At 41.6% G+C, this 106,343-nt stretch overlaps 1 protein-coding gene and 1 pseudogene across 5 annotated transcripts; one reads left to right on the forward strand and one right to left on the reverse strand.

Moving 5' to 3' along the window:
- The first annotated feature begins 2,230 nt into the window (after positions 1 to 2,230).
- On the forward strand, positions 2,231 to 67,561 carry CENPI (centromere protein I). 5 transcript variants are annotated; one of them, XM_066250063.1, is made up of 22 exons: positions 2,231 to 2,337; positions 2,516 to 2,634; positions 9,038 to 9,279; positions 11,179 to 11,316; positions 13,157 to 13,275; positions 13,559 to 13,666; positions 31,917 to 31,965; positions 32,233 to 32,279; positions 37,977 to 38,066; positions 38,403 to 38,531; positions 38,766 to 38,933; positions 39,081 to 39,201; positions 40,679 to 40,770; positions 43,184 to 43,301; positions 43,389 to 43,453; positions 51,077 to 51,171; positions 55,918 to 56,053; positions 57,685 to 57,809; positions 58,772 to 58,820; positions 58,947 to 59,165; positions 65,747 to 65,788; positions 66,656 to 67,561. In XM_066250063.1, exons 3-22 carry the CDS (start codon positions 9,051 to 9,053, stop codon positions 66,755 to 66,757), a joined length of 2,241 nt encoding a protein of 746 aa, XP_066106160.1. In that variant the 5' UTR covers positions 2,231 to 2,337; positions 2,516 to 2,634; positions 9,038 to 9,050; the 3' UTR covers positions 66,758 to 67,561. The 5 variants fall into 5 exon arrangements, with proteins under 5 accessions (XP_066106160.1, XP_066106164.1, XP_066106165.1 ...); XM_066250064.1 differs by having other exon boundaries at positions 2,237 to 2,337; positions 2,519 to 2,634; XM_066250065.1 differs by having other exon boundaries at positions 2,274 to 2,337; positions 2,553 to 2,634.
- Positions 67,562 to 102,577: 35,016 nt separating this feature from the next.
- Positions 102,578 to 102,684, reverse strand: LOC136317903 (U2 spliceosomal RNA; annotated as a pseudogene).
- Positions 102,685 to 106,343: the final 3,659 nt, after the last annotated feature.

The following is a 106,343-nucleotide window of genomic DNA, read 5'->3' on the forward strand; positions in this document are numbered from 1 at the left end:
TCAAATTGAGTTTAATCAAAATTAGGAATATATGCAGTCAATAGATAATCTAATTCTTTAAATGATGAATTTGTTAGTTTCACCTTGTCTTTGTCCAAACCCAACCTACTAAGTCTTTACTCACAGTTTGAAATGGAAGCAGTAACCTTGTTTTTATTTTTTTCTTAAGCCAAAAGTTGCCTCACTTCCACTACTCTCAGTGCTAAGCAGGATTTGGGCAGTTTATCCACTGTTGTGGTTGAGAGAACAGGGATTAGTCCTGATAAAAGTCTGTGAATCTCAAACTGTTTTCTTAAATCACCTGAAATATGACTGAAGAGCTGTACCCAGTGTTTCCTTGCCAAATAGATTCACTGCTCCTAATGAATCTTCACTGAACTTTGCTGGGGTAAGCAGAGATCTAAGTTACCTGCAAAGTTGTCTCCTCTACATTTACCATTCAGGTGGGTGGAGTTTAACTGAGGGAAGGACATTTGACAAGGGTTAGTTGGATCCGGCAGTATGAAAATTTTGCTTTCCTCATTATACACTGATGTTTCTCCTGTTAGGTGTGCTTTGATGGTTTTAATACTATTGTGACAGGGGTGGGGAAATGGGTGGGGAAATGGGTGGGGTCGTTGTGTGTGTGTGTGGAGTAAAACTATTGTATTTCTTCAATGTCATTGTTCTTGTTAAATGATACCTCTCTTGTCTTTTTTCTCTCATTCTTTCAAAATAAAAATTTTCAAAATTTGGAGGGAACTGTTGGGACAAATAATGAAAATCTGGAAAGCATATCAAGAGATTTATGTTGTGTTGTGTTTTATTTTGGTGTGGATGAGGTAGGAGAAGAAATAGAAGGGGGAGTATAATAACTTAATATACTAATGAGGTTTCCAACCTTCCAATCTCATTTAAGTTACTCCACACCTCTGTGATGTCAGCACATAAAATATTGAAAGCTATAGAATTAGGATCTCAATGCAATTTCCAGGTTTGGGGAATTCTGCTTCATTAGGTGATGCTCAGGAAAGTTAGAAGAATGATTTCAGAGAAAACTGCAGGTACATTAAATAAGGGTGAACCAGTGTCTCTCACTATATGTTCCCACAAAGTGGCACAAGGTCCAGTGTCACAGTCGTGTCACATTAGGCAAGTTATTTCACCACTCAACGCTCCAGTTTCATTATCTACAAAAAAGGGGTGGGGACTGAAGGCTTTAAATCCCTTCCAATTTACAACTGAGTCTATAAAATGATCAAAAGTATAAATGACTCGAGAAATAGTTTTCGTAGAAAAGGAAGAGCAGCTATCATGAAAATATTGAACACTCAATTGTCATACATGATTAAATAAGACTTCATAAAAGTGCTCTCAAAAACCATACAAATATGAAATGTGGTAAGTAGTCATTTCTGCTGTAGTCTCCCAAATACATCAACTTAATCTTTGATTCTTCATCTCTCCCTAAGACAGCAAAGTTTCCTCCTACAGTTTTGCCTACGGTTTATAGGTATGTTTTGGATTCAAAAAAATCAGTGAGAGCTGGCAAATTTATATCTTTTCTCTATGATTCCTACTCTAGTAAGAGATTAAACTAGGGACTAAGCTCGGGTCTCACACTAAGCCCTTATTGCTGTTTTAGCTAATTTCTTTAAGGTGCCTCACTCCTCAAAGTTAGGAAGGTTTGTGTGTGGACTGGCTAGTTATGAGCAAGGCGCCACATCAGGCTCGGGACACGTTTTTAGCAACTCCTGGAAGGCACGGGCGTACGCATTCTCGGTAAAAGGAGGGTGGATCCTACCTTTCAGCCCCTCCGACCTGTGGGGAAAGTGACAGACGGCGTTAGAGGTCAAAGACCCTTTTACCCGTCTCTTGCCCAGCCTAGGAAAGGCCGTCTTTACTGCGAAGTTTGCAGTTTCATTTTTTCCTACCAAGTCCCGACATTGGGGGGAGGGGGCCTATCTGGGAAAAACTATCACAATAATTAATCTGGTAAATTCAAGAATCCAGACAATGGTTACTCTGTTTCACACAAACTGACAAAAGCGAACAGTAGGGCTGCGGGAACGCCAGCCAATCAACCGGCTCCTCCCCCAACGGCCCACTCAGCGTCCGTCCGAGGCCCCCGCGGGCGGGGCACGCGACAACACGGAATTGGGTGTGCGTCAGCGCCGGCGCGCGCGCCGCCTCGCGCCGTTGAGAGAAACCCAACCAATCAGACTTCAGCAGAGCGCCCCGCCCTGCCAGGCCGCCTCTGCGTCTCAGCCGAGGAGCATGCGCAGGGAGGGGCCCGCGGATTTGAATCGTGGAGGGGATGTTTAGCCTCCCCGACTGCGCGGCAGAGGAGTTTGTTAGGTAAGGTGCTTTTAATAGCTGCGCAAAAGGGGGGCTTGGAGAGCGAAGGGGATCTCCTTGACTTCTGAGCAGGATTGTCCTGCACGGTGTGGCTGGGGTCGGGTTTTACCCCTGTCCAGGAAGAGGGGTGGGCGGAGAGTGTTTGAAAACTCTTGACTGGTCAACCGGGTGCGGTCAGAAGCTGCTGGCCTGCCCGTTCTTTGTTGGGAACCTAGGACACAGCTCGGAACCTGGGACCTCCCGCTGGCGTAGACACGCATGCTGCGCACCTGCTCTGGCCTCTTCTGTTCTAGAGAGGTAGGACTGGGTGTTATTCTGATCATTCCCTTCGTTTCTGTAATTTGATGTCAAAACTTTTAAAGTCTTCTGGATTCCTCTCTTTTCTTTTCCCTACATCCAGTATTTTATCCTGGCCTTGCCCATACAACCTCCAAAATATATCGTAAATACAATCATTTTCGACATCTTCCAGCACTGTACTTTAGGCCTAATTCAGACTGCGGTTACAGTTCTGCACTTCTGCAAGACTCTCTTTAATGGACGTTTCCACTCCTTCATCCCTAACATTTTGTTAACATTGTAGCTGAAATGGTTTTAAAACATAGATCAGACAGTATCATTCCCCTCTGTAACACTACTCCCTTCACCTGAAGTTGCCGTGGTACTCACAATAAACCCCTTACTCTGATCTACAAGTCCCAATATGGTATTCCCTGGCTGCCTTTCTGACTTCATCTCCCACTACTCTCTGCCTCTACCGTGTCACTCACTACCTCTCCTACTCCTCCACTGCTGTTGCTTCTGTTTTTCTAACACATAGAGAGCTCTTGCTTTAAGGTCTTAGCAAGTAGTACTCTTCACTTTCTATGACATAAATACTTTTTCAGAACATCTTCACATAGCTGCTTCTTTCTTGGCATGCCAATATCAGTTTAAAGTCCATCAGGGAGGCTTTCTCTGACCACTTATTCCAAAGTAGCTTCTCACCTCTGCCCCATTTCTTTCACATCACTGTGTGTTATATTCATTGTTAACTATATACTTTATGTATTGACCCTCATATTCCTCCCCACTCCCCTAAGTTGCATGAAAGCAGAGCTCTTGACTATTTTATTATCTTATCCCTGGTAACTAGAACTGTGCTTGGTATATAGATGATGTTCACTAATTGTTTATTGGGTAAGTGAATAAATTAATGGGGAATTTTTCTGTTCTGAGAATCCTTTGTTTGCCCACCAATTTGGCTTTTGAACTATGCAGTTTTTTAAAATTAATTTTAATGCGGTGGCATTGATAAATCAGTGTACATATGTTCAGATAAAACATCTCCAGATTATTTTGACATTTGATTATGTTGCATACCCCTCACTCAAATTGTCTTCCGTCACCTTCTATCTGGTTTTCTTTGTGCCCCTCCCCTCCCGCCACACCCTCTCTCTCCTTCCTAGCCGCCCCCCCTTACCATCACACTCTTGTCCATGTCTCTGAGTCTCATTTTTATGTCCCATCTATGTATAGATTCATATAGTTCTTAGTGTTTTCTGATTTACTTATTTCACTCCATATAATGTTATCAAGGTCCATCCATATTATTGTAAATGATCCAATGTCATCATTTCTTATGGCTGAGTAGTATTCCATAGTATATATGTACCAAAGCTTTTTAACACTTAGGCTGTTTCCAGATCTTCGCTATTGTGAACAATGCTGTCATAAACATGGGGGTGCATTTCTCCTTTTGGAACAGTTCTATGGTGTTCTTAGGGTATATTCCTAAAAGTGGGATAGCTGGGTCAAAAGGAAGTTCAATATTTAATTTCTTGAGGAATCTCCATACTGTTTTCCACAGAGGCTGCACCAGTCTGCATTCTCACCAGCAGTGCAGGAGGGTTCCCTTTTCTCCACATCCTCCCCAGCACTTATTCTGTGTTGTTTTGTTGATGAGCACCATTCTGACCACTGTGAGGTGATATCTCATTGTGGTTTTAATTTGCATTTCTCTAATGATTAGAGATGTTGAGCATTTTTTCAAATGCCTATTGGCCATCTGTATGTCCGCTTTGGAGAAGTGTCTATTTATTTCTTTTTCCCATTTTTTGATTGGATTGTTTGTCTTCCTGGTGTTGAGATTTACAAGTTCTTTATAAATTTTGGTTATTAACCCCTTATTAGACGTATTGTCAAATATGTTCTCCCATTGTGTAGTTTGTCTTTTTATACTGTTCTTATTGTCTTTAGCTGTGCAAAAGCTTTTTAGTTTGATATAGTCCCATTTGTTTATCCTGTCTTTTATTTCACTTGCCTGTGGAGATAAATCAGCAAATACATTGCTGCGAGAGATGTCGGAGAGCTTACCGCCTATGTTTTCTTCTAAAATGTTTATGATTTCACGGCTTACATTTAAGTCTTTTGTCGATTTTGAGTTTATTTTTGTGAATGGTGTAAGTTGGTGGTCTAGTTTCATTTTTTTGCAGGTAGCTGTCCAATTTTTCCAACACCATTTATTAAAAAGGCTGTCTTTACTCCTTTGTCAAATATCAGTTGTCCATATAGCTGTGGGTTTATTTCTGAGTTCTCTGTTCTGTTCCATTGATCCATGTACATATTATTTGTAATCCACTTTAGGATTTGAGCTACTTTGAAGTCTTGATTTGTTTGTTTTCTTAACAGGTGTTAGTCTTGTTTACTGATCTCAGCAGGGGGCTTATTTGAAACTGTATCCAGGAATGCTGGTGGGTGTAACCTGAGACTCTGAAGGCCTCATATGCCAGTTACTCTCTCTGGGGGCGGGGTGTTTTCTCAGCTTCAGAAGGGGGAGGTTTATCTCAGATCTCCATGGAGACCTGAGTTACTGCCACTCCTCCCCACTTCTTGTTTTCAGCTGTATCTTGTTGCACTGATTGGAGCTGGAGAGATGTCTGGAGATCTGTGACTTGGAAGCACTTTAGTCTTTTGTTTGTGGAAGGATCAGCCCCTCTTCCAGCTATGGCTGCCTCCAGCACTGAATGAGTCAGCTTCTCAGGTCATCCCCTGCATTTCTCTGCCCCTCACCGTCTGTCTCCCCTTTCTTTTTGGAAGACAACCCTCCCTTTCAACACACCTCGTTCCCTGGTCACCAGGCAAGTGGCTGTGAGCAGTATTTACTGCTCTTTTCCTTGGAGTGAGAACCCTTCTGGGCTCTCAACCTCACCCCCCTCTGTTCCTGTAAGCAGGGGAGATTCAGGCGCTCCCTACCAGGTTTGTTGTGGCTTCTTCTTTGCTCCTTGGTTTTTGAGAGCTGTTCTTGTAGTCCAGAGTTGGTTTTTCAGGCCAATTGTTCATAAATTAATTTGTAATCCATTGAATTATGCAGTTTTAACTTAGCATTGGCAAAGTAGGGAACATAAAAGGTGAAAAGTAAAATCAAGGCCAAGTGGAGAAAAAAAGTAAGATTGAGTTCATGAGATAGCTTAGATTTGGACTTGCTCATGTGATATATAGCCTTTTAAGAGAACTGGATATGTTGCCTGTACTCTTTCTGTTTTTCTTGTTTGTTTGTTTTGTTGTGTTTTCCTGCAGGAAGGTCAGTTTAGCTGGTGAATGTTACCTTGAAGAGTTGTTTCTCTATTCCTATTTAGGTCAAGGACTTTCTGAGAAAGCTTACCTATAGGTTTTGTTGCCCAGATTTTTGTCAGGTTTTTTATTGTGTACTTGTTGTACGTTAGGTACTGTGTACTAAATTTTGGGGAAACAGGTAGATATGGTCCCTGTCTTTGTGGAGTGAAAGGGACAGTTTTGAATTATTGTAGAATACTATGAAAAACTTTATGCCACTAAATTCAACAACCTAGAAGAAATGGATAAATTCCTAGAACAATACAACCTTCCTAGACTGAGTCAAGAAGAAGCAGAAAGCCTAAACAGACCTATCAGTAGAGAAGAAATAGAAAAAACCATTAAAAACCTCCCCAAAAATAAAAGTCCAGGCCCTGACGGCTATACCAGCGAATTTTATCAAACATTCAAAGAAGACTTGGTTCCTATTCTACTCAAAGTCTTCCAAAAAATTGAAGAAGAAGCAATACTTCCAAACACATTTTATGAGGCCAACATAACCCTCATACCAAAACCAGGCAAGGATGGCACAAAAAAAGAAAACTACAGACCAATATCTCTAATGAATACAGATGCTAAAATACTAAACAAAATACTAGCAAATCGAATACAACAACATATTAAAAAAATAATACATCATGATCAAGTGGGATTCATCCCAGAATCTCAAGGATGGTTCAACATACGTAAAACGGTTAATGTAATACACCATATCAACAAAACAAAGAACAAAAACCACATGATCTTATCAATAGACGCAGAAAAGGCTTTCGATAAAATACAACACAATTTTATGTTTAAGACTCTCAACAAAATGGGTATAGAAGGAAAATATCTCAACATGATAAAGGCCATATATGATAAACCATCAGCTAACATCATATTAAATGGCACTAAACTGAAGGCTTTCCCCCTTAAATCAGGAACAAGACAGGGTTGTCCACTCTCTCCACTCTTATTTAATGTGGTACTAGAGGTTCTAGCCAGAGCAATCAGACAAGACAAAGAAATAAAAGGCATCCATATCGGAAAAGAAGAAGTAAAGGTATCACTTTTTGCAGATGATATGATCCTATACATCGAAAACCCCAAAGAATCCACAAAAAGACTACTAGAAACAATAAGCCAATACAGTAAGGTCGCAGGATACAAAATTAACATACAGAAGTCAATAGCCTTTCTATATGCCAACAATGAAACAACTGAGAAGGAACTCAAAAGAATAATCCCCTTCACGATTGCAACAAAAAAAATAAAATACTTAGGAATAAACATAACAAAGAATGTAAAGGACTTATATAATGAAAACTATAAACCATTGTTAAGGGAAATCGAAAAAGATATAATGAGATGGAAGAATATACCTTGTTCTTGGCTAGGAAGAATAAATATAATCAAGATGGCTATATTACCCAAAGCAATATACAAATTTAATGCAATTCCCATCAAAATTCCAATGACATTTTTTAAAGAAATAGAGCAAAAAATCATCAGATTTATATGGAACTATAAAAAACCCCGAATAGCCAAAGCAATCCTAAAGAAAAAGAATGAAGCTGGGGGCATAACAATACCTGACTTCAAACTCTATTATAGGGCCACGACAATCAAAACAGCATGGTATTGGCAGAAAAATAGACACTCAGACCAATGGAACAGAATAGAAAGTCCAGAAATAAAACCACATATATATAGTCAAATAATTTTTGATAAAGGGGCCAACAACACACAATGGAGAAAAGAAAGCCTCTTCAATAAATGGTGCTGGGAAAACTGGAAAGCCACATGCAAAAGAATGAAACTGGACTACAGTCTCTCCCCCTGTACAAAAATTAACTCAAAATGGATCAAAGATCTAAACATAAGACCTGAAACAATTAAGTACATAGAAGAAGACATAGGTACTCAACTCATGGACCTGGGTTTTAAAGAGCATTTTATGAATCTGACTCCAATGGCAAGAGAAGTGAAGGCAAAAATTAATGAATGGGACTACATCAGACTAAGAAGTTTTTGCTCAGCAAGGGAAACTGATAACAAAATAAACAGAAAGCCAACTAAATGGGAAATGATATTTTCAAACAACAGCTCAGATAAGGGCCTAATATCCAAAATATACAAAGAACTCATAAAACTCAACAACAAACAAACAAACAATCCAATAAAAAAATGGGAAGAGGATATGAATAGACACTTCTCCCAGGAAGAAATACAAATGGCCAACAGATATATGAAAAGATGCTCATCTTCTTTAGCTATTAGAGAAATGCAAATCAAAACGGCAATGAGATACCACCTCACACCTGTTCGATTAGCTGTTATTAGCAAGTCAGGTAATAGCAAATGTTGGAGAGGCTGTGGAGAAAAAGGAACCCTCATACACTGTTGGTGGGAATGTAAAGTAGTACAACCATTATGGAAGAAAGTATGGTGGTTCCTCAAAAAACTGAAAATAGAACTACCTTATGACCCAGCAATCCCTCTACTGGGTATATATCCCCAAAACTCAGAAACATTGATACGTAAAGACACATGCAGCCCCATGTTTATTGCAGCATTGTTCACAGTGGCCAGGACATGGAAACAACCAAAAAGCCCATCAATAGATGACTGGATAAAGAAGATGTGGCACATATACACTATGGAATACTACTCAGCCATAAGAAATGATGACATCGGAACATTTACAGCAAAATGGTGGGATCTTGATAACATGATACGAAGCGAAATAAGTAAATCAGAAAAAAACAGGAACTGTATTATTCCATACGTAGGTGGGACATAATAGTGAAACTAAGAGACATTGATAAGAGTGTGGTGGTTACGGGGGGGAGGGGGGAATGGGAGAGGGATAGGGGGTGGGAGGGGCACAAAGAAAACAAGATAGAAGGTGACAGAGGACAATCTGACTTTGGGTGGTGGGTATGCAACATAATTGAACGACAAGATAACCTGGACTTGTTATCTTTGAATATATGTATACTGATTTATTGATGTCACCCCATTAAAAAAATAAAATTATAAAAAAAAAAAAAAAAAAAAAAAAAAAAAAAAAAGAAAGGGACAGTTTCGTTGATTAATGGTAACAACACTTGTTTCTGTATAGAACATGTGTAGTAATGTCAACTCCAAAGAGAGTTAAGGACTCTCAGACACCAAGGAGAAGCATACAACATAGTACTGGTTATCAGACTGATCTTTTGGACTGGAAACAGAAAGAGGCTTTAAGCACCTCAAAGAACATCTCAAAACATGGACAGAACAATCCAGTGGAAAATTGTGACCATGCCGACGTGGAAAAGCAAGCGGAAGATGCTCTACAGGAGGCAGTGAGATACTTTGAGAAAGGTAAGACGAGTACTTTTACCTACGCAAGTCCTATTTTTATCAAATATTCTAGACTCTTTTGTTAAGGAATCTTAAAGGGTAACATTTTTGCTCAGACATGCTTTTGTCTGTTTAATAGACATTTACTGAGCACTTAGTACATATCAGTATGCTAGGTGCTAGGTATATAATAGCAAAGCAGGTTCCTAGCAGAGCAGTTTCAGAACTGCTGCACATTGAAATTACATGAGAATTTTTTTTTTAAGAGAGGGGTTAACAGACAGGAACAGACTAGATAGGAAGGGAGAGAAATGAGAAGCATCACCTCATAGTTGTGGTTCCTTAGTTGTTCATTGATTGCTTTCTCATATGTGCCTTGACTAGGGGGCTCCAGCTGAGCCAGTGACCCCATGCTCAAGCCAGGCGATCTTAGAGCTCAAGCCAGTGACCATGGGGTCATGTCTATGATCCCATGCTCAAGCCAGCGACGTTGTGCTCAAGTCAGATGAGCCACACTTAAACCTTGGGGTTTCGAACCTGGGTCTTCAGTGTCTCAGACTGACACTTTATCTACTGCACCCTGCACCAGTGCCTGGTCAGGTTACCTGAAAAATCTTTAAAATACACTGATACCAGGCATCCACTCTTACACAATCTGACTTTATTGGTATGGGATGTAACCTGGGCATTTGGAATTTTTTAAAGCTCCTGAGGTTATTTCAAAGGATTGAAATAATTTATTGCTGCGGACCAGTGCAGCTCGTAATTCTGGCTCTTGAGGGAGAACGGTGGGGAACTAAGAAAACAGACTCATTAAGGCAAAAGGATGGGATCGAGAGGACTCTTCAATGCTGATGGCAATATCCGAGTGCCCCATAACCCCAGTTTGCTATATTATATAGCCATATACAAATCAGGGAAGTCCTTGATACAAAGTTACACATCTGAGGCTAAAACAGGAACTCTTCAAGGCATAAACAGGAATCCACCTACCATGCATAAGTGAGAGCAACCAACATCTGAACAAACAGAGTGAGAGGAAGGACATATAAATTGCTTCCAGCAACTTAAGGAAGCAAGTAAAGTGGGTGCAAATACTCAGCATCATAACCAATATGGAGGTGGAGGGGGGAGAACTTAGCCTTTTGCTAAGCCTCGAATCTACAAAGGCTTTTTGCCACTTGCAGTCTACAATAGCTTATAGTCTAAATTCAGTGCTTTAGTTAGTTTTAAAGCAGCGATGCCAAAGCATGATTCAGTATTCCTCACTGAAGGTGCCATTGCTGTTAAATATTCCAGAGGCTTGAGGGCTTTCAGGGCTTTCAGGAAGACATTTTATATATAACACTATTCATTTTGCAGGGGTCCCCAAACTTTTTACACAGGGGGCCAATTCACTGTCCCTCAGACCGTTGGAGGGCCACCACATACAGTGCTCCTCTCACTGACCACCAATGAAAGAGGTGCCCCTTCTGGAAGTGCGGCGGGGCCGGATAAATGGCCTCAGGGGGCTGCATGTGGCCCGTGGGCCGTAGTTTGGGGACGCCTGATTTAAAGCATGGTCCCCAACCCCCGAGCCACGGACCAGTACTGGTCTATAGAGAAAGAATAAATAACTTACATTATTTCCGTTTTATTTATATTTAAGTCTGAATGATGTTTTATTTTTTAAAAATGACCAGATTCCCTCTGTTACATCTGTCTAAGACTCACTCTTGACTCTTGTCTCGGTCACGTGATACATTTATCCATCCCACCCTAAAGGCCGGTCCCGTGAAAATATTTTCTGACATTAAACTGGTCCATGGCCCAAAAAAGGTTCGGGACCACTGCTTTAAAGTATCCAGAGTTGTAATTGTTGAGGTTAGAGATGGTAAGAATCTTAAAGGTCTCACTATTTAATATGGTTCCTTTTTCCAGGTCCCCTTAAAACTTCACGGAGTAAAGATGAAAACATGGAAAAACACTTAAAAATTGTGGAAAATGCGGCTTGGAAATATGGATTAAATCCGGAAGAACTTGACATTCTATTAAATGTGGTAGTCAGTGGCAAATATGGTATGTTGACAGGATATACCAGTCACAAATTTGTTATTAGATTGTTCGTTGGAATCGGTTGTCGTTCTTTTTTACTATTGTCTTCATAAAACCGAAGTGGGACTTTCTCACATTTGGACTATTTTATGAGCCAAAAGTTTCTGTGTGTGCACATGCTGAAAATTGCTAGTTATCACATATTTTTACAAGTAAAATGCATAGACGCTTGTCACCAAATACATGGGAACCATTTTTAGTATTTCTCTTAAGAAGCATAGATATAATTTAAATAACGTCGCTGGAAGGCACCTTAAGAGATCACTTGGTCTACTTCATTGCCTTTAGGTTCATTTATGATGTGGTCTACATTCTCCTGTGTGCCCCAACCAGGAATCAAACCTGGGACATCCACACGCTAGGCCGACACTCTACTACTGAGCCAACCGGCCAGGGCTGGTAGCTATGTTAATTAGCCTGATGGGAGTAGTTATTTCACTATGTATCACGTCATACATCTTAAATATATATAATTTTCATTTAAAAAATAGAGGTCTTCACCCTCAGTGGGAAAAAAGACCTGTGTAAGATGTTTCTGAGACTACCACATGCAGGCGAAATTAAGAACAGCATTATCTCAGTGAATGGATGTGATCACCATGTTAAAATGCATATGAAACAGTGTTTAAATATGCGTAAGATGTTTCTAAGAGTGCTACTTGTTATCATAGTGAATGGAGGTGATTGCCACACTTTAAGGCATATAAAACAGTGGTTAAAGACACATGTATCCAAGACGTTCTTGACAGTTAAACTTGCATGAGAAGTTGAGAATAGTGTTTCCCAGTGAATGGTTGTTATCACCACACTAGAATGCAAATAAAAATAATGTTTAAATATAAAAAAGAAATTAATGAGATACCTATTTAATTCTTGAAGCCTTAAGAAGCAGAAGCTGATACAGGGTATACACAAAACTATTTGCAACATTGCTTCTTTTCCCAAACGGAAGGATAAAATGGAAGCCAGGGAGTGTGATGGAAAAATTGGACTGGTATAGAATATTACTTCCCTCTAATTCCAAGGATAGTTCTTGCATTCTGCTGCCCTCTCCACTTTTTTGGGGGGGAAGGGGGAGAATACAAATATATTTATTTATTTTTAAGTATTGCAGCCCGTGTAAGATGACTGTCAGTAGCTTTAAAATATATCAGGATCTATTGTGCCATTAAAAAATAGTACCAAAAGACTAATCCTTGAAATGTTCCTGTAAAAACTTCTTTGAGGTGTAATTCACATTTCATAAAATTTATATTTTTGAAGTGTCCAATTCAGGTTTTAAAAATTATTTATTGGTTGATTTTAAAGAGGAAGTGGGGGGTAGAGAGAAAGACACACACAGAAGCATTGATCTGTTCCTGGATGTGCCCTGACTGGGGATCAAACCCACAACCTGGCATATTCGGATGATGCTCTAACCAACTGAGCTATCCAGCCAGGGTGAGGTTTCTTACTGTTTTCATTTGTTTGTTTGTTTGTTTTTAACATTCACAATTGTGCACCCATCACCACTCTCTATTTCCCAAACATATCAATACCTCAAGAAACCCTGAACACATCCTCCCTCTTTAAATAGAAGTATTAGAGCCAAAGAATTTGCTTTATAGTTTATATCAGAAATTAAAGGTCCATTTTTTGTTTTGAACTGTGTTTTGTCATGATGATAAGAGATGTCAGCTCTTGCTCATTTTTTCTTGCCTTTGGTATAAAGTGAGATTTTTTTTAAGGACCAAGAGGGAATCATAGGTAGGAAGCAATCAAGATACTAAAATGCAGTTTAATTCAGAGCTTGTCTGCTTTCCAGGGAGCCTGGTAAACTCTCGGTTGTGGAGATGCATGATTCCGGCAACTCTGATATCCGAAGATTCTGTGGTTAAGGCGGTCTCCTGGCTGTGTGTGGGCAAGTGTTGTGGTAGCACCAAGGTAATCTTTTCAAGCATTTTGATGATAACTCCTTCAGAACCACTTAAGGGCTGTCCTGGAAGAGCCACTTACAGAGTAATGGCATTGGCCTTTTGTGCAAAGCCTTTTGATTGGGAACAAAAGAGCTTGATGCGAGACCTCTGTTCAAACAAATTTTTTACCGAGAGGTAAAATCTATTATCTTGCTTTGCGCTAGAAGCTTCTGAAACAGCCCTGAGGGGGGAATTAGGTTCTTCTGTACCAGTTCTATTTCTCTAAAGATAAGCATTTTGTCTCTCAATAGGTTCTTTTTTATCGTTGGCTGGTTGCAGTGTTTGACTTCATTGATCACAAGGAGAAAATTAACTTGCTCTATGGCTTCTTCTTTGCTTCATTGCAAGATGATGCACTGGTGAGTAAAAATTAAACGGCATCGTTCAGACTGTACGTGCTTATATGTTGTTGCAACACGTGTGCTCCAAAGCTCCACACAGTGTGCTTTTTCTTCTTTGAAAAGATGTCCAGTGGTAGAGCGTCGGCCTGGCGTGCGGAAGTCCCAGGTTCAATTCCCGGCCAGGGCACACAGGAGAGGCGCCCATCTGCTTCTCCACCCCTCCCCCTCTCCTTCCTCTCTGTCTCTCTCTTCCCCTCCCGCAGCTGAGGCTCCATTGGAGCAAAAGATGGCCCGGGCGCTGGGGATGGCTCCGTGGCCTCTGCCCCAGGCGCTAGAGTGGCTCTGGTCGCGACAGAGTGCCGCCCTAGAGGGGCAGAGCATCGCCCCCTGGTGGGCGTGCCTGGTGGATCCTGGTCGGGCGCATGTGGGAGTCTGTCTGACTGCCTCCCCGTTTCCAGCTTCAGAAAAATACAAAAAAAAGAAAAGAAAAAGTGTCAAACATAGAAAAGTATGAAAAATAACATTACATCTTTCCATCTTTCTCAGATTAACAAATACAATTTTTTTTTACCGTATTTGCTTTATATCTTTCAAAGAAATCAAATGTTAAATATAGAATGAACTCCACATTGGAGTCTCTTTGCTGATTGAGAGCAGTGGTTGCTATCTTTCGCCTTTAAGCCACTTTCACAAGGCTTTTGCATCACTAATTCTATATTTTCTTGATTAACACTGCAAAATCTTCATCAGAATTAATGAGGAGAGGATTGCTTTTCATGAGATGGCAGTAGACTGATTTTTATTTTTTTATTTTTTTTACAGGGACAGGGAGAGTCAGAGAGGGATAGACAGGCAGGAACAGAGAGAGATGAGAAGCATCAATCATCAGTTTTTCGTTGCGACACCTTAGTTGTTCAGTGATTGCTTTCTCATATGTGCCTTGACCGCAGGCCTTCAGCAGACCCAGTAACCCCTTGCTCGAGCCAGCGACCTTGGGTCCAAGCCGGTGAGCTTTTTGCTCAAGTCAGATCAGCCCGTGCTGAAGCTGGCGACCTCGGGGTCTTGAACCTGGGTCCTTCCGCATCCCAGTCTGACTCTCTATCCACTGTGCCACCGCCTGGTCAGGCTAGACTGATTTTGATTAAATAGCATAATTAGGCCCTGGCTGGTTAGCTCAGTGGTAGAGTGTCGGCCCGGCGTGTGGAAGTCCCGGGTTTGATTCCTGGTCAGGGCACACAGGAGAAGTGCCCATCTGCTTCTCCACCCCTCCCCTTCTTGCTTCTCTCTTTCTCTATCTCTATGTCTTGTCTCTCTGTCTCTCCCTTCCTGTCCTGCTGCCATGGCTTGGTTGGAGCGAGTTGGCCCTGAGCACTGAGGATGGCTCCATGGCCTCTGCCTTGGGCGCTAAAAAAGTTCTCAGTTGCTGAGCAATGAGAGACACCCCAGATGGGCAGAGCGTCACCCCCTAGTGGGCTTGCTGGGTGAATCCCGGTTGGGGTGCATGTGGGAGTCTGTCTCTGTCTCCCATCCTCTCACTGAATAAAAAAAAAATAGCATAATTGCTCCCATTGAAAACATTAATAACTGAGAAAATCTGCTGTCCACCTGAAAGACTTTCAAAGACTGTCTTTGCAGACCATGTGAACCATTCATCTAACCCAGTGGTAGTCAACCTGGTTCCTACCGCCCACTAGTGGGCGTTCCAGCTTTCATGGTGGGCAGTAGTGGAGCAACCAAAGTATAAATAAAAAGATAGATTTAACTATAGTAAGTTGTTTTATAAAGATTTATTCTGCTAAACTTAGCGAAAATCCGACATAAAATACTTGGTAAGTAATTATTATTATATGCTTTAACTTACTGTAACTCTGCTTTACAAATTTTATAAAGTAAATTTACTTCCCTACTTTATAAATCACCATTACTGTGGAACCGGTGGGTGGTTAGAAAATTTTACTACTAACAAAGATACAAAAGTGGGCGGTAGGTATAAAAAGGTTGAGTACCCCTGTTCTAACCAAATTCCTCTTGCCATTTGGGAAGGGGACATTACACCTCCATTTATTGATCTCAATTTTAAAAATCGACATTTCCACTGTGTCAGTTGCATTGTACTAGGCAATATAGAAGAGTCCATGTTTAGCAGCGGGTTTCTGTATTCCAGGGATGTGTAATCCAGTTGGAGAGTTAAGAAGAGCACATAAAGTTAACTAACCCAAGAGTTAAAATATCAAAGACAATATATGATAGTGTGAGGATAATAATTGCTGTATTGTATCCTGGAATGCAAAGTAAACTAAATCAGTGATTAGAAGAAGCATTATAAAGTGTGTGGGTATTGAGCGAGGCCTTGAAAATTGAATGGAATTTGAGATTTGATAAAAGGGAATGATGTTTGATATGACAGGAATAGTTCAAGCATAGTTGTGAGATGTGTAAGTTGTGTTTCAGGAGACCCTAAGTAGACTGATGTACAGTTGTCAGGTGGTGTGAGTGGTAAGGCTTGAAAAGTTGGGTGAGGAGAGATTGTAGAGATCTTAGAATGTGATGCTAAGGAGTTTAACTTTATCTTCTATCCAGTGTGGAAATCATTGAAAAAGTCTAGGCAGAACATGTTGAAAGGAACATTGTAAGAAGCCGTATTTAGTTGTGTTAAGCAATATGAATTAGGAGGGAGGCTAGAGTCAAGGAAACTAGTTAGCATACTAATACGATAATCCAGGTCTAACATGGTGAAGTCCAAGACTATGGTTTGTGGACCCCTTAAGGCTCTCCGAGACCCTTTCTGGAGGTCTGAGAGGTCAAAATTATTTTCAAAGCAATATCAAGATGTTATTTGCTATTTTCACTGTTTACATTTACACTGATGGTGATAAAGCAATGGTAGATGCGACTGGTGCCTTAGCACAACTCAGGAGAGTGGAGCCAAGCTGTACCAGTGTTCATTGTATTCTTCACTGCACTAAAAACCAAAAATGCTAGTTTCACTTAAGGGTGTCTCAGATAGAGCAGTAAGAATTAATTCATTAATTTTATTAAATTTTGACCTTTGAGAAGTCTTTAATATTCAGTATGATGAAAGAGAAGTAAAAATAAATCTCTTCTGCAGTAGGTATTCTGAGGAAAAAGCACTTGCATGATTCAGTTGCGTGCTAAACTATCTGCCCTTTTTTTTTCTTTTTTTCATAAAATGCCATTTTAAATTGAAAGAATGACTGACATGAACTGTGGTTATTCAGACTTGGGTATTTGGCAGAGGTAAGCCTGTCATTTCAAAGAAACCCAGTGATAATATTTGTTGCCAATGATATATTTGAGCTTTCAAGTAAAAGTTACAAAGTTCTCGAAAGTTTGTATCTGTCATTGTAAACTTGACAACTTCCTGGTACTTAAAGACTTCTCTGATGAGATTGGTAGTAGCACTATTAATGAATGTAATTTTTAAATATTGTGTAATGAAATATGTCAATATTTGGAACTCAGTGATCCAGTATTTTCCAGATATTATAAAAATCAAGCATGGGTAAAAGATTCATTTAAAATGCAAGGTATAGCAATGAATTTTAATGGAACAGAGTAAAAGAGTGTTCATTGATAAGGTTTCCAATTGCCCATTGCAGTTAACCCTTAAGGAACTACTACTTAATTGAGTTTCAGTGTAGCACCATGGACTAATATCCACAATTTTCTGAAAGAGCAATTAAAATATTTCTTTTTTTACTACCCCATTATCTGTAAGGCTAGATTTCCTTCATGTACTTCAATCAGAACAACAACACGTTTTGTTTTTTTATTTTAGTAATTTTTTTTATTTTTCAGTTGTAATTGACATACACTATTATATTAGTTTAAGGTGTACACATACCCCAGTGATTAGACATTATAAAACTTACCAAGTGCTCACCATAATAAATCCAGTACCCATCCGACACCATACATAATTACAGTATTGTTGCTTATATTCCCTATGCTGTACTTTACGTCCCTGTGACTATTCTGTAACTGCCAGTTTGTACTTCTTACTCCCTTCACCGTTTTTAGCCATTCTCCCCCCCCCTCCAATCTGGCCATCATCAGAAATAAAACATTCTTAACATGTTTAGAATAAGCCGAGAATCCAACTGTATTCTATTAAGTCAGAAACATTAAATCTTTTTGTAGAAATGTAAAACTATGCCATTCTAGTCAATTTTTTGTTTGGGAAATATAGTTATTTTTTGTAAAATACGTCATTTATGTTAGCATGTATTGGGTTCATAATTTTTTTAATGAAATAATAAACATTTTAAAATTTCTAATATGATGAATATCAGTAGATATGATTGATGTATGTAAATGAAATCTCCTTGGGGTATTCTCTAATTTTTAGGATGTAAAAATGAGACCAAAAATTTTGAGACTCACTGTCCTAGGCTGAGGTGGTAGAGAATGAAAACTTAAAAGGACAAATTTTAGGGGAGATTGTAAAGAAAGAATTGATGTGAGCTGGTACTTCGGTAAGATTAAGAGAAAGGTCAGGAAATCTGAGTTTGTAAGTAAGCATGACTCAGAATGATGGTAGCTTTGACAGTGAAAGGAAATTTGTGAGTAGGAGGTAGTTTGGAAGGAATATATTTGAATTAGATATACAAAGTTTGAGGTTGTAAGGCATCCTGTAGAAATTCACTCTGAACATTTATTAACTACATACAGTGCCAGGTATTGAACTAGTATTAGGAATACAAATATGAATAAGACATAACAGTTAATTTAAGTGAGGATTATACACTAGGCACACGATGCTTTATTTTTTTTATAAATAAATTTTTAATAATGTTAATGTGGTGACATCAATAAATCAGGGTACATATGTTCAAAGAAAACATATCTAGGTTATCTTGTCATTCAATTATGTTGCATACCCATCACCCAAAGTCAGATTGTCCTCCATCACCTTCTCTCTACTTTTCTTTGTGACCCTCCCCCTCCCCCTTCCCCTCTCCCTCCTTCCTACCCCCCTCCCCTGGTAACCACCACACTCTTGTCCATGTCCCTTAGTCTCGTTTTTATGTCCCACCTATGTATGGAATCATGTAGCTCTTGGTTTTTTCTGATTTACTTATTTCACTCCGTATAATGTTATCAAGATCCCACCATTTTGTTGTAAATGATACGATGTCATCATTTCTTATGGCCAAGTAGTATTCCATAGTGTATATGTGCCACATCTTTATCCAGTCATCTATTGAAGGGCTTTTTGGTTGTTTCCATGTCTTGGCCACTGTGAACAATGCTGCAATGAACATGGAGCTACATGTGTCTTTACGTATCAATGTTTCTGAGTTTTTGGGGTATATACCCAGTAGAGGGATTGCTGGATCATAAGGTAGTTCTATTTTCAGTTTTTTGAGGAACCACCATACTTTCTTCCATAATGGTTGTACTACTTTACATTCCCACCAACAGTGAATGAGGGTTCCTTTTTCTCCACAGCCTCTCCAACATTTGCTATTATTACCTGTCTTGTTGATAATAGCTAATCTAACAGGTGTGAGGTGGTATCTCATTGTAGTTTTGATTTGCATTTCTCTAATAACTAGTGAAGATGAGCATCTTTTCATATATCTGTTGGCCATTTGTATTTCTTCCTGGGAGAAGTGTCTGTTCATGTCCTCTTCCCATTTTTTATTGGATTTTCTGTTTGTTTGTTTTTGAGTTTTATGACTTCCTCGTATATTTTGGATATTAGGCCCTTATCTGAGCTGTTGTTTGAAAATATCATTTCCCATTTATTTTATTTTTACTTTTATTTTTTGTATTTTTCTGAAGCTGGAAATGGAAAGAGACAGTCAGACAGACTCCCGCATGCACCCGACCGGGATCCACCTGGCACGCCCACCAGGGGGCAATGCTCTGCCCCTCCAGGGCGTCGCTATGTAGTGACCAGAGCCACTCTAGCGCCTGAGGCAGAGGCCACAGAGCCATCCCCAGCGCCTGGGCCATCTTTGCTCCAATGGAGCCTTGGCTGCAGGAGGGGAAGAGAGAGACAGAGAGGAAGGAGAGGGGGAGGGTTGGAGAAGCAGAGAGGAGAGGGAGAGACAGAGAGAGAGAAGAGAGAGAGAGAGAGAGAGAGAGAGAAGGGGGGAGGAGCTGGAAGCATCAACTCCCATATGTGCCTTGACCAGGCAAGCCCAGGTTTTCGAACCGGCGACATCAGCATTTCCAGGTTGACGATTTATCCACTGTGCCATTGAATTTGTTTTTATCCTTGTTTCTTAGATGTGTTTCTTGTAGGCAGCATACAGTTGGATTTTCTTTTTTAATCCATTCTGCTACTCTGTGTCTTTTTATTGGTGAGTTTAATCCATTTACATTTAGTGTAATTATTGACACTTGTGGGTTCCCTATTGCCATTTTATAAATTGCTTTCTGTTTTGTATCTTGTTTGATTCTTCTCTTTTGTTTTTCTATCATTTGCTTTTGTTCCTTTGTATTTCATACTTCTTTCCTCTGTTGCCACCTTTTTAAGTCATGTGCTTTTGTGATGGTTTTTTCAATGGTGGTTACCATTAAGTAATGAAAAGGGTACCTACCATATTCATTGTAGTACCCTATCTTATGATTGTTTCTGCACTCCATTGTCCTTTGCTACTGTTAATCTCTGTCCTGTCCCCCCCTCTTTTTTTGTTTTTGTTGTAACAGTTTAAATTTGATTTTATTGTGTTCTTGGTGGAGCTTTTACTTGTGGTTTTGTTTTGTTTTGGTCTTTGTATCTGGTTGGAAAACCCCCTTTAGTGTTTCCCGGAGTGGGGGTTTTCTGATGATAAATTCCCTCATCTTTTCTGTATTTGTGAATTTTTTATTTCTCCTTCATATTTGAAGGATAGCTTTGATGGGTATAGTATTCTTGGCTGAAAGTTGCTCTCTTTCAGAACTGTAAATATTGTGGTCCACTCTCTTCTAGCTTGTAGAGTTTGTGCTGAGAAATCTGATGATAATCTAATAGGCCTTCCTTTATATGCTGTATTCTTTTTTTCCCTGGCTGCCTTGAGAATTTTTTCCTTGTCATTGGTTTGTGCCAATTTCATTATGATGTGCCTTTGGGTTTGTTGGGGTTAAGAAAACTCGGAGTTCTGTTTGCTTCTTGAATTTGAGGCTTTAGTTCTTTCCACAGGCTTGGGAAGTTCTCATCTATTATTTGTTTGAATATATTCTCCATTCCGTTTTTCCTCTCTTCCTCTGATATTCCTATTATTCTTATGTTATTCTTTTTGATGGAGTCAGACAATTCCTATAGTCTTTCTCATTTTTTTAAATTTTTGAGTCTCTCTCTTCTTCTCTCTGTTGTTCCTGAGGTTGCTTATCTTCTATGTCACTAATTCTACCTTCTATCTGGCCTGTTCTGTTAGCTAAGCTTGTTATCTCATTTTTCAGTTCATGAGTTGAGGTTTTCATCTCTGTTTGATTTGTTTTTATAGTTTTAATTTCCTTGGTAATATATTCTTTGTGTTCATTGAGTTTTTTTCTGAGCTCCCTAAATTGCCTTTCTGTGTTTTCTTGTATATCTATGAGTATTTTTAGGATTTCTATTTTAAGTTCTCTGTCATTTAGCTCCAAGGTTTCCAATATATTAATTTTTTTCTCCATAGATTTTTCCACATTTATCTGTGTTACTTCTCTATCTTTGGTATCCATGATATTCGATTTCATTTTTCTTTCTTTATTTCCTTTTTCTTATTAGCATCTGAGGGTGGTCTTGTTGATAGCACTAATGAGAATTAAAAAAAAAGAAAAAGTAAAAAAAAATGGAAAAAAATTTGGAAAAAAAATATTAATAAAAAAACAATAATAATAATTTATTATTCCACCCTTTTTTTTCTTCTCTTCCCCTCCTCTACCCACCCTTCTTTTTAGGAAAATACTGTGATGAACTGTGAATTATATTATGCTAAATGGAACAAAAACTGCCTATAACGAAGGGCCTGAGTTGGGGGGAAGTGTTCAAGGGGCAAAAAAGGAGGTAGGGACCCACAAAATGAATAAACTTTGGGTCAAGTATAAAATGATTTGCTTTTAAGTGATGGTCGACTAAGATATAATGAGAGGGATAAGGGGGAAACAGGAAAAAAAGAAAAAAATTACTATATTAAGTGGAGCAAAAACTAAATGAAATGGAGAGCCTGGGTTGGGAGGAATGCTAATGCGTTAAAAAGTGAAGTAGAAAGCACCCAAAATGCCACACAAAAAAACCCTTGAGTCCCAGATAAAATAATGTGTTCGTGATTGAGAATTGAATGAGAGGAAAAGTAAAAGGAGAAAAGAAGAAACTGATAGGGAGAAAAAAGAGAAAGGGCAAAAGGAAAAGAAGAAAAAAGAAAAAAAAACAGAGTTAAGGGTTTTGGAATGTAACCTTCATGGACAATAAGGAAGAAGAAAAGAAAGAAAACGGGAAATGTAACACTTATGGGTAGTGTAGTTCAAGAAGAGGAAAGAATAAGACAGGCAGAGAATAAAAGGACCAAGGTAGAGGAAAAATAAATAATAATAATAATAATAATAATAATAATAATAAATGTCAGACGATTAAAGAAACAAAAAAAAAATAGTGGAAGAAGTTATAAAGTCTGGATTTTTCTTGATTTTTGAGAGGTTAACTTCTTCCTTTTTCTTTCTTCTCCCTCTTCCTGGTCGGTGACTCTGTACCCCAGGTTCTACCCCTGTGGCACGCTTAGGTAGAGATTTGCTGTTGATGAGACTCTATAGCAATGTCATATATTAGGCTTTAGTCTCATTGGTAGTCAAGGCTTGTTAGCGTTTGCAGGCTCCAACAATGAGAGGGTCCATTTTCCTGGAGTCTCTCTCCTAGTCTCTCCTTCCTAATTAGCAGCCTGATGATCCAGCTATGAGGCTGCCACTGCCGCTGCCTCTGCCTGGGGAGTAAGAGGCTCAAAGAGCTGGAAAATCCCCCCTCTATCCCCACTCAGCACAGGGATCTGGGTAAGGCTCTGGCAGTCAGAGCCACCAGCGTAATCAGGTAGAGTGGAAGCCAGTTGCTCTCAAGGTGACTTTCTATGAGCCTCCAGGCCTGTTCAGCATGCCTAGCACTCTGTGGGACTACTCTCCCCAGGCTTTTTGCACTTTGTAACCTGTTTTGGCTGGGAAGAAGATGCCCTAGTAGCTGCCTGCAGTACAGGAGGTCTTAACATCTGCCAAATCCCTCTTTTTAGCATGTATCCCTGATTATGAAAGCTCTGCCAGTCAGAAGTTGCCCCCACCCCTTTAGCAAGAGGCACTAAAAAATATCACGCCTCTTGTCTTAGATCGCTGAACCGAGAGAGATTTTGTCAGAGCCGCGTAGGTCATTTGGGAGGTGAGCAGACTGTGGGTTAAGCTAATTTCAGTGATTGGATCCACGGATCTGCTCCAGGAAGGACTGCAAGCTGCTCGTGCGCCCCTCCCCTGATGCTTGATTGTTAGCTTGAATGGCTGGGTGAGACACCTTGCCCGCCCAGAGAAGCTCGGTCGTTGGAAGTTCGCTTTGGCGCACTCCCTGCGCGCCGCTGTTAGCTCGCGTGGGCTGATTTGCCACAGGCAAACTCTTTCCTCAGCTTGAACAAATGTCTGTACCACAGCCTAGCCTCCTCCACACCCTTAGCCCCCCGACTCTCAGTTCCAACTGAAAGCAGCCTTTGCTCAGGTTAGTGAGGAAGGCGGAGTGTTCCTTTCTCCCATCTTAATTCCTTCAGGGTTGATTATATATTTAGTCAATTTTTTGCTCGATCATACCTTTGTTTTTAGTACGTGGGACTCCCAGACGCTCCAAGGATAGATTTTTCTGTCTCTGGTTGATGAACTTGTTGAAATTTTGGGGAGATTTGTCGGTCGCACTCCTCACGGTGCCATTTCTCTGACGTCACTCTCGGTGCTTTCTATCCACAGTATTTCATTAACTCTAAGGTAACATCAATTGTAGGATGCATCATTTTATGAGCCAATATGAAGGAATGCTACCTTTGAAACTGTCACATGACATCATTTATAGAGTTAGTCCTATTTTAAGAGATGTTAAAATGTGAAAATTTTTTCTTATCCTGAGTGCGAAACTTATTTTTATGCTATGTCAATATTGAAAAACAATTTTCTTGAGCACCACCTATTTTCTGTACTTGCCCTGTTCGATATGGTAGCCACTAATGTCCTATGACTAGTGAGCACTGGAAATGTGGCTAGGCCAAACTTTAATGTGCTGTAAGTGTGAAATGCACACCACTTTTTTTTTTTTTTTCATTTTAGAGGAAAGGAATCTGAAGCACTGAGAAGTCAATTACCCAGGGTCACATGACTAGAGCTACAATTTATGGGAAAATTATGTCATTCTCATTTTAGAGTTGGGACAACTGAGACATGGAAAAGTTAAGTAGTGCCTGACCAGGTGGTGGCGCAGTGAATAGAGTGTCAGACTGGGGTACAAAGTACCCAGGTTCAAAACTGCAAGGTAGCCAGCTTGAGTGTGGGCTCATTCAGCTTGAGCATAGGGTCCCCAGCTTGAGTGTGGGATCATATACATGCTCTTCGGTCAAGGCACATATGAGAAAGCAATTAGTGAACAAGTAAGATGCTGCAACGAAGAATTGATGCTTCTCATCTCTCTCCCTTCCTGTCTGTCTGTCCCTATCTGTCCCTCTCTCTTTGTCAATAAAAAAAAAAAGAAAAGTTAAGTACTATAGCTTTCCTAAGGTTAGCCACCTAGGAAGAGGCTGAGTCTTGAAGATGTTTAAGTGTAGTGGGGAAAAGATAGGTATAGTGCCATCAATTCTGTGATCTTATCCATAAAGTTCTACGGGGTGTAGAGGAGAGGTACACAAATGAGTTTAAAGATCAGGGTTAGAGTTACAAAGATTTGTTTTCAACAGGAAGATAGATACGTCCTCTGACAGTAAGCAGAAAGAATGGGTGTTGGTACTGATAAATTTGTCGGTTAATAAGTGACACAATTGAGGGCATTCCTGACTAGTGGTCTTGGTGATTTTTCAATGTTTCAGTCAAGTAGGAGGCAAGGTCTTCTGTTGATAGTGAGGAGGGGGAAATAGAATATCATGTTTGAGGAGAGAGTGTAAATATTGAAATAGCTCCTGATGGAAGTGGGAATAGTAGTTAGAGATGCAGAAGTTTTGAATATCTGGGATAGGTTAGAGAGCACAAATTCATGATATTACTAATATTCAGGGGTAGATAATTTCTCCATGGTCATAAAGGGAGGCAAGGAGAGTGAGCTGATGGACCAGGGTGTCTAGAGACAAAGGGGGTGAAGAAGGTGAAGATGGAAGATGGCAGATACGGAGCACTCACAGCTATGGTTCAGGATACCTAAGTGACAGCCAAGACGTGTATTGGGATTAAAAACTGGAATGATAGGAAGTTGTAGCATTGGAATTGATTTCAGATTGGAATGATTCGCTGTGCTGACCAGATTCAGAGTGACCTTGGTCAAGGTGTTGAAGGCAACTGAGGGAATGAGGATTATTTGGATTGAAATTTTCTGTATCCTTATGGGTTTGTTGTTCCTGTTGTCACTGCCTATTGATCAATTACTGAATGATGTTATGTTGAAAATTTCCAGCTATGAATACAAAATTATCAGGTTTCCCTTAAAGTTTTGCTGATTTTTCCTTATATAGATTTTGAGTCTATTATTAAGTGTATGCACAATTACAGTTTTTATATCGTCCTGTTGAATTAAATCTTTTGTCATGGAGTAACCCTTTGTTGTTAAAATGATTTTTGTTTTAGTCTATTTTGTTTGATAATGACATTGCTACTCTGGATGTACTTTGGCTAGTAGTCGCCTGGTGTATTTCTATTTTGGGATTAAAAAAATATTGTATCCACTGCATCACTGACCAGGGCTTAGATGCCTCTTTAAAATAGTATATAGCCTGACCAGGCGGTGGCGCAGTGCATAGAGTGTTGGACTGGGATGCCGAGGACCCAGGTTTGAGACCCCGAGGTTGCCAGTTTGAGTGCGAGCTCATCTGGTTTGAGCAAAAGCTCACCAGCTTGGACCCAAGGTCACTGGCTCAAGCAAGGGGTCACTCGGTTTGCTGTAGCCCCACAGTCAAGGCACATATGAGAAATCAATCAATGAACAACTAAGGTGTCGCAACAAAAAACTGATGATTGATGCTTCTCATCTCTCTCCATTCCTGTCTGTCCCTATCTATCGCTCTCTCTGACTCTCTCTCTGTCTCTGTAAAAAAAATAAATAAATAAAAATAAAAAATAAATAAAATAGTATATAGCCTGATCAGGCGGTGGCACAGTGGATAGAGCATTGGACTGGGATGTGGAGGACCCAGGTTCGAGACCCCAAGGTTGCCAGTTTGAGCACGGACTCATCTGGTTTGAGCAAAAGCTCACCAGCTTGGATCCAAGGTCGCTGGCTCGAGCAAGGGTTAACTCAATCTGCTGAAGGCCCACGGTCAAGGCACATATGAGAAAGCAATCAATGAACAACTAAGGTGTCGCAACAAAAAACTGATGATTGATGCTTCTCATCTCTCTCCGTTCCTGTCTGTCTTGTCTGTCCCTATCTATCCCTCTCTCTGACTCTCTCTCTGTCCCTGTAAAAAAAAAAAAAGTATATAACTAGCTTTTATTTTTAAATCTTGTTTGATGATATTTTGCTTTTACCTGGAGAATTAGTTTATTTACCCTTGTAGTAGTTATTGATGTAATAGAGATAAGTTCATATATCTTATGTTGCACTTTCAAAATGGTCTGATTATTTCCCTCTGTCTCTCTGATTTTGGATTGATTGTGGTTTTCCTCCTATTCTTGTTTGGATGTTAACGTGTGTGTTCTTTATAGGTACATATGTGTTATTGTATTTGTATACAGCTCACAAAAATGAGGGGATATTTCAAAATGAATATGAAGTGATAAAATATCCCCTCATTTTTGTGAGCAGTGTATTTTAACATACATGTATAATGTAAAATATATGTCTCAATCTTTTTACAGGTTTTTTTGTTTTGGAAATGTATTTCATAAAATGTGTCAGCATTTAATGGGTTTATTATTTTTTAATGAATTAAATATTTCAGATTTATCTCAGTTTTAATTTTTAATGTTTTTTCTTAGAGACTAAAAGGTAAGCATTATCTTTACCTTCATCTTGATAAGGACCTTAGGATTTTGATCATACCCCTTGTATTATGTTAATTGACTGATTTTAGTTCTAGATTGTTCTTGCCATCCTCCTTCATGTGAACATAAAGTAGACATTATTCTTATCTTCATAGTTGATGTTTGTTACATTTATCAGTATCTTTGTAGTCTCAGACCTTCAACCTGGATCATTTTCCTTTTTTTTTTTTTTTTTTTTTTACGAGAGAGAGAGAGAGAGAGAGAGAGAGAGAGGAGGAGGAGGAGGACAGGTGGGGACAGACAGGAAGGGAGAGAGATGAGAAGCATACATCAGTTCTTCCTTGCGGCACCTTAGTTTTTCACTGATTGGGTTCTCATATGTGCCTTGACTCTCAGGGATGGGAGGCAGGGGGTGGGCTCCAGTGTAACCAGTGACCTTGAGCTTCAAGCCAGCAACCTTTGGGCTCAAGCCAGCGACCATGGGGTCATGTCTATGACCCCATGCTCAAGCTGGGGACCTTGGGTTTCAAACCTGGGTCCTCTGTGTCCCAGTCTGATGGTCTATCCACTGTGCCAGCGGCTGGTCAAACCATTTTCCTTTTTCTAAAAAGTATATTCTTTCGAATATGCTTTCAGTGAGAATCTTTTGATTCTAAACTTCCTGTCTTAGTCTGAAAATGTCTTTATTATGTGTTTGTTCTTGAAAATTGGTTTTGCTGTGTGTAGAATTCAAGGGTGACAGTTACATTCTCTTAGAACATTGACAATATTATTCCGTGAATTCTTTACTGTTGTCGTTAAATGAGTCTGATTGTTATCTGTTGTTCCTTTTTTTCCCTCTGGATACTTTTTTAAAAGAAGCTTTATTGAGGTATGATTCCCATACAATAAATCTATTCTCCTAATACAATTCACTGCTTTTTAGTAGGTTCACAGATACCTGCAATAATAACTTTTAGAACATTTTCATCGCCTCAAAAGCCCATACCCTTTAGCTATCCCCCCATCTTCCCATTCAGTCATGCCTAAGCAACTCCTAGTCTTTTTTGTTTGTTTTTAGAGATTTAGCTATTCCGAAAATTTAATACAAAAGGAATCATATAATACATCATCTTTTATGACTAACTTCTTTTACTTAACATGTTTTTTCAAGGTTTTACATGTTGTTGCATGTATCAGCACTTCATTTTTTAATTTTTAACTATTTTAAAATTATTGAGTTGATTGGGCTGACATTTTTAATAAAATTAAATAGGTTTCAGGTGTACAATTGTATTGTGTGTTCACCACCCCAAATCTAGTTTCCTTTAATCACCATTCACCCCCCCCTTTGCCCTCTTCTACCTCCCCCACCCCTTTCCCTCTTTCTTCCCCTTACCATTGTCTGTGTCTATGAGTTTTTTTGTTTGTTTTTTAGTGGGAGAGACAGAGAGAGGGACAGACAGGAAGGGAGAGAGATGAGAAGCATCAATGCGTAGTTGTGTCACTTTAGTTGTTCATTGATCACTTCTCATACGTGCCTTGACTGGGGGGCTTCAGCTGAGCTAGAGACCCATTGCTCAAGCCAGGGACCATGGGGTCATGTCTATGATCCCGTGCTCAAGCTGGTGAGCCCGCACTCAAGCTGGCGACCTTGGGCTTTCAAACTTTGGTTCTCAGCGTCCAAGGTCAATGCTCTATCCATTGTGTCAGCACTTGTCAGGGCTTTGCCCATTTTAAAATTGGGTTACTTGTCTGGTCTATGGTGGTGTAGTGGATGAGGCATTGACCTGGAATGCTGAAGTCGCTGGTTCAAAACCCTGGGCTTGCCTGGTCAAGGGACATATGGGAGTTGATGCTTTCTGTTTCTTCCCCCTTCTCTCTCTCTCTAAAAAAAAAAATGAATAAAAAATGTTTTTAAAAATTTGGGTTACTTGATTTTATATTGTTGGGTCATAAGTATTCTTTCTAATTTTAGATAGAAATCCCTTATTATGTATATGATTTTTCTGGGAGGTACAAGTAAAGCTGAAACCACTTTAAATTCTTCACTTGAGGTTTTCTTGGTCATATCACTAGTCTAAATTCAAACTGCTGAATTGTTGAGGGTCCAGCTGGTGGTTATAAATTGTTGGGAAAGGCTTGACCTGTAGTACGCAAGAGTGAATGGATAATGATTAGTATGTGTTTGACTCTCCCTTACTTTTTTTTTTTTTTTTTTTTTGTATTTTTCTGAAGCTGGAAACGGGGAAAGACAGTCAGACAGACTCCCGCATGTGCCCGACCGGGATCCACCCAGCATGCCCACCAGGGGCGAGGCTCTGCCCACCAGGGGGTGATGCTCTGCCCCTCCGGGGCGTCGCTCTGCCGCTACCAGAGCCACTCTAGTGCCTGGGGCAGAGGCCAAGGAGCCATCCCCAGCGCCCGGGCCATCTTTGCTTCAATGGAGCCTTGGCTGCGGGAGGGGAAGAAAGAGACAGAGAGGAAGGAGGGGGCGGGAGTGGAGAAGCAAATGGGCGCCTCTCCTATGTGCCCTGGCCGGGAATCGAACCCGGGTCCCCCGCACGCCAGGCTGACGCTCTACCACTGAGCCAACCAGCCAGGGCCACTCTCCCTTACTTTTGACATCTTTCTTTTTTTTTTTTTTTTTAGTTTTTTTTAAAATTAAATTTAATGCAGTGACATTGATAAATCAGGATACATATGTTGAGAGAAAATATCTCTAGATTATTTTGACATTTGATTGTGCTGTATACCCCTCCCGCAAAGTTAAATTGTCTTCTGTCACCTTCTATCTGGTTTTCTTTGTGCCCCTCCCCTCCCCTAACCCCTCTCTCCTTCTTCACCCCACCCCCCCTCCCCCAACCCCCCCGCCCCTGTTGCCATCACATTCTTGTTCATGTCTCTGATTGACATCTTTCTTAACTCCATACTGGTTTTGTTCATAAACTGAAAAAATTGCAATATAAATGAATTCTGTGTTTACACATACTTTGTAAAGAATGGGAAATAATAAAGCATACTTTTCCCTTTCTTATAAAACTCAGTAGATTGAGTTCTTCCAGGTAGGAACTTCACCTTTTATAACCCAAGTATTTGGTAACACAGTTCATGGCACACAGAATGTAAACTTCATAAGAGTAGATCTTTTTGTCTGTTTTATTCACTGCTCAATAAATAGTTGTTTCATGAGTGAATGAATGAATAGGAACTACTCATAAATGTTTGTCATAACAATCGCAATATACTTGGGTCATTTTTATGATGCTGACTAGAGAGTTTCTTGCTCAACTCGGAGGGAGGGAAGGGGGCCTACTTTTTCTCTTTATTTATTTTCTATATTAGAAATATTTATTGGAGTATAATATATGTACAGAAAATTGCCTGTGTCATAAGTGTTCACTTCAATTAATTTTTATAAACCGAACACATTTGTGCAAATACTACCCATATCAAGAAACAGGGAGCCTAACTTTTAAAAAGCATTACTTCAGAAAAGTCATTTTTATATAGTAATTTGGTGGGAGCCTGACCCTGGAGTGACTCAGATATGGTGGTTAGCTATTTGCAAAAAAGGCAATTGTAAAGTGTTAGATACATATAATGTTTTCTGTCTAGATGTAATTAAAGGAGAATGTCAGATTTCCTATGCTGTTGGTGCCTAGGGCAAGTGATTGTGTGACAGTTATTTCATACCCAACATGATAGTGTTACTAACAGTTCATATTTTAGGGATGTGAGGTCATAGTTGTTGTTTTGTTTTTTTTACTGAAAGTTATATTTGTGTCTAATATGGCATATGTGGTCATAATATGTATTTTCCCCTTAAAAACAGGATTCCTTATCTAAATTCATTCTTCTAACAAGTATGTCCAGAATCTGAATCCAGAACCTGAATCCATTGCTAAGTAGAAGAGATGCAATATGGAACACAGTACTTTACTTTAGACTTTAAACTTCAGTGTTGTGAATACCTAAATACAAGTTGTTGTTTTTTTAAAGTTCTGCTTTTGTTACCTTCTCTAGTTCCATTAAACAATTTATTTTTTCAATCTCTTAACATTTAGAACAGGTGTTGGCAAAGGGCTGAGTAGTAAACATTTAGGCTTGTGGGCCATACTGTCTGTTACAATTATAATACATAAAGGAATGACTGGCCCTGGCCAGTTGGCTCAGTGTTAGAGTGTTGGACTGGCTTGTGGAAGTCCGGTGTTTGATTCCCAGTCAGGGCACACAGAAGAAGTGACCATCTGCTTCAGGGCACATAGGAAAAGTAACCATCTGCTTCTCCACCCCTCCTTCTCTCTCTCTCCCCCTCCTGCAGCCATGGCTCAAGTGTTTCAAGCGATTTTGTCCTGAGCACTAAGGATGGCTCTGTGACCTCACCTCAGGCACTAGAATAGTATGGTTGCTGAACAACAGAGCAGCAGCCCCAGATGGGCAGAGCAGCGCCCCCTGGTGGGCTTGCCCGGTGGATCTCTGTCAGGGTATATGCAGGAGTCTGTCTCTCTGCCTCCCCGACTCACCCTCACTAATTTAAAAAAAAAAGGAATGAGTGTGATTGTGCTCCAATAAAATTGATTTACAAAAACAGATGGGCCAAAATTTTCCAACATCTGATCTAGGACACTCAAATGAAATTGTATAGAGGAACCAATCATTCAGTAATTTAAGTAACAAATTTATTGAGTGTGTGCTATTTGCCAAACCCAGGGCTAAATGGTAAATTAAATTATGGTATTATATCCACTCGCTGGAATATTAAGATAATTGAAAATGATCATTTTGAAGACCAAACAACGTGGGGAAATGCTTCTAAGTGGGAATTCAGGATAAAAGTTTTAAGTTTGTCTATTAATAAATATGGACTTTTAGAAGAAATACATGAATTTTTGTTGGAATTTTTCTATTTTTCAAACTGCAGTGTTTTTATATTCTAAAAATAATTTTAAAAATGGCATTGTGGGATACCAATTAAAACTGCTGTTTTTAATCACTACTCTGTAATATGAAAAAGAAGCTTTATAAAACTATTGTCCAGTGATGTCCTGGAGCTTTTTTATTTGATCCGTATAAGATTGACATTCCAGGAGAATGTATTGCTGTTCTATTCAAGATATTTGTCATTTCCTCTTTTTAAAAGTTTTTTTTTCTTTTTTAACAGTGCCCTTATGTCTGCCATTTCTTATATTTACTTACCAAAAAAGAGAATGGTGAGTATTTTTATTCCAGGTACATTACATTCACTGGGTGGAATTAGCATTGTATTAGCCTTTATAAAGTTAACTATTAGCATTAGTTCTAGGACAGGATTTTGAGGGAATTACTTTGTAGTACTTTTATCTGAGAGCATGTGCTTAATGGCCTAATTGAACAGGGTGTTTATGTTCTTGATGTGTTGTAAGAAGAGGCTCTATGAGCCACATGGTTTCTTTTTATTCTGAACCACATGCATAGTACTTTTTTTTTCCCTTTACTAGTCAAACCATTTCGTGTGAGAAAACTGCTTGATCTTCAGGCAAAAATGGTGAGTACCAAAACGACCCCAAACTCACCAGTGTAGTGTGTGATGGCTATTGGGCTAGGCTTTGAGGATATAAAATGGAATGAGTCGTTACCTTCAAGGAACTTATTGTAGGCAACTCAGCCAACAAAATCAAACAGAGTCAAAGAGGAGTGGTGATGCTTGAGAGAAAGAAGTATTTAAGGGTTGAATAGGATTCAACTAGGGAGGGCAAGAAGGAAAAGAGCAGGGCACTCCTCACAAAAAGAACAGCATGAGCAAAGTTGTGTAGATGTGAAATAGCGGAAACTGTTAGGGAACTGGACTGGCATGGCTGAAAAACAAGTGTCAGGGTGTAGTCAGAAACAACGACTTTGAAGTGACCAGGTTTTTTTCTTTTGTTTGTTTATTTTCATTTCTTTTTTGGATATAATCTAGAAAACATTCTTTCCTGGATATTTAAACATCTGTATATTCCCTGACCATTATCTCTTGTCCTTACAAAGCTCTCTTGCATTGTTATTTCCACTATACCTGCCAGGTAACAGAAGTTGAAGCTTTGGGTATAAAACAATAGGAAGTTGTAGAGCTTCTGCCTAACTGCTGAAATCTGCTTGACCTCCTCTAGGCATTCGAATTTAATGAAAAACAGAAACGCCAACACCTTTGCGTTTCTCCAGTGTGAAGTTTCCTGTTAGAACAGTTCGGTGATTATTTTTTTATGCTTCCTGCTTGGGTTCTGTGGTTACAATATCTTCTTTTAGCTCTGTGAGGATATTAATGATAATGTTTTTGTCCAAATTGAATTTTACTTCATATTAGGAGAAATTGTGAAAAAGATGTACTTTTTTTTCCCCGTGTAATAGCAAAACATTTCAACAGACTAAGAAAATTCGTACTGTAAATCAGATCTTGCTGATTTATATGAACTGAAACAGTATAGGTTCAAATGTATGATTTAATACTCATAGTATAAAATTTTTTAAAGCCAAACAGTAATTGTATGCCTTTATTGTTGACATTCAATATAGTACATTACTAAATTATTCCATTATCAATGTCCATTATAAAGATGCTTTCATAAAATTGTTTTGATGCACTGGATGTTGGTGAATTTGTTCAAGTCCAATGATACAAAGGCCAAGCAGACATAGCCATGTTCCCATGTAACCAAACATATAGAATGGCAACAGCCCTAATCAGCACATGTAAACAAATATATTGGCTATGTGGATTTCTGGTACCTGTAAAGGCGTGTGTTCCTTCTGTACCCATCCATGCTCCATAACTCCTGACCCACACAGGGAATGAAACACAGACATTGTCTTTGTGGTGGCAAGCATGAGTGGCAGGAAGCAGAGCAGACATGTTATTTTACAAACACCAGGACCTGTTCAGAGCAATTTTTGGAACAGGACGTGAGAGTTAGGTCTCATCTTACAGCTTGGTAAAGATGGTTCTGGGATTCTCCCTCAACTAGACAAAGCCTCTGTCACTCAGTCTGTTTTATTTATTTTTGATTTGTCTCTTTCTTCTAAGTTCCTTTCTTTAGTTAAGTTCCCCTCATGGTACAGGCTTTTCTCTGAGCCAAGTAAACTTACCATCCATATTTAATAGTAAAGCACTAAAATGTTGATTGGAAACTTGTGCACATGAGCAGGACTTGTTCATTGTAGGATCTTGATGTTCCTTTCACTGGGGAGCCCCCCACCCCTGCAGGTGACTGTGTCATTTTTCCCAGAGAGGAATTCTGTCTCCTGCCTAGGAATTATATTAGTCACGCATGTCCAGGGAAACAGAGCTAATAATAATGTGTGTGTGTGTGTGTGTGTGTGTGTGTGTGTGTGTGTGTATAGAGAGAGAGAGAGAGAGAAATTTGTTATAAGGACTTGGCTCCTGTGATTATGGAGAGCAGCAAGTCCAGATCTGTGTGTAGGCCAGCAGGTTAGAGACCCGGGGAGCTGATGTTCTAGTTTGAGTCCAGTGGCCGTCTGCTGTAGAACCAGGCAGAGCTAGTGTTGTAGATGAACTCCGAAGGCATTCTGCTGGAGAATTCTCTCCTGTTGCCGGGAGGCTGGTCTTTTTGTTCTATATAGGCCTTCAGCTGATTGAATGAGGCCCATCTTTACATTATGGAGGGAAATCTGCTTTACTCAAAGGCCATTGATTTAGAAGTAGATAATCTAAAATACCTTCATAGAAACACCCAGAATAGTATATGACCAAATACCTGAACACTGCATGGCCCAGCCAAGTTGATACATAAAATCAGCCATCACAGTAATAGGAACCCTGGCTGCTAGGAATCTGAGACATGAGCAGTGGAAAGAGGTCCCGTACAACCTCGCTCAGTTGTGCTTGTCTGAGTACACCTTCATCTTCAGAGAGTAAGACCTTGATGTTTGCCTACAAGTATAGTGAAGGAATTTGGGTTTCTAACTTTTTTTTATGTGTGTGGGTTTTTTTTTTTAATTGTTTTTTTTTAGGTGAGTGGATGGGAGGTAGTGAGGCAGACTCCCACATGTATCCCGACCGGGATCTACCTGGCAACCCCCTTCTGGGGCCAATGCTCGAGTACTGAGCTGTTTTTAGCATCTGAGGCTGGCATGCTTGGACCAGCTGAGCTATCCTCAGTGCCCCAGGCCATGCTTGAACCAATTGAACCACTGCCTATGGGAGAGGAAGAGAAAGAGAAGAGAGAGAGGGAGGGGGAGAGAAGTGGACTATAGCCTATCCTGCATGTCCTGACCAGGGGTTGAACCTGGGACGTCCATAAGCTGGGTCGACGCTCTTATCTACTGAGCCACCAGCCAGGACTTTTTTACAGCTTTTTATATAGGCTTTCAACCAGTCCTGTTTTTTCACCTCTTGTATCTCCTCTTTTCAGAGGTATCTGGTTCCACCAATTCCTGAGCCATTCTGGGAGTTCTCAAGCATGAATCTACTGCTTTCGAAGCTTTTTTCTGTTTCTGCCTTAGACTTCATTTTCTCTCTTCTGACAAGTTGGTTACTATTTGTTTATCTTCAATTCTAGTTTCTAAAATCTCATTAAAAATGGGTTGATATCTCTCATTTGCTGTTGTCCCCTCTTTGTTCTCTTTCAACTTGTGCTTTATACCTTTTCCATTCCTTTACTTTTTAGTGGGGCTTTGGAAGGACTCAGTTAAATGCATATGTTCAGTATGCCATGTTTAACCTAAAGTTTTTTTTAAGTGAGTGTTAACTTTTGAACAACAAAGATAGGTTTAGTCAAGTAGAAAATAAATTCTAAAGTTCTCTCCACTACTACACATTTGCTCTATATCAAAAAGCATTTTTTTGAAAGAATCAAAAAGCATTTAAACTGAAAGCAAACATGCTGATAGGTACTTTGGCATAGATAAACTGGGCCATTTTGGTTTTGTTAAAATAAATTTAATTTCACAAATCTATTACAAAATAAAGATAGTGCATTTCTAAGTCTCATTTTCTGCCTTCCTTATTTTGTACAGTATTTGGTTTTTGTTTTGTTTTGTTTTTTTTCCTTTTTTTTTTGTATTTTTCTGAAGTTGGAAACCGGGAGGCAGTCAGACAGACTCCCGCATGCGCCTGACCGGGATCCACCCGGCATGCCCACCAGGGGGCGATGCTCTGTCCATCTGGGGCATTGCTCTGTTGCAACCAGAGCCATTCTAGCGCCTGAGGCAGAGGCCATGGAGCCATCCTCAGCGCCCGGGCCAACTTTGCTCCAGTGGAGCCTTGGCTGCGGGAGGGGAAGAGAGAGACAGAGAGGAAGGAGAGGGGGAAGGGTGGAGAAGCAGATGAGCACTTCTCCTGTTCTCCTGTATGCCCTGGCTGGGAATTGAACCTGGGACTCCTGCATGCCAGGCCGACGCTCTACCACTGAGCCAACCAGCCAGGGCCTTGTTTTTTGTTTTTTTTTTAAATGATTATTTCTTATTTTACTTCAGGAAACTTTTTTTTTTAACTTTTATTTATTAATCATTTTTTTTATAGGGACGGAGAGATAGAGTCAGATAGAGGGATAGATAGGGACAGACAGACAGGAACGGAGAGAGATGAGAAGCATCAATCATCAGTTTTTCGTTGCGACACCTTAGTTCAGTGATTGCTTTCTCATATGTGCCATGACCGCGGGCCTTCAGCAGACCGAGTAACCCCTTGCTCAAGCCAGCGACCTTGGGTCCAAGCTGGTGAGCTTTTTGCTCAAGCCAGGTGAGACTGTGCTCAAGCTGGCAACCTCAGGGTCTCGAACCTGGGTCCTTCCGCATCCCAGTCTGACACTCTATCCACTGTGCCACCGCCTGGTCAGGCTGTACAGTATTTGATTCAACAAAATTATAATATACTAAAATAATCTATTTACTTTGGAATTCATTGTAGTGGTATGCTGTCTCTGGATAGCCAAATGTATCAAACACAAGTATCCAGCTGTCATGACCTCTGTCATTGTAAAATTAATGTTTTTGTTAAGACTTGTTTCAGTTATAGGAAACAGCTTGGCTACTGCATACCTTTTATTATATTTCTTAGTCAATTTTTCAGGAATTTTGATAATGATGGATTAATATTTCCTTTGCTCTATTTTTTAACTTTTGTTTTGTGTGTGTGTGTGTGAGAGAGAGAGAGAGCAAGAGAGAGACAGAAAAACAGACAGGAAGGGAGAGAGATGAGAAGCATCAACTAGTAGTTGCAGCACCTTAGTTCATTGATTTCTTCTCATTCGTGCCTTGACCAGAGGTCCAGCTGAGCCTGTGACCCCTTGCTCAAGCCAGCGACCTTGGACTTCAAGCCAGCGACCATGGGATCATGTTGATGATCCCACGCTCAAGCCCGCGACTCTGCTCCAGCTAGTGAGCCTGGACTCCAGCCAGATGAGCCTGTGCTCAAACAGCAACCTTAGGGTTTCTAACCTGTGACCTCGGCATCCCAGGTCCATACTCTGTCCACTGTGTCACTACCAGTCAGGCTTGCCTTCCATTTTTGTCTTCCTGCCTTCCTGTTCAGATCAAGAAAGAGTAAACTTTGAGTCTTGAACTTGCTACACTGAGAGTAGATTTTGCTAGCAGGTGTAACTGGTAAGCTTAGTCATGGGCAGAGAAGAGAGAACATATCTATTTATTTATTTTATTTTTTATTTTTTTTTATTTTATAGGGACAGAGAAAGAGAGAGAGGGACAGATAGGGACAGACAGACAGGAACTGAGAGAGAAATGAGAAGCATCAATCATCAGTTTTTTGTTGTGACATTTTAGTTGTTCATCGATTGCTTTCTCATATGTGCCTTGATCGTGGGCCTTCAGCAGACTGAGTAATCCCCTGCTGGAGCCAGCGACCTTGGGTCCAAGCTGGTGAGCGTTTTGCTCAAGCCAGATGAGCCTGTGCTCAAGCTGGCAACCTTGGGGTCTCGAACCTGGGTCCTCCGCATCCCAGTCCGACGCTCTATCCACTGCACCACCGCCTGGTCAGGCAGATGAGAGAAAATGTAAGGAAGAAGTAAAATAAGGGGTAAAGTCATAAAAGAGAAGACAACAAATTGTTTATGATAGTTGATTTAAATGCCTGGTTATTCATTCCTTGATTTTCTATAGCGTCTTCCTATAGCGATATTGCATAGGAAAATTAGGGTTTGAATATATGTTTCAACTGTTTATTTTATTGTTACTCTTTTTTCTTATTGACCACGGAATTGAAAATTGGAAACTTTTTATTTTGTTTCAGGGAAAGCAGCCTTATCTCCATGCTTTGTTGTTGCTGTATAAATTCTTTGTTCCCTCTTTGATTTCTGTATCTTTGCCAGTAAAGAAGAAGGTAAGGGATTAAGGAGTGATCAGTCATATTGAGATTGAAATATGTTACTTTTGATTAAATTACCGCTTTGGGCTGAAATGTTTACAGCATACTGTATTAAGATCTAGTATTGTGGTACTGTTTCTGGAAAGTTTTTTTTTAGGGTTTGGCACTTCATTTTGATTTCAGATGTATTTAATAGATCTTGACAAGAAAAAAATATCTTTAAATGGATTTGCATGGATGCAAAATATTTTAGAAGCAATATACTTTTGATTAATGAAGAGTTTTAGACTTTTTGTTGTTTCAGTTTCTGGGCACCTCCTCTCATATACTTTATTACATCTAAATTTTTAGGCCTATTTTAAGAATTCAGAGAACCTGTGGAAAAACGCTCTGGTTGCTGTGAGGCAGAGGAATCAGGGACCTTCCCCAGAGCCTCTACGGCTGATGCTAAATCCAGTTAGTATTCATTCCAGAAAAAGAGTAAGTATCTAAGACCTCAGATGACTTTGTGAGGCCATCTTCTATTAAATCCAAAGAATAGCCATTTAGATGTTGGAAAAGATTAGATATTTAAAGACATTTTCATTACCCAGGATTCTATGCAAACCACATTCAGGCTTCATTCATTGAACCACCTTTTAACAACTTTTTACATTTATAGTTTGTTGTCTGTTTAGCCCATTGATAGATTATTTTATTGTCTTTCTTCTTTAGAAATGGAATGCTCACTCAGGTTTCCCAGTGCTCAATTCCAGTAGCCACACTAAAGAATCTGAAAGAAAAGAGATCAGTCTTTCTGCTTATCTCAATAGCAATAAATCACTTCCTGTAGAGCAGCTACAAAGCTTCCCTCAACTTTTACAGAACATTCATTGCTTAAAGGTATGTGACTGGACCTTGTGCTGACTTGCATTTTCCATTTGCTCTTCATGGCCTTTCTTTTGGTTATACATTTCCTATCTGACGACTTCCTTGTTGCTTTGACCTTTTTTTCCGTACTTAGGTTGACCGATTGTTTTGTCTTTGCAGCTGCCTTCTCAGATGGGCGCAGTGCTGAACAACTCTCTGCTGCTTCACTATGTGAACTGTGTCAGAGATGAATCCGTCCTACTGAGGCTCTACCATTGGCTGAGTCAAACATTACAAGAAGGTAAAAATTGATCCTTAAAGTTGGATGATTAAGGAAGGGATAAGATAGTTTGCAAATGGGTTTCTTTTATAAGGGTGCCAAATGTAGATGGGAGGAGCCTTCATATGCTGGAATTATTTCTTGGGTAATAATCGTATTCACAGCCTGACTGCTTCCATTGTTGTAATTCTAAGGCCAGTAGGAAAGGAGGTATATTGTTAAGGAAATACTGTCTCACGGCCAACAAAGCCCACTGGATGACTCCACTTTGATGACTGTCACAGTCCAGACCCTGTTCTTCTTTGTCCAGAAACTTGTCATTAAGAGCCCAGACTCTACAAATCAATGTTCACCAAACTCAGAAAAGAAGACTGTTACATAAGCCGGAGATCACCTTATTCTTTCTTACTAGAAGTGATTCTGGTGACCAAAATGTTCATGTCTTGCCAACTCTTCTCTGCTATGAATGTATACGGGAGCCAAAATAGCCATTAGAAGATTTCTTAATTAGAGAACTGAAGGAAAGGGCAGTAAGGGAGTTTTTCATCCAGGTCATGGTAAATCCTGATCATTTTATTCATGCAAGGAGGTCTGTTTCTCTAGCGATAGTATTTTGTTCACCAGATTGTTTCTTTCCTGAATAAGCAACGCCTAACTCTTCAGGCGTTTAAGTCCGTTTTAGTTGGTTCCAGGTTAACTTTCCTTTTTCTGTGTGGAGTCTATATTTAGGCAGGATATGACAGAGTTTATTGGATTTCCACTTTAACTAAAGTCCTACCACTTTATTTTTATTTTATTTTTTTTACAGAGAGAGAGAGTGAGTCAGAGAGAGGGATAGACAGGGACAGACAGACAGGAACGGAGAGAGATGAGAAGCATCAATTATTAGTTTTTCATTGCGACACCTTAGTTGTTCATTGATTGCTTTCTCATATGTGCCTTGACCGGGGGCCTTCAGCAGACCAAGTAACCCCTTGCTGGAGCCAGCGACCTTGGGTTCAAGCTGGTGGGCTTTTTGCTCAAACCAGATGAGCCCGCACTCAAGCTGGTGACCTCAGGGTCCCGAACCCGGGTCCTCTGCATCCCAGTCCGACGCTCTATCCACTGTGCCACCACCTGGTCAGGCAAGTCCTACCACTTTAGATCACCCCCAGCTCACCCTAATTGAAGTTTAGAGTGTTATGAAGTTTAAATCCGTACATTTATAGTCTCTTGGGCCACTATGTGACATAAATCTAATCATATTTATTATGTGAATTTTAGCAGTTTATTTTTTTATTATAATATTTCCCTCTGTATTATGAAGTTCTTAAGGAACATCTCCCTATCACTTCCACATACCTTTTGCAATTTACAGTGTGAATTGGCTAGGGTGTATGAGACCAATAGCTTGTTTATGTTTGCCATTTATGTTTTACTTGATGGTTATGTTGATCATGTTTTATGTAGTTTTTATTGCTGTGTGGTGAGGTGCTTATGTTTAATATTTCTGTTTCAGAATGTATTTGGTACAAGGTGAATAATTATGAATGTGAGAAAGAATTTACAAACTTGCTGGATACGGTCTTCAAGGCAGAGTGCTTCTTACAAGTAAGAGTCCACTTGTACACACTCCACCGCTTCTTACTAAAAGGTCTTTAGAGACCTATTATGAACCTTTCCTTGAGTGCTTAACATCTTTTGTAAACAATACTTGCTTAATTCAAAACTCATAAAAAGAGCCACATTGAATTAATATTTGTCTTTATACTGTCAGATTTGAAGAAAATTATATGTTAAGTTACATAAATAAGAGAGAATGGCCTAGCCTGACCCGTGGTGGCACAGTGGATAGAGCGTTGACGTAGAATGCTGAGGTCACAGATTCAAAACCCCAAGGTCACTGGCTTGAGCGAGGGCTCATCAGCTTGAGCACAGGCTCAGTGATCCCATAGGTCACACTGGCTTGAGCCCAGAGGTCACTGTCTTGAAAGCCCAAGGTCTCTGGCTTGAGCAGTGGGTCGCTGGCTTGGCTTGAGCCCAAGGTTCAATCCCCAGTCAAGGCACAGATGCGAAACAATCAATGCACAACTAAAGTGAAGCAATTACGAGTTGATGCTTCTCATCTCTCTCCCCTTCTCTCTCTCTCTCAAAAAAAGAAATAAAAATAAATTTAAATATAATGTTATTTTAAAAAGAGAGATGGAATGGCTTATAATTTAAGAGAATAAACTTAAATGTAATAAGATGTTTATTTAATTGTATTAGCCAGTAAGATAAATCTCATAGGGTCACTACTGTGTTCTTATAATCAAAAGACAAATTTTAATTTAAAATATGTTCTAGCCGATAAACTGTTTGGCCTGGGTAACCCTGAGTTGTACTTTAAGCAGCAACTCAGTTACCAGCACCACCAGCAAGCCTTGACCTCGTACCCCATGTGGGTTAGATGCTTGTTCTCGGGGCTCCCTCAGCTGTCTTGTGTTTACCTGGATCACGACCCTTCCAGCATCTATTTTTCTACTCATTTTGAGCTCCCACTGGGCTGGAACCATGTCTAAATTCTCTGGTGCCTGGTACAAAACAGGTGCTCAAATGTTTGTGGAATAAATCTGAAGGATTTGGTGTGAACCCATTGGATTGGAAATTGGCTGTGGAGGACACTGGTGAGAATAAAGGGATAAATTTAGATTGACCTTTTACGGTTCCTGCCTGGGAGGATTGATGATGACATTCAGTGAGAAAAAGAGTATAGGAGGAGCAGACTTGGAAAGAAAAAGATAAATTTGATTTAAAAGATGCCTGTGGGACAACATCTTAGAGGCCATAAATACAGGGCGGGGCAAGCATACTCTTGCCCCAACCTGTAGTAGGCAGTTAAATAAGGATTCTAAGGTGCAAGATTGAGAATTGGGCTGGAAATACAGATTAGGACTCTTCATGGTACAGGTGGTGGTTTTCGTTATGTTATGGATGAGACTGTCCTGAGAATTCATGTTATCAAAAGAGGGTCTAGAATAGTTCTGGTGCACACTACTGGTTATGGCTCAGAACGACAGAGGAAGAAAGGAAAGCCTGCGTCCTCACTTTGGTGGAAATGTAGACGGCCTAGACACGCAGGCCTTTCCGGATGGAACTGCCTAGAGTTTGCATTTGGTCAGTGGCCTCTCATGAAATCCCAGCCTTACTATATAGCACTGTATACATTTTGTTGACTGTTGAAGTGACTGCTTGTACTCCAAAATAATACAATTTTATTTATCTTTAAAAATATTTTGTAACTTTTTACAGTTGATGAAATGTATGGTATTTGAAAACTGTTGACAAAGATAGTAATATGTCTAAGTATTAATCATCTGATCCTTTCTATGGGAAAGGCTGGCACCTAACCCAAGGCTTTTTAAAAAATATATTTATTGATTTTACAGAGAGAGAGAGATCTTGATTCATTTTTCCATGTATTTATGCACTTATTGGTTGTTTCTTATATGACCCCTGACCCCGGGGATCAAACCCACAACTGGGACGACGCTCGAACCAACTGAGCTACTCGGCCAGGGCCTAACCCCAAGGCTTTTAATTATATTGATGACTGAATTAGTCTAAGAGTGAAACAACTGTATCACAGCTTAAACTGGTTGTTTGGAAGGCAGTTAAGACTGTACAGTTCCAGCCTGACCAGGCAGTGGCGCAGTGGATAGAGCATTGGACTGGGACATAGAGGACACAGGTTCAAAACCCCTAGGTCACCGGCTTGAGCCTGGGCTCATCAGTTTGAGCATAGGGTCGCTGGCTTGAGCAAGGGGTCACTTGGTTTGCTGTATCTCCCCCCCCCTCCGTCAAGGCACATATGAGAAAGCAATCAGTGAACAACTAAGGTGCCGCAATGAGGAATTGATGCTTCTCATTTCTCTCCCTGTCTGTCTGTCCCTCTCTGTCTCTCTCTCTCTCTCTCTCACACACACACACACAGACACACAGACTAGCGTTCCATAAAAGGTTTTACTGCCGACTTGTGTTCCAGGAGGGGTTTGCTTCCTGCGAAGCGTTCCTGTATAAGAGCCTTCCTCTCTGGGACGGCTTCTGCTGCCGGTCACAGTTCCTTCAGCTCGTGAGCTGGATTCCTTTTAGCAGCTTCTCTGGTATGTATCATGCAGATATGCAGTAATGTGTAAATCAGTGTAATATTAATTGAAACCATCTGAATAATCTTTTTTTTTAACTCCTAGAGGTGAAACCATTTATTTTTGATGGCTTGGCACAGCTTTTCTTTACATCAACCATTTATTTCAAGGTAAGGAAAAAAAGCATCTTTTTTTTTTTTCCCAGGTGATTTTGAGAGTGAATGTATTAAAGCTGGGGACAGTGAAACAAAAGAAGGGCTTAGGCTAGAAGTGACAGGAGGGGGCCTAGCGGCTCTGCTTTGGCCTCTAGAGACGTTATAGGAAAAGTGAGCCAAGGTGGGGCTGCTGTCACTCACTGGGAAGTCAGAAGGGGGCCCTGGGGGCCCATGAGGGGGTTAGCCCAGGACAGGCTGCCGCTGCCCACTGCTCCCCTGGTTGCAAGTCCGGTGGGGAACCTCAGAGTTTAGGAGAGAAAAGGAAAGATGCCTGCCTGAGAGGGAGGAAAGGCGTGGGTGTACGTCCAGAGAGAGCCTGCCTCAAGGTAAAAACGTATCTTGCTTAGCCCTGGCTGGTTCACTCAGTGGTAGAGTGTCGGCCAATATGTGGAAGTCCCGGGTTCGATTCCTGGCTAGGGCACACAGGAGAAGCTCCCATCTGCTTCTCCACTCCCTCCCCCTCTCCTTTCTCTCTGTCTCTCTCTTCCCCTCTCGCACCAGGGCTCCATTGGAGCAAAGTTGATCCGGGCACTGAGGATGGCTCCATGGACTCTGCCTCAGGTGTTAGAATGGGTCTGGCTGCAGCAGAGCAATGCCCCAGAGGGGCTGAGCATCGCACCCTGGTGGGCATGCTGGGTGGGTCCTGGTCAGGCACATATGGGAGTCTGTCTCTCTGCCTCCCAACTTCTCACATCAGAAAAAACCCCCACTTATCTTGCTTAGATTCAGTGGGGAATATTATCCTATGGCCGGTGGTACAGGATTCCAAACCCACATCACGGCAGTGGTTTACTAGCAGGATTATGTTGGGCTTGGACTTGAGGTGCTGCATCACTGAAATCAAAGTTAATGTTAATGCAGTTTTCTATTTTTAAGGTTTTTGTTGCATACAGTTTTCTTGAACTGTTTTCTCTTACAGAAGATGACAAGTGGATGAACAGGTTGCAAATATATATTAATAGGACAAACTGGGAAATACTTAACATATTTGGTTGGATCGTTGTGGTTGATCTTTCTGTATGTACACTTATTCACTTCACAATTATTTATTGTGCATCCAGTATGTGCTGGTGCTCTGTTTTTTGTTTTGTTTTGTTTTGTTTTTGGACACAGAGAAAGACAGAGAGAGGGACAGACAGGAAGGGAGATGAGAAGCATCACTTGTTGCAGCACCTTAGTTGTTCACTGATTGCTTTCTCATATGTGCCTTGACTGGGGGGCTATACCAGAGCCAGTGACCCTTTGCTCAAGCCGGTGACTCCACGCTCAAGCAGGAAGAGCCCACGCTTAAGCCGCCTCGTCAGGGTTTCGAACCTGAGTCCTCCGTGTCCCAGTCCAACTCTATCCATTGTTTCACCGCCTGGTCAGGCTAGGTGCTTTTTTTGACACTGGAAATACAGTAATGAGCAAAGCAAACAGAACTCCCTGTGACCTCATACTGCATATTTATAATATAGTCTTTTCCTGCTAAGAAAATTATTCCGACCTTGTATAGTAAATTGTGTTACTATTTTGAGGCATTCTGTGAGAAGACCACTGTGGCTTCCAATAGTTCTACCTGAGTTTGAGAGCCATTTTCTTAGACAATGGTTATTCCTATTCCAAAAGAGTGACAACAGAATGTTTCTTTTATAATTTTTCTTCATCTTAATTCACCTACTTTTGGCCATATTTGCAGGAAAAATAATGTGTCCTGGAGTTTGTCATAATCAAATGGCATTTTATTAATTATCACATTAACTTGCATTTTAAGTTTATTTCTATTATTTGTAATCTATTACCAGACTAATATCATTCATATGACACTATACACCACTTCTCTTAGCTAATATATTTTCAGGAATTTTATTTTACAGCTTTTTGTGTTTATCTCCTGACGTCCTAATTTTGTCATTCTTTAATTCTTCTTTTTATTCCACCAGTCTAAAGAGCTGCATATGTATATATATTAGGTTGAACCATATGAAATTGCCGTTTTTGTTGATCAGTGATGTTTGACAGTTGGCAATTTCATATGGGTCAGCTTAATCAGTAAATATACCTTTAAACGCACACACCCGCCCATGCGTATTTGGGAGTGGGAGGTGGGGCGGGAGGGGGGAACGGAGAAAGGGAAGTAGACAGTGGGCCAAGGACGGAGCTTGGGAACACTCGTTATTTTATTCTCAGCTGAAAAGAAGAGTCTAGAAAGGAACCTTTTCAAGAAGTATTAAAGTGTCATGTTATTAACCAATTTTATGCAAAGAAATTTAATTTTGAAAAGAACCAGAAGAACAGTAGTGCCAAGTAAATGGAGACTATAGGCTATCAAAGAGTAAAATAATAATACTGTCTGTCATATATCCCAGGAAGATCCAGGATGGTAAGGACCAAAAAAAAAAAAAAATTGGGGGAATTGATTATACAGAGGTTTAGCTACCTTTGTGAACAGTTTCAGTGGAGTGTGGTAGAAGGCAGATTGTGGAAGTTGAGGAGTCAAGTGAGAAGAGAAGAGAAGGCAGTGAGTGTAGACTGTGTTTCAAAAAATCTGGCTAAAAGGAAGTAGAGAAATCGCCATAGTGGGCCTTCGAATGAAGGGAAGATTGTGGGTTGTTTTGTTGTTTGAGAGAAACCTGAGCATGTTTGTAGATAGACTAGAAGGAGCCAGTTGAGAGGAGGGAGAGGGCTTGCAGATGGATAATGGTTGGGGCATAATTGATGGTACAGGGTCTCAGAGGGAGCAAGAAGGTTCTGGTTTAAGACTAGATAGAGGGAGCCTGACCAGGCAGTGGCACAGTGGATACAGCGTCGGACTGGGATGCGGAGGACCCAGGTTCGAAACTCCGAGGTCGCCAGCTTGAGCGTGGGCTCATGTGGCTTGAGCAAGTCTTACCAGCTTGAGCCCAAGGTCACTGGCTTGAGCAAGGGGTCACTGGCTCTGCTGTAGCCCCCCAGTCAAGGCACATATGAGAAAGCAATCAATGAACAACTAAGGTGCCACAATGAAGAATTGATGCTTCTCATTTCTCTCCCTTCCTGTTTGTCTGTCCCTATCTATCCCTCTCTCTGTCTCTCTCTCTGTCATACACACACAAAAAAGACTAGATAGAGGAATTTTCTTGAATGGATGTTGAGGGGTTGGCAGGTACCACTTACTCTAAAACTGGGGACAAGGGCATATAGATAGGTGGAGATCTAGCGTATTTTTCACTCCATAAGACACACCTGAACATAAGACACACCTAGGGTTTTAAGGAGCAAAATAAGAAAAAAAATATTTGCCTGACCTGTGGTAGAGCAGTGGATCAAGCTTCAATCTGGAACGCTGAGTTCGCAGTTCAAAACCCTGGGCTTGCCCGGTCAAGGCACATATGGGAGTTGAGCTTCCTGCTCCTCCCCCCCTTCTCTCTCTCTCTCTCTCTCTCTTTCTCTTTCTCTCCCCCCTCTAAAATGAATAAATAAATAAAAATTAAAAATAAAAGGTTTAAAAAATATTCTGAACCAAATGATGTGTTAAAATATTTAATAAAATACCATATTTTTTACTCCATAAGACACACGGACATTTTCCCCTCCACTTTTTTGGGGGGGGATTGCCTCTTATGGAGCAAAAAATATGGTGTGTATGTGTGTGTGTGTGTGTGTGTATGTCTATATTAGACATACACACACACACACACATACACACACATTTGGAAGATAGGGCAAGAGATTGAAATACTTTGTGACTAAAAGTGTTATCTAAGAGTAAGAAGTGCATTATAGAGGGTAGAAATAAATAGGGCGGTTCAGCCAGGGTATTATGTGCCTAGAACAGCCACTGAGACAAATAGGGGATGGAGCTGATTAAAGTAAAGTAAAGTAAAAGGATTATTGAGTTTTGTTTAGGGCCCTGGTGAAGGTGGAGACCATAAATTTGGAGTGGTGCCCATCTGTATAGTTAGTTGTGTTTCTCTTCAGGTCAGATGTAGGAGCACAGTGAGGTTAAATCAGTTGGGGTTTTGCTGGTGGAATGGAGTGCAGGGGAGTTGAGAATGACTGACAGGGAAAAGTGACATTAAAGTGAAGAATCAAGGGACTGAATGTCTCTGAAGCTACAGTGCAAGAATAACTAGTTGAAGTTGCGGCTGTGAGAAAGCTGGGAGAAGAGGCGATCATAATGAAGAAAGGGTAAGAGTAGACTTCGGTGGTGGCTCAGTTCAGGTTATGGTAAAATTCAGTGTGTGGCTGTGAGTCACTAAGGTAGAATGGAGGTGAAATTTATTCAGTTCGAGGTGAGGGAACTGAAGCTGAAGTATTGGGCTAGTCGTGTTCATGAACGCTGATATACTGCGCTGTGGGTGGCAGGACTTGAGGCAGAGTGCTAAGGCTCTCTGAATGAGATGAATTTCCAGGAGGGAGACAGCGCAGATGTGGAAGGATAAAAGGAAAAGGTGACGTCGTTGGATAGTGTCAACATCAAGGGAGAAATATATATATATATATGGAGAGAAGTAATCATTTGGAAATATTGTCGAAGATGGATAGCATTTGTGACGTGTTCAGAAAAGCAAAGGGTGATCAGATTCATGACAAAAACTGACTAGCAAAGTGCAATCTGAAATGGGGTCTTTGCTCTTAGCCTTACAAATTCAGCTAATGCTCCTGCTAATTAGGTTCTCTAGTTCACAAAATATTTGTAAATATTCTAAAACAAGGCAGTTTTTTTTCCTGTGGCACCTGATTAAATAGAAGATCCATTTGATTCCTCTATATCTTTTTAAAGTTGACTCTTTTTAAAAATTTTTTAAATTCATTTTAGAGTGCAGAGGGGGAGAGAGAAGGGGGAGGGAGGGAGGGAGAGAGAAAGAGAAAGAGAAAGGAGGAGGAGCAGAAAGCATCAACTCCCATATATGCCTTGACCCAGCAAGCCAGGTTGTTTTGAACCAGCGACCTCAGCGTTCCAGGTTGACACTTTATTCACTGCGCTGACACTATTCTTAAAGGGAGATTAATTTCTGATTTTATATTTACCTTCTAAAAGAAGGGACTAACACTTTGTGCTCATATTAGCAGTGAGGAGCTGGGGCAGTGCTCACCTCCAAGTGTTGAAGTGTAATATGGGAATGTATTCAGAGGAAGCAGGGCCCTGGCTGGGTGGAGGAGGAGAGCCAGGATATGGTGAGCATAAGGAGACGTGAAAGTGGCCCGACCTGTGGTGGATAAAGTGGATCAAGTGTTGACCTGGAACGCTGAAGTCGTCGGTTCAAAACCCTGGGCTTGCCTGGTCAAGGCACATATGGGAGTTGATGCTTCCTGCTCCTCCCCCCTTCTCTCTCTCTGTCTCTTCTCTCTCTCTCTAAAATGAATAAATAAATTTAAAACAAGAAGACAGAGAACACGTACTTTGAAGAACACAAAGCTGTAGGTTTAGATGACCCTTGAAAGGAGGTTCTGAAACTGCACGTGGAAGATTTGGGGAGGATGGGGTCAGTGAAGGAGAAGAAGCACAGAGAAATGCCGAGTATAAGAAAGGCTAGGTGGCCGAAGGAGCTTTCGTTCACAGCTGAAAGTGAGGTGTCAGTTTCTTCCTGAAAGGTCCAGTCCTGTAGGGAATGTTTATAAGAGTTTATTTGAGCCAAACTGATGACATGCTGGGAAGTAAGATCTCAAGTGCCCCAGAGAGGGACAGTTCTGCAATTTCTTTTATATATTTGGAATTAAGGAGAGAATTGAAGGAAGATTCCATGAAGGTGGGATAAAGCAAGGCTGGGATTGGATCACAGGATCATTAACAAGATTATGAGCTCCCTTGGGGGTAGTCTGGCAAAGAGGGTTACTTCTGGGATTTCAAAGGTGTGTTAACCTAGATCCACAAGAATAATGAACAGTACTTGCTTGAAAACCTTTTACTGAAGGAGTTGTAGGCCTGCTGTAACTCCCCATCATGACCTGCTCAACTAGGAATTTATGATGAGATCACCCTGTGAGGTTACTTTCAGTCACTGAACTGATTCATACCCCTTTTTTCATTTCCATTCTAAAATAAGGTGACCGACTTTTTTACAATGAAAAGGACAAAAATAAATTGAAGAAAACAATATCGTAAATAAAAAACATTTTATTCATTGAAACAATAATACACTATAATATGATAAATGCATAATAAAAACATTTATAATATATTGTAATTATGCTTACATGCCTGTTAATTTTTAATAATTGTAAGAAAAAAGTATTCATTTAGATACAAATATGTCATATCGCACGCAATGGATCGATGCTGCATGGATTGAATACAGACATTTACAGGTTAGTCTTCCAATATCAAAAAGGAGGACATGTAGGAGGACACTTTTCGAGGGAGGACGGAACTTACAAAAGAAGGACTGTCCTCCCTAAAGGAGGGCGATTGGTCGCCTTACTAAAAGATATTCATTGAACTGCCTCTATGAAGTAGCAGTGAACACCCGGTCACTGGAGATGCGCTAGGCCATTGTTTATTGAGGATGTTTAAGAAAGGTTTCCTGTACTAGGTTTTGGTATGGATTGCTTTCTAATTGATAGATATGATGATTTATCCTTATAAACGCCCTGACCACACTTCTGTCAGAACTATTTTTATATGTCAGCGAGGCACTGGAAAATCAAGGCAAGGCCTGAGAAAAGAAAAAACTAGAATTGTTTGTTTTCCAAAGTCCCAGCAGACAAGATCAATTTTATCACCAACAGGTAGTCAATTGTAGATATAGACCAGGGCCCCCCAATCTATGGCCCATGGGCTGCATGCGACCCACTGAGGCCATTTATCCGGCCCCCGCCACACTTCCAGAAGGGGCACCTCTTTCATTGCATCCTGTGCTCCTGGAGTACTGTATGTGGCGGCGCTGCCACATACACTACTACTTCCAGTGATGCGGGATGCACGTGTCATGGCTCCGGAAGCACGTCATATCACTTGCTACGGCTAGCAGTGACAAATATGGAACCAGACATTGACCATCTCATTAGCCAAAAGCAGGCCCATAGTTCCCATTGAAATACTGGTCAGTTTGTTGATTTAAATTTACTTGTTCCTTATTTTAAATATTGTATTTGTTCCCGTTTTGTTTTTTACTTTAAACTAAGATATGTGCAGTGTGCATAGGGATTTGTTCATTGTTTTTTTTATAGTCCGGCCCTCCAACGGTCTGAGGGACAGTGAACTGGCCCCCTGTGTAAAAAGTTTGGGGACCCCTTGTAATAGACACGGGGTGAAAAGGGTGGGGAATGCTTATCTGTAGCAACTTCAAGGGATCTCTGATGTGAGAGAATGAGGGATGGGTGGGGATCTATTTGATGATACGATATGTGTTATAAATCAGTGGAATTTAGAGAAATAAGAGTCCGTTCCTGGGCTGAGAAGCTGGGGCCAGTCCAGTAGAGAAAATGGCAAAATACACTTGTGCTGACATTTGTCTTGTCTCCTGGAGACTGACCAGGTTGGAGTGGGGTTCTGAATTGGGCGCAGCCACTTCTGTGGTCCCTTCCACTTCTACGTCTCTGGTTTAGATTGTTAGTTCTCAATGCTATGGTATGTCTGAATGATTTTACAAATGATTTTTTGTTTTGTCCCCTCAGTGTAGTGTTCTTGAGACCCTGAAAGAGCTTCTGCAGAATTGGCTGTTGTGGCTATCTATGGACATCTACCAGAAAACTGTGACGGACAGTTCCCTGTGAGTTGTCTTACAGCGCTCCACAAGAGATGGGGCTGTCGGAAAACGTTTGCATGTGGAGTTCTGTAGTGTGGCGTGAGACCTAACTGTTATGTGCAAACAGTCATAACTTTTTGGAAATGTTTTTCTTTTTGTTATTTTTCACTCTTCTTCCCCACAATCCTGTGAGGAAGGTTAACTTTTCCAGTTTTAATATAAAAACCAGAAAGCAAACCCTAAGCACCTTAGAGACTTGCAGCAGTTAATATACAAAACATTGGAGAGCTGGCATTAGAACTTCCAACTTTGTCTTCCATTCAGTTTAGCTCATTTCATAAACCATGTTCGTATGTATGTAAAGTCAATTTTGATGCTAGCCAACAAAATCTGTAATTTTGCTGTACAGTTTTGGTTTTATGTTTCTATGATGTATTTTGATTATATACATTAATTTGTTTTCACTGTGGAATACAAAAAGCACTGAGGACCCTGGCCAGTTGGCTCAGTGGTAGAGCATCGGCATGGTGTGTAGATGTCCTGGGTTCAATTCCAGGTCAAGACACATAGGAGAAGTGCCCATCTGCTTCTCCGCCCTTCCCCCTCTCCTTCCTCTCTATCTCTCTCTTCCCCTCCCGCAGCCAAGGCTCCATCGGAGCAAAGTTGGCCTGGGCGCTGAGGATGGCTCCATGGCCTCTACCTCAGGCGCTAGAGTGGCTCTGGTTGCTGCAGAGCAAGCCCCGGATGGGCGGAGCATCGCCTCCTGGTGGGCATGCGGGAGTCTCTCTCTGCCTCCCTGCTTCTCACTTAAGAAAAATACAAAAGAGAAAGCACTGAATTTCCATTATGTTGGTTATCGTTAATGAGGCATGCTTTATCCTCAAAGTGAAAGTAAAAGACCGAATTTCACAGGATTGCCTAATTAGGTTGTTTTGACTGTACCTAAAACCTTTGGCTTCTCCTGTATTCTGTTATCTGCCAACTAATTTTTTACATTGTTTTAAAAACTTTGTATTAAATAAAATTACAAACATAATGAAAAGTTGAGAAACTAGCACAGTGTTGCCCCTACATGCAAATCAGATTTTTTAAAAGCAAAACCAGACATCATTTCAGCTGTTAAAAAGTGATACCAATGTAACACCAAGGAAATGAGTAGTTATTTATATCTTCAAATATCACTGTTCAAATTCCATATATTATCAGTTCCATTCTTTATCAAATGAGGGTCTTTTAGCTTCACTTGCAAATAGCTGGTGGTTTGCTTGGTTTAAAGATTAGCTCAGACCTATTTTTCTATATGCTCTTATCCCTAGAGTGATCTCCCATTTTGATAGGAGAATGGAGAATAGCAACTTCTCGGAAGTAGCTTGAGAAATTTTTAGTTCTTCATATTCATGACTGCGGTGCTCCCTGTATCGTGTCTCACTTTTAGAAGGAAATGGAGCATTTGTGGGGAGTGAAAACGTCTTGTAAAGCTGTGCTTCTCTCAAAGTGTGGTCCCCTGGACCAGCACCATCAGCGTCACTTGGGGATCTCCTTTTTTTTCTTTTCAAAGATTTTATTTCTTCATTTTAGAGGGTGGGGGGAGAGAAAGAGAGAGAGAAGGTGGGAGGAGCAGGAAGCACCAACTCCCACATGTGCCTTGACCAAGCAAGACCAGGGTTTTGAACCAGCGACCTTAGTGTTTCAGGCCAACACTTTATCACTGTGCCAGCACAGGTCAGGCCTCTTGGGAACTTCTTAGTGGTTCAAATTCTCAGAGCCTACCCTAGACCTACCGAAATAAACTCTGGAGGTAGGGCCCAGTAATCTCTGTTAAATGCTTTTGTAATCTTGGTGCAAGCTCAAGTTTGTGAACCAGTATCAAAGAAATTTCATCTAAATGCTTAATTTTTTTGAACACCTCAATTCTATTAAGAATAATACATTTACATCTGTAATCTCAAGCCATCTTACAAGGGATGTCTTAGCCATTCTGAGGTAGGTGCTTACAGTTTCTATATTTTCTTTCCAAAAAGCCTAGGATCCCTTTTTTTTTAATTTTTTTTTTCTTTTACAGAGACAGAGAGAGGGATAGACAGGGACAGACAGACAGGAACAGAGAGATGAGAAGCATCAATCATTTGTTTTTCCTTGTGCTTTGCAACACCGTAGTTGTTCACTGATTGCTTTCTCATACGTGCCTTGACCGCGGGGCTTCAGCAGACTGAGTAACCCCTTGTTTGAACCAGCAACCTTGGCTCCAAGCTGGTGAGCTTTTGCTCAAACCAGATGAGCCCGCGCTCAAGCTGGCAACCTCGGGGTCTCGAACCTGGGTCTTCTGCATCCTAGTCCGACGCTTTATCCACTGTGCCACTGCTTGGTCAGGCCTAGGATCCCTTTTTAATTAGTGTCATGCATTTTTGTAGGGCATTTAAAAAGGAGCTCTGCTTTCTAAAATTCTTAAATAAGTTGACAAATATAAATAACTTTGCATATTACAATACTACTTGTCATTATGTAATAGAGCACTTAAAAGTTCTCGGTAATTCCTTCTATTTGGGGGATCTGAGTATAATGCCATGTTCCTTCATATGGTCATATTACTGTCATAGAGGGGTAAATTGTAGTTGTAAACCACAAGGAAAAAAAAGTTAGGAAACCATTCTAGCAGTGGTTCTCCAGGGGGGCATTTTGGTTGACATAATGACTGGGAAGAGGGTGTTCCCATCATTATCAGGCAGGAGCCATGCTGCAGTGGGCAGGGAGTAGGAGCAGTTCTGAACATCAAATTGTTTCATCCGAAATGCCAGCAATATCCTATGGAGACACACCTCAAAGGACCCTTTTCTAAACAATCTCTATTGTTCAAATTTTGTCAGCCACATTTACCGAGTGCTGCCAAAAATCAGTTAAAATATATTTTTGGAAGCTCTGGCTGGTTGGCTTAGTGGTAGAGGTCACCCGGTATGTGGATGTTCTGGGTTTGATTCCTGATCAGGGCACACAGGAGAAAGGGCCATCTTCTTCCCCCTCTCCCTCTCCTCCTCTCTCTCCCCTTCTTTGTACTCTGTATCTTCCCCTCCCATAGCCATGGCTCAGTTGGTTTGAGCAAGTTGACCCCAGATGCTGAGAATAGCTCACTGGAGCCTCCATTTCAGGCACTAAAAATAGCTCCATTGCTGAGCAACAGCTCAAGATGTGCAGAGCATCTCAGCCATGTAGGAGTATTGCCAGGTGGATCCCAGTTAGGGGACATGTGGGAGACTATCTCCCCTCTTCTCACTTAAAATACACACACACACACACGCTTTTATAAATGACTGTGTGGATGCCTGCCTAGTTGGATGATCTCCTAATCTTCCCCTGCTCTCTCTGGCACTGAACTATTATGGTGGTAGGAAATGGTAGAGTTATCATTTCTCAAGCGCTAAGACTGTATACTATTCCTTTTTCCATATGTGTAGCCATTCTTGGCTACCTAGATCAAGAGGTAGAGCTATGAAATCACATTTCTAGTTTTCTTCCTAGTCCAATCAACAGTAGATTGAAGGACAGGGGTGAGTAGATGGACAGATTGAGCCAGTTATACCCATGGTTTAAAGAGACACAGTTCAGTGATTTGGGAAGAATATAAAATATTCAAAAATGGTGTTTCCTTAAATAATGAAAAAATGCTAAAAAATTTTACTAATTCAGTTTTAGGAATGAATTAGATTCCAGTTAAAGTGAAAAATTTTTTTTTTTTTTGTATTTTTCTGAAGCTGGAAATGGGGAGAGACAGTCAGACAGACTCCCGCATGCACCTGACCGGGATCCACCCGGCACGCCCACTAGGGGCGATGCTCTGCCCACCAGGGGGCGATGCTCTGCCCCTCCGGGGCGTTGCTCTGCAGCGACCAGAGCCACTCTAGCGCCTGGGGCAGAGGCCAAGGAGCCATCCCCAGTGCCTGGGCCATCCCCGCTCCAATGGAGCCCCGGCTGCGGGAGGGGAGGAGAGAGACAGGGAGGAAGGAGGGGGTGGGGGTGGGGTGGAGAAGCAAATGGGCGCTTCTCCTATGTGCCCTGGTCGGGAATCGAACCCGGGTCCCCCCGCACGCCAGGCCGACGCTCTACCGCTGAGCCAACCGGCCAGGGCCAAAGTGAAAATATTTTAAACAGCATTTTAGCTCAGGAATTCAGACAAAACTAGGGTTTTTTTTTTGTATACTTTGAAACTAATTTGCTGACTGCCACAGTCCCTGGACAATAGATATTAACTACTTTGTATATTATCTAATATTATCTAAAGTCTTTATGAAGCTCAATCTTTAGTTCTCTGGCATTTACTATTAGAATGATTCCTGAGGATGTTCTCTGAATTTTTTTAAAAAATATTTCCATTGATTTGAGAGAAAGAGCTGAGAGGGCAGGGGGAGGAAGGGAGAGACAGAGAAGCATCAACTCGTTCCACTTAGTTGTTCCATTTAGCTGTGTGCTCATTGACTGCTTCTAGCACGTGCCCCTGCCCAGGGGTTGAACCTGTGACTGTTGGCATGTCAGATTGATGCTGTATCTACTGGGCCACCTGGCCAGCGCTCTATGAAACGATCTTAATGGCTTCCTAGAGGGCTGTGTAGTTTTATGATTAATCACTGTGGCTTAAAAAAGTGAACTATACATTAGAACACTGGTTATTTTCTGAAATACCTAAAAACAAACTTTTTGCTATATATTATTCAGCTTTAGCTTAGAAATTGTGAGGAATTTTGCTAATATGGATACGATTGTCATGGTTTCTTATTACAGAGACACAACTTTCAGTGGATCCATAAAGTCTGTGTTTGAACTAATTCACTATGTCGGCTGGCTGTCCACGAACGGCATGCGCTTGGAAAATGATAGTACTTTCTTGCTGCACTTTGTTTTGGATTTCTACGAGAAGGTAGTACACATCCCAGTTATCCTACGCATTTTGATTTTTGTGATGGCTTTCTGCTTTACTCATGTCTGTTATTTCAGTTTTATTTACATTCATTAAGTTGGGTCATGGCCATATTACCATAGTTGAAATAAGCCACATTATTTTTTTTTTCTTTTCATTTTTCTGAAGCTGGAAACAGGGAGAGACAGTCAGACAGACTCCCGCATGCGCCCGACCGGGATCCACCCGGCACGCCCACCATGGGGTGACGCTCTGCCCACCAGGGGGCGATGCTCTGCCCATCCTGGGCGTCGCCATGTTGCGACCAGAGCCACTCTAGTGCCTGAGGCAGAGGCCACAGAGCCATCCCCAGCGCCCGGGCCATCTTTGCTCCAGTGGAGCCTTGGCTGCGGGAGGGGAAGAGAGAGACAGAGAGGAAAGCGCGGCGGAGGGGTGGAGAAGCAAATGGGCGCTTCTCCTGTGTGCCCTGGCCGGGAATCGAACCCGGGTCCTTCGCACGCTAGGCCGACGCTCTACCGCTGAGCCAACCTGCCAGGGCTAAGCCACATTATTTTGAAGATAATGATTGTATTCTCACCTGAATAACTTTCATAAAACAAAGTGGAAAAGCAAATGCTTATTTTGAAAACTCCAGGAGCCACTTTAACAGACTTTCTCCTAAGTAGTGCTGGCCTTAGAAATCTGTCCCTGGCATAATTTTTTTTTTTTTTTTTGGTATTTTTCTGAAGTGAGAAGCAGGGAGACAGAGAGACAGACTCCACATGCACCTGACCGTGATCCACTCGGCACACCCACCAAGGGGTTATGCTCTGCCTATCTGGCGTGTTGCTCCACTGCAACTGGAGCCATTCTAGTGCCTGAGGTGGAGGCCATGGAGCCATCCTCAGCACCTGGGCCAACTTTGCTCTGATGGAGCCTTGGCTGCGGGAAGGGAAGAGAGAGACAGACAGAAAGAAGAGCAGGAAGGGTGGAGAAGCAGATGGGTGCTTCTCCGGTGTGCCCTGGCCAGGAATTGAACCCAGGACATCTACACACCAGGTTGATGCTTTATCGCTGAGCTAGCAGGCCAGGGCTCCTTGCATCATTTTTTGCTTATTCTTTCTAAGTCCACAACCCCTGGCAAAAATCGAAAAGTACTTTCTTGTTTCTTCAGCTTTCTGCTCCCACCTTACAACTGCATTATTTCTCCCATACCTATGATTCTGGTTCTTCTCTACCATTTTATATACTAATATTTGTCCCAGACAGAACAACTCTCCTGCAAGTAGCCGTTAGTCTGTTCTCCTGGCTTCCTCCTTTCCCCAACACGTAGGTATCTTGTATTCAATTTGCCTACAAGCGTTGCTTCTTTGTTTTCTACATTGACAGAATGCTCCCTTTCTCCCCAACTCAAAGACTCTCCCCAGAAAATGAGAGTTCAGTGATCTAAAAATAATCTCCTGTGATAAGGTCAATGTTTGGAGAGGTACGTTTTTAAGCAGGCTTGTGGCTCTCTGTTCTATTGATGAATTGGGCATGACCCAACTTGATGTTCATATTACTGCTTATTCTCTACTGTTGATTCATTGGGTGAACTTGGCTAAGGTTTCTGGGGAATAATACAAATATTGATGTTGTATTCTCTCCAAAAGGTGTGTGACATATACCTAAATTATAACCTCCCGTTAGTGGTGTTGCTTCCTCTTGGGGTCTTCTACCGTGCGCTCCTCAGTCTGGACCCCAGTATCCTGAACCAGCTCTGTTACATTATGCACAGGTACAAAGCCTTTTTACCGTCTTAGGAATTAGTACATTGCCATTTTACCTTCATTTTTCAACTGTACAACAAATTATAATTTATAAAGACACTGCAATAAATATATATGATGCAATAAAATATTAAACAATAAAATTATTATCCATTTTCGGCCAGGGCCTATGAAACAGGAAACATGGATTTCTTTTGGGAATGACCTTCCAGTATGAGGCTATTTTAACTGGGTGGGTTTTTTTTGAATGTCACTGTGGGGCATATGGATTAAAAAAAATTACAGTTAAGGATTTTTTGTGTAGCGGTGCTGCTGCATTCAGCATGGTAGGTTCTCATTGCCGTGGCTTAAAAGAAAAATTACAGTCATTTGCTGACCACTGGTTTAGGTCTGTGTAGCTTTTCTGGTGAAAAGAACAGTTTCTGGGTGATTAGGGGATCTGTTGCCATTTATATGAAACTGTGGTATTATTTCTGATCCCCTTTGATTTTCTTTCACTTACGGACTGAAATTACTCTTTTGTCCTTAAGCATAGACTCTTGGCATTACTTGAGTGTTTAAAACCAATTAGATAATAGTTCTCAGGCACAAAATAAAGATTACATTTTTAAATTTCCCATTTATCCTTCACCTTTTTTCCACACTAATAAAATGTTTTGTATTAGTGACTGACTTCTTTGAATCTGTATTAATTTTTAGTAGTAGAACATTAAAAGCTTGTCCTTTATTTTTTTTTACTGAAGTATAATTTACATGTAGTCAAGTGTACACCTTAAATGTAAAACTCAACACTTCAGCCTCTAAAGTTTTTATTCCTTGAGGAGAATGCACCACAAAAGTTTTAAAACCTTTTAAAACCTAGACAGCTGGATAGTTGCATCTGCATATTTAAAATGTATACTTTTGTTTATGCTTGCATGTCAGAGGCATTTACTGTTAAATATTTCATGCTATTTGTTCACCCTTTTAGATACCGTAATAATTTGACAGCTGCAAAGAAAAATGAATTGGTATTAAAGGTATGGATGATAAAACTGTTAAGACATGATTGTTTGAAAATTGAGTATAGATATATTTGATCTGTTGGGAGTAAGAAGAGAAGGGACAGTAGGTAGTGACAGCATTTTTTTCTTCTTTCTCAACAGACAAAATCAGAGTTCATATTCAGCAACAAGACCTATCAAGAATATAATAATTATTTGACAACCATGGTTGGTTGCCTATGGACATCCAAACCCTTCCAGAAAGGATCATATTTTGACCCCGAAGTCTTTAAAAAAGTTGGAGTAGCTAAGTATAAAACCAGTCTAAATTTAGTCCACCATCCTGCTCTATTGAGTTATGCTATTTCCTTTTCGCTAAAGGTAAGGATAAGCTAAAAGGTTTTAAGATTTTATGTAGGTATACTGTGATGGTAGAAATCGAAAATGCCATAAATGTAGTGTGTCTCTGAATTGCCAAACATGATTAGTCATTCCATTTTGAATACCAGCTAAATTATGGGCATGGTGGTAAGCTGTGGGGATTCTAAGTTAATTAACTCTCTACCCTCTAAGAGCTTGGACTTGTGACAAACTTGCAAATGTTACTACATTGCAGTGTGGCAAGTGAGAAAAGGTACAGTTGTGAGCAAGGTGGGGGCGTGATTATTAGCTCAGTTCTGCTTGGGTAGAGGCGGTGCCAGGTAGAAAAGGCTGCGGAGAAGTGGTTGTCCATTTTTTTATTCATCATATTTGCTTTTGTTGCTGTTGAGTTGTAGGAGTTCCTTGTGTATTCTGGGTATTAGCCCTTTATCAGATACACGGCTTGCAAATGCTTTCTCCCATTCAGTATGGCTGCCTCTTTACTAGTTGATTTTGTTCCTTTGCTATGCAGAAGCTTTTTACTTTGATGGTAGCTCACTTTTCAATTTTTGCTTTTGTTGTCTGTGCTTTTGGAGTCCTAAGAAATAATTGCCAACCAGAAGCCTTTATGGTTCCTTCTAGAAGTTCTACAGTTGTAAGTCTTACATTTAAGTCTTTAATCCTTTTGAATTCCATTTTTGGGAGTGGTATAAGGTAGGGATTCAACGTCATTCTTTTGCATGTGGGTACCCAGTTTTCCCAGCCCCCTTTATTAAAGAGACTATACTTTTGTAACTGTTCTTGGCACCCTTGTCAAAATCAGTTGACCATCTATGAAGGGGTATATTTCCATGCTTTCTGTTCTGTTCCATGGGTTTATGTATTTGTCTTTATAACAGTACCATACTCTTTCGATTACTGTGGCTTTGTTACCTATTTTCTTTCTTTCTTTCCTTCTTTCTTTCTTTCTTTGAGAGGCGGAGAGGCAGAGGAGCAGACTCCTGCATGCGACCCAACTGGGATCCACCCAGCAAACCCCCTACAGGATGATGCTCTGCCAATTTGGGGCCTCTGCTCTGTTGCTCAGCAACCAAGCTATTTCAGTGCCTGAGGCAAGGCCATGGAGCCATCCTCAGCGCCTGAGGCCAAATTTCTTGAACCATTCCAGCTGGGGCTGCGAGAAGGGCAGGAGGAGAAGTGGAGAAGCAGATGGTCACTTCTCCTGTGTACCCCGTCTGGGAATCAAACCTGAGTCTTTCACATGCCAGGCTGACGCTCTACCATTGAGAGCCAACTGGCCAGGGCCTGTTACCTATTTTCATATCAGGAACTATGATGCCTTTCAGTTTTGTCCTTGCTCACAGTTGCTTTGACTATTTGGGGTATTTTATGGTTACATCTGCCTTATGATTTGTTTTCTATTTCTATAAAGAATGCCGTTGGGATTTTGATGGACCTTGCATTGAATCTGTGCATTGCTTTGGCTAGTGTGATCATTTTAACAATGCTGTTTTTCTAATCTATGAACATGAGATGTCATTCCATTTGTTTGTATACATTAATTTCTTTTGTCAGTATTTTATAGTTTTCAGTGTACAAGTCTTTCACCTTCTTAAGTTTGTTCCTAAATATTTCATTCTTTTAAAAGCTCTTGTAAATACCGTTTTCTTAATTTTCTTTTTGAATAATCGGTTGTTAGTGTATCACTTCTGCTTTTTGATGTTACAGCTAAGAATTCATTGCCTAACCAAGATCATGAAGACTTCTGTGTTTTATGTGAGAATTTTATAGTTTTAGCTTCTATATTTAGGGTTTTTTTATTCATTTCAAATTCATATTTGTATAGGATGTGATATAGGTAAATTTTATTTTTTCATGTGGCTGTTCTGTTGTCCCAACATCATTTGTCAACACAGTTGCATCCAATTCTTATTTGGAAAAACATGCAATGAATCATAGAGTAGAATTTATTTTCATAAATCAATTCTTTTTTTCTCCTTGTCTGTGTCTGTGCCTATGCCTGTGCTTGTGTGTGTGTGTGTGTGTGTATTAGTTACAAGACCCAGTCTCTAAAGTAGTAAATATTGCCTGACCAGGCAGTGGTGCATGGATAGAGCAATGGCCTGGGACACTGAGAACCCAGGTTTGAAACCCCAAAGTCTCCAGCTTGAGCATGGGTTCATCCAGCTTGAGCGTGGGATCATAGATAAGACCCTATGGTCACTAGCTTGAGCCCAAGGGTTGATGGCTTAAGCAAGGGGTCACTGGCTCAGCTGGAGACCCCTCTCCCCAATCAAGGCACATATGAGAAAGCAATCAATGAACAACTAAAGTGCCACAACTATGAGTTGATGCTTCTCATCTCTCTCCCTTCCTGTCTGTCCCTGTCGGTCCCTCTCTCTCTTTCTCTTTCTCTCAAAAAATAAAGTAGTAAATACTATTAACTTGAACATGGGTAAGTAAACTTGTTTTGAGTGATCAGAAATATATACATTCTTTAAAAGAAAATTTTAAAACATGTTTAGGGAAGATTGGTTATAGAAGGGTGAATTCTAGTAGCACAGAACACTTTTGGAAGACACTGAAACTGCCATTTTTATAATTGATGACGTTTCTGTGTGGTTCTGAAAATATTAGGCTTTAATGCCAATCTTTCTCTTAAAAGGGTACCTTTTGAGCCCTGGTTATCCAACTAATGGCTTACTACCTAAGTATCTTACTTTTGAGGTGGTCAAAAAGTAATTTCTCATACATGTTGGTATCATTTAATTCTGACAGTTTTACTGGATTATCACATTGTAAATATTTCAGATTAGCCAGATTTTGAGAAACACTTCAGTAAAATTAATTTGACCAATCAGTTCTCAGTATCAATTAACTTAGTTTATTTTATCGAGTTGAAATATTTTAAATATTTGTAGCACCTACATTTTAGGTAATCCTGAAGCTCTAAATTTTCTTATCAGAAATTACCTTTGAATTGATAGCTAGTTGTTTCTTTGTATATTTATTCATTCAACAAATATTCCTAGTGCTTCTAGCACTAGGAATACAGTGTTTAAGAAGTTCTCTGGGCCCTGGCTGGTTGTCTCAGCGGTAGAGCGTTGGCCTGGCGTGCGGGGGACCCGGGTTCAATTCCCGGCCAGGGTACATAGGAGAAACGCCCATTTGCTTCTCCACCCCCCCCTCCTTCCTCTCTTTCTCTCTCTTCCCCTCCCACAGCCAAGGCTCCATTGGAGCAAAGATGGCCCGGGCGCTGGGGATGGCTCCTTGGCCTCTGCCCCAGGCGCTAGAGTGGCTCTGGTCTCGGCAGAGCGACGCCCTGGAGGGGCAGAGCATCGCCCCCTGGTGGGCAGAGCGTCACCCCTGGTGGGCGTGCCGGGTGGATCCCGGTCGGGCGCATGCGGGAGTCTGTCTGACTGTCTCTCCCCGTTTACAGCTTCAGAAAAATACAAAAAAAAAAAAAGTTCTCTGCCCAAATGGAGTTTATATGGTAATGAGCACAAACAATAAGCAAGTAATGAAATAAGTAGACATAATTATTTTTATAAGTGCAAATAGAGGGGACAGAGAGAAAGACTCCTGCATGCACCCCTACCAGGATCTACCCAGCAAGCCCCCTACCCAGGCAGTGATGCTCTGCCCCTCTGGGGCTGTTGCTTGGCATTCGAGCTATTTTTAGCACCTTAGGCAGAGGCTTCATGGAGCCATCCTCAGTGCCGGGGCCTACTAGCTCGAACCACTTGAGCCATAGCTGTGGGATGAGAGGAGAGAGAGAGAAAAAAAAAAGGGGGGAGGGATGGAAAAGTAGTCACTTCTCCTGGGTGCCCTGACTAGGAATCGAACTTGGGACATCCACATGCCAGACTGACACTCTACTACTGAGCCACTGAGCCGGGGCAATGTAATTATTTTAAATTTTGAGAAAGGCTATGAAGGACATAAACAGGGTGGAGTGAGAGAGTCTCTTAAGGATGTCAGGGATGGGTGTTTAGGAAGGCATTTTTGAGGAGGTGACATTTGATCTGAGATTTCTAAAAGATGAGAATAAGCTAGCCTAGGAATAGCTGGAAGAAGGGTGTTCTGGGCAGTGGGAACAGTAAAATGGCTCAAGGGGTTCAAGGTAAAAAGGAAGGCCTGTTTGTCTTAGAGTGTAGGAAACAAGGGGAAGTGGAATGAAATAAGCTTGGAAAGACCCAAGGGCCACCTATCTTACAGGTCTGTTAGGAATGCCGAGGAAAACAATTGCAAGATTTTTAAACTGGGTTGTAATGTGGTGTGAGGTGATATGTAATAGAGATCATTTTTACTTTTTTATGGAGGATGGAGTTATAAAAGGAGCCAGAGTGGTAGCAGAGTCACCAACGAGGAGGCTATTGGTGGAGTGTAGGCAAGAGATACTAATAGTGATTTTCATTGGTGGCAGTGGAAATAGAAGTGCACTGATTTGAGATGTATTGCAGAGGTAGAACAGATAGCATTCGATAGCTTGGTTAGAAGTGGGAATAAGAAAAAGAAAAGGTGGGGGAGGAGAGAGAGGAAAGGGTGGGGGGAGGGGAGGGGCACAAAGAAAACCAGATAGAAGGTGATAGAAGACAATTTGACTTTGGGTGATGGGTATGCAACATAATCAAATGTCAAAATAACCTGGAGATGTTTTCTCTGAACATATGTACCCTGATTTATCAATGTCACCCCATTAAAATTAATTTAAATAAAAAGAGAAAAAGGAAAGGGCCTGACCAGGCGGTGGTGCAGTAGATAGAACATCGGCCTGGGATGCTGAAGACCTAGGTTTGAAACCCTGAGGTCTCTGGCTTGAGCGTGAGACCATAGACATGACCACATGGTCTTTGTCTTGAGCCCAAAGGTCGCTGGGTTGAGCCCAGAGGTCTCTGGCTTGAACCCAAAGGTTGCTGGCTTGAAACCCAAGGTTGCTGGCTTGAGCCCAAGGTCGCTGGCTTGAGCAAGGGGTCATTGGCTCAGCTGGAGCCCATCAGTCAAGGCACATATGAGAAAGCAATCGATGAACAACTAAGGTGCCGCAAGGAAGAATTGATGCTCTCATCTCTCCCTTCCTGTTTTTCTGTCCCTGCTATCTCTCTCTCCCCCCCTCCTAAAAAAAAGAAAAGAAAAGGATTTGTGAGATTTTTGAATTGAGCCTCCAGGCTGATGGCGGTTTCATTTGTTGAGGAGTGGAATACTAACGAAAGTGGACAAGGTCATTGGTTTGGGGGAAGGCATGCTGAGAATCAGGTTCTGTTTTGACCTACTTAAGTTGGAGAGGCCTCTGAGACATCCAAGAAGAAGTGTAAGGAGGCTGTCTGAAATAGGGGCTTGGCGCTCAGGAGCGAGGGTGGAACTAGAGGAGTAAATATGGAATTCATCAGCATCGGCTGTATGTCATCAGTTCCAAAAACACACTGTTTTCATTTTTTTAGCCTCTCAGAGATCAGGATGCTGCTTCTGTTTGATGTCAGCCAGGCAACAGTCTTGACGCAGTTGTCATTTGCCATGTTGGAGAGTGTACAGGCAGATTGCCAAAATCAGACCTTGCGGAATGGATGTCAACAGCCTGGGTGGGGGGATGGGGGACCACTGGAGTTTTAAATCTCAAAAACTAAATGACTTGGAGGAGGAGGGGAGGGAAATGGTGGAACATGTTATGGACTTTTCTTGAAACAGGAGCTTTGTGTAACTGGGACCCTGGCACCAGTAGTTTTAGTTCTTTTAAGAAATGTAGCCTCAGCACTCCAGCACAGAGGGTGCTATTGTATGAACAAAAATAGTTATCCACAGCTCTTGCATATAAAAGTGATTCAGAAGAGTTGGATTCCGAATGTGAAGATTTAGAAATACCTTCACCACTTAATTTTGTATATGTTTACCATTTCGTGTTTATAAAAATGATATATGACTAAAATCTGCCTATAGCTGTAACTCTTGATCATTATAAAATAAATTCTAAGTGTTGGAAGGCATTGTTATATATAGCTTATTGCTTCCCATTTTTGTTTGGCTTTGTTTGGTTGGTATGTTATATATAGTTTAATGGGCAGAGGTTCTTTTCTTAGTCGTGTATGAAATACATTGTTTGTTACAATTGATGGCTTTTCAGTAGAATACAATAGTTGGTAGTTTAAGGCCAGAGAATAAGTGAGATCACTGAGCTCTGAGTTCTCATAAAGAAAATCACAGAGTTCTGTAGAATCTACTGTGTGCACAGACTGCCTCGCCATACTTCCTCTCATTCTTCAAGATTAATTCGGGAATCATAGTACTCAGAAAAAGCCATCTCTGTGATACTTTCCATTTCCACTCCCGTGACTGAACACAGAGTTTTAAAAAAATGAGGCCATAGATTAGCAAAATGGCGCTTACTTTATTTTCCTTCTGTTTGTGCTTCTAAGAAGAAATATAGAAGGTTATATAGTGGGTTTTTATTCAAAAGGAATCCAAGAGTGATGGTGGGAATAGAATGTAGCAAATGAATCACTGAAGAGCCATCTTAATTCTTTGGTAATTTTTGTGAACTATGTATTTCCATGCCTACATATGGCCCCTCTTTATTTTGTTTTTTTTTGTTTTTTTTTTCTTTAAAGGAATGGCCAAAAGAAAGGACAGTAAACATGAACTACATTCAGGTAAATACATTTTTTTTCTCATGTTCGAGGATTTCAGACAGCTTCACTTCATCTAAAGAATTTCTGCCTTGTCTTTTTCCTGGATTAAGTGTGCTGCCTTTACACAAAGTGAAGTGTTGGCCATCTGAATTCATTGCCGTGACTTTCACCTGAATTGATTGCACATATCCTCTATGGTCTTTCAAAATAGAACTGTTCGGAACTTGACTCCTGCTGCTGTGACCCCGTGTTTCGTTTTAGAGTGCAGTTGCATGGATTCAAAGTGTGATTATAATAAGATAATAAGGCTGATTTAACAAACCTAAATGCAGTTGTCTTACTATTATAGAAACTCTGCTGTGTACCATATTTTTCGCTCCATTAGACGCACTTTCTTTACCCCAAAAGTGGAAGAGAAAATATCCATGCGTCTTATGGAGCGAAAAGTACTGTATTTTATTAAATATTTTAATACACCATTTGGTTCAGAATTTTTTTTTCTTATTTTCCTCCTTAAAACGCTAGGTGTGTCTTATGGTCAGGTGCATCTTATGGAGCAAAAAATACGGTAGATATTTAATATAAGCAGTAATATAATGTCTGCTCCTGTGTTAGCTATTTCAGATGCTAAATTTCTAGAGGATGGGAGTGATGACTGATTTCCGTTTCATAGTACTTAGCTGAACAGCTAAATATTTGCCAATATAATAAAAGGAATGTTTAGCCCCTACACTTCGGGCACTTTTCTGGTCTGTTACTCAGTGACTAAGTTCCGGCTATGAACCGGTCTCTCCTCTGAGCTGACTCCTGGTATGTGCGCAGGACGCTAGGTAGAGAATAAGCACAGTAAATACGCAATAAGTAATCTCCCCCTCTTTGTGCCTACAGGGAAAGAAATGGAATGGGTATTTGGACTATTTATTTTCAGAGGGCTTACAAGGCTTGAAACTTTTCACACAAAGTAGTATTCATCATTCTTCTGTCCCCTGATCAGACAGCCTAAGCCACATGACCAACATGAAACGAATGCTGGCAGAAACAAACCAACATACCTGGACTAAATTCCTTCTTTGTCACCAGAGAAGCCAAGTGGCTCACCTTAAGTTCCCATATTTTCTTCACCAGCAGACTGCCGTCCCCAAGGAGTGCTTGTAGCACCAGTATTTGATCATGGTCAGAGAGCTTCGATGTGACTTTGAGTTTTCAGGATCAGACTCTTTAATGCACTGAAGAAAATGATTTAATTAGGCTGTGCCTTTCACCAAACTATGTATATAAAGAGATATATCCATTATGTGGTGGGATTTTTCATATTCTTATGGAGTATAAGCTGTCTTGATGGGAGGCAGCCAGTGATGTACAGTGGTAGTTAAGCCACAGACATACTTATACAAAATACTCTGCTGTGTCTCTGAAACTTCTAACGGATATGGCCATTTTTCTGACTGAACAATAGTACTGATGCCGAATTAACAAGTAGTTGGTTGATTTATTGGCCTTCACTGACAGCAATTTGATGAGAGACGGAAAAAGAATGAATTATGGTATAATCAAGATATTCCTATTTATTACTGTTTTAATTTCATGGAAGTGCTCTATTTTGTGTGTATGTATGTATGTACCCTATTTTTAAGTATTTAGGCTCTAACTGCAACTTTATTTTCAGGGATAATTCTGAAGCTTTTTAAGAATTTTATAATCACTAGAATATCTTGCTGGAAACTTACTGTAAAATTTTGCTTTAGTACTAAACAACTCTCCCTCTTTTAATAAAATTCTACCATTTGAAAGAAATCAAGCTGAATTTTTTATCTTAGGGCACATTTTTATAGGGTTTTTTCTTCTTTTAAAAGCAAAATAAAACCCAAACTATATTACTGGATCATGTTCAGAATAGAATCCCATTTATTCATTAATTTCTGCATTCAATACATGTTTATTGAGCTTACTATGGGCCAAGTAGTTTTCTGTATGCTGCTTCTACAGTTGTGACCAGTACAGATTACTGGCTTTTGTGGATTTAATATATCCCATTGGAGAAGAAAGACAATAAACATATAAATAAATATGCAAAATCAGGTGCTATAAAGCAGTGGTCCCCAACCTTTTTTGGGCCACGGACCGGTTTAATGTCAGAAAATATTTTCACAGACTGGCCTTTAGGATGGGACGGATAAATGTATCACGTGACTGAGACAAGCATCAAGAGTTGGTCTTAGACGGATGTAACAGAGGGAATCTGGTCATTTTTAAAAAATAAAACATCATTCAGACTTAAATATAAATAAAACGGAAATAATGTAAGTTATTTATTCTTTCTCTGCGGACTGGTACTGGTCCGCGGCCCGGGGGTTGGAGACCACTGCTATAAGGAAAAAAGGAAGGAATAGAGACAGATGTGGAGGAGTGTGGAATCGGGAGTTCTGCTGGCTATGTTAGGTGGAGATGCTGTTTTAGATAAGGTGGTTAGAGAAGGCCTGTTTGAGGAAGTGACACATGCAGAGTCCAGAATGAAATAAGGGTGTATGGCCTGACCAGACGGTGGCACAGTGGATAGAGTGTCGGACTGGGACGCAGAGGACCCAGGTTCAAAAGCCTGAGCTCACCTGCTTGAGACCGGGCTCACAAGGTTGAGCCCAAAGTCGCTGGCTTGAGCAAGGAGTCACTGTCTGCTGGAGCCCCTGGTCAAGGCACATATGAGAAAGCAATCCGTGAACAATTAAGGTACCACAACAAAGAATTGATATTTCTCATCTCTGTGTGTCTAGCTGTCAGTCCCTATCTTTTCCTTTCTGTCTCTGTCACACACACAAAAAAGTAAGTGTGTGCGGCACATGAGTGTTTGGGGAAAGGGCATTCCGGGCAGAGGGAAAGGAAAGTGGAAAGGCTTAAAAATATTAACTCACTTGGCCTGTTTAAAGAATAGCAGAGAGGCCAGTAAGATTAAAACAAAGTGAGTAAGGGGTAAAAATGATAGGAAGTGAAACGAGAAAGACAGAAAGTAGTGCACAAAGGTCCTTATAACCTGGAGTCGATATGTAATGGGAAGTCATTGGAAGGACTGAGAGCAGAGGAGTGATGTAGTTTGACTTAGCTCTGTGGAGCTGCAGTGTGAGGGTTAGACTGAAGAGGATTTAGGCTGAAAGCAGAGAGACCAGTTGGGTCATTTCAGTGTTCCAGATAAGAGTCTTCAATTATGTGGTTGAGGAGGAGGAAGAGGAGGTGGTTAGGTATTAGATTCAGGCTCTACTTTAAAGGTAGAGAAGGTAGGATCTGCTGGTCAGTTGTGTGTAAGGAGAGGGAAAGAGATGGGTAAAGGATGCCTCCTAGGTGTTTGAGCAACTGGGTGAATTCTGGGATACACAGAGGAGGCGTACTAGAAGAAGCAGATGTGGAGGAGTGTGGAATCGGGAGTTCTGCTGGCTATGTTAGGTTGGAGATGCTGAGTAGTCAGTTGAATATCTAAGTCAAGATTTCAAGGTGTGCCTGACCAGGCAGTGGCGCAGTGGACAGAGCGTCGGACTGGGACACAAGGACCCAGGTTCGAGACCCCTAGTTCGCCGGCTTGAGCGCAGGCTCATCTGGTTTGAACTAGTCTCACCAGCTTGAGCCCAAGGTCACTGGCTTGAGCAAGGGGTCACTTGGTATGCTGTAGCCCCCCGGTCAAGGCACATATGAAAAAGCAATCAATGAGCAACTAAGGTGCTGCAATGAGAAATTGATGCTTCTCATCTCTCTCCCTGCCTGCCTGTCTGTCCTTCTCTGACTCTCTGTCTCTGTCCCCCCCCCCCCCCAAAAAAAAAAAACTTTCAAGGTGCTAGTTTGGAATGGCAGAATTCACTTCGGAGTTATTAGTGAATAGCCATTCTTAGTACAGCTGGGAACGAGAAGGTGATAAAGGCCTGAGCCCTGGGGTGTGCCAATGTTAAAAAGCAGAGAAGGGGAAGAACTGGCAAAAGACTGAGGAAGACCCTCCGGTGAGCTGGAAGATGAGTCAGGGATTGATGTGCTGGAAAACAAGTGAAGAAAATGTTGCCCGTATACTGGGATGGGGTGGGGGGAGTAGCTTTAGCTGCTTTGAAGTAAATGATTGGCTTCTCCAACGGATAACTACATATAGAGAGTTCTCTTTTGTTTCTAAGTTTGTATTCAAAATAACTTTCCATATTGTTTTTCAGAACATGATACGTATTTGATTCTTTAAGATCATGTAGAACTTGAAATTATGAGAAGGGATTTGATTATTTAACCTCTAACAATGTTCAGATTATTGAAGAAACTTTTCTAAACTTGTTTATATTCCAGAAGAAAAAAAAATTCCTTTAGGTTTGTCATTTTTTTGTTCAATATTTATTCCCTGGTACCTATATGTCCTAATTTTTTCTTCTTGATAAATGTTTTTAGTTCAATTAAGATTAGATATATGGCTATACAAATAAACCAAATTTAGTTATTTGAAAACTCTATTTTGAAGAATCTTCATGGCAAAGTAAAACAAGAATTATATAATAGCTGTTTTGCTTTGATGGAAAAGATGTCTAAAAAAATAGAAAATTTTGTGTATTATCCCACTTATACAAATGAATACTTTCTTTACCTAGTGTTTGTGTAAAATTCTTGATGTTGTAAATATTGACTTAATGTTCAATGCTAAACTTGTTATTAGATTTCTAACTTTTTTTTTTTAATTTTTCTGAAGTAAGAAGCAAGGAGGCAGAGGGACAGACTCCCACATGTGCCCAACTGGGATCCACCCAGCATGCCCACTAGGGGGCGATGCTCTGCCCATCTGGGGTGTTGCTCCATTGCAACCAGAGCCATTCTAGTGTCTGAGGCGGAGGCCATGGAGCTGTCCTCAGCATCCCGGGCAACTTTGCTCCACTGGAGCCTTGGCTGCGGGAGGGGAAGAGAGAGACAGAGAGGAAGAAGAGGGGGAGGGGTGGAGAAGCAGATGGATGCTTCTCCTGTGTGCCCTGACCAGGAATCTAACTGGGGACTTCTACATGCTGGGCCGACACGCTACCACTGAGCCAACCAGCCATGCTAGATTTCTTTTTTTTGTTTCTTTTTTTTTTTATTTCATTTTTTAGAGAGGAGAGGAAGAGACAGAGAGACAGAGAGAGAGAGAGAGAGGAGAGACAGAGAGAGAAGGGGGGAGGAGCTGGAAGCATCAACTCCCATATGTGCCTTGACCAGGCAAGCCCAGGGTTTCGAACCGGCGACCTCAGCATTTCCAGGTCGACGCTTAATCCACTGCGCCACCACAGGTCAGGCCATGCTAGATTTCTAACATTTCCTTTTTATTATCACTTATTTTTCCTCATTGTCTTTGCGGTGATCTGGCAAGAAAAATAGGTAAGTCTGGTGCCTCACATAACTTTTATTAGCATAGTAGAAATTCTCCTTACCTTTTATATCACAAAATGGTTTGCTAGAAAGAAAAAACAGTTCTAAAATTTGTATTATGTTAAGGTTTCTTTTCAATTGATACTGCTTTTCACTGCGTTAAATTTTTAGGTTTTTAACTATAGAGAGTCATGTGAAAATTCTATTTATAAATATGAGTGCTTTGGGCTGAATATTTGTCTCCCCCCAAATTCATGTTTTAAGTTTTTTTTTTTAATATTTTTCCGAAGCTAGAAACTGGGAGAGACAGTCAGACAGACTCCCGCATGCGCCCGACCGGGATCCACCCGGCATGCCCACCAGGGGGCGACGCTCTGCCCACCAGGGGGCGATGCTCTGCCCCTCCAGGGCGTCGCTCTGCCCGACCAGAGCCATTCTAGTGCCTGGGGCAGAGGCCAAGGAGCCATCCCCAGCGCCCGGGCCATCTTTGCTCCAATGGAGCCTCTGCTGCGGGAGGGGAAGAGAGAGACAGAGAGGAAGGAGAGGGGGAGGGGTGGAGAAGCAGATGGGCGCTTCTCCTGTGTGCCCTGGCCAGGAATCGAACCCGGGACTTCACGCCAGGCCAACGCTCTACCACTGAGCCAACCGACCATGGCCCAAATTCATGTTTTAAAGCTGTAACTCCCAATGTGATGATTTGTGGAGATAAGGACTTTGGGAGGTAACTAAGCTGTGAAGATGGAGCCCTCATGAATGGGATTAGTGTCATCATAAGAAGAGACAAGAAAGATAAAATATTTTTACCATGTGAGGATACAGCAAGAAGGCATCTGTCTACAGGCTAAGAAAAAGGCTTTCAGCAGAACCTGACATGCTGGCACCCTGATCTTGGACTTCCAGTCTCCAGAATTCTGAGAAGTTTCTGTTTTGTAAGCCACCCAGCCTGTGACATTTTTGTTATAGCAATGTGGTCTAAGACTGTTGGCAACAGTGACAGAATATATTGTTGACCTGAATTATCAATGCTTTATTTTTTTTAATTTCAGTTTTTTAAGAGAGAGAGACAGGAAGAGACAGACATGAGAAGCACCAACTTGTAATTGCATCACTTTAGTTGTTCATTGATTGCTTTCTCATATATGCCTTGACTGGGGGGCTCCAGCTGAGCCAGTGACCCCTTGCTCAAGCCAACAACCTTGGGCTCAAGGCAGCAACCTTTGGGCTCAAGCCAGCTACCATTGATCGTGTTGATGATCTTGCACACTCTCAAGCTGGTTGTCCTCACGGTTTTGAACCCGGGTCGTTAGCATCTGAGTTCAATGCTCTATCCACTGCTCCACCGCCAGTCAGGCATCAATGCAATAAAGCATTGATTTTTATATCAGAAAAGGATATCTTCCCAAGGATCACAATAGCACATGTGAACCAAAGTGTCCTTTTAAGTATGTCACAGGAGAACAAATTTTTTCAGCTTACCAGGAAGAATGTTAGTTTATCTAACGAGATTTGGTATACAGAGTGGAAAGCTTGATGTCATGGAGTCCTTCCGTTGCTTCTGGTTCTTGGTTTGTTAATGAATTTTATGGTCTTGGAAGTCACTTAAGTACTTTGCCTTTTGATTCTCTTATTCATAAAATTTAGATTTTAATGTCTATTTTTCAAATGTTTGGCATATAAAATAATAGAAAAATCTATGAAATTTCATTGAAAAGTCAAAAAGGAGCCTGGCCTGTGGTGGCGCAGTGGATAATGCATAGACCTGGAATGCTGAGGTCGCTGGTTCAAAATCCTGGGCTTGTCTGGTCAAGGCACATATGGGAGTTGATGCTTCCCGCTCTTCTCCTCCCTTCTCTCTCTTTTCTCTCCCTCCCTCTCTAAAATGAATAAATTAACTCTTTCAAAAAATTAAAAAATGGAAAGTCAAAATGGGAAAAGTATATATAAAAGTTTTTCCTACCTCAAGTATATTCAGCTTCCAGAACTGTGAGAAATTTCCTTTTATGTGTTACCCAGTCTATGATATTCTGTTATAGCAGCCCCAACAGAATGGGATGGAGTGACTGCTAATGAATAGAAGGTTTCTTTTTAAGATAGTAAGTGTTCTAAAGTATAAGAAAAACCACTGAATTTTATTGCATTTTAAGTGGATGAATTTTATGTTATTGTATCACTAAAGCTGTTAAGTAAAACTTGTAAGGACTGTTTTGGGAAAGGGTAAGATGAGTAATTTTAAAGATCTTGTGTTTGCTCACTGATTATCTTTTATATAATTTTAGAAAAATTATGGTCATAAAATTATTTGCTTCTCTTCTAGCTTATACCTTCTCGTCTTCCAAGCTAGGAAATTGTAAATATACAAAGAGAATTGTATGGTATAATTGTGCAGCTATCAAGTACTTTTAAGAATTATTGCCTGACGTGTAGTGGTGCAGTGGATAAAGTATCGACCTAGATCACTGAGGTCGCCAGTTCAAAACCCTGGGCTGGCTTGGTCAAGGCACATATGGGAGTTGATGCTTCTTGCTCCTGCCCTTCTCTTTCTTTCTCTTTTTCTCTCTCTAAAAATGAATAAATAAAAAATGTGAAATTTTTTATAGGTAAATATCAGATTTATATATTTATTTGAGATAGTTTAGAGTCAGCAAGGAAAATTGATAAACGATAATTTCTACAATATAGGTAAGTGGGAAGTAGGTCTGGGTTTTTTTTCAGAGACAGAGAGTCAGAGAGAGGGACAGATAGGGACAGACAGACAGGGATGGAGAGAGATGAAAAACATCAATCAGTTTTTTGTTGTGGCGCTTTAGTTGTTCATTGATTGCTTTCTCATATGTGCCTTGACCGTGGGCCTTCAGCAGACTGAGTAACCCCTTGCACAAGCCAGCGACCTTGGGTCCAAGCTGGTGAGCTTTGCTCAAACCAGTTGATTCTGCGCTCCAGCTGGCAACCTTGGAGTCTTGAACCTGGGTCCTTCGCATCCCAGTCCGATGCTCTATTCACTGCGCCACTGCCTGATCAGGCGGAAGTAGGTTTTGAAATTGTATGTGGGTAAGTCACTTAATACTTTTCTTTTAAAAGCTTTTGAGCAATTTTAGAGGCATTTGCATATTTTTCTACCAAAAATAATATATATAATATAGGGTAGTGGCTATATTCATGCAAATAAAGCACAACTAGATTTCTAACAAAATATTTAGTTAACTTTCTCTATTATGAATTGAAGATACAGCCAGATATAAAAAATATATATACAAATTATAATACAATTGTATTTTAAAATATAATAAATATAATAAAATATACAATTTATATTTTAAATATAATTTAGAAACTTCTACATTTTAAATGAATGATTTTTTTAAAAATGTATTAACATTTTAAATAACAGGTGAGAATTGTGAAACTTAGGCTTATTTCAATAACTGAACCCAGTTTTTAAGATGCTCTATGTACAAAGATCTTAGTCATGTTTAGAATTCCAAGTTGCAGAATCTACAATAACTTAATATCTCCCTCTGCTGGGCATTTACCGCATTGCACAGAAGTAAGTAAGAGACCTCTGCCACTTAGAGCCTTTATAAACACAGAAAGCTAGATAGAGGAGGGAAAATCAGTGTTGAACTGAACGGGAAGCTAGAGTGGAATTCTTCTGCCCTTCCGGACTTCAGAGAGCTATTTCCCTTGTGTTTGGAAATGAGCTAAAGGAAAGAGCTTGATTCTTGGCTTATGACTTAGGTTTCTAGGGGTTAGACCAGGGGTCCCCAAACTACGGCCACACGGGCCACATGCAGCCCCCTGAGGCCATTTATCCGACCCCCGCTGCACTTCGAGAAGGGGCACCTCTTTTATTGGTGGTCAGTGAGAGGAGCATAGTTCCCATTGAAATACGGGTCAGTTTGTTGACTTAAATTTACTTGTTCTTTATTTTAAATACTGTATTTGTTCCCGTTTTGTTTTTTTACTTTAAGATATGTGCAGTGTGCATAGGGATTTGTTCATAGTTTTTTTTTATAGTCCGGCCCTCCATCGGTCTGAGGGACAGTGAACTGGCCCCCTGTGTAAAAAGTTTGGGGACCCCTGGGTTAGACAGTAATTGAGTCTTCCTGGGATCTACACTTCTTAAAAACCCCTGCCCCTGTCAGTAATTGAGTCTTGCTGAGATCTACATTTCTTTAAAAACTCTGCCCTTATCGGCCCTTTTCGCCTAGATCTCAGATTTTTCCTTGACGTTAATGAGCAGTTTTTTCTCAGCCTTTTTTTTTCTTATTCTGTCACTAATAGCTTTAACTTTGATTTCCTTAGATGTTTCATATTTTGTATTTTTTTTTTTTGTATTAGGTTTTTTAAAGCACTTTTTTTAAATTAAGTTTTTTGGGTGGTGTGCACCAGCCCGGACTCTGACCCGAGCAGCTGCCCAGCGAATTTTGCTTCAGACACCACCCAGGCCCCAAAGCACTTTTTAAAGCTAGTTTTTGTTAAGATGACTCTGTTTTACATTTTACTACTTCTTGTAAATACACATAGCATCATCTTTATCAATTTAAGCATTTTAAAGTTTACGATTCAGTGGCATTTAGTCCATTTACAGTGTTGCACAGCCATCACCAGGATCTAGTTCCAGAACTTTTTCAGCACACCAAATGGGAACTCCACACCCATTAAGTGGTCACTCCTCATTCCTCTCCCCCTCTCCGCCCCCTGGTGACCACTCATCTCTCTTGTTTCTGAATTTGCCTATTCTGACTAGTTCATATACATAAATGGAATTATACAGTCTGACTTCTTTCACTTAACAATGAATGATCTTAACATTATGCAACATGTATCATTACTTCATCTTTTTGTTTTATTTTTACTTGGAGGAGGGGAAGCAGAGACAGACTCCTGCATGCGCCCCACCAGAATTCACCAGACAAGCCCACTAGGGGGCGATGCTCCGTTGCTCAGCAACTAAGTTTTTCTTAGTGCCTGAGGTGGAGGCCATGGAGCCATCCTCAGCACCCATGGCCAACTCGCTCCATTCAAACTATGACTGAAGGAGGGGGGGGAAGGGTGGAGAAGCAAATGGGCACTTCTGTGTGCCCTGACCAGGAATCAAATCCAGGACATCCACATGCTGGGCTGATACTCTACCACTGAGCCAACTGGCCAGGGCCAAAGTACTTCATCTTTCTATGGCTGAGTAGTATTCCATTGTAGGGAATCACCACATTTTGTTACTCATTCATCAGTTGATGGACATTTGGGTGGTTTCCACTTTTGGCTATTGTGAATAGTGCTATCAACACCTGTGTTTCAGTTTTGGGGGGTACATACCTAGGAATAGCAAGGTTTTATTTTAATTCTATATTTAACTTATTGAAGAACTGACAGACTGCTTTCCAAAGTGTCGGCATCATTTTACATACCTATCAGCAATGTATAAGGGTTCCATTTTTTCCTACCTCCTTGCTAACACCTGTTATTTTTCAGTTTTTTAAATTATAGCCATGCTAAGTGGGCCTGAAGTGGTATCTCATTGCTTTGATTTTCATTTCCCTAGTGACTGTGATGTTGAGCATTTTTTCATGCTTGTTGGCCATTGTGGATCTTTTTTGGAGAACTGCCTATTTGAGAGTCCTTTGCTCATTTCCTATTGAAATGCTCTTTTTGTTGTGTTTAAGACATTTTTATGTGTTCTGAATAAAAATCGTATATCAGATATATGATTTGAAAATACTGGGATGCCCTTACACTTTCTTTTTGTGTGTGTGACAGAGAGAGAGAGAGAGAGAGAGATAGGGACAGACAGACAGGAAAGGAGAGAGACGAGAAGTATCAATTCTTCATTGCAGCACCTTAGTTGTTCATTGATTGCTTTCTCATATGTGACTTGACCAGGTCTGCTACAGCAGACCGAGTGAGCCCTTGCTCAAGCCAGCGACCTTAGGCTTAAGCTGGTGAGCCTTGTTCAAACCAATTGAGCCTGCGTTCAAGCTGGCAACCTCGGGGTCTCAAACCTGGGTCCTCTAGTCCCAGTCTGATACTTGATCCACTGTGCCATTGCCTGGTCAGGTGCCTTTACACTTTCTTGATAGTACCTTTTAATGCACAAAATTTTAAAATTCTGATGAAGTCCAGTATATTATTTTATTGGTTAACCAGCTTGTGCTTTAGGTGTGATGTCTAAGAAACTGTTGCCTAATCCGAGGTCATGAAGACATACATCACCATTTTCTTCTGAGTTTTATAGCCAAAATATTTTGTGTAATTTCTACATATTTGTGCATTTTGCAGTTTTCTTCCTGAAATTGGTTTCTAATTTCATACCATTGTGGTTGGGAAAGACAGTTGATATGATTTCAATCTTCTTGAATTTGCTAAGACTTGTTTTGTGACCTGTCATGTGCTCTATTCTGAAGAATGTGTATTCTTCTGTTGTTGGATGGAATGTTTTGTGTATGTCTTTTAGGTCTCTTTGATCTTTAATACAGTTCAAATACTAAGTTTTCCCTTAGTGTATAGTTCTGGAGACAGAGCCACTGCTAAATGAGGCTGTGGTCAAGTCTTCAGGAGTACAAAGCTGTTTTGGGTCTATAGCTGGGGCTACGGTAGGCAAGTCAGCAGCCTGGGTGTGGGCCTGTCTTAAAGTGGCTCTCTGCATTATGAGTCTGTACCAGGCCTTTCCAGTCTCCTACTTGGAACCCACAGCTCCTACAAAGGCACTTTGGGGCCCTGGCTGGTTGGCTCGGTGGTAGAGCGTCAGCCTGGCGTGCGGAAGTCCCGGGTTCGATTCCCAGCCAGGGCACACAGGAGAGGCGCTCATCTGCTTCTCCACCCTCCCCCTCTCCTTCCTCTCTGTCTCTCTCTTCCCCTCCCACAGCGAGGCTCCATTGGAGCAAAGATGGCCCGGGCGCTGGGGATGGCTCCTTGGCCTCTGCCCCAGGTGCTAGAGTGGCTCTGGTCGCGACGCCCCGGATGGGCAGAGCATCGCCCCCTGGTGGGCGTGCCAGGTGGATCCCGGTCAGGCGCATGTGGGAGTCTGTCTGACTGCCTCCCCGTTTCCAGCTTCAGAAAAATACAAAAAAAAAAAAAAAGGCAAAGGCACTTTGGTGTGTAAATGGATGCCTCATTCATGTTGAGAGGGGAATATGAGCAAAAGATGTCTTATGTGGCCATGCTGCTGTTGTCACTCTTCCCGCTGGTCTATCTGACAATCATCACCCAACTACCACACTGTCTTCATCATTGTAGCATAATAATACAAGTCTTGTTATCCGATAGTGTAAGCCCTCCTGCTTTGTTTTTGTGTAAGATTGCTTTGGAGCCCTGGCCGGTTGGCTCAGCGGTAGAGCGTCGGCCTAGCGTGCGGAGGACCCGGGTTCGATTCCCGGCCAGGGCACACAGGAGAAGCGCCCATTTGCTTCTCCACCCCTCCGCCGCGCTTTCCTCTCTGTCTCTCTCTTCCCCTCCCGCAGCCGAGGCTCCATTGGAGCAAAGATGGCCCGGGCGCTGGGGATGGCTCTGTGGCCTCTGCCTCAGGCGCTAGAGTGGCTCTGGTCGCAATATGGCGACGCCCAGGATGGGCAGAGCATCGCCCCCTGGGGGGCAGAGCACCGCCCCTGGTGGGCGTGCCGGGTGGATCCCGGTCGGGCGCATGCGGGAGTCTGTCTGACTGTCTCTCCCTGTTTCCAGCTTCAGAAAAATGAAAAAAAAAAAAAAAAAAAAAAAAAGAAAAAAGATTGCTTTGGCTCGTCCAAGACCTTGTTTCCATATAAATCTTAAAATCTTGTTGATTTTCACAACAAAACTTGGCCTTTCTCTTAAGATTGTATGGAGTCTATATGCCAATTTGGGTAAATTAACCAGTTACAGTGATGAGTTTTCTAATTCATGAGCATAGTATATCTACTTAGTTGTTTTTAAATTTTAGCAATATTTTGTGATTGTTTTTCTGTCTTCAACTTTTTTCCCCTTTTTATTGAATGTATTGAGGTGACACTGGTTAACATAATTATACAGGATTCAGATACACAATTCTACAATATAACATCTGTGCACTGTATTGTGTGTTCACCAAGTCAAGTCTTCATCCACCATCGTTTACCCCGCCCCGTACCCTCCTTCACCTCCCTTACCCCTCCCTTTGTTTTCAACTTTTTTTTGTGACAGACAGAGAGGGACAGATAGGGACAGGCAAGGAAGAGAGATGAGAAGCATCAATTCTTTGTTGCGGGGCCCTGGCCGGTTGGCTCAGTGGTAGAGTGTTGGCCTGGCGTGCAGGAGGCCCGGGTTCGATTCCCAGCCAGGGCACACAGGAGAAGCGCCCATCTGCTTCTCCACCCCTCCCCCTCTCCTTTCTCTCTATCTCTCTCTTCCCCTCCCACAGCCAAGGCAGTTATGATTCGGAATATAAATACCTGATATGCATTGTGTATTTTCCCAATGGCTTTAGGCGACCCCTGTGTTTTTGGTTGTTCGACCCCCGCCAGGGTCGCGACCCACAGGTTGAGAACCGCTGGTCTAAAGTCTAATGCTATACCCTTTTATGTTTGTTCATTATTCACAAAATTAACTTCCTCTCTAAGGGGTTAATTATTCTTATGTCTTTAATTCTGTTCAAGAATCTCACCAGGAAATTTTTAGGAGCCTCATTTCTGAAAAATTATTCAGACTAAATCTTGGTTTGTAACTTCAAGGCTGATTTCTTTAACAGTTTTTGAAACCTGTTAGGCAGATAAAATATATTATGCTCACTTTGTTAAAGATGGTGCTGCTCCATGGAAGCCCATCGCCCAGGTGATATTAATGTGTGTTGAGGGTGGGCTGTGGGCAGGCTGGAACCTTGTAGCCTGGGGCTTGGTTTTAGGGCTAAGCCTTTCCCACCCTTTTTGATGTGGGGTGGTGCAATCCCATCATACCTCAGATAAGTGACTTTGTATTAGACACTTCCCTATTTTGTATATTGGATTAAAGGTTTTGCTTTATACACTATAAAGTAGGGGCAGACCGGGAGCTTGCTCTCTCGGTTCCTGAGATTAGCATTAGAGGAGAGAGCAGAGAGGAGAGCAGAGAGAGGCCAGGTGGAGGAGGCCAGGAGAGGCAGCCAAGATGGCGGAGTGCTGAGAGAGAAGCCAGTTTGTGCAGAGTTTGTGTAGAAAGAAGGAGGGGGGAACAAAGGAGAATGAGGCTAGTGAGCTAGAAACCTTTGATTCTAGGAAACTCGGATAAGTCAGTAGCTTTGTGAGCGCTGAATGAGTGTGTGTTTTTACTTGCCTGCTGGGTGCAAGCTAGGATTAAAGATAATGGCCCACCCTGGCTGGTTGGCTCAGTGGTAGAGCGTCGGCCTGGCATGAGTAAGTCCCGGGTTTGATTCCTGGCCAGGGCACACAGGAGAGGTGCCCATCTGCTTCTCCACCCCTCCCCTTCTCCTTCCTCTCTGTCTCTCTCTTCCCCTCCCACAGCCAAGGCTCCACTGGAGCAAACTTTGCCCGGGCGCTGAGGATGGCTCTGTGGCTTCTGCCTCAGGTGCTAGAATGGATGATTGCGGCAGAGCTAAGCCCCAAGATAGGCAGAGCATCACCCCCTGGTGGGCATGCCAGGTGGATCCCGTTTGGGCGCATGCGGGAGTCTGTCTGACTGCCTCCCCATTTCCAACTTCAGGAAAAAAAAAAAAAGATAATGGCCCACCAGTTCGTGGCTCTGTTGTTTCATTACCATCTGTTCAAATCCAATGCGAATCTGCATGGGCCAGGCGGATGTGATGGTGGCCATGTGTAAAGCCAGTGGCCACGGCTACCATCACAGCAGCCTGGCCAGTACAGGTTCGCATTGGATTCAGACAGTCGGTAAAGAAACAACAGAGCCAAAAACTGGTGGGCCATAGTCTTTAATCCTAGCTTGCACCCGGCGGGCAAGTAAAAACACACACTGGGCTCCAAAACCCACTCACATTCACTGCTCACAAAGCTACCGACTTATCCGAGTTTCCTAGAATCAAAGGTTTCTAGCTCACCAGACTTATTCACCTCTGTTCTCCATCTCCTTCCTTCACTCTGCACAAACTCTGCATGAACTGGCTTCTCACTTAACACTCTGCCATCTTGGCTGCTTCTCCTGGGCACATGGCCTTTCTCTGCTCTCTGCTCTCTAATGCTAATCTCAGGAACCAAGAGAGCAAGCTCCTATTCTGCCCCTATTTTATAGTGTATAAATCCAAACCTTTAATCCAATATACACAATAGGGAAGTGTCTAATACAAAGTCACTTATCTGAGGCATAATGGGATTGTACCACCCTACATCAAAAAGGGTGGGAAAGGCTTAATCCCAAAACCAAGCCCCAGGCTACAAGGATTCTGCCTGCCTTTAGCCCACCCCAACACACATTAATATCACCTGGGTAATGGCCTCCACGTGGGCAGTGTCATCTTTAACAAAGTGAGCATAATACATTTTATCCGCCCAACGCCGTGTATACTGGCTTTACAAAACCTTTTTTCTTTAAATCTCATCTTGGTTTAATGCACCTTGGAGTTTATAAAGTGCTTATATTTACCTTATCTTTTTTGAACTTTTATAACTCTACAATACAGATAGCATTCACACACACATGTGCACACAAGAGGCCCCAAGAAATTTCTGCTGTTTTTCCCCTCTAACTTTAAATATTTGAGGTCACTTTTTTTCTTAGAAAAATTTCCAACGTTTCGTAGTATGAGAATTGATTTCTTTTTTCAGAATAGTGTCAAACTCCAGTGACATCCTAATTTTCCAGCTCAGAGGTTGCACATTATTTAGTTCCCGTTAGCACATTATTTAGTTCCCGTTATTCGTACAGTCAGTATATACTACAATTCCTAGCCTATCGTTTCTCTTGATTTGCCTCTGCTTGCTCCACCTGAAAAGTCTCTCTCAAAAGGCGGCTTGCAGGGAATGATAAGATATGAGAGTTATTTCTATATATTATTTGCATTTGAAAACCCTGGGCTCAGGCAACTAGTCATACGGATCCTTTTACTGTATTCATATTTAGATTGGCTGCTATGCCCTGCCTACCTGGCCAGATTATCTCCAAAGAACTTTATGGGATAAGGACAAGGATATGGTAACAAGGTGGCTGAAATAGAGTTATTCATACCATTGACCTGTTGGTCCTAATCTGCCCTCTGAAAGTACAGAGAATGTTTAGTTCCTCTTGCATATGGTAGTGCTTTAAACATTTTAAGGAGTTATGGCTCCTTTTCTTCTGTGCTCCAAGCTTTCTCTTTTTCAAAAGAGTATAAACAACTAGACCTTTATTGTCTTGGTCAATCTTCACAACATGCCATCTACTTCATTGATGTTTTCCCTAATGTTGCCTGCTTTATTATTTCATCCTCCAATCAGAGCCATAAAATATATGAATTACAGTTCCGTGCATCAGAACAGATCAATCTCACAAATATAATATTGAGTGAAAGAAACCAGACACAGGAAAATACATATCGTTTGACTACATGTATATAACAGTTTTTAAAATAGAAAAACTAAATGATTCATGTTCAGGGATACATGCTTAGGTGGTAAAGCTATAAAAGTGAGAACACAATTCTCATAAAAGATTAATGGATACTGTAAAGCCAGTAGGCATGGCCAGGCTACCATCACAGCAGCCTGGCTCATGCAGGTTCCACATTGGATTCAGACAGTCGGTAAAGAAACAACGGAGCCAAAAACTGGTGGGCCATAGTCTTTAATCCTAGCTTGCACCCGGCGGGCAAGTAAAGACACACACTGGGCTCCAAAACCCACTCACATTCAGTGCTCACAAAGCTACTGACTTACCCAAGTTTCCTAGAATCAAAGGTTTCTAGCTCACCAGACTTATTCACCTCTGTTCCCATCTCCTTCCTCCTCCCTGCACAAACTGGCCTCTCACTCAACACTCTGCCATCTTGGCTGCTTCTCCTGGCCTACTCCATGTGGCCTCCTTCTGCTCTCTGCTCTGCTCTGTCCTCTAATGATAATCTCAGGAACCAAGCGCGCAAGCTCCCGTTCTGCCCCCATTTTATAGTGTAGAAATCAAAACCTTTAATCCAATATACAAAATAGGGAAGTCTCTAATACAAAGTCACTTATCTGGGGCATGATTGGATTGTACCACCCCACATCAAAAAGGGTGGGAAAGGCTTAATCCCAAAACCAAGCCCCAGGCTCCAAGGATTCTGCCTGCCCACAGCCCGCCCCCAACACACATTAATATCACCTGGGCGACGCTTCTGTGTGGGCAGCGCCATCTTTAACAAAATGAGCATAATATATTTTATCTGCCCTACAGATACCTTTGCAAATAACAGATGACTTAGTGATTAGCAGGAGGATTCTGAGGTTCTGTTTACATTCTGTTTCATTTTCTGGGTGCTAGTTGTGTGGCTGCGTCTTGGTAAAACACTGAGTCATATGTTTCTGTGTGCTTTTCTGTATGTGTCATTCTTTACAAGAGGTTTTTTTTTAAAATATAATATTTTGCTGCTTTCAGTCTTCTGATGCTATTTCTGTATTCATCAGTTTCTCAAAGATCATCAGTAGAAATAAGATAGTTTCATCTGTAAATTTTTTGGGTCCTTAGGGTCTAGCCAAGTAAAAAGAAATTACTCTTAATGTTTGTTGGGCAGATAAAATAGATTATGCTCACTTTGTTAAAGATGGTGCTGCCCACATGGAAGCCAGTTGCCCAGGTGATATTAATGTGTGTTGGGGGCGGGCTGTGGGCAGGCAGGATCCTTGTAGCCTGGGGCTTGGTTTTAGGGCTAAGCCTTTCTCACCCTTTTTGATGTGGGATGGTGCAATAACATCATGCCTCAGATAACTGACTTTGTATTAGAGACTTCCCTGTTTTGTATATTGGATTAAAGATTTTGGTTTCTGCACTATAAAGTGGGGCAGACTGAGTGCTTGCTCTCTCAGTTCCTGGGATTAGCATTAGAGAGGAGAGCAAAGAAAGGGCACGTGGAGGAGACCAGGAGAAGCAGCCAAGATGGTGGAGGGCTGAGTGAGAAGCCAGTTTGTGCAGGGACAAGGAAGGAGATGGGGAACAGAGGTGAATAAGTCTGGTGAGCTAGAAACTTTTGATTCTAGGAAACTCGGATAAGTCAGTAGGTTTGTGAGCACTGAATGAGTGGGTTTTAGAGCCCAGTGTGTGTGTTACTTGCCCACCGGATGCAAGCTAGGATTAAAGATGATGGCCCATCAGCTTTTGGCTCCATTGTTTCATTACCGTCTGTCCAAATCCAATGCGAATCTGCATGGGCCAGACGGCTGTGATGGTGGCCGTGGATACTGGCTTTACACTGTTTCAAAGGAGGAATAAAAAATTAGTTATATGGCCCTGGCCGGTTGGCTCAGTGGTAGAGTGTCGGCCTGGCGTGCAGGAGTCCCAGGTTCGATTCCCGGCCAGGGCACACAGGAGAAGTGCCCATCTGCTTCTCCACCCCTCCCCCTCTCCTTCCTCTCTGTCTCTCTCTTCCCCTCCCACAGCCGAGGCTTCATTGGAGCAAAGATGGCCTGGGCACTGGGGATGGCTCCTTGGCCTCTGCCCCAGGCGCTAGAGTGGCTCTGGTCACAACAAAGCGACGCCGCAGAGGGGCAGAGCGTCGCCCCTGGTGGGCGTGCCTGGTGCATCCTGGTTGGGCACATGCGGGAGTCTGTCTGACTGTCTCTCCCCGTTTCCAGCTTCAGAAAAATACAAAAAAAAAGAAAAAAGAATTAGTTATAAATAGCCTGACCTGTGGTAGCACAGTGGAGAAAGCATCGGCCTGGAATTCTGAGGTCTCTGGTTCGAAACCCCAGGCTTGCCCGGTCAAGGGAGTTGATGCTTCCTGCTCCTCCCCCTTTCTCTCTCTCTCCTCTCTCTGAAATCAATAAACAAACCTTAAAAAAAAAAAGAATTAGTTATAAATATTTTGAAAGGAATGATAGAGCCAAAAGGAAAGGAGTGGAGTGTGGCAAAGGGAAGAAGAAATGATACCCAGAGATCAGAAATGAATATTCCTAGAGTGAAGCTCACAGGCTATTTCTTACTATTGTAATGTTAGAGACATTATCACAAGTAACTCTAGACCTGCCAAAGTATATCACCTTAAGTAGGGCTAGAAATTCTATTGCTGCCACTACAGTTTCTACCAGCAATGGCCACCCATAAGAGCCAGTAGTAGGAAGTGTCTCTCTTCTTTCTGCCTTCTAATCTATTGCTAGTGCTTCCTATTGGCAAACCCTAAGAACAAGCAAAGTTGGCAAGACAGCCAGGGAAATGTACAGAGCAAAATATAGAATGGTAGTAATAGAGTTGAAGGCCATTGGGTAAATTATTGGCATAGTTCCCTAGGATTTAATTTTTACAGATTGTTTTGCCCTGGCCAGATAGCTCAGTTGGTTGGAGCATTGTCCCAAAGAACAGAAATTGTGTGTTCGTTCTCTGGTCAGGTCATATATAGGAACAAAGATTCCTATCTCTTCTGCTCTCTCCCTTGCTCTCTAAAATCAACAAAAATAAACATTAACATTAAGAAGTAAAGATTGTTGAGACGTTGTCTTAAGAGTTATTTAGGCCCTGGCAAGTTGGCTCAGTGGTAGAGTGTCAGTGCAGTGTGTGGATGTCTGGGTTTGATTCCTGATCAGGGCACACAGAAGTGCCCATCAGCTTTTCCACCCCTCCCCCATTGCTTCTCTCTCTCCTCCTCTCCTTCAGCCATGGCTCCATTGGAGCAAAGTTGGCCCCAGGTCAAGGATGGCTCCATGGCCTCCACCTCAGGCACTAAAAAATGTGGCTCCGTTTGCAATGGAGCAACAGCCCCGATGGGGAGAACATCGCCCCCTATTGGGCTTGCCAAGTGGGTCCTAGTCGGGCGCATGCAGGCGTCTATTTCTGCCTCCCCTCCTATCACTAAGTTAAAGTAATTTAACTCATCTTTGGCTAGGATATTCGTACCATGATTGTTATATCCTTTCTAGACCAATGAAAACTCATTTTCTAACATTGTGAAAGCAGAATGAAAATAGATACTTTCTCTATTCCATTGTTTAAAGTCTGAGTGTCTAAAAGCTTTGAACAAAAACTTGACCTAATAATATAATAGTTAATGAGAGCTGACTTGGAAGCTAGATTGCGTAGGTTAGAGGCTATACTCTACCACACTCTAGGCATGTGGCCTCGGACAAGTTACTTAATTTCTGTGTCCCAGTGTCTTTATCTGTAAAATAGGGTTAATGATACCACCTTCCTTTCAGAATTGTTTCAAGAATTATATTAATTAATGCACATAAAGCACTTACAACAGTGCTTAGTATATAATGACCATTTGGTGAATGTTAGCCATTATTATTACTACCTCTTCACCCAACTTAGCACCAGTAAGTACTAATGTGGAGGAGGCTGTAAGTTTTCATTGTTGCTTAAATGTTAAATATTTTGCTTAAAATGATAGTGGTTGGCCCTGGCCGGTTGGCTCAGTGGTAGAGCATCGGCCTGGCGTGCAGAAGTCCCGGGTTCGATTCCCAGCCAGGGCACACAGGAGAAGCACCCATCTGCTTCTCCACCCCTCCCCCCCCCTCTCTTCCCCTCCCACAGCCGAGGAGGCTCCATTGGAGCAAAGATGGCCCGGGCGCTGGGGATGGCTCCTTAGCCTCTGCCCCAGGCGCTAGAGTGGCTCTGGTCGCAACAGAGCGTCGCCCCCTGGTGGGCAGAGCATCGCCCCCTGGTGGGCGTGCCAGGTGGATCCCGTTCGGGCGCATGCGGGAGTCTGTCTGACTGTCTCTCCCCATTTCCAGCTTCAGAAAAATACAAAAAAATAATAATAATAAGATAGTGGTTGATGGGCTCAGGATTCTTTTTTTTTTTTTTTTTAATTTTTTTTTTTCACAGAGAGTCAGAGAGAGGGATAGACAAGGACAGACAGACAGGAACAGAGAGATGAAAAGCATCAATCATTAGTTTTTCGTTGCACATTGCAACAACCTTAATTGTTCATTGATTGCTTTCTCATACGTGCCTTGACCACAGGCCTTCAGCAGACCGAGTAACCCCTTGCTCAAGCCAGCGACCTTGGGCTCAAGCTGGTGAGCTTTTGCTCAAACCAGATGAGCCCTCACTCAAGCTGGTGACCTCAGGGTCTCGAATCTGCGTCTTCCGCATCCCATTCCAATGCTCTATCCGCTGCGCCACCGCCCAGTCAGGTGGGCTCAGGATTCTTTACCTAACAATTATCCTTGGAAGTGAGACTCTAGTCAAGAAGATACTGAAGATTTGCAGGGGTTGTGAGTTGGAGAAAATAGTTAAATTAGTTCAACCCCATTGCCATTTACATATCATCAGAAAGTGCTCCAAGTAAAAATTAAACTGACTGTTCCATTACTATCTACTAAGGAATAAAGGAAAGGGAAGCATTGGTAAAGGGATTGAGATGTCAGTGGTCTACTGTGAAGTATCTTTCTATGGCAAACAGAAGAGGAATTGGCTCCTGGACACCAAGTGTAGGGTAAAGGTGAGTAGGTTCTCTAGCTGTCAATAGAAGAGTTCTAGGTTAGACATTCAGAGTTGTAAGAAAAAGTACTCAGCTGTTACTTAGAATTAATTTCTAAATACTACCTCACAAGCCTGCAATTAGTGGAATGCTATAATCAGTAGTATTACTAACTTTTTAAATTTAAAGGAATATATTCAATCATTTAAAAGAGAAAATCAGAATGGTAGAAGAATGTACACTAAGGCTGAATATCTAGGTTAGTTTCTCTCAATGCTTGTCCTATGAGGAAAAACTCATTAGACTAGATGACAGTATGACTAGGAAAGAAAGTTAATTTCTACAATATGGGCTAGTTTACCTATAATATTTCATTTTTAGATACAGTGTGGAATGAGGAAAGCATTCTCATGATCTCTGGTTGTGTCACAATCCCAAAGTTAAAACTTTTTTTTCCTCATACTTGTGATCTGACTAATCTCAGTTGGGCAATTCTTGGCTGTGGTTGGAGTCTTTGAAAAGCTTAGTTGGGCCTGACCAGGAGGTGGCGCAGTGGATAGAGCATCAGACTGGGATGTGGAGGACTCAGGTTCAAGACCCCGAGGTCGCCAGCTTCAGCACAGGCTCATCTGGTTTGAGCAAAGCTCACTAGCTTGGACCCAAGGTCGCTGTCTCGAGCAAGGGGTTACTCAGTCTGCGGAATACCTACGGTCAAGGCACATATGAGAAAGCAATCAATGAACAACTAAGGTGTTGCAGCGAAAAACTGATGATTGATGCTTCTCATTTCTCTCCATTCCTGTCTGTCTGTCCCTATCTATCCCTCTGTCTGACTCTCTCTGTCTCTGTTAAAAAAAAAAGAAAACTTAGTTGGGCTGGATGTTCAAGGTGGCTCATTTACATCACTGGTGGCTACTGCTAGCAGTGGGCTAGGAACTCAGCTGGAGCTGTCAACTGGAGCAACTATGTGTGCCCTCTTCATAGGCCTTGGACTTACCACAACATAATGGCTGGATTCTCAGAGGGAGTGGTTCGAGTGGCCCAGGTAGAAGTTGTTAAGGCTTCTGCTTACCTCACATCAGCATTCACACACACACACACTTCTGTTGGATGAAAGAAAGCCAAAGTTCAGTCAGATCCAAGAGGAAGGGAGTGGTATTCACACAGGATGTGAATATGGGGTGGCCTGGGTTCACTGGGGGACCACCACAGGAAGGCAAGATTATAATGTGTACACTTTGGCTTGTTCAAGAGTCAAAGCAACAAAGAAAAGGAATGAAGTAATGCCACTGAAAAATTACTGTGGAATATCCAGCATGGGAAAGAGAGTGAAAGGAATCAAATATCAAGTGTGTAGTATGAGTAGGCACTGTGATTACAAAGATGAATAAAACACGGTCAGCCCTCTAAAAGTTAAGGTTTTGGGGGGAATATTTTGAAAATATCTTCTGCCCATTGGTTTGCACTGTGTGTGTGTTGGGGGGGTTAGTTGCATGCTAACACAAAAATAGTGGTTTTATTTTATTTTTTACTCAAGAGGGAGAATTGTGGACAGGGACTTTGTCATAAATTGTATTTTATGCTAAGGTAAAGAATTCAAACTCAGCTTAAATGATATATAGAGACCCACAAAGGGTATTAAATAGTGGAGTAACGTGATCAGATTTGGGTTTTCAGAAAGCATGTGCTATAGCGTGAGTATATCGGGAGGGACTAAACCAGAAGGAAGAAGACCAAACGAAGAGGCTTTTGCTGCAACTAAGGCAAGACAAAAGCCTGAATCAAGGCAGTAGCAGTGCGAGTGGAGCCAGATTATAAAAGTTTAAGAAGTAGAGGAAATATCAGATTATGACAGATGATATTGGAGTGTGTTATCAACCTCGGGTTTCTAACCTAAGCTACTAGGTAAATAAAATGGTACCCTTCACTGACTTTGCTTTAGTCAGAGTCCTTTAGTTGCAAACAGAAAATAAACAAATAAATAAAAAGATGCTAACTGACTTTAACAATAATGACAAAAATAAAACCCTAAAATTCATTGGAAGGATATAGGATAGGTCACAGCTATAAGAAGAGCTGAGCTACCAGACCTTAGGAAAGACAGGATTAGAGAACAACTATGGGTTTCTCTGCAGCAGGAACTGTGGATGTCTTTCCAGGGTGCTGTCATTAGATATGTGAACCCTAGCCAACTTCCATCTTCATATGCATTTGAGATTCAGATTTCTACAAGAGAGAATCTGACCTTGCTTGGATCACATTCCCCCACTGCGGCTGGAACGTAGAGGTATTGTGAATCATAATTCCACAAGAACCAATGAAATAGAACAGGGCCATTTCCCACAAAGAATAATGAATGCTTTTTTCAGAAGCAGAAACAATAGGCTGTTAGCAGAAACAATATCTGTTAGGCAGACGGATATGTCTAATTAGGGAAGCAGGAAGTGGGTAGGGGGTTAGTTATATGGAAAAGAGGAGCTTTGTGGAAGAGGTACTGAATTTTAACCATGTTGAGTTTAAGATGCCTGTGAAACATCCTAAAAATTATAACCAGTGAGTGTATTGAAAATGTGGATAACAATAGTTGCTGTCTCATTGTGCTGCAGAACTTAAATGAGTTAATGCATGTAAAGTATTTAGAATAGATGCTGACCCGTAGAAGACTCAGTAAATGTTAGTTACTATTACATGGTCATCCTTCCAAAAAGTACTTAACAAATATTTACTGTGTGCTAGCTACTGCCCTAGATGTATAGGGTTGTTGTGAGACTGTAATAAGAGAATGCATATAGAGCACAACACCAACATGTGGAAATAAGCAGAAGCGAAAAGGTAGAGAAAAAATCTCTTGAATAGAGGACACACCCTGCTGGTTGGTAGGGGTAAGGAAAGGAAGAAGATAATATTTTTAAAAGACAGTCTTGCCCTGACAAGTTGGCTCAGAGGTAGAGTGTCGGTCCAGTGTGTGGAAGTCCTGGGTTCGATTTCCACCCAGGGCACACAGGAGAAGTGCCCATCTGTTTCTTCCCCCTTCCCCCTCTCCTTCCTCTCTGTCTCTCTCTTCCCCTCCTGCAGCCAAGGCTCTATTGGAGTAAAGTTGGCCCAGGCACTGGGGATGGCTCCATGGCCTCCACCTCAGGAACTAGAATGGCTCCAGTTGCAACGAGGCAACAACCCCAGATAGGCAGAGTATCGCCCCCTGGTGGGCATGCTGGGCGGATCCTGGTCGGGCACATGCGGGAGTCTGTCTTTCCGCAGTCCTGCTTCTCACTTCAGAAAAAAAAAAAAAAGTCAGCCAGGAGCTTAAATGTGTGATTCCACTTATAAGATTGCCTTGAGCAAATTACATAGCCTCTACCAACCTCGATTTTTTCATTGGCAAAATAGGATAATAAGGAATACCTCCCAGACTAGTGTAAAATAAATACTATAATGAACATATTGTATAGCACAATAGTTACTCAACATGTATTTAATTTAATACATATGTTTATAGTTCTCACAGGCATTCCTAATGTCCTAAGTAAATCAAGAATGGAGGAAGAAGGATATGATGATTCTCAGGAAAAGATATTTCTGAGATTCAGCTAGTGTTACTGTGATAAACCCTGGCAAGAAACCTTCCACTAGTTCCACAGAGAAAAGCTTCCATCAGAGAGAATTCTACCACCAAAGGTCTATCATGTGGAGCTTCTTCTTACTCCTGTTTCTTCCTGATGTTTTACTAAGTCTTATCTCTGAAAAATAGTAATTTAAATATAAATGTTAGGAGAGTCTTCATTCACTCAACAAATAATTAATGATCCTGTACTATGTGTATTCATTTGTTTGGGATGCAACAACATAATATGTATAGACTGAGTGGCTTCAACAACAGACATTTATTTTCTCACAGTTCTGGAGACTGGAAGGTCCAAAATCAAGGTGCCATCCGAGTCAACCTCTGGTGAGAGTTCACTTCCTGGTTTGCAGACAGTCACTTTCTCACTCTGTCCTCACATGGCCTTCCCTGGGTGTATGCACATAGAGAGAGAGAGAGAGAGAACACGTCTCTGGTGTTTATTTGTTTTCTTACAAGGATACCAATCCCACTTGGTCAAGGCCCTAACCTTGTAAGCTCATCTAATCCTACTCACCCCTGCAAAGGCCCTATTGCTAAATACAGTCACATTGGAGGTTAGGATTTCAGCATATGAAGGCAGTGGGAATATTCAATCCATAACACTGTGTAGACTGGAGTTATAAAAATAAAGAGATCCCTGCTACGGTTTATCTCCACAGTACACATATATAATATAGCATAGTGGTTTTGGAATCTTGCAGGCTTCAGTTTGAGTCCCAGCTGTGTGCCCTTGTGCAAGTTACTCAACCAATTTGTGTCTCATTTCTTTGATTTGTAAAATGAAGAAAACAACAATACCTAATTCATTCACCTATTTAATCTATGTGTGTTGAGCAACTACTATATGCCAGTTATTCTGTTAGATTCACAGGGTTATTGTGAAGCTGAAAGAACATAAAAATACATAATGTGCTTAGCACAGTATAAGTATTTTATTTTAAATGTTTTTTTTTTTTTACTTTTATTTATTCACTTTAGAGAGGAGAGAGAGAGAGAGAGGAGAGAGAGACAGGGGGGAGGAGCTGGAAGCATCAACTCCCATATGTGCCTTGACCAGGCAAGCCCAGGGTTTCGAACCGGCGACCTCAGCATTTCCAGGTCGATATAAGTATTTTATTAATGTGTTATTGTTACAAGGCAGAGCTCATTGACAATTAAATTTCAGCTTCCAACTCAATGTGTCCAAAACCAAAGTCATAATTCCCTCTTGGTATTCCTCTTACCTCTAAATCCTCCCCACCCCAGACAGACAAAGTCTATTTTTCCTCTTGCATTCCTTCTCTATTATCTCAACATATAATGAGTCATCCAGATTAGACACAACCATCATGATTAGTTTCGCTCTCTATTTTCCCACATCTGATTGGTCAGTGTGTAGTTGTATGCTGGATCACATTGGCTCGAGAAAGCTGGTTGAGTTCATCTCTTCCAAATTCCACTTAAAAGCAGAAACGGGGAAGCATTTACACCGTGGAAATCAACAAACTATAAATCAAGTTTTTTTCTCCTTGTTTTAGGAGCCAGTTGTTTACCAGTGCAATGCTGCTTCTTAGTGCTGTTCAATTCTGTCACCTTGCAGTCCCTGCAACCACTGCCCTAGATATGGCTGTCATTTCTTTTTTTTTTTTTTTTTTCATGGCTGTCATTTCTTACCTAGCCCTTTGCTAGAGCCTCCTAAATGATCGCCTTACCTCTCCCTCTCAAGCCAGCCTCCATACTCCCACCAGAACTCTCTTTGTAAACATGGATTAGATTGTGTTTTATCTGTTTAGAATACCCTAGTGCATGGGGTAGTCAACCTTTTTATACCTACCGCCCACTTTTGTATCTCTGTTAGTAGTAAAATTTTCTAACCACCCACCTGTTCCACAGTAATGGTGATTTATAAAGTAGGGAAGTAACTTTATTTTATAAAATTTATAAAGCAGAGTTACAGCAAGTTAAAGCATATAATAATAATTACTTACCAAGTACTTTATGTCAGATTTTCACTAAGTTTGGAAGAATAAATCTTTAACAGAGACAGAGAGAGGGATAGATAGGGACAGACAGACAGGAACGGAGAGAGATGAGAAGCATCAATCATTAGTTTTGCATTGCGACACTTTAGTTGTTCACTGATTGCTTTCTCACATGTGCCTTGACCGTGGGCCTTCAGACCAAGTAACCCCTTGCTCGAGCCAACGACCTTGGCTCCAAGCTGGTGAGCTTTGCTCAAACCAGATGAGCCTGTGCTCAAGCTGGCGACCTCGGGGTCTTGAACCTGGGTCCTCCACATCCCAGTCTGACACTCTATCCACTGCGCTACCACCTAGTCAGGCAGAATAAATCTTTATAAAACAACTTACTATAGTTAAATCTATCTTTTTATTTATACTTTGGTTGCTCCGCTACCGCCCACCATGAAAGCTGGAATGCCCACTAGTGGGCGGTAGGGACTAGGTTGACTACCACTGCCCTAGTGCCTAGAGGAATCAGTCCACCCCACAGCCTGCCTTTAACATGGTGTTCTTCCCAATCTGCCCCACCCTACCTTGTTTCGGTGTCTTGGGCATCCCTCTGACTGCTCTCATAACTTCCACTGTAGCCTCCTCAGCTGTTCACTTACATATCCCTGAGCTTTTACTCATGCTGCTCTCTCAGCCCCTGAGTGCCCTTCTCTGCCTGGTGACCAGCTGAAATATCAGGCTGTTTTAGAGATCTTGCAGACTTTTCCCCTGAGGTCAGACTTAATTCACAGTCACTGTGCAATCAGGCTGAGCATCCCCAAGAAGAGGAAACAGTGATAAAAGTAGTAATAATATTTACGCTATAACTGGAAGCTTGTACCTCTTATTCCCATAGCACAGGAAATACAGTAATATCATAATAACTTTTCACGGTGACAGATGGTTTCTAGACTTATCAGGGTGATCACACCTGTAAGCTATAAAAATGTTCAGTTTTTTATGCTGTACAACTGAAACTAATATATTGTACTCAAACTACAATAAAAACAAAATTTTAAGTAGTAATAGCAGTAACCGCAAGCTTTCAGTAAGCAGAGATTGTTTGAATAGCTTGGCTCTTGGTAGGTTTGAACAGAAAAAATAAAAAAAAGGACTAGACAGCGTGGGCATTTACCCTGACGCTCCTCCGAGGGAGTCAAGTCCAACCAGAAATTCACAGAGCTGGAAAGGCCATCTCTTTGCTGTCAACAGAACTACAGCTAACCCACCCACCCGAGATCAGCAAAGGACAACTTTTTGAGAATGTCTTGTAGAAGAGAAAAATAATCGTAGAAAATGACTTGCCTTGCCTGGTGCCTCCCCCTCACTGTGAGCCTTCTTACCCTCAGTGGGAGGTTCGAGGAATCGGATGCGGGAATCTGGAGAGTTTACCGATGTGTGTGTGGGCTGCGAATCCGTTGGTGCTCAGGGTTCATTTCGCTCAGTCTGCCTTTGTCCTGGTTCCCTCACAATTAGATTGTTCACAAATGACTGCTCACTACCCACTGTTTCTGAGGTTCAGCCCATCAGGAGTGGAAAACAAAAACAGGGCCTCCAAATGGCAAAGGGCCTTGAGAAAAAAACAACAACAAAAAACAGCAGAGCTAGCAGAGGATGTGAACCCACTGTGTGAGTGCCCTTGGGGCCCTCCTGCCCTTGTCTGGGAAGACCCGAGATAATTCACTGAGTTGGCTATTGCTTAATGACTATGGAGTGCCAGTTCAATGAGAGACTAGTGCAGCAGGGAACACAGAATTTTATACAGCTCTGGCTGTGGTCCTATAACAGGCAGAAGTGTCCACTCATAGTGTTCTGTCATTTTGTGAATTGAGGTCAAGAGGTCCTAACTCTTAAGTACTGTATGTAAAGTAAAATCAATCAGTGCAGCTGTTACCGTTGTACTCTATAATCTGGAATTAAGTTACAGGCAGAAGATGCAGAATATGTTTCCCACTTCAGTTTAATCACAGTTTGGAAGCAGGAAGTTTGTTTATTGCTTCTTTTGTGTCCTTTGTAATGCTTAGTACTACTATGCGCAGAGTAGACACTTGATCAACATGAAAGCCAGGAATGGGGTTAAAGATTCCTGCTTGACAGTCATTAGCATGATCAAAACAGTAATCTTTTTTTAATTCAGTGGAAGGAGGGGAGGCAGAGACAGACTCCTGAATGCGCCCCTACAGGGATCCACCCAGCAAGCCCAGTAGGGAGCGATGCTCTGCCCATCTGGGCTGTTGCTCTGTGACTCAGCGACAGAGTTCTTAGCACCTGAGGCAGAAGCCATGGAGGCCATTCTTATTGCCTGGGGCCAACTCACTCCAATGGAGCCATGGCTTCAGGAAGGGAAGAGAGAGAGAGAGAGAGAAAGAGGGGAAAGGGAGAGGGGTGAAGAAGCAGATGGGCGCTTCTGTGTGCCCTGGCTGGGAATCGAACTCGTGACTTCCACACGCCGGGCTGATGGTCTGCTACTGAGTCAATCAGCCAGCGCCAAAACAGTAACTCTTTTTTTAAAAGAGTTTTTATTTATTTATTTACAGAGACAGAAGGAGAGTCAGAGAGAGGGATAGCTAGGGACAGACAGACAGGAAAGGAGAGAGATGAGAAGTATCAATCATCAGTTTTTCATTGGGACACCTTAGTTGTTCAATGATTGCTTTCTCGTATGTGCCTTGACCGCAGGCCTTCAGCAGACCGAGTGCAGGTGACCCCTTGCTTAAGGCAGGGGCCTTGGGTCCAAGTTGGTGAGCTTTGCTCAAACTAGATGAACCTGCGCTCAAGCTGGCGACCTCGGGGTCTTGAACCTGGTTCCTCCACATCCCAGTCCGATGCTCTATCCACTGCGCCACCGCCTGGTCAGGCAACAGTAACTTTTTTAGAAGATTTTATTTATTGATTTTACAGAGGCGGGCATGGAGCAAGAAATATCAACTCATAGTTGTTCATAGTTGCTTCACTTTAGTTGTTCATTGATTGTTTGTCATATGTGCCTTGACCAGGCAAGCCCAGGGTTTCAAACTGGCATCCCCAGCATTCCAGGTCGACACTTGATCCATCGCATCACCACAGGTCAGACTCAAAGTAGTATTTTCATCTTCACTTCCCATCCTCCCTAGTTCCTTTTGAGCCTCATCTCAGCAAAAGACTCTTGATCCTCTCAAGGAAATGCTAAATTGGCCTCTCCTCAGTTAGCTCATCAGGTGGACTTTCTCTCTGCCACATAGTGCCCTTTCTTCATCCCCTGGGGTACCCTAACTCACAGGACTGATTCCAGGAATAGTGCTGCTGGGAGAAAAGTTGACATACAGTCGTCCCTTGCCATATTATGGTTCACTTTTTGCTGTCTCACTGTACCGCAGATTTTTAAATTGTATGTGTCTAATTTTGTATTACGGATTTTTCGCTATACTGCAGGATTTTGCATAATATAGGTATTTTTATATTTTTTAAAATTATTTTTGTGGTAAAATAAGCATTTTCTAGCCTAAAAAATTAAAAACAATATAAAAATATTAATTAAAATATATTAGAATATTAAATCAAAACAAAGCCTTAAAAAATATATAAATAATAAAATAAACATAACGTCACTACTTTGTGGATTTTCGCCTATCGCAGGGGGTTCTGGAACCTAACCCCTGTGATAGATGAGGGACCACTGTAATTTGGTTCCACGTTTGCACTGAAGAATTGCTGCCTTAACTCTACATTGTGCTCTTTGTTATATAAGGTAGTCATGCTGGTCCATGGACCAACCGATGGTTGAAAAACGCTGATGTCATGGAAAACAGAACTGGTATAGCTTGATCGTGTTAGCAGGAATCATTTACCATACCACAGAATGGATGGACAGGCAATCATTTCCTCTTTGGTGCTGATATTCTTCTGGAACCTCAGTAGCGCACTAATAGTTCTCTGGCATCCGAGTGTCATTCCTACTTTACCTACTCCATCGGGATGTCTTTCCTACTACTCTCCTCAGCAAGTGCTTCTTCCCCAGAGTGGTTCCAGCAATAGACCCATGAAACGGGCTGAAGGGCTGTGAAATGCTACTCCTATCCATTCATCCCTGACGGTATTTCTCTGATTCCACAAGAATAGTAATAATTAATTAACTGATTAATTAAGTATTAACATTTATTGACTATATCCAATGGGTCAGTCAATGGGCTAGGCACTTCACATATGGATCTTGTTTCATCCACACACCTACCTTATGGCCTGAGTAATATTATTTGCCTTTTAGTAAGAGGGAAACTACAAAGTCAATAAGCAGGATTAGAGTCAGGATGTGAGCCCGGGCAGTTGCTCTTCAGAACCTGTGCTGGTAACCATTATGCTATTACTACTCTGAAGTATTCAAATTAGCAAGTTCTCAATAAATATTTGAATACATAAATTATTAGAGAGCTCTAATTTCCAAAGGGCTTCCCTCAAGGCCTCCCTCAGGCAGAGTCGCATGTTTTTACAAGCCCTGGCCAATTGCTCTGAGCAAGGTTTAGACAGATGGTTGAGGGCAATTAGGTTGTGCTTGACATTTTCAAGCACAATTGAATCCCACTTCAGAAAAGTAGAGAGCAGTTCAAAAGTGAAATGAACTCCTCTGGTCTGTTGAATAGGAGTTAGTTGTGCCCGGGCAGCCTGGTTGCTCTATGCTACTCTCAGGGAAAAGGCATGGGACCTGGAGAACAGATACACCGAACACACACCTGTAATAGCTGCAGTTCCCTCATAGGGAAGAGGTGGGAGGAAGACAGGGAAGATAGCCAGAATTTCAGTCCGATAACATGATTTCGTTTCAATTATTGGGTCACTTAATCTCAGCATCTCCAGTATGGAATGGGAGCAATCCCTCTGGCTTGCTTTCTGTTTCCAAAGCAAAATACTGAATCAAAGTGCTTCTAAGCTACAGAGACTCTCTGAAGGCTTAGCTGATGCTAACCATTATCTTCAGACGTTGGGGTGTATTGATGCAAAGAGGTGTACTGGGAGCAATTCAGGTAAAATAGTAGATTGGAGAGAGGGCAATGAGGAGCTGCTAAAGCAGGATTTGCTTGTTGTTGGTAAGAAGGTTGCAATGGGAGATTATTATTTATAATGTACCTTAGAATTAATTACAAGGCACTTCACAGCCATTCTTCAGTGCAGTCCTACACCTTGACATACGACTAAAAGTAATGAGGCCAAGTCTGAGAGAGTCAGCCAGTAGGTAGTACGTGTGAATAGTAACTAAAGTGAGAAAATGACAAATATGTCTCTCGGGCCCAACATTGTGTGTCTCGAAGAGTCTTGCGGCTGTTTCTGAGAAGACTCTGGCTTTATGCTGTGGCTGGGTGGGCTAGGCTGTTTTGATGACATTTGGTGCTAATTAGCACTGCTTTTTAGGAGAATTATACTTGGTTTTTCCTAATACCCCTCTGTACTTCCATTGCTTTATTATAGCACTTCTGTCATGCTACTTTGTTTTGTAGTTCTTTAGTAGGTGCCTGCCTCCCTATTAGACAGGTAGTGTGGTTTATCAGCTTTGTATCTTGGTTTGGTGTTGGAAATGTGTTACGCAGGGGCTTATTCCTAATATGCCTTTCAACCCCAGGAACCAAATCCATTCAAGCTGATCCCAGTCCTGGATGGTCTAATAATAGGCAAATCCAGCATATGCTTAGGAAACCATCTAAATAGAGGCATTAAAGATTTTTTAGCCTGACCAGGTGGTGGTGTAGTGGATAAAGCATCAGACTGGGACGTAGAGGACCCAGGGATTCAAAACCCTGAGGTCAAGTGTGGGCTCATCTGGTTTGAGCAAGGCTCACCAGCTTGAGCCCAGTGTTGCTGGCTTGAGCAAGGGGTTTCTTGGTCTGCTGAAGGCCCGCGGCCAAGGCACATATGAGAAAGCAATCAATGAACAACTAAGGTGCCGCAAGAAAGAATTGATGCTCCTCATCTCTCTCTTTTCCTGTCTGTCTGTCCCTATCTGTCCTTCTCTCTGTCTCTGTCACACACAAAAAAAGATTTTTTAAAAGAAATGTATATTTGCTATTTCAAAAAAGGATTGACACAATGTAGTATCACTTCATATCCTCTAGGATGGCTATAATAAAAAAGACAGACAATAATAAGTATTGGTGTGGTGGGAATATAACATGACACAGCCACTTTGATAAACAGTCTGGTGGTTCCTCAAAAAATCAAGCATAGAATTACCATATAACCCAGCAATTACATTCCTAAGTATATACTTAAACAAACTGAGAAGATATGTTCATACAAAAACTTGTACACTAATGTTTATAGCAGCAATACTTAAAATATCCCCAAATTGGAAACAACCTAAATGTCTATCAAATGGTGAATGGATGAAGAAAAGGTGGTATATCCATACAGTGGAATATTAAGCATCCATAAAAAAAGGAACGAAGCACTGATCCGTGTGATAACATGGAAGAACCTTGATGACATTATACTAAGTGAAAGAAGCCAGACATAGAATACCACATATTATATGATTCTATTTCCATAAAATGTCCAGAATAGGGAAAGCTACACAGAGACAGAAAGTCGATTAGTGGTTGCCTACGGCTGGGAAGGGGGGGTGGAAATGGGAGTTTGGGGGGTGAAGGTGATAAAAATTGATTGTGGTAGTGGTGGTTGTACAACTCTGAATATACTGAAAGCCGTTGAATTGTATACCATTTTTTAAGATTTTATTTTTATTCATTTTAGAAAGAAGAGAGAGAGAGAGAGAGAGAGAGAAGGGGGGGAGGACCAGGCACACCCAGGGTTTCCAACAAGCGACCTGAGCATTCCATGTTGACGCTTTATCCAGTGTGCCACTACAGGTCAGACGAGTTGTACACTTTTAAAGAGTGAATTGTATGGCAATACAAAATAATTGCAATAGTTATTATGGGAAAGATCAGATTTTACTGAATGATCTTATGTTTATTTTACATGTTAATGTTTATCTTGAATTATGTGTGGGCATGTAGGGCTTATAACATTACTTCTTCAGTGCTTGGGTTTAATGAATGTCTCTGTCTGGCCCCACTGGACTCAAGCTGCCCATTATGCATCACACTGAATCTTTTCCTTGGCCTTCCACTTGAAAATCCTTTGCCCCATGTCCCATACATGTCTGGCGATTAGAATGAACATGATAAACTAATGAGTATAGCGTATAGTGACTAAAGACAGAGCTTATATTTTGACAGATGCCTTAACTTGAAAGAAATGATTAATAGGCAGAGCCAGTGAGGAAAGTCATTTCGATCAGTGATAACATTTCAGTCCCCTTCAAATCATATCAAATAGGAACCTTCTAACACTGCCCACCGCTATATGATGAATATAAGATGGATTCTAAGCAAGGGCAAGTGGAGAAGCTCTGAATTTGTTTGGTTATTGGCCAGACAACACTGTGTGAGGCATCCTTTTTATCACTGACAGATTCTCACCTTGCAATCATCACTTTGCCTCTGTCAGACAAATTTCTTGCCTTTCCTTTGCGAGCTGTATAGAGCTTACTACTAGATGTCAAAGATCGATGACTCTTGTCTTTTAGGCCAAGGCTGGCTTTAGATTCAACAACAAAGTCAAGATTTAAAGGTATCCCTGAAAGGGGCCTCTACCTGTTGGCGGTCAAGGTACTTGTCAGTTGTCATGCTGCTGTGTGCTTTCGAGTGTACCAAGAAGTGGTCATTTCTAGGAGGTGCCCTACTTTTAACAAGGAGGCCCTGCCTGGAAGAAGAGAAGTGGAAAGAGCATCAGCACTAGTGTCGGATGGATTTGGAATGAAGTCACAGCTTGCATTTCATATTAGCTTCATGAACTTGAACAAGTGATTTCACATCTCTGAGCTTCAGTTTTCTTGTTTGTAGAGTTGGGAACAAGAAGGCTTACTTCATCAAGATGTTGTGAGCATTACAGGAGGTAACAGATGTCAAGTGCCTTACACGGTGTTTGGCACAGAGTATGAGCTTGAAAAACGTTAGTTCCCTTCTTCAAGTTACAAGGAAGAATTTCCCACCTTGTCCCAGCAACCTAAACATAATAAAAATAGTAGCAGTTCTCTTTAGCTTAAAAAAAAAAAACCACACAGTGTTTTTTTACTGTGTTGTATATCCTATCCTGGAATCTCGAATGTGAAGGTTGTTAGTGTGTGTGCGTATGTCTAGCATTCTGGGCTGGTAGGAAGATGGGAAGATTGGTAATATGAAGGATGGTGAATACGAGTCTAACTGTTTTGTTTGTATGTGTACTTAAAGCACTGTAATATCTGATCTATTGTGGAAACAGGGAGCTAATTACAGCTCCTGGCCATGCTTTCTTAACTATAATAACCTACTCTGGGTCTTTATTTCTTCTACAGATAGGAAAACCACCAGGACCTTGAAGCAATGGGAATAATGATCTCTTACATTTGAATAGTATATTTTAGTAATTTTCAGTATATTTAGTATATATCCACATCCATTTTTCTGGTTGATTCTCAACCTAATCAAGTGACAGGCAGATGTTATCATCTTTCCGATGGAGAAACAAAACCCAACACTCAAAAAGGTTAACAGCAATTTAGTAGCAAAATTGGGATTAGAACCTTTGTCTTCTGATGCCTAATTGAGTGTCTGTCAACTGTTTCACTTTAGCTGGAGTTTGAATGGCTGTGGTCTAAATGGGATATATATTTGAAAACATAAATAGAACATAATATTTGGTTATATAACATCCCAGATGCTGCGTCTGGTGTAACAGGAGCCTGAAGAACAACAGAAGAGGGTAGGAGGTAACCAAGTATGTAAGATGAATTCTGCACTTTGAGATGTTTAACGAAAGCTGCAGAGGGTACTCAAAACGTGGGCTATGCCAGCCCCAAATCTTCAACCCTCGGGCTCCAATGACAGAATCCAGCCTTTTCAGCATTGTGCCCCCACCTTCCTGACATGTCCCTCCAGCATACTGTGTATGTCATGCTCACTTGGTAAAGCTTCTTCCTTCCCACTGACCGACTCATTCTCACATCCCAACTTCTTCTTTGACATTTCGCCTATCTGCACCCTACCCCACCCTTAGCCCTTTTGAGTTTGCTGCATGAAATGCCCATTCATTGGAAGCAATCTCTGCTGGATAAATCAAATAATGTGGCAAAAAATACTCTGCAAATAACTGAGAAAGGTTTGTCATTCTCATCCTCTACATTTTCATAGTGCAGCTTTTTACTTCCCAGTCTTATCTAAAACCTTGGGATGCTTTGCCTTCAGGATGTTACTTCCCTTCAGGCTTTATCCAACTTGTCAGTAAAACATTTTTTTTATTTTTTTTATTTTTTTTTAGGAGAGAGAGACAGGAAGGGAGGCAGAGGAGGAGAGAAATAAGAAACATCAACTAGTAGTTGCTTCAATTTAGCTGTTTATTTTTTTCCAGGACATAGAAGATATTAAACTGATAAGAACAGATACTATACTTGATCTTAGTCAAAAGACAGAGAAGTGCTCTTTAGTTGTTTATTGATTGCTTTTCATATGTGCCTTGACTGGGGGTGGAGAGCGTAGGAGGGCTCAAGCTGAGCCTGTGACCCCTTGCTCAAACCAGCAACCTTGGGGTCATGTCTATGATCCCACAGTCAAGCCAACAATCCTGTGGTCAAGATGGCAACCTTGGGGTTTCTAACTGGGGCCCTGTAAAGCCAGTAGCCAAGGCCATCATCACAGCTGCCTGGCCCATGCAGGTTTGCATTGGATTCGGACAGACGGTAAAGAAACAACAGAACCAAAAACTGGTGGGCCATCATCTTTAATCCTAGCTTGCACCCGGCGGGCAAGTAAAAACACACACTGGGCTCCAAAACCCACTCATTCAGCACTCACAAAGCTACTGACTTATCCGGGTTTCCTAGAATCAAAGGTTTCTAGCTCACCAGACTTGTTCACCTCTGTTCCCCAACTCCTTCCTTCTCCCTGCACAAACTGTGCACAAACTGGCTTCTCTCTCAGCACTCCACCATCTTGGCTGCTTCTCCTGGCCTCCTCCTTGTAGCCCTTCTCTGCTCTCTGCTCTGCTCTCTCTGCTCTCTCTTTTTTTTTTTCTGAAGCTGGAAACGGGGAGAGACAGACAGACTCCCGCATGCGCCCGACCAGGACCCACCCAGCACGCCCACCAGGGGCGATGCTCTGCCCACCAGGGGGCGATGCTCTGCCCCTCTGGGGCGTCGCTCTGCCGCGACCAGAGCCACTCTAGCGCCTGGGGCAGAGGCCAAGGAGCCATCCCCAGCGCCCGGGCCATCTTTGCTCCAATGGAGCCTTGGCTGCGGGAGGGGAAGAGAGAGACAGAGAGGAAGGGGGGGTGGAGAAACAAATGGGCGCTTCTCCTATGTGCCCTGGCCGGGAATCGAACCCGGGTCCCCCGCACGCCAGGCTGATGCTCTACCGCTGAGCCAACCAGCCAGGGCCATCTCTCTGCTCTCTAATGCTAATCTCAGGAACCAAGAGAGCAAGCTCCTGGGCTGCCCCACTTTATAGTGCAGAAATCAAAACCTTTCATCCATTATACAAAATAGGGAAGTCTCTAATACAAAGTCTCTTATCTGAGGCATGATGGGATTGTGCCACCCCACATCAAAAAGGGTGGGAAAGGCTTAGCCCTAAAACCAAGCCCCAGCCTACAAGGATCCAGCCTGCCTACAGCCTGCCCCCAACACACATCAATATCACCTGGGCGATGGGCTTCCACGTGGGCAGCACCATCTTTAACAAAGTGAGCATAATATATTTTATCTGCCCAACAGGCCCTCAGTGATCTGGGCCAACACTCAATCCACTGCACCACACCAGTTGGCAAGAAAACATTTTTGATGTAGCTGTGTGTGTGGTGGGTTGTGGGAGGGGGCTTTCTCTAGTGGGGCAACATTCTCTCCACTTCCAAGTTCACAGGAGTCAGAAAACTTTCTATTCCTTCCATGTTTTTAGATAGCAAGGAAAGTGTCAAAGGCAAGGAAAAGAATGAAGATGAAAGGAAGATAGGGAAAATTTATGAAGATCTCATAGGAGATAGGAAGGGAATGGTGTGAGATTATGAGTAGAAATATTTACCTTAGGGAGAAGGGAAAAAAGGATTTCACTTTTCTGGAGAAGGAGAAGAAAATTGGAATTTGTGGTGTCTGCTCACTTGGGACTCCTCAGAGAAAAAAGTCTGACTTCTAAGGTTCCTTGTGTTTCTGACATCTTAAGGAAAGGGAAACATTTGGAGTAGAAGAAATAGCTTGAGAAAAGGCACAAAAGATAGAGAAACTTTCCGGGGAAGTCTTCTGCCCTAGTCATATTTGTCTTAATGACCTACCTAGGCCTGATATCTGAGCAGGCCACTGCTAGACAAATGCAGTATAGCACAGTGGTTAATCATGTAGACATTGAGCAGAGAGATCTAGGGTAAGCTTTGGCTCCATAGCATATTAGCTGTTTGTCTTTGGACAAGTCATTTAAACTCACTGTGTTACAGTGCTTCATCTGTAAAATAGGGGTAATAATAGAAGTGATTTTAATTTGCTGTGAGAATGGAATGAGCTAATCATGTGTGCAAACTGCTCCAAACAGTGCCTCGCCTATAGTAAACCCTCAGTAATGTTAGCCAGTATTATTGTTATTCTGATAATCTAATAATTACACTTTAGGTGTTGCTAGCTTAATGTTTTTTTTGTCTCATAGGTAATCTCATTTTCACAAAAGCCCTTAGTGCCTTAAAATACAAAGAGGGAAGTCTTTTCCATTGTGATATGGTCAGTGGGAGAAATTTTTGGAAACCTTTTGTTACTTTACACCCCTCAAAACTAACTCTGTGGGATTATTGCAAACAAAGTCTGTGAGATTATTGCACGGAGGCTGATGCTGTATTTTTGTGCCTGCAGCCTGAATGCTTTCTGTCGTGGTGGAGGATTATTCCAAGTGCTCCTTGTGATATGGGCAATTCCAACTGCAGTCCAAGTGGGAAGCAATTACCGAACCCAGCTTACTCTCCTTCCTCCTTCTCGATTTAGACCTTGATGTTCAGCGTGTGGGGGCCAGGGCTGGGCAATGAGTCAGGTTCCCGTGTGTTTTGTGTGTGTCTGTCGCAGTCATTCTGTGTCTGTGCCAGCCCAATTTCTCAGTGTTCCCTCTGGTCTTTCTTCTAGCCAATGACCCATTCCAAGTCATTCTAAGTCAGTCATAAAGGACTCCTTGGGCTCTGCGTCTAGATGGTGCTGAGAAACCCTGAAAGCTGCCAAGATTAAGACTGGGGCCAGGACTCAGGGCCAGGCCTGGGTGAGGCTGGGTAGCTGAGAAATGCTCTGTTGAGGGTGTAAAGATTGAGAAGCCGTTGTGCTTCCAAAAGCCCCTTTAGAAATCAACGGCCCTTTCTTCTCGTACATGGGGGCCTGCCCGCTGCACTGCCACTGTGGGCAGGCAGGAGGGGCCACTCATGTGTCTCTGAAAGCCAAGCTTGGGGGAAGGGGCAGTTGGTTCCCATTTTATTTGTTTTGAAGAGGAATCAGGCCTTATTGCTACCCTTTTACTTCTGAAACCTTCAACTTAAGTTTTTAAAACTTTTTCTCAGAGGAAAACACACACACACACACACCCTCCTGGCTGAGGATTTTCAGTAATGATAATAATAGTAGTAGTAGTAGTAATAATAATAATAATAATAATAATAATAATAATAATACTCAGTCCTTGCCGACACTTTGAGAACACTAATCCCAGGTTTTTAGGATGGGAAAGTATTTTTTGTTTTAAATCCCAGTGCCATCAGAGCTTATAGAGTTTGTTTGTTTGTTTGTTTGTTTTTTTGTGGAAAGAGCTTGTAGAGTTTTTAGAGGCAAATCAATAAAGTTAAACAACCCACTCCCAAAGCAATCTGTTTCTCTCTCTCATATACACAACCTGTTCTTGGTGAGAATGATTCTTTATCCTTTGCCCTGGCCTGAAGATTCTAGGGCTTAATTATGAGTATGTTTGTGTAGGAGGGTGGGGATGGGAGCTATCTGAGCATCCATTCATCCCATCCATCCATCCATCCATCCATCCATCCATCCATCCCATCCATCCATCCATCCCATCCATCCATCCATCCATCCATCCATCCATCCATCCCATCCATCCATCCATCCCATCCATCCAT

The sequence above is a fragment of the Saccopteryx bilineata genome, chromosome X (genome assembly GCF_036850765.1).
Source record: "Saccopteryx bilineata isolate mSacBil1 chromosome X, mSacBil1_pri_phased_curated, whole genome shotgun sequence".
NCBI lineage: Eukaryota > Metazoa > Chordata > Mammalia > Chiroptera > Emballonuridae > Saccopteryx > Saccopteryx bilineata.

Coding starts and splice junctions, on each gene's coding strand:
- CENPI (XM_066250063.1), top strand. CDS start 9,051: ATGTCAACTCCAAAGAGAGTTAAGGACTCTCAGACACCAAGGAGAAGC. Junction 9,280..11,178: donor AGTGAGATACTTTGAGAAAG/GTAAGACGAGTA, acceptor TCCTTTTTCCAG/GTCCCCTTAAAACTTCACGG. Junction 56,054..57,684: donor TTTTGGATTTCTACGAGAAG/GTAGTACACATC, acceptor TCTCTCCAAAAG/GTGTGTGACATATACCTAAA.